Here is a 138,488-nt window from a genome sequence, read left to right on the forward strand (position 1 = left end):
TATTTCTGAGCCTTAATCACTTTTTCTGTCTGTAAATATTAAACGCCCACATTGCAGAGTGGCACTCTTTGAACCTCTCCTGATGCTACCTAATGTCTGAAGTGTTCTTTGCTAAAGGTACTCTAAGTTGTCTAAAGCTTTCTTTTAACACTAGCTATTACTCTCAGCAATATAATGGTGTAAGAAAATAAAAGTAAGTACATTTTTAACCTGTCAGTATGTGATGTGCGTATGTTTGAATATTACAATGTGGGCACCCCACATGAGGAGGTCTTTCCTTGTTGTCCACCTTGTTTAATCAAGGTTCTGAATATACAGCAGTATTATGTATGCTAAGATAAGTGGCCAGGGAGCTTCCAAGGACTCTCTTGTCTCTACCTCCTATCTCATAGTAGGAACACTGGGATTACAGATTAATGCTACTAAACACAGCATCATGTGTACTCTGAAGATCAAAAATCAGGTCAACACAGTTGCACCATTGACCCACTAAACCCCCTCCACAGACGAAAAGGGAATATATTTTTGTTTTTCCCCCCATATCATCTATAATACCAAAACTTTTAATAATAAATGATAACAATAGTATATGGTTCCAGGATATACAAAGCAACATATCAAGACCCCACCCCACTCCCCCAAAAACCCTAAATAAATGAATAATACTAGTAGCAGATGAAGTCCTGTGCCTTCCCTCTTGGGATGTAAGTCATCCTTTTGTTTAGTGTGTCCACACTGTATATATTACCTACCTCCATTTCTGTGACCACCTCCGTTATCAGATCAAGTGCTGTACTGATGAAATACTTATGTTCAAGTAACATTTTTATTATAATAAGGCACAAATTTTAGTGTGGCATGTTATGGTTCTTCTAGCATTCATCACTAATGTGCCTAATTTATAAGTTATAATTTACTGTGTGTAGAAAAAAAACATAATATGTAGAGTTTCATCTACAGTTTCAGGCATCCCCTGGGTGTGCTGTAATGTATAGAATGAAGATTTTTTAAAAGACCACTATGTCAACTGTCAAATTCATTCTAAACATTGTTCTTATCTCTGAGAAAGTGAATACAATAAAAGATGCAATTCGGAACTTCCATATTGCCGGTCTTTAAACGTCATCCAACGCAAATTTGGATCCTTGTGTATTGCCTTCTTGCTTGAGGGACAAAGTTCTAGAGCTGGCTGCACACACTTGAGATCCTTCTCTGGATCTGACCTTCCCCTTTATCTCAGACTCCGCCTTCCTCATCCGCTCTTGGTCTACCCGTGTACACCCCTGGGCCAGCCCTATAGGGCGGGGCCTCTCCCGGAGACTGCGCACTAGGGCCCTTAGCAGACCCGCCTGCAATTCGCGGACTACGATTGGCTGCTTGCTCTTCAGCTACCTAAAGCTCTTCGGCAGCCCAAGGCTTCAAGTTCACTTTCTCTCACCACTGTAGAATGGGGCCGGCGCCGCGCATCCTGGAACTCTTCTACGACGTGCTGTCCCCGTACTCCTGGCTGGGCTTTGAGGTGACACGGGGGAGCCGCCCGGGTTGTGGTCTGCGAGGCGAGTGCACAGTGGGGCACTGATCACCGGGCTGCAGAAATTCCAGTGGATGCCCTCAGGGTTAGCACAGGGTTCAGGTTCAAGTTCACTTTGTGCCTTTAAACGGACCGAGACTCCGCCAAGTAGGGTCCTGATCCTAAGGTCAAATATTCTCTTTCCACAGACCCTAGAAAGAACAGAGGCAACTCCAATGAAGCTAGGTCAAGTTCGGGGAGGGGGATCAGGGGCGCTAGGATGCTCTACGGGATGAAAACCGTACACTGGAGTAAGCATTCTGGTATCTATTTCAAAGAACTGAGAGTTTTGTCCTATTAAACCAACCAGTTCAGTGTGAAGTCCCCATCTCTGTCCAGCACTTAGAGGCAGAAGACAGCCCTCAAATGCCACACAAGCTCCCCTTCTTATCTCTGCACTTGTAGGTCCTATGCAGATACCAACACCTCTGGAATATAAAGCTGCAGTTGCGGCCCACTTTAATCGCTGGGATCATGAAAGACAGCGGTAAGCATGAAGAAGCTCCACCTCTCTGGGCAAGGAGGGTTGCTTTCTGTGGCCTGAGGGGCCTGTCCTGCACTGAGTATGCAGACCTCAGCCTAAACTAGTAGTTTGCTTTCTACTGGAGAGGTTCCAGTAGACCCTCATGTCCTCTCTCACCAGTTGTCTTAACTCTCCACTGCCAGGAAACCAACCACCTGCTATGGTTCCCCGAAAAGGCCAGTACATCTTCAAAGAGATTCCTCTCCTGAAGCAGTTCTTCCAGGTTCCCCTCAACATACCCAAGGATTTCTTTGGTGAGACTGTGAAGAAAGGTGAGGAGGAGGATGAAGAGAAGACTCGGCAGTTAAGAGCACCGGCTGCTCTTCCAGAGGACCTAATTTAATTCCCAGCACCCACAATGGTGGGTCACAACCACCTATAACTCCAGTTTCAGAGGAAACAGAAATAAATAAGTGAAGAGGGTCAGAAACACTGGGGAATGTAGTGGAGAGCAGTCCAGCTGAGGCTTTCATAGGATATCAAGAAATAAAACATGCTTGTGTGGGGAACCCAGCATCAGCTAGCCAAAAGAGAGGGATGGGAGAAGCAAGAACTGCATAGAGTAAATCCATTATGAGAAACTGGAATTAAAGACTGCAGGTGACGGAGCTTGGGGGAGTGTCTGAAAGAAGGATGAGCTTGGGGGCGTGTCTGAAGGAAGGATGAGCTTGGAGGCGTGTCTGAAGGAAGGATGAGCTTGGGGGCGTGTCTGAAGGAAGGATGAGCTTGGGGGCGTGTCTGAAGGAAGGATGACACGGTCCTCCATCAGGACAAAAGGAATAGGAATCTTAGCTCTACATGCCTCTGCCCCCACAGGAAGTATAAATGCCATGCGCTTCCTCACCACTGTAAGCATGGAGCAACCAGAGATGCTGGAGAAGGTGTCCAGAGAGATATGGATGCGTGTATGGTCTCGAGTAAGGGCTAAACTCTGAATCCTGGAGGGAGGGGACGGGGAGCTAGATGAGATTCTGACCTTGCCCGGGGCAATTTCCAGAAATAGGATCCTGCTGTCATACCGGTCTCTTTGCTATTTCCTTCTGGCTAAATGTTCTCTTCTTCTTAGGATGAAGATATCACGGAGTATCAGAGCATTCTGGCTGTGAGTGTCTAGACTGGACTCCCTACTATTGTCACAGGGAATCTGAGAACAAAGAAGGGTTCTTAACGATTGAGAAAGTTAGTGTCTGAGGGGACAGGTTACTATAAAGTTGGGATGAAGAGGATTCTTTGAAGAATGTTCTGTGGGCTATGGTTGTAGCTCGTACTTAAGCGCAGTTCATACTTAGTCTGCTTGAGTCCCTTAGTTTAATCCCCAGCCACAGCAACAAAATGTCTACTGTGGATAGCATATGAATAAAATGGGTTTGATGAAAAAAAAAAATGAAGTAAGTCAGTGTGGGAAAGGGAGGACCATGTGGGAACCCTGGATGGGAAAGGATGGAGCCTTCTGTTCTCAGGCCTCCAGGGATTCCCAGCGCAAGCTTCACTGATGTATGCCCATCACAAAGCAGGAGACTTTACCCAGACAAAAAGATAACTGACAAGTGAGAATTAAACAGATGCTCAGTGAGAAATAAATGAAAAGTGCTCAAAACATGGAGTGCATGCCAGACAGGGAGGGGGCTTTGAAAGTTAGATGTTCTTTGGAATGAAGTCAAGAAACTGAAAATGATCTTTTTCTCCTGTATACAAATGATACTTGACACATATTCTATTACTATGTGAGACACCAAATCACTCCTAAGCTAGATATGCAAAGAATGGCTACATTTCCCTCTAGTGTCTATATCTAGTTTCTAAAGGCATATACGTGGGGTCTGTAGTGTGTGTGGTGTGTGTGTGTGTGTGTGTGTGTGTGTGTGTGTGTGTGTGTGTGAGTGAGTGTGATGTGTGTTTAGTCTGGTTTTACTTAATATTAGCATATCTTTTCACTTCAGTGGCTCATCCATTTCCCCTGTTTCTCAACAACTCATTTAACTATTAGGAACAATAGCTCATAGGAGGTCAGGTTGTAGCTTCTCAACCTGGGCTGTACACTGACATAGCCATGAGTGCCAAGTGTCATCCTGGAAAGGCTGATGTCATCAATTAGGGAATAGCCTTCATACTGGGACTTTGAATAGCTCCTTAAGAGATCTCAGGTTGGAACACCACTAATTCTAAACTTTAACGTGCATCCTAATCAGAAGCCCTTTCATTGTCTGGAAGCTAACAGGTAGTTGTAGCCATGACTCTATTCCAAAAATCTTGAGGAGAATCTACAGGTCTTAGAACCTACCCTGAGACTGTTAGGAATTCTAAGGCAAAGGGACAAAAGCACTCCGGGCTTGAATTCTAGGGATATGGCGTTTAATGATGCTATTGACAAAAGTCTGTGCCTCTAAGCAAGGAATAAATGGCTGTTCTGTGTTGTGTCCTCATTGTGAAATGGAGAAATGAGGCTAGCTGGCCTCTGTGATGCCCCCTGGTGCAGTTTCTGTGACTTTGACTTCTTTGTGCCCTCTGCCTTTTCCGCTTACCTCCAGACTTTGGGAAAAGGAGACAATCTGTCTTGACTAGGCTAGATAACCTGTTACTTGCAGTTGAGCAAAGGTCTTTCCAGGAAAACTTGAGAACAGAGAGGGAAAAGAATAGGATTTCCTTCCACCCCCACAATGCAGTCTCAGCAATGCAGTGTCAGCGACGACAGCTCTTCCTTGTCTCCCCAGGCAGCAGTGAAGGCTGGAATGTCCACAGCGCAAGCCCAACACTTTCTGGAGAAGATCTCCACACAACAGGTGAAGAACAAGCTCATTGAGAACACGGATGCAGCCTGCAAATATGGGGTGAGCAACTACATGTGTTTCCCCAGCCCCTGTCTAAAGAGAGAGAAGTGATGTCACCATGGCTGTTCATGTTCATGGCTGTTAGCTGTCTTCTTCCCATCATGAGTCTTCCCCAGCTTTCCTAAACATCTCCTCCACTCCCTTTCTACCCCCTTAGCCTAGTCAAGGAAGGAAAGGATGGTGGTTTTTAAAAATAAGAATCTATGTGCCACATAGGTAGAGCTGAGAAGATTCCTGAGGCCAATGAGTCTCTTAGCAGACCTTTCATTTGCTTTGTTCTCTGCACCTCAGACCATCATCACTTGCTCTATCACCTTCCTTCCCATACTCTTGTTTTCTCTAGGCCTTTGGGCTACCCACCACTGTTGCCCATGTGGATGGTAAAACCTACATGTTATTTGGGTCTGACCGCTTGGAGTTGCTAGCTTACCTGCTAGGTAAGTTCAGGTTTTCATTCACTTGACCTTTTGACCCCAGCCCAACACCCGTTATATCACATGACCATAACAACAACAATAAAAGCTTCTGGTATTTCTAACAGGGAAGCCTTACATTTAGTTGGTGCTGATCTAGGTTGCGTGATGTTCTTAAGTCTCCCCATAGGGGAGAAGGAAACCTTCTAGACCTTGAAGCGATAAGCAGGTCTTAGAAGGTCCTGGGACTCCTTAGGACCATCTCCCACTGCTACCTGTCTTATAACCACGTATAGACACCTGTGATTTTTCTCCATCTAGGAGAGAAGTGGATGGGCCCTGTACCCCCAACTGCGAATGCCAGACTTTAAGACTGCCTTACAGAGTAATCTTTGATTTCTCCATCTGATGTGGCCCTGGGAGCTGGAGCAAGAGTCCACCTTTAGCTGTGCCTGCCTTTACTTCTGTGCCTCACAAGTGCCTTTTGAAAAGCCTTAAATTCTGCATTCCCATAAAATAAAGTTGATGCCACCAGACAAAGCATTTCTGGGTCTGTATCTGCCTGGCTGGGGTTCAGGTACCATGATCCATGATCGGGTACATGCTGCCCACTCCAGAGTCTGGGCAAGATGAGCTCTTTCTGGATCCACAGCCCTCCTTGCTCCCCCAAGCACACTGGGGAAACAGTGGAGTAAGTGCAGGAAGCAATGTCCCTTTCCTCTCATTTATCAAAGACAGGAAACTAAGCTCAGAAGACTTAGCAACAAATCAGCTTAGCATTCACTGTCTCTGACCAGCCAGGGAAACTGGGAGAGAAGTAGGACTGGGATCCTAAATCTGTGAACAGTGGAAGTAACCAGGAAAACATCCAGCTGTGCTCAGATACTTAATCCGAGTTCAGAACCAGAGCAAGGTGGTCCCTGTCTTTGCTGTGACCTTCAGACGTTGTTTATTCTTTCATAATTCCGGGATCTCAAGAACAGTGTGCCTCTGTGTAGAGCCTGCTATAAAACCCGCTCCCTCCTAAGTCTCTTCAGCTTTTCCACACCCTTCTCAGCCATTTATTTGCCTAAATCTCCACTTCTGTGTATTCCCTACTGTTCAATAATCAGAAACTTCTGCATTTTGGTATCATTACTGACTTATGTGAGAAGTCTATTGTGAAGCGCAGCCCACACTTGGACACCTGATTGGAACTGGGGTCACAGCTTTCAATGAAGCTTTTTGCCAGCTGCCCTTTGCTTGCTCCCTCTGGCTTTCCCATTTTATATCCCATTTTCTCCCTGAATACCCTGTTACTTCCTATCATTTTCCTTCCCCTTGTCTTCTTGTCTGTGCTCTGTGCATCTTCTGGGATCTAAAGTCATCTTCACCCAGGTTCACTGTTGTGTAAAACTGGAAGTACATCTTAGATGGACTGTTTCCTTCTACAAAGGAGTCTTTAGTACATACAGTTCACATAAAATAAAAAACATGAGGATATCCACTGTTTACAAACATAAGGTCACAACAAAACAATGAGTAGCTTTGTATACATTAGAGCTGCCCAGGCAATAGTGAGTGTGAAGATTTAGGAATAACAATGCATGTCTCTGCATTGTCTTCTCATCCAAAAACTTTGGCTATAGGCCCAGTGGGTAAAAGTACTAAGTGCCAAGTCTGATGACCTGAGCCCAACTCCTAGATCCTTCATAGTGAAGAGAAAATGTCCTCTTAAAAGTTGTCTTCTGAAACACGCCACTCCACACACACAGCATGCACCATGGCACACACGGGCCCTCACACAAACATCAAAAGTAAATGTAATTTTCATTTTAAAAACATACTTTATGCATAGCAGTAGTTTACATATTAAATACCACAACAGAAAAACTTAGTATGGTCTCAAACAGATGAAAACAGTGAGGAAGTGTCAGTTTGTAAAATCCCTCACTGTAAGCTCCATGTGCTTGCCTACTGGGCCAAGTTACCTGGTATAACCTGAGAAATTAAACCAAACTCGGTCCATAAAGATCGCAGCAAGACCTAGGCAACCAGATTTTATACCCTTATCAGAAACAAAATATATTGGCAAATACCAGGATCAATATAGTTGTATTTGCCAGGATGCAGTGACGTTTGCAAGCTATGCAGGGTACACAAGATTACTGTCTAAGACCAATTTTCTTGTCACGCTTCCAGGCTTTCTTGATTTCTAAGGGAGCATATATAGACACTCAAGGTGGTCTGCACATTTCACTGCCTGAGAAAGTGCCTTGGTTTCTTGGGAACTGTAAGGCACATAGTGTCCCTGGAGCCATGGACTCTAACCAAAAGAGATAGAGAGAGAGAGAGAGAGAGAGAGAGAGAGAGAGAGAGAGAGAGAGAGAGAGAGAGAGAGAGAGACCTGTTGCTGTAATAAAAATATCCTGACAAAGGTAGATTAAGAAAGGAAGGGTTTATTTTGGCTCACCGTTTGAGAGTCAGGCCAGTGCGACAGAGAAGTCAGGGCAGTTGAAGGCTGAAACAGCAGCTAGTTACTTTTTGCCCATATTCAGAAAGAAGAGCGAAACGAGTGCTCATGCTAAGCTCACCTTTCCCCCTTTGATTCTATCCAGGATCCTAGCTTAGGGAATTGTGCCACCCACAGAGGCCATGTCTTCCCATCTCAACCTAATTGAAATAATCTCCTCACAGACATGCTCAGAGGCCAGTCTCTCCAAGTGATTCTAGATATCAACAAGGTGACAATTAGATTTAACTAGCATAACTCCTGACAATAATGTGTCCACATATGTCCAAGAGAGAAGTGAACAGTCCCAGATTTTAAGATTGCCCTGAAAATGGTTGGAATAAACAGCAGGCCATCTGCTTAAAACCTGTTCCCCCTTAAGAGACTGGAGCTTGGATTTTTCTATCTGATCTATCTTTCTTCCCACCCTTCCCCTAGGTTTGCCAGAGACAGTAGCTACCATTAGTACAGTCATTTGAAAAAATAATATGACTGTTTCTCACCCAAACTTAAAAGTAGAGCTACCATATAGTTTAGCAATAGCACTCCTAAATACATGTACAAAAGTACTGAAATCAGTGTGTCAAAGAGACGTGCTTAGCCACATTCACTGCACCATTGTCCATAGCAGCCAGGATAGGGATAAGGACATCCTTTGCTAAATGTGTATCTGGAGCCATGGATCCCTCCATGTATATCCCTCTTTGGGTGGTGGTTTAGTCTCTGGGAGGTCTGGGTAGTTTAATTAGTTGATGATGTTCTTTCTATGGGATTGCAATCTACTTCAGCTCCTTCAGTCTGTCCCCTAACTCTCCCATTGGGGTTCCTGGGCTCAGTCCGATGGTTGGATGTGAGTATTTTTGTCTGTATTAGTCAGGTGCTGGCAGACCCTCTTAGGGAACAGCCATGCTAGGCTCCTGCCAGCAAGTGTTTCTTGGCATCAGCAATAGTGTGAGGGTTTGGTGTCTGCAGATGGGATGGTGAGGCGGTCTCTGGATAGTCTTTCCTTCAATCTCTGCTCTATTTTTTGTCCCTGTCTTTCCTTTGGACAGGAACAATCCTGGGTTAAAAATTTTAAAATGGGTGAGTGGCCCCATCACTCAACTGGGGGCTGTGCCTATCTACTGGAGATATGAATGTCTTTTCAAAGCCTCTTGCATAACATGATGAGTAGATTTATTTCCAAGTTGCAAAAGAATTTTATATTAAATCTTTTCATAGGTGATGTTAATAAACTCACTGCAATCTTTACACAGTGTATACATATATCAAAACATTGTACCACATGAATATGTAGTACTATATCAGAATGTTAAAATACAAAATCAGGAAAATATATAAGGAGATTACAATTCCAAAGTGCTCCATGTCTCTCCTTGCATGACCATGCAAGGTCAGTGTCAAAGATTGCAAATATGTGTTCACATGGCCTCAGAAGTGGCTTATTGTTTTCTATTGTCACATTGAAATTCTTCATAATTCTTTGAAGGAAGGCTGAGGCAGGTTACCACTGCCCATCCCAGGCTAGCCAGGAGTGTATAGATCCTCTTGACTCAGCCTCAAGACTCCTGGAACCAAAGGCATGCATCCCATCTACTGCATCTCTGTGTTTTGTTTTCAATTCACCGACCTACATTTTCATTTTGCATAGGACCCCACACACACACACACACACACACACACACACACACACACTCATACATACACATTATGTTCCTGATCTTGGAAGCATGTAATACATACTGAGTAAATTACCCCAACAAAATGAAACAAAGTTTTTGAAAGGGGAAAAAAAGGAGAGGGGGATGATGGAGGTAGCAATAACTTGGAGAAAGCAAGGGCAGACGAGAAGGGGAAGTCAATAAGTGTAGAAGTCAAGTGTAGACTCCAGGAGCTGGTGCTTCAGGGGAGGCCAGAAGATTGAGAACATGGGAGTCTCTGCAAAACTAGAGTTAGGGACCCATTAACCATCATTTCCCTTGTGGAGAGATTTGCAGCCCTTCTCTATTCACCTGCTATTAGTAGGCAGAGACAATCGTAAGAGCCCTTGAGAACCCAGAGTAAGAGCTCAGTGTAGGCTTGGGAGGCCAAAGGAACTCCTGCTTCTTCACCCATGCCTCTCATGCAAGGGTACAGAGTCTCTTCAATGAATTTAAGGAAAACTAAAACTATTGGCTTGAATCTGATCAACTCTTTTATTGATTGATAAATCGATCGATTGATTTGCTTATTTATTTAATAGTAGATTTATTTTATTGGTAGATTACATCAATGATTGTAATAGGTTAATGGGCATAGATATTACATGCTGGAATATTTCAGAATCACCTGAATGGGCACCTTTGTGTGATGCCTTTGAATTGTGACTGCTGTGTCCTGTTAATGAGAAATGTTTTTACTTATTTAAATGTTTATTTGTTAAATGTTTTGAAATCAGACACAACCATTTAGGTCCACACGATTCCAGAATGTTAAGAAATAAGTGGGCGGGGGCTGGCAAGATGGCTTAGCAGGTAAGAGCACCGACTGCTCTTCCAAAGGTCCTGAGTTCTGATTCCAGCAACCACATGGTGGCTCACAACCACCCCGTAATGAGGTCTGACACTCTCTTCTGGTGCATCTAAAGACAGCTAAAGTGTACTTATTTATAATAATAAATAAATCTTTGGGCTGGAGTAAGCAGGGAACCCACCAGAGCAAGCGAGGTCCTACAAAATTCAATTCCCAACAACCACATGAAGGTTCACAACTATCTGTACAGCTACAGTGAACTCATATATATATATAATAAATAAATAAATCATTAAAACAGACAAATAAATAAGTGGGAAGGCATGGTGACACATGTCTTTAGCATGAGCACTTGGGAAGCAGAGGCAAGAGAATCTCAGAATTTGAGGCCAGACTGACCTAAACAGCAAGCTCCAGGACAGCTAGGACTACGTAGAGAAACCTTGTCTCAAAAAAATAAGTCTAAGTAGGGAAAGGGGAAATCAAGAGATTAGAAGATCATGAGTTATTAGATCAATAACTATACACTAATTACCACTAAATGACAAAGCAATTCTTTATTTCCTACTCCATGCTAATAACTAAGACACCCATAACAGAAATGTGAGCAAGCCTCTTTGGCGAATTCCCAGTCTCTGCCTTCCCAGCACCCAGTCCCTCCTCTGACCCACAGTAGCACATGGAACCTTCCTTCCAGCACTTACCATTTCCTACCCTGCTTTAGAGCTACCCAGCCTTCCACAACAGACTGTAAGGGCTCCACCAGTGAGTTTCCATGTTACGCTGTTACATACACCTTACAGCGTAAGCATGACAAGTGTGAGATAAAACATTTGTTGAATCTAAGTTTGCTAACACTTTCTTGGTGTGTGAAGGAGCAGGCACTTCTTTGAATAAGAATACAAAGTGCTGAAACTTCTTTGGCTATACCTACCCAAAACTTCATTTTGAAAGCTTGTACCTGGAATGCCATCACTTGGAAGGCTGAAGCAAGGTGCTCAGGGCAGTGCTACTATGTACTACATTAGACACCAAGGGTCCAAATTTCTAATATGAATAAATTACAGAAGGAAGATAGCTTGTCATATTTACAGATATGAATAAAGACAGATATAAAATGATATTGATTGTTAAATCTTAGATGCACTCTAAATGGTCATCATTTGGAAAGTCATTTATCAAATGAATAGTTCCCTTAAAATAATTAAATTATACATTTGTGGCTAGGCTATAATATGTTAACATTTTAAAAGATGGAAAGAAAACAATGCATGCCTATATAATTAACTGGGAAGTGATCTGAAGGTGCTTTCTAAGGGAGAGTAGTGATTTGCATTTGAATTGACACTTGGTTTTACAGGTGTCTGCCTGTCAAAAGTCAGGGAGTAGCCTCCTTAAGAAAATCTGTTTCCTAAGGAGCTGAAGGTGTTTGCAGCCCCATAGGTGGAACAACAATATGAACTAGCCAGTATCCCCCAGAGCTCCCAGGGACTAAACCATCAACCAAAGAGTACACATGGTGGGACCTATGGCTCTTTCTGCATATGTAGCAGAAGATGGCCTAGTCAGACATCAATGGGAGGAGAGGCCCTTGGTGCTGTGAAGGCTCTATGCTCCAGTGTGGGGGAATTCCAGGGCCAGGAAGCAGGAGGGGGTGGGTTGGTGAGTGGGGGGGGGGGAAGGAGGGGGGAGTAGGGGGAGGCTGTTTTTTTTTTGGAGGAGAAACCAGGAACAAGGATAACATTTGAAATGTAAATAAAGAAAATAGCCAATAAAAAATTCCTTAAAAAACTTTAAAAAAATATGTTTCATGGGAGAAAGGAAGAGCATATAACCACTGACCTCTACTTTATTCAGGCTGAGGTATTTAGGCAGACGTATATTGATGTCTGCAGTTCCTTTAAACTGTACCAAAAGCTAAAGTGCATTGAAAAAATTGAATAAAATGACAATTTGGATCAAATGGGTATTGGCGTGATAAGGCAAGTACAGCATAGTGCTGGTTGTAAAAACGTATGGTATGGGTATTAGTTTTACATTTTCTCCATTTCTAAAATTTAATAATAAAATGGTGTATTCACACAGATAAGAAATAATATCCAATGTATCGTTACATGGAAAATGAAAAATGTAAGTCAATATTAATGGCAGGCTTCTGAATGCATTCAGGACAGTTTTTACCTATCCATCAGTTGGGCAAACTGATGGTCTTCAAGGAGAGGTACTGGGGTTGAGTGAGGTCTGAAGGTAGAATGAATTTTTTTTACTATAATTCTCTTAACTATAAATAGTATCCCATAAATATAGACTGTTTTAATGAACTGAAACGCTATATTTTACTGAAAGGGATTTTTGATTCATTAACACCTTCACTGATGCTTTCTCAGGCCATCATTTATCATTTTTTAAATCCTGTGTCTTATCATTCAGCCCACATCCCAGAAGCCTGGGGACAAAAATCAAACGTGTTACTTCTCTAGGTAGGTCCCCGGGGGAGGTTAGCGTGGGGCTCCGAACAGGGTAAACAAGTGCTCCTCTGTGAAATCAGGCTCTGTCGACAAGATGGTGCCCTCTGCTGGTCTCACACACACCCACCCAGTACATTCACGTCTGGCTTTTGGCCACACAGTTCACCAAATCAGCGGGAGGCACCGAGTGGGAAAGCATTGATAAGCAGAGGCTTTTTTTTTTTCTTCAAAAGGTTGCAGATTAGAAATGGATGCACTGTAACCCCACCCAGCATACTGTAAGTGTCCATAAGTGACGTAATTGAGGTTTGAAACCGGTTTGTCAACCTCTAAATTGCATACTTAACCCTGAGGCCTTCGGCTTGCTGGAATTTAGGGATGCATAGACATGCAACTCATTCAGCTATCTGCTATTTATTTATTTGTTTACTTTTATTTTCAATACAATATCTTTCTGAGTCTCCCAGGCTGGCCTGAAACTCAGGAAGTCTCCTACTTTGGCCTGTGGAATGCTAGAAACTGCAGGCCTGTGCCTCCACTCCTGGCTACATTTTGGTCTCTCTCCACCTCTGTTAACATTTGTAATAACACAATACCAACCTTAGACGAAGACTTCTGTTGTTACTGGGCAACAACTGTCATCAAGTTCTCAAATTTCATTAAAGCTCTTGGTGGCTTGGTGAATATGTGCATTAGACTGGCTGCCTAAACCCCACTGCCCAAGCCATTCCTTCCTAGTGAAAGTTGTGCACTATTAAGCTTTGTTTTTGAGAGTGAAATCATGTATTGCCTTCTATATTGGAGGATTTACAGCTCTAAGAAAGCAATAGGGATTAAGGAAGAAGAAAGCCCTACTGAATTAACAGGTCAAGGTCTGTTTGGTTCTAACTCATTCATTTTATCTGAACTGACTGGATTCTCTGGAGAATAAAAATGATAATGAGCCTTACTCAACAGGCTTGTGATCAAGGACCAAACAAGACCATTTATAAAAACAGAGTCTCATTTAGGCCCACTCAATTATTTCTATGCAAAGCTATATATATATAGGATGTGTAAGTCAGCCTTCTTACACTGTAACAAAATATGCAAAGAGAAGTTAACCTAAAGAAGGTTTGTTCTAGATGGGTAGTGGTGGTGCACGCCTTTAATCCCAGCACTTGGGAAGCAGAGGTAGGCGGATTTCTGAGTTTGAGGCCAGCCTGGTCTACAGAGTGAGTTCCATGACAGCCAGGGCTACACAGAAAAACCCTGTCTCGAAAAAAAAAAAAAAAAAAAAGCAAACAAACAAACAAAAAAGAAGGTTTGTTCTTGGCTTATGGTTCAGAAGGTTCAGATCAGCAATAGATCCATCCATTGCTTTGATTGAGCAAAGGCAACCAAGAATCAGGCAGAGGAGGCCATTCACCTTGTGGTGTCCAAAACACAGAAAGATAAGGTCAGGGTCTGGGGACAAAATATATCCTTCAAAGTTCAGCTCACTGTGGGCAGTGCCACACTTGGGCAAGGGGTTCTGGCTGCACAAGAATGTAAGACGAGCAATACACAAGGAGCAATGCGCAAGGAGCAAGCCAGCCAGCTGCCCTCCTCCCGTAGTTCTGTTTTGGTTCCTGCCTTGAGTTCCTGCCCTGAAGTGATGGAGTGTGACCCGATATAATAAATCCTTTCCCCCCCAAGCTGTATTTTTTATCAGGGTGTTCATAGTAGCTATAGGAACCCTAACCAAGTTCTCTAAGGTGACATGGGACTAAGGGGCTCAGGGAATAACTGGAACTCAGGAAGATCAGTCAAGGACTAATGATCCTGTGTCAGCTTGACTGGGTTTTAAACCTCTTAGGACATTAGTGGGGTACACTTTGGGTGTGTCTAAGGGTTTTTCCAGAGAGGACTAACTGAGAGGGAAGACCTGCCCTGACTGTCGGCAGCCCCAATCACATGGGCTGGGGTTCCAGGCAGAATTAAAATTGGAGGAGGGTAAGTGGAAAGCTGGGTGAACACAGGCATTCCTCGCTGCCTGCTTCTGATCCACCCAGATATGAGCACGCGCGGCTGCCACATCTTCCCATTACAAACGACCTTATGCCCTTAAACGCTTAGCAAAATAAAGTTTTCCTCCCTTAGATTGATTTACCTGATACCGCATTATAGCCGTAACTAATATGGATACAAAGCTAATGAAAGGAAAGAACACATTGGCTATTTGTATTTGGGGCAATAAAAACTCTGCTATCTCTTTGTCTCTCAATAAAAACTTACTTAGGTTTTTATCCACTTCTCAGAGTTCATCATTCAATTCATAAAAACGAGGAGAACGTACACATAAGAAGATGTTCATCACACTGCGTAGTCTTAGAATTCACTACCATCTAATTCTGGAATGTGTCTGTCACTACAAAAACCCTACAAATAAAAACACTACAAGTAACAAGCCAGGCGGTGGTGGCACCAGCTTTTAACTCCAGCACATGGGAGGCAGAGGCAGGTGAATCTCTGAATTTGAGGCCAGCCTGGTCTGCAGAGTGAGTTCTAGGACAGCCAGGGCTACACAGAGAAACCCTGTCTCACAAAACAACAACAACAAACAGTAACAATTGCTCCTCTGCTTCTCCCTCCCTTACCCCTTACTCTGGCCCTGGCAATCTCAAGCCTCCATGCTTTCTCCTGTAGCATAACTTTTAATGATAGAAGGGAATAAGGAGGCTGTTTCATTAACCCTTCATAGTAATCTTTCAGTATGTTAACAGAATTGCCGCCTATTCATTCTATAATATGTTTCATAGATGTTATAAACAACTTAATAGGGCTGAGGATTTATAGGTCAGTGTGTTAGGTTAGTATGTGCAAGGACCTGAGTTTGATCCCCAACCAGAAATTACTATAGCAAAGACTTTTATCAAGTGAAAAATATGCGACCTAATTTCTAAAATGTTTTAAAGCTGCAAAGTGATGAATGTGCACTCAACTATTTTGTAAACAGCCTAGAATTACATAACTTTAAAATGGTATCAAGACATTAAAACAAAATCATGTTTTCTTTACCTTTTAAATAGTTTATAACTTCTTGAAACTAATGCAGTTGGTTTCAAAATACTGGGTTAGAGAATTAAGGAACACAGACGACAGACTGCCCAGACTCGAAGACTTACATCTAGTGCTTATCACAGTTAGCAGATCTCAAGGTTACTGCCTCCAGACGTCCCAGCTCCACCACCAACCATTAGGAACAGACAGACCTCATGATGTCGACACTCCCACCCACACCCTCAGGCCCTTTGCCTTTTACCTCATTCCTCTCCCTCTCCAAACTCACACCTTAAGATAACTTGCAAAGTATACCAACGAGTCCTCAACAACTTCCTTCTGTTGAAGTATTAACTGAGGTTTTACATTTGAATTCCAGCCATACCTTCTCCATATGACCGGAATAGTAAGGAAACTGGTGCAAACAAATGAAAACACTTGGGTACAAGCAAAATAGCCACACATTGCCCTTCCTGTGCCCCTTCTTACTTTATAAAGGGATACACCTCATATGGGTTCTATAGTCTGCCATGATGCCCTATCCTTTCCTCCAGAGCAGTCTTGGACAGAGGATCCCTAGGAAGTCTTGCCATTACTGATATGCTCATTCTCATATCCATTTTCATTCTCTCTCTCTCTCTTTCTCTCTCCCCCCTTTTTTCTTCCCTCTCCTCTCTGTTTCTCCTATCAGGGCCCCCATAACTGTTCCTGAGGACCTTAGATTGTATTTGTATTCTTGTCTCTGTAGCTTGATAGGGTTTGTCCAGTGCTAATGCGGTGAGGGAATAGAGTCCACAGGGACACAGCGGACCACCTCTCTCTCTCTCACACTTCCTCACAGCCCAAACTCACAAATAGAGCCTTAGAGCAGCTATGGGAGCCACAGGGTGCAATGAAACCCTTTGTGGGGCTAGCTCTGATCAGAGCATAAACTTAAGGGTGTGCTCTACCCAGTGTCAAGAATCCACTTTTTACAGGGATTCCAAGAACATTGAAAAAAATCACTTTTCTTATAATGCTCAAAGTAAAAGAACAGTAAATAAACATAAAACACTATATAATCAGGTAAAAGCTGGGACAGAGACAGGAACGGTGTGGTTAAGCAGTGCAGACTCCAAAGCAGGTTTCATCTAGACATAGGATTTGTGAAAAGCCTGCTGGGAAGCAAGAGCACACCTCCGACGATTCCTGAGACAGAGCATCCACAGACAGCAGCAGAGGCATGATATGCCGCTCCAGTTTCGACCATGGCTCCCCGTGTACCCAACAGTGTAAATACACCACGGTCTCTGCTCCAGGCTCTCAGTTAAGACAAGTACAAAACAAATCAGAAGGTACTTTGTGCTTAGGATTGTGACTAGCACTCAAGATGATTTGAGTAGGCCGAGGAAAAAAGTAATTCCAACTCTGGTCCTAAGTACAAAGACCATCGGGAGTGGGAGGGGACAGGACTTCACAGTGGAAACTGAGGAGCAGTAACAGGAGGTCAGTCTTGGGAGAAAGGGGTGGAGAAAGACTAGGCTTGAAGGAAGGATTAGGGGCAAAAGAGAGGGTGGGGCAAGTAGGCTCCGCCTTCTGTTCCCGGTGTTCCAAGTCTGCCAAGGTTTTCGGCGTCCCGGGGAGACAGGTGAGCCCGAGCTCCTGGGACCTCTACAAGGGGCGGGGCGCAGGCCGTGGGAGTCGGGCTGGTGTGGGCGGAGAGGGTCTGCGAATTCTTGCAACACTGAGTTCAGGAAACTGGCAGGGTGTTTACCTGGTGTGAGCTGTCTTGAGATTGACTGTTGCTGTTTTCTGAGAGAAAAGGTGTCCCTTTTCTTATCAACTCTCCAGCCTCCGTGCTGGCAGGACACTTGAAATCTGAGATGAGTGATTTACAGGAGGAGGCTTAGGTCAGGACTCTACGTGGGGTGTAGAAAAGTCACATTATGACCACTCGTGGTTGCTCTAGGCCTTTCTAAGATTCTTCCCCACTTACTTGGTATCCCTGTGGCCTTGTTGTGTCTGGGTTCACATTTTCCTCCATCCAGAGCATGGGCTGGCTCAACTGTGGCTGACAGCAAACGCTCAGGCTGACTGGTAAGTGATGAGTAGTACTCTTCCTAGAGTCATATTGGGGGCCCTCTGGCTGGGAAGAGAAAAATAGAGGTCTGACCTAACCAGGAAAAGGGCAAAGCTTGGTCCATCATATGGATTCCAGAGATTCCTGTGTGCACTGAGGCCACAGGTGAAGGAACCCCTGAAGGGAGACCCTCACTCCAGTCTCAGGAATCGAGAGCCCAGAAAGTCACAACAGTCAAGCTTGCTGCAAACACACGAGGTTTTAATGGCACACAAACCAGCATGCTGAGGTCGAGACCCATACACCACGCAGGGGTAGAGGAGTCCGACCACGACCCTATTTTCCAGCAGGCTTTATAAGGGGAATTAGGCCATCTGGCCAGGGGCTGGGGCCCATGTTCTCAGGGCAGTCATTATTATTTTTTTATTCTTCACAGGTAAGGTGGCTGGCCCTGGATCCAGCATGGTGTAGTTGGGAGCTAAAACAGAGACTTCAGGGAAGAGAGAGAGAGAGCAAAGAATGCAGGCAGCGCTATGAAACACTACGTTCATCTGTTCATCTGCGAGTTGAGAATCAGAACTGAACTAATTTCCCAGCTTTCCAAAGCAATAACCTATAATAATAGGAGACAATAATGGAGCTGCCAGAGGCCCTGAAGATCATTTGTTTCAGACTGAATTGAACACTGGGAATCCAAATAGAAGAGCATAATACTTTTACTTTGGGGTCTGGCACTACTGCAGTGCTGATCACTAGCTAACACACAACTGTGTGTCTTTCTGCAGGTGCCCTGGGAGGGGCCATGGTGCCAAGACAGTTGTTGGGGAAACTGAAGCAGCCATTTCTCTTCCTGAGCAGTGCCTCCCTCCTCCTGGGGCTGGCTTTACTGGTCATACAGTCTGATGTCGCCCCTGTTGCTTACTTCTTCCTCTGCTTGGCTGGCTTTTGCTTTGTTGCTTGCCTCCTGGCCTGTGTTATGGAACGATGCTCCCGATCGATGCCAAGCTCCAGGCAGACTGAGAATCCAGAGGCCTCAGGCCAAGCGCAGTGAGTCGATGGGAGATGGGCAGGATGACGGGAAGACACGCAAGGCCCTCGTTCCCTCTGTGCCCATCCTTTCTTAAGCATAGACTCTGCTTTCCTCTGTCACTGGTATCATTAAGAGCAATGGTCAGCAGACAATAGAGAGGTCTTTTGCAAGAATGGTGGAACAGAAAAAGGGGGTCTTCTTTCAGGTACCCACTAACGACCATATTTCTTCTCCCACAGAGACAATGGAGCTTTTGAGGTGCCAACCTATGAACAGGCTGTAGAGGTGATGGATTCACAACCACAGAGCCACCTCCAAGAGCTGGAGCAACCACCCCCTTACAGCAGTATCATAATATCCCCAGGAGTTGAGGGGGCACAGCCTAGCCAACCAGACAGTCCCAGCACAGGCAGTCTGAAAAGGCGAGTGGGCTCAGAGGGGACAATGACTGCCAGAGGAAACCCTGGAAGAATTCTTCGACTTAGGGGTCCACGAGTTGTGGCCACTGCTCCTGATCTGCAAAGCATGAGAGTGGCCCCCAAACTGGAGCCTAGTACTCCACCTCCTGCCTATGAAATCAGTTTTGCTCATGCTGATGATGACAGTGTTTTCTATGAAGATAAATGGATACTTCCCTAAGTGGTGCCCTCAGAACCTGTGCACTCATTTGCCCAGCATTTCCTAGTGTCTATTGGATCAGAAACTGGTTTTACCCGGACATCACAATCGAGGCCTTCAAAGCAGCGGGGAGTCGGGCTGTGGCATGTCGTTCACAGATAAATGGCACACCTAGATTCTTCTGGAAACATTCTGGAACCTATCTGATGACCAGTATTTCCAGAGTAAGGTGGAAGATGAGAAAGAGATAAGTTACCAAGAGAAGCTGGAGGGATACCTCTGAGTGACTGCTGTGTTTCTTCTATTGTAGACACCAAGTCTCCCTGAGATTCCTGATGGGGTATTACCTACCAAGATAATGAGAGCTTCTAAGGTTGAGGGGAGCTGAATAGTTTGCACAAGAACGGGATGCTAGTAAAAACATAAAAATAACTCGAATCAAATTCCAATTCCAGTGCCTCCTGTTTTCAATACCAAGCAGGCAATCCGCATTACTTTATAGCCTTGTCAACTGGTAGATAAGAGAATGAGAGGACACTTGTGTAGGAAAAGCGCGACCACGAGCTGCCCCAGCCTGGGAGAAGAGCGCCTCCTAGTGCTTTCCGTCTTCCCTGCATCCTGGCCCTGGAAGTTCAAGGCGAACAAGGATAACAAGGGAAGCCCAGCCCCTTTGGTCTCTTGTAGTTACTTCAGGAGGGGTCGGAGGAACCAGGGGAGGGGGCTGCGGTTTCCGCGGGAATCGATAGCCAATCAGGTCCCCGAGTAGGAGAACCCTCGCTCTTTTCCCGCCCCTTCCCGTTCCTTCTAGCGCCTCCTCTCTTCCCATTGGGCTGTGCGAGCCTCAGCGAGCAGTGTGCGCTTGCGCATGTCCCGGCGTGGGTGGGGCTTGCTGGCGTCGGGCGGAGCCGTGCGCAAGCGCGGCGCGGTGGGAGGCTGGGGGAGGGATGCGGGGGCTGGCGCGGCCCAGCGTTTGTTTGTTTTGTGGGTGGTGCGTGTGCAGCCCGGGAAAAGCTGGAAATGGCGGCGCCGAGCGGGAGGTCGCAGTCCTCCCTGCACAGGAAGGGGCTGATGGCGGCTGACAGGAGGAGCAGGTGAGGAGGGCAGAGGAGGGGAGGCGGCCAGGCGAGCGGCGCGGCTTCTTGGCCTGGTGCCGCGTGTACAGGGGCTGCAGCAGCCTCCCTTTGTCCAGCGCAGAGGAGTCTATGAGAGCGATCTTGTCCGTCCCGCGCTACTTCTCGCCTGCGGCATCTCACCTTTTCCAGAGATGCTCCGGCTTTTCCTTCCAGTTCTTAGCTGAGGACTTAAACTCATTTCTCTTTAAAAACCAGAGACTTCGCAGCTCGGCCTTGGGCGCATTTGACTTGGATTGACTATCTCGTGCCCTGCACTGCTTTCTCATATAATAGATGTTTGTCAGAGAGTTCCACACAGGTTTGGGGGATTTGAATCCTTTGAGAGGATTAGATGGTTCCCGTTTCTCCGCCTCCTCCGTCAGTTTCGATGAAAACATTGCACAGGACGACACAATTTTATTGTTTCCTGTCCAGACCTCTAACATTAATATAGAAACGGGAACTCTTACAGGACACGGAATCAAAGCGTTAGAAACCTCTCGGTGTTCTTTTTCTCCATTCCACTTTTCATGGGTGCCCTAAAATTCCAGGTGACTGGAAACTTCGGGAAAGTTCATATTTTAAGCCTGGTAGTTTGAGATAAAAGGAAGTGGCAGGTGTGCGGAGTAGGTGGAGCCTCAGATAAAACACGGTGACGACTGCTTCGTTAAAAATTCAAGCCTGGGACATAAGAGGATTTAGAACTGGAGTCAGTAAATTGTACCTGAGGATGCAATTGTCTAGAGAAAAGCCCCCTCCCCTTTATTTTTTTGCAAGGGTGTCCTAGTGCAGGGCCAGCATTTAAAGGCTACAAGGCTGTAATCCTGGCATCCTGATGCCTGAGGCAAGAGAATCAGAAACTGAAAATGAGTTTGGTCTCCTGGTCTAGTCCTGTCAAAGAGAATGAGGTGTTGGGGGAGAGGTCAGGTGCCCTCTACAGGAAACCGGAACATGGCTAGCCAACTGAAACTGGAGAGAGCAGTAGAGTGGAAGTCGAGGAAATGAAGCCGCTTAAGAAATGGATCTTCCTAATGACCTAAGAACTCTGCTCTACCATTCATTATATACCTAATGATAAACCCAGCTAACAGCTGCTGTATTCATTTTAATTTAACCAAGGTCCTGTATTTATCCCCATTACTGTGTTGTCTTGTAAGGTGATTCTTAACTGAGGTTTTAAATTCATGTAGAGCATGAATTTTAAAACCTCAGTTAAAATTCTAGTGAATTTTGAAATAGCAGGTACATTCTGAATATTTACTCTGCGTCAATACCTCTTGCTAATGCAGTTTCTCAGGACCCTATTTTTCCATCTAACTGTGGCCTGAAAGGACTTAAAGGAGCCTTTATACAAGGGGCATTCGACCAGTGCGTGGTATTTCAGTGATTGAAGGTGCTTACTTGTGCTCCTATATTTTACCTGCATTGAAATCGGGATTCATCTAAAAATCTCTGATGTATAAAGTCAACTGTTACACTGTCACTCCATTGTCATCAGACTTAAGCATTTTTTCATACTAAATAAGATCAGGGAGATTCATTGGACACATAAAGGATGTATATTGGAAATGGTATTCACCATTCTTGAGCATAAGCAGGTCTCTTTACAAATTTGAGAGGAAAAACTATGGAATCTTTTAAATACATTTATTGCTGGGAACTAAATTACCAAGATAATTTAACCATTGCTTACACTGTCCTTGTGATTACAATTTATACCGTGTTCACCATTAGTATCTACCTTCTGTGGCTTTCACTCAGTTTCACTTACCCATACCTTGTAGGATTTTTGATCACTTTTTAGTATTAGTTTATCATGGAAATGTAAGATATTTTTGATATTTATGTGAGCCATCTAGAGCAAGTGTGTGTGTCTTAGAGATATGGGTGTTAGCTTTAGGTTTTTATTACTTTATTCCTGTCCTAAGATCATTTTCAACTTAGGTTCGATTTCTAAGATAAAAAGTATGTCATGTTTTCTGAACACTAAAGCTTGTCTGTCAGAGAAGTGTTTCTTCTCTTGGATGTGTTTGTGCTTCTTTATATTAATTTGACCAAGTTGGCTCTTTGCTCTCCTAATCAGATCATTATCTCAGATAGTCTGATGCAAACATTCTCTAGAGAATTATACCTTATGTCCTTAGGGTCAGCATATTACTGCATAGTACATTCTGATGTAAAGAGATTTAACAAAATGTGCCTTGTGTGTGCTTTTTATCCACTTCTCTTCTGTGTTCAGGCTTACGCTTGAAAGTCCCTGTGTCTGCCTTCTTTCTGTAGGATTTTGGCAGTGTGTGGAATGCATCCTGACCACCAGGAAACACTGAAAAAGAATCGAGTGGTGCTGGCCAAGCAGCTGCTGCTGAGCGAGCTGTTAGAACACCTCCTAGAGAAGGACATTATCACTTTGGAAATGAGGGAGCTCATCCAGGTATCTGGGTGGGGAAGGCTCCAGGAAGATAAACTGGTCTGAGGCAGGCTTGGAGAAGGGTGTGCTGAGGAAGAGGAATGCCCTTGTCCGGCTTGAGAGTTTGATAGAAAACCTTGTCTGTGCATTCTCACTCTGTAAAGAGGAATTGCAAAGATGAATGAGCACGCTACTCTAGGAACCTCACGTGGAAAAATAGCATTACAGCTAGATAAATATAATTTAGTATTGTTTTCCTGTTCCTTAGGCCAAAGGGGGCAGTTTCAGCCAGAATGTGGAACTCCTCAACCTGCTGCCAAAGAGAGGACCCCAGGCTTTTGATGCCTTCTGTGAAGCCCTGCGGGAGACCAGGCAGGGTCACTTGGAAGACTTACTGCTCACAACCCTCTCAGATATTCAGCACGTACTCCCACCGGTATGAAGCCCTAGGACTGTAGCCTGGGGTGGGTTAGTTTGTCCAGAAAATATATAGAGCAAGGGGTGTGGGAAAGAGAAACTTGATTTTAGTTAAGACAGAACCATCTCTCTGAGGTCATGGTGAGTCTTTTGATTTCTTTCAGTTGAGCTGTGACTATGACACAAGTCTCCCTTTCTCGGTGTGTGAGTCCTGCCCTCCTCACAAGCAGCTCCGCCTATCCACAGGTGAGAATGAAAAGGACAAAAGGAACCTCCCACGTTGACTTAACCTGCTTTTCCACTAGTATCTGACTTTTCCCTAAAAGTGAGACGAATTTCACGACAGGAACAGGGCCTTATGAATTTTGACAGGCAAGCAAGATTGGTTTGGTTAGAGGGATATAAATTGGATCCATTCCCTTCCATCATATGTAGTATTCTTCAAAATAATTGGCTTTTTTTGTGTACCTTATGGAGATGGAAAATGCAATTTACTGTGTATGATTTGAGTTGCCTTCTCTGTAAAGCCAAACAAGAAAAGCAGGGATGTAGATTCAGGGCTCCCTGTCTGCAGTGAGGTGACTAGAACCAGGCTTGTCTCAGAAGCACTTTCTACCACTCAGCAAGTTGAGTATCTACTGTTTGAAGCCATGGGGGGGGGGGGGGGCGGGGGCTAGTGATGAACAGAAGCCAACAGGGTCTGTGCAAGCGTTGAGCTTACATGTTAGAGGAAATAAACGTTAAAGCCTACATTTAAAGTGTGCCCTACAGTTAAAATGACTAATTAATGAAGTTACAGGAGCAGTGCTGAAATGTGTACTAACTTTTGGCATTCTCCCACAGATGCTACGGAACACTCCTTAGATAATGGTGATGGTCCTCCCTGTCTTCTGGTGAAGCCATGCACTCCTGAGTTTTACCAGGCACACTACCAGCTGGTGAGTTTACATAATTTCAAGAAGAGAGGAGGGGACTGAGAGGCTTTCCTGGTCTTCTGAGTGTTTTGCTGCTTTTGCCCTTGTGAGAATGTCATCGATGACTGATGCCTTCTGTGGCTTCTCCTTGTTACCTAGTGTGATTTAAAAAAAAAAAAATACAGGAGGTTGGATTTGGGGAGTTGTCTGCCTTTGGGATGTGGGTTATTATTTGGGGTGTGTTTTGAAATTTTTGATCTTGTAGGGTAACGACATTGCCTGTCATCAAGAAGCTCCTGGTCTAATTGGCCTCCTCCTTCTAGGCCTATAGGTTGCAATCTCAGCCCCGTGGCTTGGCACTGGTGCTGAGCAATGTGCACTTCACTGGAGAGAAAGACCTGGAATTCCGCTCTGGAGGGGATGTGGACCACACTACTCTAGTCACCCTCTTCAAGCTTTTGGGCTACAATGTCCATGTGCTACATGACCAGACCGCACAGGTACTCGAGGCTGGAAAGGCTGACATGTATATTGGGTGGGCTGCACTTGGGGGCTGAGTGCTTCTGTTCCTCTTGTTCCTGCTGGATGTTTCTCACTGTTGTGCTGCTTCCTGCGATCTAGTAAAAGGAACTAGGGCCAGCCAGTTTCTGAACATTGCTGTCTCAGGGTAACTGAGATTTCATGGAGTTAGAATAGTACAGGGAGGCTTGGGTTCCCACATGTATGTGTTAAGAAACCTGACTCCCGGTCACTCAGGAAGTGAGGAGACACCGAGATCCATCCAGACAAACTCCAGAAGGGTATTTATAAATCAGGCTATGCAGGGATTTACTTTATAGTTGATACGATTACTTGAGACCAGTTATTGTTTAAATCATTACTTCTGCTAGATTCAGTAGATTGCAAGTAGAAAAATACATGTAAATCCTATTCAGAGACAGACTAAGTCAGTGTTGAATTGTTTTAGGCTAGGTTGCTCCTGTACAGTCACACGTAAGCAGTTAGTTATGAGTTGTCCTTACTGACTTGTTTTTGAGTATCACTGGTGGATCAAGACCAGCCTCCTTTACATAGTAATTTGAAGGGCAGCCCAGGCTACATGAGACCTTGTCTTTTATAAACAGATGAGTAAATAAATTCCCTTTGTTCCCTTGCAGTAGAGGATCGTGGTTTTGTGTTGAAAGTTTATTCTGGTCATCTTGGCTGTCCCACTTCTATCTTGGGTGTGGTCAGTTTCATAAAGTGTGTGCCTCAGTGCTGTTCCTGACATGGTGCTCTTCCCAGCTTGCCCATAATTGCCCATTTAAAATCCATCTGTTCTTGCTTCAAAGCCATGGCTGGGGTTGAAGTTGTGGCTTGGTGGTTACACAGTATATGCAAAGCCTTGAATATAATCTCCTCCAAGGAAAGTGGGGGGAGGCATAGCAAGACCAAACTTTTCCATCATCAAGGGGATTGAAGTATTTAGCTTGTCCTCCTCAGTAACTGTTGAGGGAACTGGAGGGTCACCTAACAAGCTTTGTGCTATGTTTGGTTTCCAAGGGTATGGTCTGTCTTTTCCTTATATTTTTCTAGGAAACTATTCTGTTATGGTTTTCTAAATGTATGTTGTTGACAGTGAATCTTAGATGCCTGATAAAGGATTCCATTCTGTTTCACTAATAGAGTGGAATACTGCTGGTTTTTCATTTTATTTTGTTTTGTTTCTGAAATATTCAGGAAACTTGATGAATCCTTTATATAGGCCATTTCCATTTTGGCTGTATTTAAGGCAGAGTCAAGGACTACTGAATTCTCACTCCCAAGTTGTACTGTCACATGGGTTGCAGTGAAACTAAATTTTGAGCACCTTGTAATTTCAGGACTGTTAAAACACACACACAAATTTAATTTAATGTGGTTCAGAATTCAAGGATAGATGTGGGGGGAGCTTTTAACATTAGTTCATCCCCCTATATTACTAATAGAGCTGGAGCTTCTATTCTTACAAGAGCTGAGAGTATAAATAACTTGAGTAGATGAGGTCAGAAGAGTAAGTGCAGTGGGTGGAACTCACAGAGGCAGTCTAAGCAGAGGGAGCAGTGTATAGATAAGATGGACATTCCTAAGCCAGGTGTTTGCTGTGAATACAGGACTTTGCTACAGTGGGAATACAGTGCAGAATTCTCTTTTCCTGTTGGACTTATCTAAAAAGACTACTTTTTAAACATACAGTATGTGGCAAACAGAAACACAACCAAGAAATCTAAGATCCTCCTTTGTATCATTATTATTCGTTTTGACTAGTAATTCCCTTGAAGTAAAAAAAATAGTATAACTAATTATGGAGATTCCTCCCCCCCCCCCATTGGTGCTGAAGAGAACACTAACTAGTGTTCTTACCACTTAGTTATGTATTCAGGGTCTGTCATCAAATATGCATTGTATCTACCTTGAGAGGTAACTTGACTCTTGAATCATAGTTTAGCACATTTGGAAGTAGAGATGTGTTCTAAGGTGGTAAATCTCATCCTCACCACATGCTGTTGTTTTTAATTTGCATTTGGGTTACAGACAACTGGGAGACTGTAAGGACATTCTGTGGGTCATCCCTGGAAAATATAGCTATCTATACAGCTTTGCATTTATCTGTAGATGATATACCATTCATATAGCCTCCAGTCCCCAGCTAAAGAATAACCAAGAGCTATAAACACTGCTATTTATATAAGTACTATACTTTTATAATCAATCAATCAATCAATCTGCAGCTCCTATTTTAAGCTATGTCATGTATGGAAAAAAAAATCCACCCAAATAAGTAATCTACATTTGTTAAATGATTTCTCTTTATTCAGTGACAAAGTATGTATGTTCTCTTAGCTTAATAGTCCTCCTTTTTACTGATATAATAAGCTGCAAGTTTAACATGGCCAGGGGTGTGTGTGTGTGTGTGTATGTGTATGTGTGTGTGTGTTAATTTTTATTCCATTCTTCAAGCGAAATTAACTTTTAACTGTCTCTAGAATACTCACAGCTATTCATTCTCTTCAAATAAATTCATAGTATTTATAACAAATACTATGTTATAGGTTGCTTCTGCTTACCCAAAAAATATGTCTCCTTTCTCACCAAAACCAGTTTCACCATTTCCAGTTATTACAAGGGTATACAAGCAGAAGTATCCGAGCAGGCCAGGTATGATCATGAGTGTTGGTGATCCTATACCAGCTTAGGACACTAAGGCAGAAGAAGCACTTGAGAGGTCAAGGCCAGTATGGGTTTTATAATAAGTTCTGGCTTAGCCTGAGCTATGTAGTTTGTCCCTGTCTCTAAACAAACAAACAAACAAACAAAAAACAAAGAACAAATAAATTTTAAAATGTCAGATTTAGGGGGAGGGTTTATTACAGTAATGTGCTGAAGCTCAGCTTTTCACATATTGACAAGTTAGGCGCCTTTAAAAGCTCCAGAACATTGACAAGTGAGCAGCCTGTTGAGAGTGGAGAGGATGGTAAATGTGAGTCTTGTGTGCTGTGACTATTCTGCCTATAGCAAATTCATGTTCATTTTATTTCTTTAAAATTTGTAATAAGATGAACTAGCATAATGATGGGCTCTTTTCTTTCTGTCCACTGCAAGTGGAAGGAAGGCTTGAACTGGGCCTCTTCAGTTGCAAAGGGAGGACCTAGGTCTAAAAACTGTAATGGATACTATGTAGTTTTCTTTCAAAAAACCAAATTCTGAACTTGCTGGTATCTGTATAGTTAATCAATGAAGATAAAATTCTTAAGTCGCACCCCAGGTTGAGCAATAATAAATTTCTTTAAACCAATACTGTAATTATTACTCTATCAGACATGTTTATTATAATAATGGAGGATCTTTGAAGTATGTGATTAGATTTACGGTGATTCTTTCTTTGCAATATTCCACTTAACTGTCACAAACTAAGAGACAATTTACTTGTAATGATTTTCTCATAAAGAGAAAAGTGGATGTTAGAGGGAAAGTTAAAATCTTTTGTTGTAATATATGAATTGGGTTTCCCAACTAAATGGATCTGATCTCAGATCCATATGTAAAGTCTTCCCTATATGGAGGATCATCACAGCTGCTTCTCATGAGCAATGGATCTTGTGCAGACATCATTGTGGCACACTTAGAATCAGACAGATACTAGATAAGTCCTGCTGTTCTCCAGTCTTGAGACTAGATCCTGTGTCAGAGCAGTCTATGCTCTTATAGCTGAGAAAGTTCTGTCTCCTTATGTACAAATGGGCTGAGGGCTTGGGAATGAGTCATAGTTGGCACACTCAGGGTAACTTCATGTTTGTTTGTTTTCTTAACATGTATTTATGTGTGTTGACATGTGTTTAGGGGTGTGTGTGTGTGTGTGTGTGTGTGTGTGTGTGTGTGTGTGTGCGCGCGCGCGCATGCATGTGTGTATGTAGAGTCCCTAGGGTTGATGTTAGGACTTTGCTTTCTACCTTACTTGTTGAAGCAAGGTCTCCCAGTTGAACCCAGAGCTTGCTGGTGTGATTAGTGTAGCTATCGAGCCAGCTTGCTCTAGGAGTTCCTCTGTCTCTGCCTTCCAGGTGTTAGCATTATAGTCACAGTCCTGTGCTCACCCAGTATTACTCAAGTACACTTTACCCACTGAGCTGTCCCCACACACACACACCATGTGGCTTATTTGGGAACTCACTTTAATACAGGAGTTCTTAATCACTTCAATGAACTCGGGACTCCATATTCAGAGTTTGATGTCTGAAGTCATTTGCATTTTTCTTGTGAATATATAGTTTTCTTTAGCCTTTCAGAGAGTTTATGTGTTACCAATGATCACAGGAAAATGGAGGAAAATACCTTTATCTTCCAGTAGATTGGGTTTCATTGAAGCAAGGCAGAGATTAATTCAAACATCAGAGGTTGATGCTGGCTACAGTGAACAATACTAGCAGGTGTCTCTGTCTTCTAGGAAATGCAAGAGAAACTTCAGAATTTTGCACAGTTACCTGCACACCGGGTCACAGACTCCTGCGTAGTGGCACTCCTCTCACATGGTGTGGAAGGTGGCATCTATGGTGTAGATGGCAAACTGCTTCAGGTGTGTATAATTTTGTGTCCTATCTGTACACCTGTATTAGCTACTTTTTCCTTGCTGTGACCAAATACCTGGCAGGAAGCTTCTGAAAGGAAGAGTAACTTTGGCTTACGGCTTGAAGGCACACAGTCCGTTGTGGCAGTGGGGACTTAAGGTGGTTTGTTCAGCCATGTCATCTGAAGTTTTGATACTGCTGAACATAGAATATCTTCATTGTTTTCAGGGGTAGTTAATTTTTTTTTATAATCATCAATGCTAAGAACACTGATTAATATGAATACATAGCATAAAATGGCAGATGTATGTTTTGAACTGTTTCAGAAATTGTTGGAAAAGCAATCCCAAACCAAAATCCATTCAATAATTTTTTTATGAAACTCAATTTAGCAATTCAAAAAGCAATTTTTAAGACCAAACTTTCTAACAGTACAGTCCAAAAATTCCAATCTTATATGTCTATGCTAACAAATGCTGATAGAAAAGTATTAAAAGTGTGTTTTCTATAATTAGACCATTAGCTTCGCTAAAGACAAAACTCTTTGTCCAATAAAGACACTATAGGAATCTAAGCTAAGTATTTAAGCCTGCTTTACTGGAACATGCAGTGCCAAGTACACATGTTACATGTTCATAACTAAGGCTGAAATGAAGCCACACAATAGAACAAGCACAGGAGCATTTCAGATTCATTATGCATTTGATTTTAAATAAGACACCTGAACAGATCACCTTTAAACATAGCCTGTCCCTGGTTCTCTTTAAGACTTAATGGGCATCTCATAGTGAAAAATATATTTCTAAGAATCTTCTAAGTTTTAGCTGTTTCAACACTGATCAAAAGTATAAATTTAAAGTATTATGAGTCTGGCGTTAAAACCTGTAACAGAGAACCAGTTACACTCAATATACGGTGGCAGAGTACACATTTCTGTTCCAGAAAGTAAGCAATGGGACAAATGAAGTGGACAGAAACTGCCCTGAAGCCCCTGAGTGAATGACAAACCCAGCTCAGCATCTGGGGTTCTTCATTGCAGCGTTTGCTCCAGCTAACATGAAAATCTTGCTCCTTGCAGCTTGGCATGTGGCTTATGTGGCCTCTTTGCTTCACTTGGTGCCAACAGCTTTCCGTATCTGGGGTCCCATGTATCTGGTTTCTCCATATATGATGTCTTTGTTTACATCTTAGCAGTCACTTTCTGTTTTACCCACTCAGGAGTTCTATACAGGGATCCAGCCTTACTGAGGCTACACATTGCCTGGCCTCTTGGCTTTCTGGAGCCTTGGTGTAAGTCTCTGATTCTACCTCCTTCTCTGCTGCCAGCTTGAGATGTAGCCCGGCTACAGCAGCCTCTGGCTTTAGCTGACCCTCGGAAAATACTTCCCTGGGTAGCCTGTATCCAGGCGACACCTAAAGATTATTTTTTCAGGCACTCTGTTATTATTTTTTAGGACACACCTAAAGATTATTTTTCAGGTACTCTGTTTTATGGAAATTTGTACCCTCAACCCTGTAACTCTTGATTGGGATCTTTTCCCCTAGTTTCCCTCTTTCCCATTGTCCAATGTAGAGTTCAATTTTTGCCTTAATGGCTGTGATAGAACTCTCTCCCATGATGTCTGGGACTGGGCTCTAGTTATCCTCAAGGACAAGTTTCCTAGAGCCTTTGACACCTGAGAGTCTGAGGCATTCTGGTAAATAATAAAGAATTTCTACCCTGTCCTTCATTTTAACCAAGCTCAAGGGCCTTTCTTCATGAAAGTGCATTTTTATATCTTTATGCTGTACACTTCACTCACTGTAATGGTGGGTAAGTTTAGTGAGCAATAGGTCACTATGGTGACCCATGTCACACAGCCTGAATGTTATGGTAAAATATACTCTGCTAAATAAATTAGTCCATTATTTAAATTCAACCTCAAGTTTTCAGAATATAGACGACTGCGTCCAATTCCTCACCAAAGTAGGACACAAGCTGAGTTCTCATTAAAGTCCTTGATCTGTTCTAGGATCTATTGAGCCTAGCCTGTGTCTTCATTTTTCTTAATTAACACTTGGGTGTCTTGAAAACCCACTAAAATTGCCCCTGAAGCCCTGCTTAGAGCATTCTGGGCTTTTTAGCCTGCAGCTTCTAATTCTCCCATATTCCTCCAACAAACTAGTTCCAATGGCCTATGAACCATGTGGAAAGATTATGGCTGTATTGACCCCAAACTGGCATAAGTTTTCAGTATTGGTTTTCTTGGACTGAGACCAAAAATTCTTAACGAGAAACAGTTTGTTTTGGCTCCTTGTTTGACAATATAAGCCCCCGTGGCAAGAAGCCAGCTCTCCAGTGGAGACAGGAGCAGTAGGCTTCTTGTATTTGGGTAAATTGTGTAGCATAAAAGAAGAGATGCTGGCATGTCTGGCTTTCTTTGCCCCAACCCTTTCAGTCTGGGTTCCAGGTCTTTCCTCCTCAGTTAATTCTTTCTGGAAATTCAATACCCTCAAAAATAAACTAAGTGTATCTCCCAAGTGACTGTAAATCTAGTCCAGTTGACAAGATCAGCTATCTCCCTACCTTTCAGATGAAGGTTGAATTTGTATGTGTTAGACTTCAAGAGGTCTCACTGGCTACCTAACTTCCCCTCTCCCTTATTTGTTTCTGGTAGCTCCAAGAGGTTTTTCGACTTTTTGACAATGCTAACTGTCCAAGTCTACAGAACAAGCCAAAAATGTTCTTCATCCAAGCATGTCGTGGAGGTGAGTGCCCTGGCAAACCAGCACCTGGGTGGTGGCTCCTGGGCAGCCTCCACCAGCTCTCACTTTCCTGTTTGCTCCTCTCAGGTGCTATTGGATCCCTTGGGCACCTCCTTCTGTTCACTGCTGCCACCGCCTCTCTTGCTCTGTAAGTGTCTCCCAATGCATGGGGTGTGCTAGGACTTGGGCAGCCCATGGCTCTCAGTCTGACCAGCTCTCTACACCTCCATGGCTGTCAGGAATCTCTTATCAGTGTGTGCTCTTTTCCTAAGAACTTGGCTCTTCTCTGCTTATTAACTGCAATGTACTTTTTATTGTTTTTCATTCCAGTTAAGGATTTCTGCTTGACTCTTCCAAATCTTCCTTCTCTTACCCTTGCATTTTCTCTCTGTGCCATGTTCACGCTCCCATGCGCTTGCCTCCTTTCTTTACCATTCTTGGAGCATGCAGGAGAACAGTACAGACCTCATGTCTGCATCATGTCTGCCTCGGACTCTCCTGAGCTGCTTCGATCCTCTTGCATGCAGTGTCTTCTACCCCTTTAAGAGCCAGGCCTGTGTAACATGGCTCAGAAGACACATAGGCCTCCTTCTCATCTAGAGGAAAACAGTAGTAATTAAGAATCTAAATTTGGAATCAGATTGTGACTCTACTGCTTAATAATTATGTAAAGTTAGAGAAGTCGCATCACATCCCTCTACTTTATTTCCTTCTTATAAACTGTGTGTAGTCAACTTCTTTAAGCTGTTGTGATGATTATCAAAATTGGCACCTAAGAGCTTTCAGGGTAAATGTGGAAAGAAAGCCAGTCACAGCTGCTACAACCTGGTCAGCATCCTCCCTGGGTTAAAGTTTGTATTATCCAAACATGCAGGTCCCTAATGTTTCCCTGTGTATCACTGCAGAGTGTATTTTAAAGTCTTGCAATGACTGTAAATTCCATCACAGAAGCAGAAGGAAATGTCTAGCTAGTATATGGATTACTAGGGAAGTTAAAGCAAGTGTGTGTGGAGCATCTTGAGTTTAAATCTCATGCCAGGATGAAATTTGTGTGATAGCAACTGTACAAGTAAGAGTATGCAGCAATGAGGTGATCTTGTCTGAGGCTCATTTGACAAGGCTTTTGTAGCTGCAGAAAGACTTAACTTAAACCGTGCATACATGCTTTATACAGGTGTGAAGAGAGCCTTTCCCAGAAAAGGGATGGAACACATGACAAACACAACATTATAAAATTTATCTTCTAAGTGTATAGTGTGCCACCATTTAGCATTATCCACCCACCCCAACTATATAATATATTTGCCGTGCTCAAATATACAAGGCTAAGCACCTCTATAAGTGATGAAGTGAGATGTGGCTGATCGTAAGCTGTTAATCTAGCTAATTACAAACCTTTAGTCATAGCTGAGATTTTGAGCTTTAACGGATAATACTTTGTGAGCTTAACTATGAAATTAATATGGTGCATTTTTCCAGGAACGTTACCGTGGAAGGGGAGCTGCGCTAAGAAAAGAACATGTGAGGGAGGGCAAGCATTTTTCATTCATAGATGTTTCTCTAGGCCCAGAGCACTGCTGTACACACACAGTAGCACTTAGAAGTTTTGAGTGAAAGAGGAATTGTATGTCTAGAAATGGGCAGTGATGTAGAAAGCAGTTGTGAAGAGAAGGTGGAGAATGTTTATTGATTAATATGCCTGAAACTTGAAGGCAAGAGGTAAGCTCTCCATCGCTTAAAGGACATCCTTAGCCTGGTCTAGATGGCAGTAACAACAATGCAGACCATTTTCTTCCTATCTCAGAAGTGTATGTAGTGCTGGAGTTGGAGGAAGAAATTGCTCTTTTTCTGGAGTAATTTTTGTTGCACTTAATCCAGTGTCTAAAATCAGGCCCATTAAAGTATGACATGAAGCTGAGGCTTCTCTAAAAGTTCGAGTTTGCCAGTCTTTCCAAAATACAATGATTGACTCCCAAGCTAGAAGGATAAGCTCAATAAGAACATAGTGTTTAACTCAGTGTGCCCCTAGATCTTAGTAAGAGACAGTGCCTGATAGGTACATGAACAATACTTTAAGAAAAAAAAAATTTGCCGGGCGTGGTGGCACACGCCTTTAATCCCAGCACTTGAGAGGCAGAGGCAGGCGGATTTCTGAGTTTGAGGCCAGCCTGGTCTAGAGAGTGAGTTCCAGGACAGCCAGGACTACAGAGAGACCCTGTCTGGGGGGGTGATTGAGTCAGTGAATCTTGGTCCTTTTCCCAAAATTCTTCAGGCTTTGGTTTGTCTTGCATGCAGGGCGTCCTGTGAAAAGGTGATCTTGGGTTTGATGTGCTGACCTGTTGATGTTCACGCTGTCAAACATATGTAACAAACATATGCCTGCTATGTCCTTCCTAACTCTAAAATAAACAGCAGCTTGTTCATTTTTTAGGAGAAAGTACTCAAATTTGTTTTTCTAATTTTAAGTTCTTCCATTTTTGAACTTCTCTAAGTTTGTCTACAAACTTAGTAAGCAAGTAAGAAAAGTTTTAGAAGTTTGAAAAACACTGTGAGAACCTCTGATCACACCTACTCTCATTTTTTTAAACTGATAACATAGTTTAAGGTTGTAATTTTAATATAGAATATGAATAGTAAGCAGACTTGTTTTTTTCTTCTAGGACTAAATACCACAATTTATTGTCTAATACGGGGGGAGTGTAATTTCTGTACATTATGCTAACTGAACAAGTTAATGCGACTGTCCTAACTGCATTTGCACTTAATGCTGAATAGGAATATAGGTACATGGGCCTGGCCTTTAGAAGTTACCCCTCCAGCAATGATACATGTTTAGAAAGTAATAACTTTTTAATTTTTTTTTTTAATTTTATAGCTACAGGTTGGAGGCAACAGCTAAAAATGGCTCTTCAGTCGCAATTGTAGGGACTTTGACAGATCTATAAAAGATGGAAGAAAGTAACATTTTTGTCTCTTCTGTTGGTCTTTTTGCAGATGAGACAGATAGAGGTGTCGACCAGCAAGATGGAAAGAACCACACACAATCCCCTGGATGTGAGGAGAGTGATGCTGGCAAAGAGGAGTTGATGAAGATGAGACTGCCTACTCGCTCAGACATGATATGTGGCTATGCTTGCCTTAAAGGTAAGAGTGCAAAAGGTTAGACTGTCCTGGATGTGGGGTTTATTTCCTTTTGTTTTGTCTTCATACTGAAGTCTACTTCATACTAGAGAGGGTAGAAAAAGGACTAGAAGTCTGACTTTGTGAAGCTTGCCCATGACCTTCACACCTCTGGTTGTAGGTAATGCTGCCATGCGGAACACCAAACGGGGTTCCTGGTACATTGAGGCCCTCACTCAGGTGTTCTCTGAAAGAGCTTGTGACATGCACGTGGCCGACATGCTTGTTAAGGTAAGTCCGTTCCAGCTGCCTCCACAAGCCTTTGCGTCTCCATACTGTTGCCTTCTTGCCTTGCACACTTTTTTCATCTACCCTTTTGGTTGGCCTGTACATGGAAGCACAAAGTGATCTCGGACTTTGGACCATTGGTTCTGCCTTCCCAGGTGAATGCCCTTATCAAGGAGCGTGAAGGCTATGCCCCTGGCACAGAATTCCACCGATGCAAGGAGATGTCTGAGTACTGTAGTACTCTGTGCCAGCAACTCTACCTGTTCCCAGGCTACCCACCCACGTGATGCCGCCTGCTATTCCTGCTGTTGGAGGCCACTGGACCACTGGGGGCACAATGGAGACTTCTCTTCAGAATGGTTTTTGTTCTGTCTACCCTCTCAGGGATATGAGATTCTCCCAGGCTTGTTTCCTGTCAGCCATCTCTGTCTTTGGGTATGAAACATAAGGATGGCTCCTCCGGTGTCGTGTTCTCTACCTATAGAGCCAGCTCTGAATGGATGTGTTACCAGAAGCATTTTAGCTACAGCCTAGAAAATGACATTGTGAACACAGTATTATTGTGGGAAGAGGGCATTTGGATTTCTCAATGTTTGTGATATTTTTGTTCCCAAGGCATCTTAGGAGTACTTGGATCATAGCTTTTTTTTTTTTTCCTAAATCAGTTAAGGAGTCTCAGAGATCATCTCCTTTTTTTTCCATATCTACAACCTCATTTTTCCCACAGTGGAGATTTGGAAGATGTCCCAATTTAATGTAGGTGTTTTCATCTGTCATGAAGGGACAGATGAGATCCTACTACTTGCGAAGTTTCTATGCATACCTTTAAGTTCAGGCCCTAGGTGAAGGACAGTCCCTCAGCCTTTCCATTGGTTCCTTTGTGTTCAGTGCACCCAGCCTTTGAACAGAGCCTAGGGTCTGTATGCCATGACACTGGAAGTCATAGAAATTTCCCTGGTCATGCTTTGTTTGAACTGTCACTGAATGAACCTTATCGGGCATAACTACATGAAAATGCAGTGACAGCTGAGTGTGCTGTGTCTCACACTATCACCCGTCATCAGGATGTCTCTCCTTCCTTACTGTGGCTTCTGCATGCACTTACACTGTACTTGACGGCTGGCCTCCAGGGTCTCTCTTGCTTTGTACTGGTTCCCCTCTTTACCTTCACCATTCGCTGCTTCTGCCAAGTCTGTGAAGCCGTCCTTTGTAGGATGTTTCTTGCCACTTACGCTGTACTGTAGTTGCTTATTCTTTCTGCCTTCTGCTTCAGCGTGAGGCTTCTTTGGTTTTCTGTGGCAGCGTCTCCCTTCTCATTGTTTCTCTGTGTTTTAGTGGGGATAGTACCATATGTGATATAACCTAGAAGCACTTGTCTCTGCTCTTATGAAACTTGCTTATTCTTGAAAACCTTCTGCATTTCCATTTTTTCCTCTCTTCCAATTTATTCTCCATGTAACAGAGTAGTTTGGTTTTTAAAATATCTGGTGATGTCATTCTCTTGCTTAGAACACTAGCTTCCTGTTACGCTTCATCTAAAATGCAAATTCTTACACCCAGCTTACGAGATCTGGCTCATACCTTCCCTTTGGATCTCATTAAATGGTGATTTCTCACTATGCTCCAGCCCCTCTTAGGTCCTCATCTCCGTCTTGCAGGTGTTCTGAACTCTCCTTTGGCTAGTCTCTGATTTTTGAGTCTGGCGGAGGCCTCTTGACCATGCTGCCCATGCTGTCTACTGTGCCTCCTTATGAGGGCATCATGTTGGTCTCTGTTGTGCTTACTGCAGGCTGTAATGGCACTTTTGCTTGTTTCACTTGTTCCCTCTGAGGCTGAATGCTCCAAGAGAGTGGGAACTGTGCTTCTTACTTACTGATATCCAGTAACTGGCACTTACTAGGTCTTCATGAATGTTTCCTGAGTAAAGGAAGGAGACCAGCAGCTAACCTTAGTTAGAGCCTACCTTTTGCAGTTTCTAAATTGCTATTATAGTGTACAGTTCAATTAGTATATGGGTTTTTTTTTCCAGGTGTTTTATTTTTATCCACTGTTTTGTTGTTGTTTTTTTATATTTTCTACATATCACGTGTGAGACAACTTCTTTCACATCTCCATAGTGCCCAGCAAATTTGAGGCCTATGGTAGTTGAGGTGCTCAACTAATGTTTGTTGTATGAACCAAGTGGTTTGAAGACTTGCTGCCAAATTCTGCCTTTTGGGTCAGTATAGGATGCATAAGTGGTAGAATCTTCACACTTCCCACTGCCAAGATTTTGTATTGCCATCAGGTGCCAAATAAATGTTGATACTTATTACTGATTTTGTGCCTGGTGTTTTTGTGGACACTCAATCTTCGGAAGCTTTGCCCCTTACACTGCATCACTTCTGCCCCCTCACAAGGCATGGTAAGATCACTCCTATTTTGCTACCACCGTCTTTCAGTATGCCCAGGTTGTGGACCTATCTTCATTGGCATAACCTGGGATTTCTAATAGTCAAATGGGCTACAGGAACAAGTAGTTGTTCTGGCATATTAGGTTATGGGGCAGGGGCTGAAATGGCAAGTAGAGCTAGAAAGAGGATGTAGAAGTGGGGAGGGTACTGGGATTCCGTTTTTCATTCAGCCCAAATTAAAGATTTTTCAAAGTAGACAAATATTTAGCAAATTCCAGGTTGGCCATGAAGAGATGTTAGCAATGAACTCTAAACTGGGGAATACTCGGAAACTCCACCAAAAAGCAGATGTTCAAGTTGTGGGCTAGGGAGGTTTGATGAGAACCAGGAAATTCTGTTGGAACATTGGAAAGTAAAGAGCTGCGGAAAGCTGCTGAGGGATGACAAGTGACTGCCAGCCAGCAGAGTAGAGAAGCATGCCTCCAGATAGAGGGAGTGCAGGTGGGGAGAGTGAGTGTTGGGAGCAAAGAAGCTTAGGGCCTGGGGAGACTGCCCAAAGTACTACAGTAACACAACATGCAGCTTGAGTGAGGGTGGTACAAAATTCTAGAAGGTAAGTGGACATAGGTACCCTTTTTCAAGATAGCAAGGACACTGGAGGTGTGGCAATTTGGAGAATTACAGAGCAGAGCCTGCCCAAGCCTGTCCATGTCCTTCCCACCCGCCCTTGAATAAGGGTGTCAGGTTGAATTTCACAGCTCTCCTCCCTTCCCCCACTTACCTCTGCCAGGGGATTCTCTTCTAAAATTATCCCCCTCCCTGAGGTGGGGGCCGTCCTCTGCTGCCCTTCCCCATCCTGTTTTCTCAAATAGGAACGGAAAACAGGAAGAAATAAAACCACTGTTCACTAGAGCAAAGCTTTAAGAAGGGAAAGGGGAGAGGGGGCTAAAGAGGAGGAAGACACACAGCTACAGCGGATGGAGTATTGCCCAGAGCTGGGAGCCTTCCATTCGGTCTTCCCTGGAGTCTCATAGAGTCACTTGCCCTCTTTGCCACCCCCCCCCCCAGAAGAGACAATGAAGCTCTGACACTTTGAGCTATCAAAAAAGGAAATGCAGTATTGAGATCACATAGATCTGATTTTATGAAAAGAGCTGCCTTTATTGATGTCATTACTGAGACACTGGCTAAAGTAGCTAAGTCTCCATTTACCCATACCTAAAAGGTAAGGAAAGAGTTTGTGTCTTAAAAAGTCATTGTGTGGTTAAAAGTGATGACACCAGGAAAATATTCAGAAAGATAGAAACAGATTAAAGAAAACTAGAAGGCCTTAAGAGTGATGGTCAGGGTGTGACCCTTGTGGGCATTGCCTTATCTGCCCTTGAGTCATTGCGTCATTTGCCTGTAATGAACTACCTGTTTCATGCACACACACAGTGATATCTGAGTGAGAATATAGCTCAGTGATAGGATGCTTGACTAGCATGCGCAAGACCCTGTTGTTAGTCCCCAGTATGCCCTATGCACTGGGGAGGCCAAACTAGCAGAGGTTGGAATCGGAAAGTAAGCATACGCTGAAAGGAGAATCTGTTTCTTTTTCATACTAAAAGATAATCTCATACACAACTACATATATCCCCCATCTTCCCGTATAATACGCCCTTTAATCTTAGTATCGTGAAACACAGGAGATGATTTAAAACTTTCAGAGAATACACATACATGCTTGCTTGTGAATTTGCATCCAAGTTCAGGACCTTTGCAGGACTACCCACAGCCCATCTTGGGGCACTCCAAATCAGGGCCTAAGTACTGAGCGCAACCAGGTGTCATAGAAAGGGGTAGGCACAGTTTACATTTTGTTCTCTTGTAAATGATAGTCCATGGGATTTAAACTACTTACAATTTTGAACATAACATTTAACTCTTAAGCCCTGCAGTCTAGAATTATTTTTTTATATATGTTCATGCTCTTACTTTAAGAATCTGCGTATTATCATTGCACTGGGTACTCATCTTGGCATGATATCTGTGAGCTCTTTGTAGTCACTGCTAGTCTCTGCTTTCAAATCTTAGCCCATGACTACACTACTCTGTTTTAGGGCTCAGGAATACTTTGGAAGCAGCGATCACATCTGATAGTTGTTTCTGAAAGTCACCTAAGAAAGTAGTTATCTTCAGAGAACCACAGTCTACAAATGGGGGAAAAAAAATCTTACTCCGAAGATCTCTAAGAATAGTCTTTGTTCTTTATTAGGAATCCCTTGATCTCTGTTTTCTGTTCTCTTCATCTGACCCTTAGTCCCGCTCCTGTCCCACATTTATAATCTTTGTGGGTGGATTGTAAACCCTGAAGTCTCAGGACGGATTGTAGAAAGGGTGTTTTTACTATTTTCAGCTTTAGTAAAGCTACTGGTATATAATCGATAATTAGAAATGGTATAAAAATTAAAAGTATACAATCTGATGTACTAGCATGTGTATGCATTGTAAAATGATCCCAGGATCCAGATTCTGAACCATCAGCTCACATGTGTATGTGTGGCGTCACGGGAAACCTACCCTTAACTTATTTTAGGTACTCATTGTGGTATTGTTAACTGTAGCTACCATGTACACTGGCTCTCTAAAACTCAGAGCTACGTAACTGATGTGTGCCATGACCAGCATCTTCCCAGGACTCCCAAAGCCCACTCGTCTCAGCACATGGCCTTCAATTCTATATGTGTTTTACTACTTTAGATTCTGCATATAAACAGCATGCACAGTATCTGAATATGTCTGACATCTCATTTAACATTGCCTAAAAACGCTGTCTTTTTTTTTTTTTTGGTCGCTGAGTCATGTGTGTAAACTTCTTTTCTACCTTCACCTATTGACAGCCACAAAGGTGGTTTTGTATCTTGGCTGTTATGAATTTGCTACAGTGAAAAAAAGAACACAGATATCTGAGAGACTGTGGTTTGTTTTCCTCTCTTTATACAAAGGTAAGAAGGACTGCTGTGTCAGATGGTAACTCTGTTTCTAACTTAGTGTTTTCCATAAGGACCATGGCAGTTTGTTGGTATGCATACCTTTCAGTTCCTGAGCTTGGACTTAAAAGAGAGGCTCATCTTGATGGTGGATCTGAAATTCAGTTTGCCTCCATTTCTTCTATAATGAGTAGGTAGGGGAATATTGTCTTAGAAAAAAGAGAACCTAATGGAAAAAACACAATGCCCGACAGAGTACTTTTGTCCTTCATCAAATTTAATTTATTGACTAGAAAAGAGGAAATTATTTGTCCATCTTCTGTTTCTTGGGTTCCTAGCACCTGTTCCTTGACTCTAGCTTATTTCTTCTTCCCACCTGTTATCTAATCTGCCCTGATAAGAGCTGTCATGGGCACCACAGTCCAGCTGAGAGCTCAGTCCCTCTGTATTGATCTGAGCTGCTGGTAGGGCTAACACGTAGTATGTCTAGGAAATGAGAGACATTGCACACCCAGTGGTGATAAGGGTGGGATCGAGGGGAAGGCACTGGAGTGGTTTTAGCCACCTTTGGCAGACTCAAAGGCAGAGAACTGGAGGTGAAAACTGGGAATTCCGTGCATGTGGAAAAACTGGCCACAGAAAATTCCAGATGAGGACTGAATCGTTAAAAAATACTGAGCTGAAACGAGCCCAACATGGAGGCATCAGCTACTCTCCCAGGTGAGTTGCCTGTCTGGTGTTACCAAAACACTGAGTAGCTTCATTTAGCACTGTCTCTCCCCTCACTTTCCACGAGCTCTGCAGGGAAGGCTCAGCTCTACCCCAGCCTAGAAATTTCACTAGGAAATTTTTCATTCTGGTCCTGGTGATATTTATAAAGGGACTAGTAACCTGGAGCTGTGAGCCTTGTAGGAACAGAACAGTGCTGCTGCCTGGCAGAGGGAATTCCCTGTTGGACTGTCCCACAGGTTCTCATCCTAGCCCCCACCCCCACACTCCACTCACACCTGCTTCGACCCCAGAAGGATCAGATGTGGCGGGGGGGGGGGGGGGGGGGTGTCATGTGGTGGAGAGACAGCTATAAATAGCTAGAGGTGGGCATGTTGCCCCAGACGCCTTGGGGACAGTCAAAAGCAGAGGCTTAAGGAGCTACTTGGGGGAGACTAGGAGCAAGCAGGCCAAGGCCTGGCTGGGGCTTGGGGGGAGAACACATGGAGCGGTCCCAGTCCCAGCGGCATGGAGGGGAACAGAGCTGGTGGGGCAGTGCCCCCCAGTACCAGTACATGCCCTTTGAACATTGTACCAGCTACGGACTGCCCTCAGAGAATGGGGGCCTTCAGCACCGGCCCCGAAAGGACATGGGTCCCAGGCACAATGCCCACCCAACACAGGTAATGTCCTGGGGAGGGAAGGGGAGCAGCGGTTGTCTGGGGCCAAGGATTAGTGAAAATGGATTGTTATGTGAGAAGGGGGTACAGAATTTATTTTGAAAATTAAATGGTAAATATATTCAGTATATGAAAGCCTTTTAAAGATCTGAGCTTAGTGTGTTTGCTTAAGAGTTGCATGCACTTTTACATAGCCTTTACTAACAATATTCAAACCATGTGGGGAACCAGCAAAGCCACACTTAAATGAAGAGTGCAAGCTTATGTTCTTACATAACCAGAGTGGTTTTTGTAAGAGCTGAAAATGCTATAAGGACCTCCTCTACCTTCACCCACATGCAGGCAACATGGGCTTTCTCTACACAACCCCCTGTAGAATGCATGTGCGCGTGTGTGCAAACACACACAGATAAACACACTTTCACAAAAGACAGAAGAAAGGCATTGGGGACAAGCAGAGGAAACAAAGTGAATGATTTATCAACAATCAATGACCAGTATCAATAAACACAGAATTGGGATCCAGTTTTTAAGGGCTTGGAGGTAGAATTCTGGTGCAGCATTGGCCTAGCTTGAGATCTGTGTGTTTTGTTTGTTTGCTGGGAGGTGTAATTGTTAAAAAGGGCCAACAAAATGATTCAGTAAGTAAAACTGTTTGCCTCTAAGCCTAACAACTTAAGTTTGATCTCTGGGCCCCATGTGATGGAAGGGAAAAAAATCTACTGCAGACTGTTCTCTGACCTAGACACACACACACACACACACACACACACACCCCTAAGGAAAGTACAGAGCTATGACCAAAGGTAATTACTCTCCAGAGCTTGGGGATCAGTGGTATATGGGCAACTAGAACAGAAATAGGTGTGGGCACAAGATAAGGAGGTTGCCTTGGGAATTTTACAGGCCACTATTAACATAAGTGAATGTACCTCTTAGCTGCAGAGAATGCAGAATGGAAGAGAATAGAAGGAGTCTGAGATAGAGATCAGACTTAGAAGTTTTGCTGACAGGGTGTCAGGCTCAGAACCTGGAGGTGGGCTGTATAGATGGTGTCAGCACAAGGGTCATGAGGATCTCTGAGCAGTTGCTCATGAGTACCGGTAGGTACACAGTGGGGAGGGAAATGTGTTGAGCAGGATATAAATGTCAGAGACAGCTCATCCTCACCCCAGTACTGGTCATTTCTGGAGAAGGCTGGATGACCACGTGAGAAAAGGTGCTATCAGAGCACTTTTTCTTTTCTTTTCTTTTCTGTTGGTTTTTCAAGACAGGGCTTCTCTGTGTTTCCTTGCCTGTCCTGGAACTAGCTCAGTCAGTCAGGTTGACCTAGAGCTCACAGAGATCCACCTGGCTTTGCCTCCAGAGTGCTGGGAATAAAGGTATGCACCACTGCCCAGCTAGTTAGAGCACTTTCTGGTGACAGGACCCTTGGCCAAAGGAAGAATAGCAAGTTTAGTTTGGGAGTAGAGTTCATCGAGATTCTAACCCACCTTGAAAGCAAGCAGGTTAGTAATGTGTTTTCCTTTCGTCTAATGTTTATGAGGGAAATACTACACTTACACAGAAACTAGAGTGGTGTAGAGCTCCCAGGATACAGCAGTCATCAGCATTTTGTCAAGATGGTTCTGTCCCCAATCCCTACCTCATTTGTAGATAGAGACTCTCAAAGCATTTTGTCAAAGTAGTTTTGTCTCCCCTTCCCACCTCAATTCTGACATTCGAACTAGAGGACTCACGACACTTTGCAGACATTTCATCACTTGTACATTTGGCGTACATTTGGGCTTTGATTTCTCCCTCCCTAAACCTGTCATAATGTGCTGGTTACTGCTGGGCTAGCAGAATACATCTGACTCTTAACAGTGTTCTCCCTGCTTGAGTGTTTGTTCGAAGGGACCAAGCACACTGTTTCCTCATTTCTCCCAGTCTACAAGTCAGAGTGCTAAGAGAACCCCAAGAGTTGATCTTCAAGGGAAACATTTTCTGGCTTTGTTTGTTTGTGTTTGAGAATGGATCTTAGTAAGCTGTTTCTCTAGCTGGCTTGGAACTCTCTATGTAGACCATGTTGGCTTCAGATTCACAGAGATCTGCCAGCCCCTACCTCCTGAGTGCTAGGACTAAAGGTGTACACCACCATGCACAGCTAGGAGTATTTTCTATCTCTGGGTTACTGGTAGAGTTTGAAGAGAAATGATTTCCACAGGAGCAAGATAGTTAGTATGTGCCTGCTCCTCATATTGTGAAATAAGATCTCTTCTACCCAGGCTGTCCCAGAATCATGGCCTGGGCTGACCCTGGCCCCGGAGGATGAGTTAGTATAGAGTGTGTTGGGCCATCATGAAGTGACTAGCATTCTTCTACATCCTTCACAGACACAAATGCTAACATAGGGATAGATCTGGCCTCTTCGCTTGTTGGTAGGACCCAGTTACCTCACATTGGGAAGTAAATTAACTTGCATTCTTGAACCCAGTTCCTGTTTGTGTCTATAAGCTCTGGAATGTGAGATGGATGGGCTTTGTACAACTTTAGTAAGGAAGCTGAGTGTCTCAAAGCAGACAAGCATACGAAGGCAAAACACATGCAGACACCATCTAGCACTATAAATATATAACTATGTTTACTATATAGTTATATTACTATATAGTTATAAAATATATAATTAGCTAGGTTACTGTGGCCCTCTTTGTCTTAGTTGGGATCCTGAGATGGTAAGTCAATGCAGGGGTGACAGGGAAATAGAGAGACATGTAGGACACAGGGTAATACAGGAAATGCCTGTCTGGTATGGATGAGTAATTTCCACACAGGTCTCAGTACCTCTACTTCCAAGTAGAAGATAAGTTTCTTGAAAAAAAAGCTACTATGGACCAAGACATGTCTGGATTGGGAGAAATGGTGAAACAGAAGCAGGCATGGAAAATCAATGGAAAACAGAAATGTGTGAATGGACAGGAGAGTGTTGAGAGAGGGGAAGACCATAAAGTACTCTGTATGCAAACTTCAACATCATACAGGATTCAAAACAGCTCTCCTTTTCTCTGTAAATCTGAGTCTATGTAATGCCTTCTGTATTCTTTTTGACTCTTCAACAAGATAGACACTGACCGTTCTTTATTCATTCAGATATATGGCCATCAAAAAGAACAATATTCATATAAGGCACAGGACGGGGGAATGCCCAAGAAGATGGGCTCCAGTTCTACCATGGACAGCTTGGATGAGGACCACTATTCTAAATGTCAAGGTGATGGGGACTGAGGAATAAAGGAATCTGGAATAGGAGATACAGGGATTGAGAGAATAACCTAGATGCCCCATTACACATCTCCCAACACATATGTGTGTGTGTGCATGTTCACACACACATGCACACATAGAGATATATTTTGTTTGGCTTCTTTCCCAGCCATAAGAAACAAGAGTTTTACATGAACATTGTATTTACAAGGGCATTACAGGACATTACAGGAGTAGGGTTGTAGTGCTTTCTGGAATGATAGGGGCAGTAACTGGCAGAGACATAAAGAGATGTCCAGTGACCAGTACAGAGCTGACTCCTACCTCCATTCCTCAGCCTGCTCCCAAAAAAATGGCTAGAGAGCTGCTTTCTTCCTTCTTTCCCTTTACTTCTCCCTAGACTGTGTCCATCGCCTGGGACGTGTGCTGAGAAGGAAGCTGGGGGAAGATTGGATCTTTCTTGTGCTCCTGGGCCTCCTGATGGCTCTAGTCAGCTGGTGCATGGACTATGTTAGTGCCAAGAGCCTTCAGGGTAGGTTCTCCCTGGACTGCAGCAGCCCTCTACCTTTTCCATATGGAAACTATTTCGGAGTTTTTGCCTAGAGTAGACCAGGTGTGTTTGGGCTGAGCATGTTGTATGAATGATCAAGTATGACTCTGACTCCAGATAGAACTAAACTTATTGAGAACCCTAACACCACCCAGGCCTTTCCTGCCAGCTGCCATGCCAGCTGTGAGTACCCCTCTAACAGGGTTACTGGCCTCTGTAGCTTTCCCAGGATTCTTCAGTCTCATCACTGAAATTTCTAAGTCTTAGGGGTCCCTTCTGTTGTCAGTGGTTAGTTACCCTATGGCCTCTAGCCAAGTGCTACAACATCTTCATACTCAACTCTGACTTGCACCACAGCCACTGGCTACCTCTGCCAGAGGGAACTTGGACAGATAGCCACCTCCCTTAGCTCAGAGTTTCTACCTGTACAGTGAAAGGAATGCCCTGGGGCCAGGCAAACGAGATGCCCAGGGCATGAGAGCAAGTTGGCATACTATCCTATCTGGTGGTGTGAATGTGAGGGTAGTGGTGAGATGACCTCACTGTCAACCTTCCTTCAATTTTAACTGACCCAGAGTCTGTGTTCCTGTAGCCTACAAGTGGACCTATGCCCAGATGAAGCCTAGCCTTCCTCTGCAGTACCTGGCCTGGGTCACCTTCCCACTTATCCTGATCCTCTTCAGCGCCCTCTTTTGCCAACTCATCTCTCCCCAGGCTGTGGGTGAGTACTTTGTATAAGATGATGCAGTCTGGTTTTTTACAGACCTCCCACTCTGACCTGCCCCGTCCTCCTCAACTTGGTTATCTCCTTTCCCATCTCTGCTTTCCTCTTCCATTTAATCTCTAGCATGACATTGTAGGTACATCATCTGTTTTTAACCCTTTTAGGCTCTGGAATCCCTGAGATGAAAACAATTCTTCGTGGTGTTGTCTTGAAGGAATACCTCACACTCAAGGCCTTTGTAGCCAAGGTGGTAGCTTTGACAGCTGGACTGGGCAGTGGCATCCCTGTGGGGAAAGAGGTAAGCGTGCGCAGCTGAAGGAAGGGATGGCAGAGCTGCCTGAACTCGGCTATGGACAAAGGGCAGTAACAAGGGGGAAGCCTTGGAAGTTTCTCACCCTTGTGGGTTTGGTGACACAACTACTAGAGCTGTGAAACTTTACGGCAGCCCCACAATTGGGCAAACTAAGGTCTGGGGCTGGAAAACTGCTGGGAAGAGGGGTGTTGCTCTGACCTGTGAGATGCTAGCATTATCCCTGACTTTTAACTGTAGACACCAGTAGCAGGCCCAAGTTATGACAACCGAATGTCTATAGAAAACGTCTGTCCTCTACATAATCTGAACCAGTCTCCTCGTCTTATTTATTATTCATTTATTTATTACTTATTTTTTAATTTGTGTTTGGTTATTTGCTTGTTTGAAATCATCTCATTCTGTAACTCAGGCTAACCTGGAACTTTTATGTTGCCCAGGCTAGCCTCAAAATCAACACAGTCCTTGGGTTTCCCATTATTTTGGCATGAGAAAACTGAGATCTAGAGTGAGACTTCCTCCTTCAAGCTGCCTTCTAGGTTCCTCCAGTTTCACCCCTGTGAACACACTTGCCCTGCCCCCTAATCACCATTGTGCACAGTAGACAAAGCATCTTTCAAAACAGAATTTGATGCTTCTGACCTCTAGTCAAGAAAGCCACAAGAGCTTTCCATATCACTTAATATAAGATCTCCACTCCTCCCAACAGCTGGCCAGCCCCACAGTCTGCCTTCATCCCTGTGCTTGGATTATAAGGCTTTTCTCCATTTTTCTGCCATTCCATGCTGGTCCCACTCAGGACACCTGAAATATCTGTTCCCTAGAACACTCCCACTCTGACACCCATGAGCCTCACTCATGTCATTATCTCTCAAGGGACTAACTTGGGTGGTGACTGGCAAGGGACAACCACCTTCTCCTAGTCCCCACCTTACCTCTTTTGCCTTACTTCTCTTCGTTTGCTTCCTAGGCTGTGGCATTGTCTGCTATGATAGCACACTGATTTTTCATCTCTTCCTTCCTCGAATGAGACTCCTTTAAGGAAGAACTTTTGTCTGGCTTCTCCACTTCTAGCAACTAGCCCAGGGCCTGGAACAGGAATTTGTGGTTCAATGGCATCTCTGTGTTTCTCCTCCATCCCTGAGCCCCGTCTCTCCTCTTCTCTTCCAGGGTCCCTTTGTTCACATCGCCAGCATCTGTGCTGCTGTCCTCAGCAAGTTTATGTCCATGTTCTCTGGTGTCTATGAGGTAAGGGTGAGGCAGTACAGCACAACAAGGACCAGTTGGTAGAAGGAAGCCCTCGCGTGTGCAGAGAGCAGGGGAGGGTTGCCTGCTCTGGGCTGGCCTTGGGGCTGAAGGCGGAATCTTACTAACCTATGCTCCAGTTTTCCATGGCCCTGCCTGCTGATCCTAGCCATATCATCCCCTCTGTCCAGCTTCTGTCTGTCTTCCTCGTGTCTATCCCTTCCTGATCTGTGTCTCCCTTTGGTGACTGAGCCAGGCCTGCCCCATGTTATCTTCCTACCCACATGAACTGTGTCGATTCCTTTCCATGTTTCCTCCTGTGCTGCCCCCGTTCTTCTGTGCTTCCTGACACCCATCCACCTGGTTTACATACCACCTGTCTGTCCCCCTCTGCCACCTGCCTCGCCCGTCGTGCTTCTCTGTTGCAGACCGTGCCTGGGCAGCTTGATCTCCTGGTGCCAGCCTGTGCAGTGGGCGTGGGATGCTACTTTGCAGCCCCTGATGGAGGCAAGTTTCACTTCCTCCCTACCTTGGTTGCCTGAGCCAGACTTGGAGGGGTGGTTTGTGTCTGCTGTGGCTTTGGGGTTGAGGGGCCATGCTCACTGAAGGAACTTATGGGTGGGCAACCAGGGAGTGACTGGATTGCCACACCTGGGCTCCAGGGACCCATATGTTTCTACCCAAGAGCTGAGTACCCTTTTGACATTGGCTGCTCTCACCTCCTGGTTTTCTGTTGGAGTGAAGTCTTGCCACCTCTTGCTACTACTTCTCAGCCCTTGTTTGTTTTATCACTATTTGTTCATTTGCTGGGCATCTATTTACTTAACATTTTTCTTGATGTGTTTTGGATTGTTGGCCTTGAGCTCATAAAGTCACTTCCTGATTGCCAAACTCACTGAGTTTCTCCTGGCCTGGGAATCACAGGGATGATGGGACCGTGTTCATTCCTGTGATATAGGTCTCTCATTCTCTTTTGTTTCCCATCTATACTTATTCTCCTCCCATCTCTCTGCCTCTGCTCTTCTCCTCCTACCTGTCTGTCTGTCTGTCTCTCCCTAGTAGCAGCCATACTATTACACTGACATCCTGACAGTGGGCTGTGCCGTGGGGGTCGGTTGCTGTTTTGGAACACCACTTGGAGGTAAGTCTGCCCTATCCCCAGAGCATGAGCCGACCAGCTTGTTCTTGTCAGCTTCGCCAAGTGCTGCATTTTACCATTTCCACTATAACAAGAGCTGCTGGCCGCTCTTAGGTAGCACCTGCATTTTGCCGCCTTCTAACCATTTTACATGAATTCCTACCTAATACTATGAGTGCAGTTCAGTAGAGCATCATAGAAAGACCAGTGACTGGAGCAGGGGCATATTGACATCACATGCAGAGTCAGGTATTAGAAACACAGCATCTCTCTTGGTTTCCACTTATGCTAAAGCCTTTTGCATTGCCAAGACTTTTACTTTACACATACTGTTCTGTAACAGGAGAATCTGTGTACTTCCTTCTCCAAGGGAAAACTTACCTCTTTTGTTTTATTAAAGACACCGGGATTTCAGTAGACTGTGTATAGATTAATGATGAGCTTTAGAATGGGAAATGCTTATGGGAGCTTTAGAGTGGGTTATTTTGTATATGCTAGCAACCTAAAAATGGGTTAAACTCTTTCTATCCGTATATGAAAAACAGTGATATTATCATAGGTTAGTAGCGATAGGACCTATCACAAAAAGCAGGCCTGTTTATTCCCTTATCAAAGTTGAGTTGTAGCTATGTTAGCAGGGCAGGGGTTGTATGGCTCATTCATTGAAGTCACTGATGGTGAAATTCCATGTTGATAATTGAAGAAATGCAGTTATAGAAGGGCAAATGCTTCTTAAACAACCAGTTGCTAGAAGCTTCTTTGATGATGAAACTGCAGTCTTTTCATAGAGGAGTTTTCTAGGTATCTAAAATAGCTTAACTCAGAAATGATGTACAGTGAGAGTTCAGAATTAATAAAAGCATATTCTATATGCCTCGTTCTCACATGGTGGCAGCATACAGCGTGAGGGCGTCCAGGACCTGTGCTCGCCACTGGCATCCTGTTTATACTTCAGTTGTCAGCTCCAGTCATTAACGCCATTAGCCCCTGTCAGTGGATGGTCGTGTGTTTGAGTTTCTGCACGTTAGACATTCACACCTATAATTACACACATGCTGTGTTTATTTACCCCTTAGTCTTACAAATAAAAGAAGAATTTATGGTTGTTTTGGTTGTCAGAAGTGTTTTAAAGTGGAGGGAATCTGCATTCTCTTCCTGACGCTCCTGTTTATGAGGAGTCAGAGGTTCTTTCTGGTCTTGGGACTTACCTGAGGAAAGTTATGGTAAGGCATTGCTCTTGGCACAGGAAACTGCTAAGCACTTGTGAATGAAGGGGCTGTGCTCAGGCTTTTTGCTTTATGCAGCAAATGACAAACCTATGTGCAGGTGGCAGCACTTGGTTCTTTTTTGTGAATATAGAATAACTGAGAGAGAAAAATGTAGTGTTGAGATTTTACTCACAACATAGGCAGCTCCTAATTCCTTGTAGTGATCAAAGTAATCTACTTCATCATCCTACTGAAACAACCAAAGCCCTTTTGCTCCCATTGTGTGCCAGGTATTGGGGTTGGCCCTGCACTCTCAAGGAGCTCAGGGAGACAGGCACACAGATCATTGCAGGCAGTGTAGTGACCATGTGGCTTCCTAGGCAAAGTGCAGCGAACCTCCAAGGCAGCCTGGAGGAGCTTGTGAAACTTTATGACAGAGACATTGTTTGCATTGGGTGTAATTAGAAAGTAGAAGCCTAAAAGGAGAAAAGGAAACCCTGAACAGAATGGACAGCATCCAAAGTCAATATCTGCTGCTACAGTAAGAAGTAGTACTAGGGAGAATGGCAAAGTATAATAGGAAGTGAGTCAGAACAGATAAATGGGCCTGAATCATGAAGCTCTGCAGAAGTCATGCAGAGTAATACACGTTTTATTCTCTAGGGTAGGATTTGCCCAAATATGTTTCTCAGAGCGCAGTTCTTCCCAGTGTTAATGGGTGTAACAGGTGAAAACTGACTCTGAGTTCCAGTTGGTTAGAAAAATGGGAGAGTAAAAGGAATAAATAAGTAGTTAAAAAAAAAAAGTGAACTGGAAAGGTAATGAGAACATCTGAGCTGTCAGAATGCCTTTTGAGTACCCAGGGTGGCTGCAAACAGTATTTCTAATCAAGCCTTCTTTGTAGAGACCATGTCATGGGACTTGTATTATCTCATGAGACTGACTTTGTGAAGTATTGTCATGGAAGAATCGAAACCATGGAAGGATTTAAAACAAGGAAGTGACATGGTTAGCTCAGCCTGCCTATCCAATCCCTTTGGCACAAATGTGCAGGATAGAGTTGGCTGTGGATTAACGGGATTGATCTAAGATTAACAAGAAGACCATTGTCCTCACCCTGATTCTACACGATGACAGGCATAACTGGGCAGCAAAGGAGATAGAGGAAGGGCTGAGAAACTCCAGTGGGCTCAAGTCCTATTGATGCTGCCTGGTGGCCAATATTTTGTGAAGATAGGAGAGAGAGTTCTATGCCAGCACCCAGGCTCACAGTGCTTGCAATGCCATAGATACGGATATCAGTGACCTTGAGAGAGGACAGAGGAAGTAACCTGGATCTGGGGGAAGTGAACAAATTTTACTTAGAGGATATTGAATTTAACGTTCCTATGGCATGGCCAAATATAAAACTGTCAATGAATCTACAATCCAGGAACTGAGTTGAATCTAATCAGTATCCATTGCTGATGCCACAGGCATTAATTGAGAAAGAAATGGTGTTAGTGACTAGCAGGAGATGGAGACCAGGAGCAGTGGCTTAATTGGACAGAGGCATGGCATGGGGGCCAGAGAGAAAACAGAGCAGAAGAATAGAGCAATGTTCCAGATCTAAGACACCAGAGTTTCTAACTGCTGCTCATGTTTCTAAAGCTCTGTTTTCTTTTAGCAGCACATTTTATGTTTGTCTTGGGCTAACATGAAAGTTAGCTCTCATTCCCAACCACAATGTGACAGACCTGCTACAGAAAAGTCTCCTCGGTCTCCATCATGGAGGGAAAATAGTTGTAAAATGTAAGTTGAATAATTGCACCCAGGCAGAGCAAAGCTGGTTTTACTTTTATTATGGCAACATGATTCACAGCATGGACTTCTGCCCTTGGGATTTAAGAGCAGGACAGAAAGAGTGGCAGGCATAGCTCTTCATTACTCAGCTCCATCCTTTGAAATTCCCTCACTGTGGTCTTTCCTCCTCCATCTCTTCTCTTCTCCTCTCTACTCCAGTATAGGCATTGAACTCCAAATGGGTTCTCACCACTATGCCAGGGCTTAGTTTCCAAGGAACATCCAATCACAGAAAACTTAGTAGTGTGAACAAATAGCCACATCTGAAAGTGGAAAAATACAATAATCCAAAATGCCACGAGAGGAGGATGAGAACGGATGCTTTCTACTTGACAAGGAAAATGGGTGTGGTTTTCTAGAGAAGGAGATAACAGAGAAATCCTCTACCCAAACACAGCTTTGGCTCCAGGTGAAAATAGCCCTAAGCCACTATCTCCTTAGATTCAGTGTGGCTAGTCACTGTCAACTGCAAAAGAAATGGTGATGGTCATGAGGAATTTGGGAGATGTGACTTTTGAATACAGCATGGGGAGAAGAGAATTCCTTTCAAGTGAGCTGCTGTCTGAATACAGAGGGAATGGCCAGCCCTGAGCAGACCAACAAAGTACACCATGAGAAAAGGACAAAGTCTGCCCTGTTTATGTTTTGTTTTTCCTATTGGGCTGGTCCTCAGCTCCATCTCAGTTCTCTGACCTCCTGCTTGATACAGAAGAGGCTTAGCTAAGGTTTAGGTCAGGTCATTGATGACCTAATCAAAGATCAACTCCCTTATCCTAAAGCTTACAGATTTCCTAAAGCTTCCCTTTGTTGTTGCAAATGGTGCTTTTCTGGCCTCGCTGGTGTTGCTGCCTTTGGCGCAGCATCTTGTATATGTTACATTTGCCCTCCTCGTTTTAAGCTTGAGCCTCTCCCCTCAGAACAAGAACTAGTGACTACTAGCTGCCATTCCTATTTACCTCACTCACCTTGCTAAGCATAATGGTTTACTTTCTCACCCTGGCTATCCTGGCTTTAGACCTTGTGAGCTACCTTTTGTATTGTCATCCCTGTTAGAAACATTCCTCTGCTTTCTTTTTCTCAAATATTGAATCCTGTTGATGTGCAGAATGCCCTATCCTGTCTTTCTTATTTCTCATAAATTTGCCCTTGGGTAGAAGGAGCAATAGGGAGATGAAAAGGGTTGTCAAGGAATATGCAAACCCTGAAGCCTCTTTGGCAACAATGCTGACCACCTCCTCTGGAAGCTTCTTCACGTTTAATTTGCAGAACTGTTTCACCTTTCCATAAATCTCCATGGATACTTGACAGTTGTGAACCTCACTCAGTCCTATAATTTAAGTACAAAGATACTTGAGCTTGAAGTTCAGGGATTAAAAGTCTATCCATTTCCCACCTTCTCTGTACCTCATTGGTCCACATTCCTGGGCTGGGGGTGGAAAAGCCTCCATAGACAAGTATGTGACTGTAGTAAGGAACAGCAAGAATACGTCACTTCCATTGGTGCTTCGCAGACTCACAACTCAGGTGAAGCTCCTGAGGTCCCAGCAGTGGGGGGCATGGGGTGTCTGCACCTGACTTGCTTTCCTGCCCCATAGGAGTGCTATTTAGCATCGAGGTCACCTCTACCTACTTTGCTGTTCGGAATTACTGGCGAGGATTCTTTGCAGCCACATTCAGTGCCTTTGTGTTCCGTGTCCTGGCCGTTTGGAACAAGGATGCTGGTAACAGGGGAGGTCTTGGTGGAGGTGGTATGAAATAGGGGTGATGGGAAGGTGGCAGAAAGTGTAGCTCTGGAGCACTTTAGATAAGAATGCATGGTGTTGTCTGGGAAGGAAGACCAAGGCTCAGGGTCTAGGGAGAAAACTAGATCATGGTTTGAGAGTATAAGCATGGCGAGATGCTAGTAGGAAAAAGGAAAATTCAATGGAAGAGAAGAGGTTGGGGTTGAGGTAGGGAAGATACCTTGACACTTGTCTTCCTCTCCCTGCGGCTCTCTGGGAGCTCCCACCCTAATGCTGCCTTTTCATCCTACAGTCACCATCACTGCTCTGTTCAGAACGAATTTCCGAATGGATTTCCCCTTTGACCTGAAGGAACTCCCAGCTTTTGCTGTCATTGGGTTAGTGGGGCCACTCTTTCTGGCTGTGGGGATCAGAGGTTGGGGTGTGGCTAGGGACCAGGAAGAAGCTGGGGAGAGCATAAGTGAAAGTATGGATTTACCATGAGGCAGCTGAGTAGTGAGAGAAGGGGAAGCTGCTGGCCTGCTTCCCTCCAGCCCTGTGACTTGCACCCTTAGGATTTGCTGCGGGTTCTTGGGAGCTGTTTTCGTTTATCTGCATCGCCAAGTCATGCTCGGTGTCCGAAAGCACAAGTGTCTCAGCCAATTTCTTGCTAAGCAGTGAGTCATTGCCCTTCCCTTACCCTGCACACTTAGCTTCTGATTCCCCCCAGCAGTTAGTTCCTCCTTTAGGTGAATGAATGCCTTTAGGTAGGATTGCTGCTTACAGCTATGGGAAGCCCTGATACTGTGGGTAGGGGCTAGCTGTGCAGGCTCTTACCACGTGATCATTTTCTTGACCAAGAGAGTATGCTTTGCTGAAATGAATAGAAGACTATGGGAAACAACAGCTTGGAAGCTGAGTGTGGCTGCACTGTGGGCTGGCTAAGCGGGGGATAGAGCTAACCCTTTTTCCTTTTTCAGCCGCCTGCTATATCCTGGAATTGTTACCTTTGTCATCGCCTCGCTCACATTTCCACCAGGAATGGGTCAATTCATGGCTGGAGAGGTCAGTTCTAGGGGTATCTAAGAGCAGGGGGTTAACTCATACCTGTGGCTCTGGATCTAAGCCAGGAGCAGGGCAACTGCTCGAACTTGGAGCTTGCATAGTTTTGCCCAAGGGTATACTTTCTCTCAGAGAAAAGAACAAAAAGAGCTCTGGGCTAACCAGGCTGGGGATACATTCTCTAACACAGGACATATGGTACATTCGTGGAAAACCTGCCTGTTCTGCTTCTTCCTCACAGCTGATGCCCCGTGAAGCTATCAGTACCCTCTTTGACAACAACACATGGGTAAAGCACATAGGTGACCCCCAAAGCTTGGGCCAGTCAGCTGTGTGGCTTCACCCCCAGGTCAACGTGATCATCATCATCCTTCTCTTCTTCGTTATGAAGGTATTCTGCCCGACTACAGCCCCTCTCAGCTTCTGTCTGTGTACAGAAGGGCCCAGGCCTTATACAGGAGGGATAGAGCTTCAGCTTCTCTGTGTCCAACCTAGATGGAAATCAGGAAGAAACCACAGCACAAGTTGCCTGTCTATCAAAATGAACTAGGATGTAGTTTAATTGCTCCATTCATGGCAATCTAGTGATGTTTGCCATAATTATAATAACCCTTTTAGTAGTTCCCCTTGTTATCTTTTTAAGGCATCAGAGCAGTCAAGTAAATTTGAGCAAGACAGAGTTTAGCAATATAGATAACTGTGTAAAAACCCCAGGCCAATTAACCAAATTCCTCCCACGGGTTAAGATAATTAGATATTTAATCTCCACAGATTTGTTATTCAATTCCAGGTGATTTGCACACAAATCTCTATCATCTCTTTTCTAGAATTTTGAAGGTGATGAAATACCAAATCAACCTTACTAAGACTATAAGTAATTTTTAGAAATGTAATTACTCTCTGTTCAGGCAGTGAGAGTATAAGACCAGTTTTTCTAACTTTAATTAGGAAATAAAAGCTGATACCTTTACATCCTTACCTTTTTAGATCTGTCTATCACAAGTTACACATGTAAAGGCTTCACATTATTACCTTGTACAAAGATTTGTTTTTATTACCAAGCCCGATTGTAACACCTACATAGTTGATGATTGTCTGATGTTTCCTTTTGGTGTTCTTTTTTACTAATAACATGCCTTAAATAAGCAAGCCAGTATCTCCTGTGGGTACTGGGATTCTTTTTTTTTTTTTTAAAGATTTATTTATTTATTATATGTAAGTACACTGTAGCTGTAGTCAGACACACCAGAAGAGGGCATCAGATCTCTGTTACAGGTGGTTGTGAGCCACCATGTGGTTGCTGGGATTTGAACTTCGGACCTTTGGAAGAGCAGTCGGGTGCTCTTACCCCCTGAGCCATCTCACCAGCCCGGTACTGGGATTCTTATAGGTATCTCTGTCCAACCTAAACTCTCAAGCTTTTCAATACCTTGCTCTTTTATGATACTTTATGAAATATGAATCACTAAGTTATATTGGTATTGTTTTTATAAGACAGTGACCTCACTTATTCAATAAATGCTATGAAATACCACGTGCCAAATACATAACTCTTGGCCATTGGCTTTTGGCTAGTTTTATATTTCCTAGTTTTGTGCTGTTGCTTGTTAATATATTTTTCAATGATATTATTATTAAAGATGCCAGCTGCTTCCTGCAGCAAGTCTCAGATCACGAGCTTAGGCTCCCCGGGTTTGCTGTGGATTTCTCCCTTTCCAGCTCATTCACTGACGGTGAACTAACTTAATCCATATTTTGGACACTTTATTTTACCCTATATGTTTCTTTCTTCAAAATGAATGCTAATTTTCCTGAAAATATTCCAAGAATCATATTAACGATTCGATGTCTAGACTTTCATTTATAATTCCCATCTTCTATAATTTATAAGTTCTGGCTTTTTATCCTGGTTGAACTTACTTTACTGGGAGTAAAGTTAGGTCTTACTGTGTAATGCACGCTAGCCTTAAACTTGTCCTCTCCTGCTGAGATGTTAGCATGAACCCCAACCCAATAACTCTGCACTGACAGTTGAATCTACAGTCCCTTCTGCAGGAGCCCAGTCCATGTTTTAATAGTATTTCAGAATCTATTATGCAGTAAATATGGCTTGGTCTAAGCAGTATGCCACCTTTGGGGTCCTGTAGACTGCTAAAATGCCAAGATTTTGAAAAGTTTTCTAAAAATAAAATATCTTTTAACACTCACTCCTTACCTTATCCGCATCCCCAGATTTCAAGTTATATATCTCCCCAACATCAAGCTTATTTTCAGATCCCCACTTGGATGATATGGAAGGATTCATCTGTATGTCACTATAATTAACTTCTCACTGAATTATATCCTAGAGAACATTTATATTGTAAGTGTGTAAGAAAAAGAAACACATTCTGGGCTATATTTCAAGCTCAACAGTTTATAGAAGATCTACAATATTTTTTAGTACTTCTAATTACTAAAGTATTCTTTGCTACAAACTCCGTTTCCCCAGTCACTGCTTCCCAGTATTTTCATTGCCTAATCACTGCACTTGCAACAGTACCCTTATTTTTGTCAAATGTGAAAAATAGAACATATAGTCAAATTAAAATAAGGAAGTCCTTATATCTGTCTGTTTTTTCCTTATTCTAATTAAATATCTGAGGTAGGCTGCCTTATAAGGAAAAGAGTAATTTTTGGCTCACGGTTCTGGACATCTAAGGTTACAGAGTCATACCAGCATTGGTGCTCTTGTTCACAGAATCCTAAGCTGTGAGGAATAGCACACAGCAAACAATAAGAAGCACCTGTGTTTGGGTTCATCCGTCTGTTCTCAGAAAGGCACCATGAAGCCATCACTAATGACTCATCACAGTGTCGTGTCTAATCCTAACAAACTTCCAAAGACTCCACTTCCAAGCTCCACAGCTAGATTAGGTCCTCATCCTCTTGATAGCACAACAGAGATGAGTTTCCAAACAGAAGCCTAGGAGACACTCAAATTGTTATCAGTCCAAAACAGGGACTAGTAGTACTCTTCCCAATTAGGTTTGAAGTCTAGTCCATGTCCACGCGGCCTTTTGGCAGTGTCAGGAGGGGAGCTTACATTCTCGGCTCAGCTGCTTCTTAATGTTGGCAAAAGGGATGTCCTACTTCCCTACCTGTCCCGGTCTCACGGTGTGCGAAGTGTCATCATGCTGTACACGAAGAGATTTTCCATGAGCATGAATATAATTCTAACCTCTCTGCTCCCTTTTACTAATACCATCCATTGCCTGCTATTGTTGAGTTCTAGCATCGCCTGAGGCCCTCTGGGAGCCTTTTTGCCTGGTTTTTATATTAGTTCTCCTTGTGATGGGTCTAAATATAATGTAGTCAGTGATAACAGGTTTTTACTTTCTCATTTCTTTAGAACTGGATCTTTAAAATCAACTTATGTGCCACATGACTCTTGGTTTTTTTCTTCATGTACCAATAGCTAAAAAAAGTTTGCTAATCTCAGTCACCCTCTTTGTGCCATGGGAGTTGATAGCTTCAGCACCCCCAGGTCTGGATTTACACTTCTCTGGGAAGATAACCTGCTTTATGCTGCAAAATCCTGCCTACCCATTGCCCACCATCTGCATCATTGGAGCTTTCAGATAATCCGAGCCTACAGAATCCTTTATGACTACCATGTTGTGATTCCCAAGAATACATGAGAGTGCAAGGATTCTTGATGTGCTAAATGTCACCACTTAGGAAGCTTAAGCAACACGTGCATGGGAGTCCTGCCTCCAGAGGCGTCGACTCATCTGCATTTTAAACAAGTTCTCTGGATGAACAGGACTTTGACATGTTTGAGTAAATATTAAGCTTTGAGAGACCTCTACTGTTTTGCATGAATATTACTCCATCAATATATTGCCTTTCTTTACTTCCTGTCTACATTTATGGAGCACGGGGCCACTGCAGAGGAGGCAGAAATAAGGCTCAACCTCTTCCCGCAAGAAGTCATCGGTCTGCATCCTCTTCATTTTGCACATTTAATTGCAGTTCTCAGCCAGTTTGATGATCATATTCTCACGAAGTAGATATTTTGCTTCATCTCACACTTCTGGAGTAAAATTCTCTCTTGAGTCTTCATCATTGCCTCTTGGGTTCAGCCTTGGCTTGAAGCAATGCTTTCTAAAGTTCATAAAATTTATTTTTTTATTCATGTACCATACTTCCAAATACTTTAATCTTTACAGCTTGCTAGATTTTTAGCTGTTTTCATTTTGTACCTAATTACTTTGGAATCCTTTCTGAGATTTATTAACTTACATAGGAAGTACTTTCAATACTACACCTCGGCTTTTGGTTTTTTTATTAGATATTTTAATATTTAGCCATTATTCTTGTTCTGCTCTATTTCTGAATTCTTCTGCATTCTTTGCCTCAGAATGTACATACTGCTTTTGCTCTAATTGCCCCAATTTCTGTTGGAATGATGCCTTGCAAAGTTGACCTTGGCTATCTTTTCTGGTATATTGAAAGACTAATCAGGTTCTCAGTTTGCCCCTGTGGTACAGCCAGGACATATCAGGAATTTTTTTCTCAGTACTGGGCATTGAACACAAGGCTGTGCAGATTCTAAGAATACACTTTATCACTGTATGTCCCCAGGACCCAGATATAATTTTGATCCTTGTTTAAAGTGGTTTGGTTTCACAGACAAAGGCTCAAGCCGAACAGTCTTCTCTTCGGGATCCCTGTGATCCTTGCTTTTCTCTGTGGCTTTGTAAATGGTCAAATCAAAGCGAAATTAACCCTACAGAAGTTCAGTAGACTTTAAGGTACCTGATGCATTGATTTGGGGCCCATTTATAAAAATATAAGCTGAGAAGGTAAGAACATCTTCCAGCTTAGCATCTTAGACTACTCCACAGAGATAAACTCTCTGGGCTGACAGGGTCCACTGGGTGAGGGTCATTTTGGAACAGTGAAAGATGAATCTTCAGGGGTTCCCTTGTTCTAGATTGCCAAAAAGAAAATACAGTCACTCAAAGTTGGAAGGATTTGTGTCAGCCATCTGGAGGAACTTTCTTATCCTGATGTCTTTGTTGATCTCTCAGCCTGAAAGCGCCAAGTTTTTCAGGCTCTGGAGAATGGTGACAGACAAGAAGGCTTCCAAAAGGGTTAGCTATCCCAGGACATTTCTGTTATGACTCTTGAAGCAAGAGGGAGGAGGGTAAAGAGCAGAGAAAGGCATGGGGGAAACTTTGGAAAGAGTACTGTAATCTTTCTTTTCCTCCCTAGTTTTGGATGTCCATTGTAGCCACCACTATGCCCATACCCTGTGGAGGCTTCATGCCTGTTTTTGTGCTAGGTAAGAGTTGATGGCGTCATACTGATAGCTACAATCTGGGGGGCCGGTGGGAAAACCTAGGATGGTTGTCTCTTAATGCCTGAGCAAATAATATGCTGAAAGCATAGAGACAAAGAAATTTATCTTAGTATTTTTCTTCTTTATCTTCCTTCTAGGAGCTGCATTTGGAAGGCTGGTAGGAGAGATCATGGCCATGCTATTCCCTGAGGGTATCTTATTTGATGATATCATCTATAAGATCTTACCTGGGGGCTATGCAGTAATTGGTGAGACGTATTCCTAACCTCTATAACCAGATATTGAATACCCTGAATCCTTATAATCAAAGTCTGCAAACACATCTTCTTTCAATGTACAGCAAAATAATTTAAATACAACACTAATTAATTCAAGTTTTGTTCAAACAACTGGCTTTTGGCTCTGCCTCTCATGGTTTCTCTTTTATAAGCCTTAGTCCTCCCTCCTGTGGAAAATGGACATAGGAATTAAATAAGAAAATAGGAAGGGGGTAACCTGCATTGTCTTTGCATTTTTAGTAGGCTTTTTCTTTTCTGATAATTATGGAACCAATAATGCAGGTAATGGTCCCAAGTCCATCCAAATTGAGCTGTGCTAATGTTACTGGAGACTAAGAAGGCAGGAGTGAGAGCTGGGAGACAGGAACCGGGGACTTCTAAGATGACTTGTGAGGTAGACCTATGCTTACGAGGCATTCTACTGCCTGATCCTAGTCCATTTATAAAGCTTCCGATATCGGTAGGCATCTTCTGTTCTCTTCATGCCTCTCAAGTGTCTCTCTTCTTCCATAATGTATACTTCCCAGTACACACACTATGTAGTTGATGTTCTGAACTATGCGTCACCTACGAGGATCATACATCCCAATATTATGCTCCGTGACCTTTTATTCTTATATTGTCACATAAGCCTTCTCCTACTTTCCCACAGGATAGTTTCATCATTTTATTAGCTTTAGGGGTTTTTTAGGTTTTATTAGCTTTAGGGTTTACTAGCTTTTAGGGGTTGTTGTTGTCATTGCCATTGTTTTTGAGACAGTATCTCTTTAACCAACTCTGACTGTCCTGAAACTCACTAAGTAGACCAGGCTGACCATGTTCTCATGTTTGAATAAGAAACAAAGTTAAAGTATGAGTGACTAGTGAGTTGATAAGAAAACAATTTAAAATACATAAGATTGATTCTACTGTTTAGAATCATAATGATTTAGATGTATAAGAATTTTAGAAGATATTTAGTGGCCTTTATAGTCAGTGGATGAGAGCACGGTATCCCAGGGAAATATGCTTTGTTAATACAGTAGACACAGGATTGGAATCTGTGGATTCTGATCAATAAAGACAATGCCATCGCTTTATGTCTACAGCATGATTCTTGAATTTTCTACCATTCATTCATAAACTGTTGGCATTGACACCAGATGCTCAAAGTAAGATGCTATCACTGGGTCTTTTAATATGTTCAGTGGAAAAGCAGAGAATGGGTAAGCTATCACTCTGTTCACATTATGAATGAAATGATATGCACAGATTTTGTGACTTACTGAATGTTATGCATAAATTTGATCAAAGGGGTAATTTTTGAACAGGCGAGCTTTCTAGCCCTTACTCTTGAAAAGTAGTAATCCTAGAATTGCTGACACTGACCAAGGTCTGTCTCCTATTCTGTGTCATTCCCATTGTACCCTCATTTGTTCTCCATGTCAAGAAAGACAGCTCCAACCCATTAATACATTCCTGTCATTCCAGGAGCAGCAGCTTTGACAGGGGCTGTCTCCCACACAGTCTCCACAGCCGTCATTTGCTTCGAATTAACCGGTCAGATTGCTCACATCCTGCCCATGATGGTGGCTGTTATCTTGGCCAACATGGTGGCTCAGAGTCTGCAGCCCTCCCTCTATGACAGCATCATCCAGGTCAAGAAGCTTCCCTATCTGCCAGACCTTGGTTGGAACCAGCTCAGGTCAGGGCCATTGGCTGGAATTAGTTTAGGTATGGTGGGATGTGGGAGGGCCTGGAATGAAGAATGAGTCTAGTATTAGTATTGGGAAGCACCGCTTCCTAATTATTTTCTTGTTTCCACACACTTAGTCAATACTGTAAGAGAAAGGAAACATGGCAGACTTTGTGGGAAGAAGGAAGGGCCAGCATAGGCCAAGAGTGGGCTAACCCAGGATGCTTTCTCCTCCTTAGCAAATTTACAATTTTTGTTGAGGACATCATGGTACGTGATGTGAAGTTCGTTTCAGCTTCTTGTACATATGGGGAACTGAGAAACCTACTCCAGGCCACCACAGTCAAGACTTTACCATTGGTTGACTCCAAAGGTAAGTGGAAAGTAAGGATGCCAACTAAGACTACCCAGCTGGTGACTAGCAGGTTGAACAGTGGCAGAGAGCACCACTGTCACCTTAGTAACTTTCTAACGCTGATATTAAAATACCTAATGTAAACAGATGAAGAGAAGAAATGTTTATTTCAGCTTATGGTTTCAAGTTCAGTCCATTTTGGTAGAGATGAGATGGTGGGACAGAGCAGCACACATCATGGCAGGCCAAGATGCACCCCACCCCCTTTTGTGCTTGTGGTCTTTTCTGTGATGCAAAGCTATGGGATCATGCCACCTATATTCAGTGGATCTTCCTCGCTTAGTTAATCTCTAGCAATGCCCTCATAGACACACCCAGAAGTGTGCCTCACCATTCTCCTAGGTGATTCAGAATCCAGCTGAGCTGACAGTAAGCTTCACCATTGCAGGTATGGACTTGAACTCAGAGCTATCCAGCTGCTAAGGGAGGCTCAGTTTGTACTTACTGAGGGACATGTTCTTCCTCTAGAAAAATACATAAACACACACACAGCCATAGCACAGGCACACAAAGGCAGTTAAAATCCAACTAAGGAAGTATGGGCAATCCTATTATTGCCTGTATTCATGGCAGCCATGAATTTTAAAGTCTTCTTGAGCTTAGAATTCGTGAACAGTTTGCAGAAGAATGTTCCAAGGGAAAATTCAAAGCTAAGTCTTTTGACTCTGGTCACAGCATTTTTGCCAAGCAATCAATAATAGCTGTGTTTTCTGTCTCTCTTTTAAGATACCTTATTTAATAGTATTTTGTCATTTATTAACCTTGAACTTGTGACCAACAGCACTGTAATCTTACCCAGATAAAACTCGTCTAACACATTTTCTCAGTAAGACAAAGCACAGCCTTCCCTTCCTGTGCTCAGAAACAGTAGACAGCGCTCAGCAGTGCATGTGGGGACACTTTAGACAGCAGAGTCACCGCACAGAGCAGAGACTGGAGAAACACTGTGGCTTAGGTAGGCTGCTCACAGAACCCGTTTCCTCGAGCTGAAATGGGAAGGCTGAGTGCTGTTTGTTTGGCCTCAGCTGGGAACATGAGATTCATGCCGTTCACTCTGTTGTTGCTCTGTGCATGGCTGTGAATTCTAGCCAAGACATCTCTAGCAGTGTAATCATGGACATAGATTCTGGTGAGTGAGTTCACAAATAGAGACTTCATAAACAGTGTGGGTCAACTGTAAGTCTGCTCCCCACATACTTAATTAAATTCTATCATTTTTTTAATGGCCAACCTAAGGAACAGTGAAGGAGTAAATGGCTTTAGTAACTGTTGATTTCACATTTCCTTCTATTCACCATTCTTCCTGCCCACCAACTTCACTCTGGTGTGTATCACTTCTCACTGTAGTTTGTCTTTCTCATTAGATTGGGTGGTCTTTGAATGTAGATAGCATAATCTCTATATTTTTATAGTTCTAATTATAAGCTGGACCTTCAGCCCTCATTTCCCTAGTCTGTAAATTAGAAAATAGAGATGAAGAACTGTTTGGAGCCAGAAACAATGTTAGTTTTTTATTTCAGATATTCAGAGTATCCAAATTTCTCAAGCTGCACTAGTGCAGGCACTTCCCTAAGCTCAGAGACCTTCTAAGGAGCTTCTGAAGCCATGGCTCTTCCTTAGAGCAAGGGTGGAGCCAGTGGGGTACAAGATCTTCATAATGATAGCAAAAATGTAACAGTATACGGTGTATCTGAGATCTAAGTAGGTGCTCTTGGTGCAATGCTATGGGCGTTAACTTGCTGAAAATGTTCAGCACTGTAGCAGAATTTATATAAACACATGAAAGGTTCATGGAAAGTGAACATTTTGCTTATATTCTATCAGGCTGTAGGTGCTTTAAGTAATGAATCTTCTAAGATAGAAGACCCAATGCTAGCATTGCTTGTAGACTTCTTTCAGAGTGTGATTGAGTCTCAGATTGCTACAACTGCCTCTTGAGTCTCATTACATTTAGATAGAGTAGATCAGCCTATTTTAATAGCTTACATATTTGCAAACACTATATTAGGGCAGTGTACAGATAAGTACAGATTAGCACCAATTAATGTGCTGCCAATTGGGTCTGTAAGTGCTAAATGTGTAGAGTTACAGTGAGGCCACACTGGAGGAGTTTAAGATGAGTTTTTAGTAAGAAAAGGTAAAAATTGCAGTAAGAAAAGGCTCTGAGCTTCTACTTCACCTGACTTGCTAGCCGTGTAGGTGTGGAGCAGGCCCTCAGGGAAGCATGGTTGTCCCCCAGATTCAATGATCCTGCTGGGCTCTGTGGAACGCTCAGAACTGCAGTCCCTCCTGCAGCGCCACCTGTGTGCAGAGCGAAGGTTGAAGGCTGCCCAGGACATGGCTCGAAAGTTATCAGAGCTGCCTTATAATGGCAAGGCTCAGCTGGCTGGGGACTGGCATCCTGGTGGTCGACCTGAGTCCTTTGCCTTCGTAGATGAAGATGAAGATGAGGACCTCTCCAGGAAGATGGAGGTGACCAAGACAAAAGGGGAAGGGAGGCTGACAGAGGGGGAAATGCCAGTAGGTGTCGCCAGGGACATTGTCATGGCTGGGCTGGGCTGGGCTGGGCTTTGCTAAGACAAGTGCTGGAGAAAAGGAAGGGAGAAGGAAAACATTGACAAGTGAGAAAGTGACAATATAAGGTCCATTGCAAAAGAGACCAGTGTTTTGAAAAGGGAAAAAAGGGGATTTGGGAGGTGGGGGAAAGGGGTACAGTTATATCTCTAGGGCATCCACTAGTAAAGGTAGCAAGGTATCATGTAATGTGGAACTTCTCTGAAGCTAAGAAGTTTTGCTTATTTTATTTTATTTCTTTTTTTCTTTAGCTTCCACTGACTCCAGCTCCTCCCCCTCCTTCCCCTCCTCCTCCACCTTCCCAGTTTCCTATTGCTCCATCAAACCCTGAAGAACCTAATGGGCCACTGCCCAGCCATAAACAGCCACCTGAAGCCTCAGACTCTGCAGGTAAAGACCTCTCAACATGTCTTGGGAATTACATCCGGGACTCACCTTTCCCTAAGAGCTGCTCTTGTAAGGAGATGTGAGGCTAGGCAGTTTCAAGAGCTGATTCCATAATGCTGTCCTAGGGAGCTGGGACAGAGGTAGAAAAGAGGAAACTCTTGAGGTACAGCATTGAGGAAGTGCAGTTCTTTAATGGCACAGTATCAGGGGCCACTGGAAACCCCTAGCCACTTCCTCCATCTTCTTACTACTCCTTTCAGATCAAAGATCATCCACCTTCCAACGCCTGCTGCACTGCTTGCTAGGAAAAGCTCACTCCAAAAAGAAGAAAATAACACAGGTAAAGATGTGTTTAGAGAAACAAGGATGGTCAGAAATTGGTCTTTTAGGAATGAGAAACTCAAGTCCTTAGTTAGAAGGGCAGAGGTCCAATCACGATGATGGTTTGAAAAGGTGGCTAATACCGACCCAGGAGGACATAGTTTCTGAGAACCATTACTAACCTGAGAAGAGAAGGGAAGAACTTGGCCTTGTATCTTTCTTCCCTAGGATTCAACAGATTTAGTGGATAACATGTCACCTGAAGAGGTAAGAAAATCCACAGCCTGAAATGGATTGTTTCATCCAATGAAGGTATTGCTTTTATTTTTGTTTTATTTTTGAGACAGGGTCTTACTGTGTAGCCCTTGCTGGCCTGGAATTCACAGGTATCTATCTGTCTTCCTCTGCCTCCCAAATGCCAGGATTTAAGGTGTGCACTAACATTTCTTACTGTACCAAGAAGATTGAACACCAGGTAGTCATGAATTTGGCTACTCAATACCTGTTAGAAATAAAATGCATCCTGGTACAAAATACTGATTATATATTTCTAGTGTATATCTTTCTCAAACACACATAGAGGAGACATTATTGAGGAATAATTCAATAAAAGTAAATATTTAGTATATTTTGAGAGATGATAACCTTGACAACACCAGGATGTTGATTTTGACAAAAAATATATTGAGCCAATACAGAAATTACACAAAGAATTTCATGTGAAAAAATTCACCTGCTCTCCCAGCTATGATTTAAATGTAACATAGAGAGAGCCTTGGCTTATAACTGGTGCTGAACTTTTTATAAGACCCGGCAGCAACATCCTCTCCCCCTGGAACAGAAGCTGGAGTTGTCTCTGGGATGTGGTCAGCACACAAACACTAGAGTCCACTAATGACTGCCTATGGAGCCCTTGGCAGACTTAGCACAGTGCATCTGTACTTCATCTGCAAAATGTAGATAGAGAGAAAATTGTTACGAGGATTCTATGAGCTAAAACTGAACAGCAATTCGAATTATGCCCAGCACAGATGAAGTTATTGGCAAATATTCTCTGAAAATGGTGTCACTATTACTGGGGAAAGGCAAAAACAATCAAACAAAGCTGAGAAGTCCTGGGATGATCTTGGAGCAAGAAAACAGGTCCTATGTAAGTCCTGCAGCCCCATCCTCTTTGTACCCTTTTGGATAAGTGTCTACTCATGCTAAAAGTCCTTTAGGCTACACATGACCATAGGAGTTTAAAGTATACATGGCTGTGTCCAGAAATTTCCACAGGGCATGACACATGGAGGGAGGCTCACTGATGACTCCATACTAAATGCAAGGACATCCTTTACTGATACTCTCCTAAGGCTAGAGTGCAGATTTGACAAACAGAGTTGAAGTGACATCACCCAGAAAGTAGGACTAAAGAACATCTTAGATTCATTTATAATGCTGGAGAGAATGGCTTAGCTGTATTTGTGTCTTAGTGATTTGGTTAATAGACCAACAAAACAAAACCAAGCAAAACATAGACAGTTCAAGTCAACTACATACCAAGTGGTACAGAGAGTCTGCTCAGATTCAACAAATATTCGCTCTGCTTTACACCTAAGGGACGACTGCTAGCTTCTTTGGACTTCACCTGTTGATATCACTTAGCACTCAATGAGTGTTCATCCAGTAGGCAGAGGAAAGGCAAGTGCCAATATCAGGCTGAGTATAAACAGTGCCATTTCTGAAAAGCAAAGACTTACAAAGTGTCAAAGGTATGATATGGATTATTAGACAGGAAAATACGTCTGATTGGGAGTGTCAATAAGACACAGAATGAAGGTTGGAAAGATGAAAATGAAGATAATGAAGGTTGGAAGGTTTAGAGATCCAGGAGAACTCAGCAGACTACAGGAGGAGCCACTTTCTGCGTACCTGAAGGTGAAGGGTAGAGTCTGAGGCCAGATAACAGAGGAGAAGGGATCTGTGGTCCTCTGAGAAGAAAAAGTATACTATTGATCAATGGTGTATACGATGGCCACCGAGGGACAATGCCGAGTTGAAGGGGTCTCTGTGAAACTCTGTCAACAGATTGAGGCCTGGGAGCGGGAGCAGCTGAGCCAGCCTGTGTGCTTTGATTGCTGCTGCATCGACCAGTCTCCCTTCCAGCTGGTGGAGCAGACAACCCTGCACAAGGCAAGCCCTTGCTGACTGCTCTGGGCTTTGGGAGGGCAGAAGTGGGGCCATGCTGACCTGGGCTTTCTTTCCCCATCAGACTCATACACTCTTCTCACTTCTTGGCCTCCATCTTGCCTATGTGACCAGCATGGGGAAGCTCAGAGGTGTCTTGGCACTAGAAGAGGTAAGGATGAATAGGCCCCCCTTGAGCAGAGAGAGGAAGGAATGGATCCAGGACAAGAGGACATGGATGGGGAACATAGAAAGCAAATGTCCCTCCAGAAGACTGCAAAGCATGTTGTGGTCACATAGTTCTCCAGCCCAGAAGGGCACCCATGCGTTCTTCTCAAAGGGGCCTGACTTGAGGAATGGGCTTTAGGTGTGAGCTATGGGGAGGGGTGTGGGACCATGAGGAAGATATTCATCGAGCACTAGGAGGAGAAGCTTCCGGGGGGGGGGTGCTTTTTTAGGGAACTGCTTTGTCAGGGATAGCCTTGTCTTTCTGTCTTCCCCTATAACTGTTCCCTGTCCGTCTGTCTCCCTTTCTTACTATTTCCATTTCTGTTTCCTCCTGGTTTGTCTATTTCTTGTGCTGTCTCTCATTGTCCTCCATCTTTTTTTCTTTTTCCTACTGTCTATCTTTTTACCTCTCCTCTTCCTCCTCAGCTACAGAAAGCTATTGAGGGCCACACCAAATCTGGGGTGCAGCTTCGCCCTCCACTTGCCAGCTTCCGGAATACAACTTCAATCCGGAAGACTCCTGGGGGGCCACCCCCTCCTGCAGAGGGCTGGAATGTACCTGAGGATGGAGATGGGGCTCCTGGAAGAGAAGTCATGGTTCCTACCATGCCAGAGACTCCTGTCCCACCACCATCTCCAGAGGCCCCTTCCTGCCTGGCCCCAGCCAGAGCGGAGGGTGAGCTGGAGGAACTGGAGATGGTGGGGAGCCTAGAGCCTGAGGAGGAGCTGGCTGACATCTTGCATGGCCCCAGTCTGCGGTCCACTGATGAGGAAGATGAGGACGAGCTGATCCTGTGAACAACCCCCTCTATGCCTTCTTCTTAAAAACCACAGGGCCCATGTCAGAGAGTGGACGTGTATGTGATATGGAGAGGCCTCCACTTCATCTTCTTCCTACCACCACTGTGAAAGGTGATGGTGATAATCTTAAGGAGAACTTGATCTTGGGCAGGGAAGAATTTGGGTCCATCAGACCTCCCCCCGCCACCCCCCATTTCCATGCTTAAAGGACTCTTGTGTTTTCCTGCTGTGCAGGTTCAGTCCCTATCACTCTAAAGCCCCACAGTTCCCAGTGTTCAGTCACCATCCTGGCCCTGCCTGTTTATATTCAGTTTCCATACGGAGTAGGTGAGTGGAGGTCCATATTGGATGAATCTGCAAGTGTCACATTGGAAGGGAATGTGGGACCACAATATTGCCATGTGGATTGACTACCCTAAAATGTGTCCCCAAGTCTGCCAGTCCTGTGTGCTCTCCAAAATCTGTCTTAGACCCCATCAGTGCTGCCATTGTCTGTTTCCAGGCCAAGCCCATATCGGGGCTGAAAAGGCCAACCCTTATTTCCGAGGAACCAAGTGCAGTTCCCCCGGGAAGAGGTTGAGGTAAGCTTTGTCTGGTGAGGCAGGTGTCAGACCCCTGCAGCAGAAAGCTCTAGTCCTTATCCCTGGCGCTCTGCCTAGTTCTATGTTACACCTAGAACATGCTTCTTTCCTTCCGCCCACTGGAGTGGCTAACTTAGCCTGCCAAGAGTCACCTCTGCCTTGGGGCCACTCTTGCTAGAGCTCCTCCCAAATCACACCAAGGCTCTCGTGCCACAGTGGGGAATGCAGATTCCAGTCCTTTCCAGTCCTTCCAGCTCCTTGCACCCTTGACTTGGCAAGCTTTAGTTTACTCCACTCTTAGAGGAGTTTTCCTTCCAAACCAGCAAGGCGCTCAATAGCCATGCTGTATGGCATTAGCCTGCTTAACCTAGAACCATATGCCAGGTGCTGTGGGCATTCAGACTCTCTGCTCCATTTGGGGGCTCTTTCTGCCCCTCACTATATACTTTTAGCTCTGTAGTTGAGCCCTCATATATTCTCCCAGTTCTGCCCCCCCCCCCATTCCCAGGTTTCTTCTGTCCCCCAAATAAGACACTCATAGTCAAAGGATGCCACCACATTCTGTTTAGTGTTGTTCCACACAGCCTCTGGCCTTCTCCAACATGGGCTCCTTCCACCAACCAAGGCTAAGACATTGAGGCCTAGGTAGGAGGATTAGCAGGGGGCTTCCAAGCCCATGCCCATGTGTATATAATCTATAATACTTATATATATTTATATAGAATTCTCTCTGTAATATATGTCATAGACTCCTTCCTGGGCCTGGGGTGAGAGTTTCACATTAAGAAAACATGCTAAGACTGACCATAAAAATGGGTATTTCTCAGACCTGGAAGACAGAGTGTGGGATATATATGGACAAGGGTAAGAACTTGTCCTTCACGATTCCTTTCTTAACACAAGGAAAAGAAGGGAGGTATGTGGGCTGGGGGAGGCAATGGAAGGGAAGGAATGGAAGGTTTGGATTTTCATTTAATAAAGTCAATTGAAAATGAAAGTGTACCCCACCCCTTAAAAAAATCATTCAGCAAGAGCAGTCTCATTCACAAGAATATAAAAAACAGCCCTGCTCCCCAGCTGCTGTAAAACGTGCTGCACAGCCTTTAACCCCAAAGGAAAAGCAACCCTTCCCACCCACCCCTAACAGCCTCTTCCTGCACATGCCCCACCCCTCCCCTTAAAGTAGGCTAGAAGCAAACCCCCCATGCACCCTGCCCCAGCACCAGAGAGGTGGTCCCTCCCTCTAAAAAAAAAGAGTTCAAAATGGTCCTGGGCCAGCTCCTTGCATCTTCTCTCTTCAGAGTGGGGTGGGCCTCACCTGCCTCTGTGGCAGTATGCCAGCAGCCTGGGGAAACCAAGTCCCTGCTCGGGTACAAACCCTACTAGGTTTCTTCAGGTCTTTTGTAGTCTTTCAATGGGGACCATTTGGCTTCCTTGAGGAATGGAAGGAGGAAAGAAAGCTGCTTTAGTTTACTCTTCCTAACTTTCCAGGGCCCTGAGCAAAGGGAACCGAGATGAATAAACCTCTCACTGGACTCGCTGTCCGCGGTCACCTGGGGGAAGAATATGGGGGCAGTGAGATGAGACAAATGTGTTGATAGAGCAGGGTAGACAAGGCAAAGAGACCCTGGGAATAGATTAGCTTCAACATGCAAACTCCCAGGAGGCTAGGACAGGAGGCCAGGGGTTAGGGGCAGTTGCCAGGGTTGGCAGGCTAGCCCTTCCTAGTCCTAGAAATGAGGTCCTGATAAGCTAAACCACAACACATTAGCAAACACGAGGTATCTCTTCTCCCATTCAGGCAGCATTAGATGAGCTAAGTGACTGTTCACCTACTTTGGCTCTCCTGGTTTATTCCCATGTTCCTACATTAAGAGACCTTAAGATCCCATGCTTCCCCCTCCCCTGAAGGATGAGGGTCACCTACTCTGGTTACAGTTCAGTGTATGAATGTGGTACAGGACAGCATCACAGATGAACAGAATCACTCTAGCGGTGAGCCTCATCATTTTGATGGGTAAGGGAGTAGTTTCGGACCCCTGACATTATAGTAGGACACAAGGCCTTGGGACTGGAGCCATGAATAGACAGGAGGAAGGAGAAAAACACGGTGACAAGCTTGGGCATCTCCTATCAAAACTCTGCTTATGCCAAAGGCCAGATTGGAGATGTGGCTGCTGCAGCACCCTCATAACAATACTGCACTGACTTGCTGTTGCTCCCTGTCCCCATGGTCCACACCAAATCAAAGGAAAGGAGGTATGGACAGGCAAGCTTAGGTATCACCACAGCCACTCCTATAAGGAACACTGGATTGAGGACCCCTGGGAACAGCTGACAAAAAACAGAAGCAGCCAGTGTCCACCCTGGCCCTCAGCCAGCCACCCACCCAGTCCAGCCAAGGCAGTGACAGCACCAGACTCCCCACTCCACTCTGCTCAACCCTGAGTCCCCAAGAAGTTATAAAAATGTAGAAAAGGCAAAGAGAAAAGTGTAAACAGCTCCAGAGAATTTGGGAAGGTAGAGGGGGGCCCAGCCCTCATGCTTCCCCACGGATGGGGACACTGCATCCTAGGTCAACAATTTGAGACGCTTCCCCTCCTGGGGGCTGGGTGCCAGATGAAAGAAGGCAGAAAGAGAAGCCAGATCTGGAGTAGCCAACCCCAGTGGGCTTAAGGTCCCCCTTCCAGCCACAGGACATTCAAGTGGCTGTGTTTATTCTTTGTCTCATTGGTGACCCTCTTGTCTCTGAGTAGGCCTTGGGACAAAGAATCATACCATGACCCCTGTCAACCCCAGCTCCATGTCTACCTCACTTTTGGCTCCTGATCTCAAAAGCCAAGATTGCCTGAGCTGGGCCCACTGTCTATGCTGAACACAGAAGGACCCTTCAGGCCACTCCTTCAGGCAGGTATTCTGCTGTTCCTGCCAAGCCATGTCCAACAGCCCCTGAGGCCTGCTTCCCACAGTAGGGATGCACTGGTGCCATGGGCAGAGAGAACAGAACCAGGAAAGCAGAGTGAAATGGAGAAAAGAGGCATTCGGACAGCACAGCCAAGGCTCCTGGAAGACGAAATCGGGGGTGTAAAAACTGAGATTCAGTGTTCAGCGCGACGAACCTGGGCATGGACCCAAGAGCCATAGCCATGGCTCATCTCCCACCACCCTGCCACCTAATTGTCTGGGTCTCAGTTCCTGGAATGACGGGTTTCTGGAGTGCGAGCCCAGATAAAACCCCCTGCTGGTCCTTCACTTGCCAGGGCGGTAACGGCCTGGTGAGGACTGGAAGCTCCCAGTTCCCTGCTGTCTTCTGCCCGGGTTTCATCTGTGCTGCTGGAGCTTGGGAGGGTATGGGTTGCAGCCGTGCCCCTCAGGTCAGAGTGGGGTGGGAAGAAGCTAGTTGTTGGCATCCCCTTCCTCCTCATCAAAGGACTGCACACCTGAGGATGTGACATCAGACACCTTCCGGCTGAGAGCAGTGGACATCTCTGGGTCCTCTCGTGGGGAAAGTGACTCCAGATCCCGGCATCCTGCATCTTCTTCCTCCTCAGGGGCCAGTGGTCTCTTCTCTTCCTCTACAGGTCCCCTGGCCAGTTCCACCCCACCAACCTCTGATGCCCAGTCAGTGTCTACCCCCAACAAAGGTGGAGGCTCCTGAGCAGAGTATCCTGAAGCAGGTTGGGAAGGCCCCATGTCATGCAGGCTCGGCTGTGAGTCATCAAATGCAGGGCCAAGATAGGATCCGGTAGCTGGAGATGCAATGAGGGACTGATCACTTGCTTCCCAGGCGTCAGATGACCCCAGACAGTACATCCCCTGTGACACGTAGGAGTGAGGCCATCCATCCATTGGGGCTTGAGCTAGTGCATCTGTAAACAGAAGGAGCAGGCTTGGAGGAGCCACAGAACACTCATCATGGGCAGTAAGGGGAGCTCACAGAACTGTCCTGTTGTTATGACACTAATGCAGAGGCACTGGAGAAGCTGAGACAAATGGAAAACTCCTAAAAACCAGGGACGGGTAGAGGGGGTCTACATAGCTGAGAAGCCTCTTAGGCCCCAAGGCTTGACTCTAGAACCATTTCTCACCCTGACTTTCCATCAGCTCCTGGTAGTTGTCACTGTAGTTGCAGTCCAGTGGCTCCTGGGTAGAATTGACACTCATGTCCTCACCATCCATGGAAGACCAAGCCATAAGTGTAGCCTCAGAAATAGCAAACTGTTCCATGACACCTATGAGAAAAAAAATGTAATTTTATTTAGAGTCCTCAGCCCAACATGCTGGCTCATTGCCTTTAACCCCAGCACTCAGGAGGCAGAGGCAAGTGGATCTTTGAGTTTGAAGCTAGTCTGGACTATAAAGCAAGTTCCAGAATAACCAGGCTACACAGTGAGACCCTGTCTCAAAAAGCCAAATCAAACAAAGAAAAGAGCCCTCTAATAGCCCTTAGACCCATGCAAGGGATATGGAGAAACCTATTGCTGCATGGTTCAGTGGAGGTAAAATATAAACCATGTATGAAATCATTTAAGAAAAGTTAGCAGAAACAAGTGAAGTAAGTTTTAATAAATCTAATTTAAATATAATATATATGATTCTCTTTTAACATATAATGAATATAAACTTTTTTTGGTTTTTCAATATAAACATTATTAAAGAGCTATCTTACATTCTTAATATGAAGTAGACAGTGACTACTCTATTACTCTGAAATAAGTCTAGACCATGGGTCTTACTTAGGATTCCTAGCTGGGGAAAGGAGGGCTTTTCTGGTGAAATAACCTGGGGGGGATTAAATGTAAATGTTCCAGAAGTTTGTCTTTGGAAGTTTTAGAATTTGAACAGAAGAGATGGCTTATGGGTAAAGAGTTAACTGCTCTGGCAGAGGGCCTGAGTTTGGTTCTGAGGACCCACACCAGGCAACTCAGCCTGTAACTCCAGCTTCGGGGGAATCCAACAGCCTCTAAGTCCTCTTGCACACATGTGAAGCACATAAACTTATGCAGGCAAACATAAGAACTTAAATAAAATTAAAAAAAAAAAGAAGTTGAACCTAGTTTTAGGTGGTCTAGGACATTCAAGATCATAGAAAGACTCCCCAAGGGAGCATCAGGTAAATGCGGGTCCCCAGTCGTAGAAGGGGCTATATCAGACTAGAAGAAGGGAGGGCCTAACCATGAGCACGTGAGGATGTGAGTATTGCAGATGCCTGTTCTAGTCAGAGCCATGAATAAGCTGAAGCTCTCGTTGCTATCACCTTGTCCTCCCTCTGTCCTCCACGACTATAACCCAGCCCCACTCGGACTTCCTCCGCCATCCATCACCCACACCAACAACACTAAATCCTTCCCCTCTCTTCAGACCTACCCCTCTTCTTGGGTATCTTCTTGATACCTGCTGACAGGATCAATTCACTTTTGTATGCACACCACATACTTGTCATCAGACCTATTCCACTTCCCTGGAACCAAACCACTGTCCCCAGGGCCATTCCCTTAATCATGCACTAGCTGTCACAGTAATGAGTACAGTAAGTCAATTCATGAAACCAAATGTTGACGAGCATGGCCTCAAGAAACTCCCCAGGCCTCTTTCCTTTTTAGAAACAAATACAAGCAGAGTTATTTGAAGCCCAAGGCCCCCGTGTTTTTCTTCTATACTAAGAGAGGCCTGGGGGAAGACAGTACCATACCAGAGAAAAGAAAACATCTGGGACACACAGCCTTACAAATTTCACCAGAGTCCCATTTTCTAAGGCTATAATAAAAAATATATTGGAGGGCATTTATCCGTATTAGCCAGCCCCAAAAGAAAAACCAAAATAAATAAATAAATAAATAAATAAATAAATAAATAAAAAAAATGCTTGAGATCAAGGCTGGTAGAAAAATGTGTGCCTATGGTCCACATGCAGAAAGAGAAAGACAATTTTGCCATCAGGGAGCAGATTAGAGGGGTCAGTCTCTGACCATCCAAACAACAGTGAACTATCATTCGAAGGCTTGAGATGTTGGGGTAGAAGTACCTGCTAGGAAACGTGCCTCCTTCTCGCCATCACTGAGGTCAGAGTAGGCGTCTGTATCCCTGCGCACAGCCTCATGGCTATGTTGTGGCTGAATTGTTGGAGCCTTCCCCCAGCCCTGCCACTCAATCATGTGGGCCACCCGGCCTTGGCCCATGGCGGTAGGCTTTGTCACATGGTCCTTCATGCTCCTCGAGATCCCTATGAAGTCAGACAATACCCATAGCCTTCAGAATATCACACAGTACTTAACAGATTCTGCAGTCATCCCTACCCCAGGACCCATGGGATTCCATGCACTAGGGAAAATATCCCCTAGTAGCCTGTGGGTGACACTCAGGATTGGAGAGGCTTGACATAAAACCAGGTGATTCGGAGTTGTGGGCATGAACCCCATCAGGCTTAAGGAAAAGAGGAACAAAGAGGAACCTGACAGCAGTCCCAGTTCCAGGTTTGGAGTCTCACCTGAGAATGATGACTTGGCCAGGGCCCCAATGCCATAGGCATTAGAGTTTCGCTTAAGCTTCGGAAGGATGGAAGTGGTGTCCTCCATGGAAAGCTAGGACAGGGAAGGTAAGAGAATAGGCAGAGGAATAAGAAGGCTCGGGGTGCCTTACATACAGAATAGAGTTTCTGGCTCCCAGGAAGATAGATACCCAAGGCAGCAATCGACAAAGAAAACCAAGGGAGTATATACCTGGTACATACTGGGGGATCAGCAGAATAGCCTGTCTATAGAAAGTCCCAGAACAAAAGAAAAGAAGGGTCAAGGGAGATTGAGAAGGGCTAGGGGTAGCTGCACTCACATTGATGCCGTCCCAGGAGAAATCTGTTCGTGTTTGCTGTAGGAGAGAGGAGAGGGGATGGTATCTGGGCACCTCTAGTAACGCAAATAATCCTGCCTTCCTCTGAGGAACTTCCAGATGTGCATAGAGAGGCAGACCTTCCAGAGACTGAGAAAGACCTCAGTGTGGAGCATTTGGTGTGTGTTTTAGGGAAGCAGGGGGATCTATGAGGAGGACTCCCCGCTTGGGGCTTTATGGGATGATGAAATGGGTGAAGCAGCTAGGAGCTTGGGGGAGGTGATTGTAGAGGATGGGCTTCGGAAGCATCCAGCCTTACCTCTGTCGAAGGCCGATGGAGACTGCTGCCATGCAGCGAGCTGGTGCTGTCCATGTTGATCTGATCAACATCCTTGAGGCCTTTCCAGTCCACGGCAATCACTTCGTTCCCTAAAGCAGCCAGAAGATTAGTTTCTTACCTTCATTTCACTGGCTTGCTGCTTCCCTTTCCATAAAAGGTAGAGGCCACACCCTAGGGTCCAGCCCCTCCTCCTCCACCCTCAACACCTCCGTGTCTCCCAATGTCTGCTTCCTACTATCCATTTCCTTCTATGTCTACCATTCCCTAATTTCTGGAGAGAGAAATAATATGTGAAATGAAACACTCATTTTCAGCTCAGTGGGGAATAGCATACTTAGGGAAAAAAAAGCTTTCTGGCCTTTTCTGGTGTTGTTTACACAGAGAGGGAGGGAGTCAAAGACCAAGCTGTATCAGGAAAACCATTCTCCATTCTGTGCTGAGCAATTGTTGAGATTGTCTTTATTGGATCCAGACTGCTCATCAATTACTGCCCTAAAAACAAGGACACAGCTTTCTAGGGGAACCTACTCGACTTGATATTTGAGGGATGAGAGGAATGAGGCTTCCCCCTCCCTCAAGGCCTTCCTAAGCGGCAGGAACTTGGTTGACAGGATGATACTGGGGATAGAGGCAGCTGGGAGGTGAAAACTTAGGACTGTTTCCCAGAGAGCCAGAGGGCTCCAAGATGAGATGGATGCTTTGAGCCCAATTCTCTTGGGGGACAGGGAATAGATTCAGGAAATAGAGATAGTAACAAGAAACAAGAGGACTTCATAATTTCAGAGCTAAAAGAACAGAAATTTAAGGTGAGAAGACAGAAAACAATGGCAGAGGTGGACAGGACACTTTGAGAACTGGTGAAAAAGTCGGGAACCAGGAGGGAGATTCCTGACCTAAGTGCAAGGTTTCCTCTGTAACTCTTGGGGAAGAATTCCTTGAGTATTTACAGAGAGATTCAAGAATAATCGGGTGGCAGCCATCCGCCCTTGCTTACATGAACTTTTGCTTTTTGGGTTTAGGATCATAGGTCCCCCCCCCCCCCCTTTTTTTAAAGAAGTGCACTGACTAGGTCTTGGGCAGGAAGAAGCATCCAGCATGCAGCAATAGAACTGGCGACAAACAAAGGGGATGGCGGTCCCAGGGACTGACAGGTAGGGCTGGGCTGCCACACATCCAAAGTTGTTATGCCTTCTCTTGGGATCTTGTGAAACGATGAGAGACAGGACTAGGACCTGTGGCTAGGTCAGAAAGACATCTGGACCTATCAGTAATGGGGCAGGCAGAGCAAGCTCTCTCGGAGAAGAGTGGGAGCGAGGGGAGGGAGGGGGTGGCCTTTGAGGAAGAGGGGGAGCTGAGTCAGAGCCTTAGGGGGCAGGGAGATGGAGGGGAGGAGAACAGGGAAAGAGGTAAAAGCAGAGGAGGGTCTCCATGGAAATAAACCGGGTCTCAGAAATCAGGCTTCCGGAGAGTGTAGTTTGTTTGTAATAATAATACGAATTATTCTCTCAGCCTGAGGTCACTAGGGCGTGTAGGCGGGAGAAATTGGGAGTTAGGAAGGGGAAAATTGGGGGGTTTGGGAGAGGACTGTACTAATGTGTTCAGCCCTAAAGTGGAATGGATGCGTAGGGTGGGGGTAGGGGGCGGTAGTAAGGCAGGGGCTGGAAGGAGAGGACCATTAAGGAAGCGCCTTTCTTCCCTCCCCCTGCCAAAGGTAAATAAAAAGCCGGCCCTGCTCCGCCTGCCCCCGCTGACAGGTGCAGGCGGGTCCCAGGGTTCCTAGGCGGACCCCACCCTCTGGGAAGCGGACTCCCGACCTCTCTCGGGGAGGTAAACCTCCACCTCCTCCCTGAGTCCACGGCTCTTCCAGAGCACCCCGGCCCAAGACCATTCCCTCCAAGCGTGGAACCCATTCCCTCCCGGTGGCACACGCTCTTCCCGCCCCCGCCCCAGAGGGAAAATGCACGTGAACAAAGCAAATCGGGGGGAGGCAGGAGCGACGGGAAAAGGCTACCAAGAGGGAAATGGTTGGGGGCAAAACACACATGCCATATGGAGAAGAGGGTGAAGATGGGAGGGGGCGTGCGGAAGAAAGTCAGGGATGAGGCTGGAGAGGAGGTTCTGAGAAGAGGGGCTGCTCCCGAAAGAAGGGCTCGGGGAGGCTCTGGCTACAGCAGAGTAGACGCGAATGGCCTGAAGGTGGAGGGATGGGGCCATCGGGAGTAGGGAACAGCGACTGAGCCGCGAAGGATGCTGTGGAGAGGCTACCAGGGAAGGACCGCGCCTGCGGGAGGGCGATGGAGAGAAGGCTATGAGCTGAGAGGGATGGAAGCCCTGGAGGCGCGAGGGCACAAGGATAGAGGGACCTTAGCGGATGGAGGGAAAGTAAAGGCGCGAGGCAGGGCCGGGCGGGCGCGGAGGGAGGTCCCCAGGGGCAAGGATGGGGATGGGGGAGGGGGCCGGAGGAGCGCCCCGGGGCGAGCTTGCCCCTGACCCGCGCCGGGCTGCGGTACCCACCCACAGTCCGCGAGCCGATGCAGCCCATGGCTCCGGGGGCCGCCGGGTCCCGGCCCTCACCGACTCGGGGCCCTCGCCGGGGGGAGCACCGGGAACCGCGCCGCCGCCCCAGCCGCTCTGCAGCGCCGCGGCTGTCTCCGCTCGGCTCCGCTCCCCCCTCCCCTCTCCATCCCTCCCCACGGCAGCCTCCGTCGCCGCCGCTGCCGCCGCCGCCACCGCCTGGCTCCCCCGCCCCGCTCAGCTCTCCGCGGCCGGGGAGGGGGCTGCTCGGGGATTGGCTGCGCGCAGAGCCTCCCCGCCCTGCCCCCGACCGGGCACCGCGCTCCCCGCGCCCCTCGCCGCGCTGCAACCACGTCCCTCCGCCTGTCCTTCGCAACCCCCGCCCCTGAGCTCCTCGCCATCCCCGCTGAGTTCTCCCGGGAGATGCTGATGGAGAATGTGGATAATAACCCGCTTGTCTCAGGAGCCCGGTCAGGAAGCCAGGGCCCACCCTTAGGATATGCTTGATGGACTTTGAGGGCTGCGGGGTGAGAAGGCCGAGAGAGAAAGTGGGGCGGAGATGAGAGAACACCCTGCTTGGCCTTGGGTACCAAATTCCGCAAACATTTGTTTTCTTCCTGATGCTGCATCTGGGACGCACGAATCGGGATTGGATGCTGTTCTGGTTGCCCGGCGTTTCACGTGCGTTGCTTTGCCCACCCAAACATATTGTGAAGTCTTTGCCAGTGGATGCTGCGAGATGCTTCCCTGTCCTCTAGCTGTTTTGGGATGGGTGTGGGGATGGTGCAAGTATTCTAGCTCTAGGCTTGGGTCCGGATGGGAGGAGAATGGGAATAATTCTATTGCAGCTGTAGGGAAATGAAAATATCAGGATCGGAAACCGGCCGCAAGACATGGCTTTAAATCAGAATTTAACTTTTCTGAGCTTTATGTGGATGTCCGGAAGCAGCAAAAGGGAGAATACTGCCCCCTGCCGAGAAGGGTCAGCACTACACCAAGGGCCCCATGGGAAAGGAAAGGGAGATCTGAGTTGGGAGAGTCAGCAGGCACTATTTCAACTGGCAAGAAGAGTCTAGAAGACACACTAGGAAGGACAAGGAGACCATTTCCTCTTAGTCGAACCAGTAACTGCAAACCTTGGGCAAGCGGGTCTGGGTGGTACCATTGACAACAATGGTAACAACAAAAAGCAAACACTAATTCTGGGCCAGCTTGTTTTCCATAGGTTTTTGTCTCTTTCCTGGGATTAGAGAGGAAGAGGGGCAGGAGGCCTTGTGGGTTTGAGGCAGAGAAAAAGGGCATGCCTTACACGTGTAAGTTTGTGACATTTAGATTATGATTGAGGAATTACGTCTGATGACATCCCAGATGAAGATATGGGAGAGGATAGATATTTTTGCTCATTTTGGTACTATAACAAAATTCCTGAGACCAGGAAGTTTATAAAGATTGGAAGTTTGGAGGCTGGAAAGGCCAAGAACTTAGTGTTTGCAACTGCTGCAAGTGTCCTAAGGGCTTTGATGCATTGTAACACTTCGAGGAGATGATATGATGAGACAGGATGAATATGTTAGCTTCAGCCTCTTTCATAAAGCCTCTAGTGCCAACCTCTGTGACCTTCACTAATCCTTACTATTGCTCTAAGACCTTGTATCCAAATAGCATTACCATATGAATTCAAGGATTAAATCCAAGTCGCAGATTTGAAGGGCCACTTGCAAACTCTATCAGAAACTGGCACTAACTGCAGATCTGGGAGGTGAATTTAGAAGGTCTGGGAATTTGATCTGCCCAGCTGCCTTCTGGTCCCTGCAATGACAGTTACTTCTCAGCACATGGGGCATTCTGTCCCATTCTCTGGATCTTTTGAGGCAAGGCTAATGAGTTCCAGTTTTCATAACCAAAGCAAACTTCCTGGAAGACAATTTGACAGTATAGATCATATATATATATATATATATATATATATATATATATATATATATATGTAAAATATTTAAAATTTCATCTGCTTTTACACTTGTTATCTGCTTAACATAAATTGTTCGGGAGGCAGAGCAGAAAGATTGAGTTCAGTCATGGCTGGGTTACGTAGAGAGTTCAAGAACAACACTGCTAACTTTGTGAGACTCTTAATCGCAAAAGGAAATTTTACAAAAGGCCTGGGTGAGCACTTGCCTAGAATATCCAAGGCCCTAGGTTCAGTTCCCAGCAACAACCGCAGTTCTAGTTTGCTATCTACTGCTATGATAAACACCATGACTGAAAGCAACTTGGGCAGGAAAGAGCTTATCTTACAGCCTGCAGTCCATGGGAAGTCAGAGCAGGGCTATAAAGTAAAATGATTAGTTTTTAGTTTGTGCTTAAAACAATACATATCCTTCCTGCCTTCCATCAGTTGTTTTTTTTTCTATCCAAGTAACTGATGGAATTTCTTGAGAAATACTTATGTTTTACACAACTCTACCTCAAACAGACTTACAGTTTGACCCTCAGCAAAATCCTAATATTGATTGGCTCATATTTGAAGTTTTAGAATACAAGGCTCTGGCAGAGTGCCCCCATGTGGCACTTCCTAACTGGTTCCCTTTGGGACAGAATCCCAAGGTGAAACCATCTCATCACTTCTCTTGTTCCTACTGCATGCCTGTGGCCCCTTGGGGGTACCTCTTGGATAGAAGAACACAACCACAGGTCAGTGGCAGTACTGTGTACTATGCAGACTCTTGTCCTAGGATCTATGGGTAGAATAAAAAAAATCCATTAACTTTGTATGGGGAAAAAAAAAAACCTACATCAATATTCACTAGCAGGTAACTGAAACATTTCCTTTACTTGAGCGACCCCTATAAGCAGAAAACCACAATAGTGTTACATCACCAATGTATCTTCATCAGCGGTCAGAATCACAGATGCTTGCATTACAGAACAGTCTTTGGAGATCTTTTTCTATGATATTCTTTACATTACTACTCTTTTGAAATCATTAAAAAGTATACTTAAAATTATATTTGCTTCTTACATTTGTTATTTAATGATTTTATTGAGAAGCAACAAGGCATGCACGAAGCCCTGGGTTTTGTTTTGGTTAAGGCAATGATAGTAATTATTTTATTTTGAGAGGTTTTTGAACATATACTGTGATTACATTTAACTACCATTTTACTCTATTACTACTTTCCCTGTGAACTCCTTTATCTCCCTAGATCCCCAGTGGTTATACCACTGAAGAAAATGTTCCCTTCCCCCCAGTCTAGTAGCAATTTTCAGCCAACAGCTCTTCAGGAAGGGCCTTGTAGTACCTTTGCTATCATTGATGGGATGCTGAAAGTCTTTTCTAGTTGTTCATAACTGCTGTGTGTCCATGATTCCACACACAATTCTTGAATCCTCTAGTTCTTGAGTTCTTTATGGCCACTCTTTCGCAATATTTGATGCTGTATATGGCAGCAAAGGCCTGTAATCCCATTTCACTGGAAGGTGAAGACAAGAGGACTAGGAATTCAAGGTTAGCCTTGGCTATATGGCAAGTTCAAGGTTATCTGAGCTATAAGAAATCCTATCTAGGGCTGGGAAAATGGCTCAATGCTTAAGAGCACTGGCTGCTCTTCCAAAGGTCTTGAGTTCAATTCCCAGCATCCACATCACAATTTACTGTCTGTAATTTCAGTTCCAGGAGATCTGACACTTTCACACAGACTACCATGGAGGTAGAACACCAGTGAGCATAAAACAAATTTTAAAAATTTAAAAACGAAACCCTATTTAAAAATAAGTAAATAAATAAGGCAATTATATTATTATATTGGGGATCCAGGCATTTAAAAATACTTGAAGCCTCCTTTCACTGAGAGTACGCTGAAAGAGCACTGAAACTCAGAGGATTACTAGTTCCCCCTGTACACATACCCTTCCTGCCTCACTGCCCAACCTTGGGTGTTTCTCAACAAACAGAGAGTCCAGAGCCCTGAAGCTTAACGATCTGTGTCTTTTGTTTCAATTGGGCATCAGGTTAAATTAAAGAGCTAAGAAAATCCGAGAGAAAGAGACATTCAAAGTCCAAGAACAGGCAAGATTAGTTCCCTGAGCAGGTAAGGAGGTGGGCAGAGATTCACACAGGGAGAGTCAGTACTGCTCCTTCACCCTAGCCAGGGGTGGGAAGGTGGTGCTGGGATCGGGGTGGTGTAGCGATGAATGGGTCGATGCTAGCAGATCATGGCATCCTTTTCTAGAAAGCGGAAGACAAGCTTATACAGGGCACAGGAAAATGTAATACACAAATATCAATGTTTATTTTGTTTTACATGTAGGAGTTTTTTGCTTGTGTGCACTCTGCTTTCCCAGTGCCTGTAGGGACCAGACGAGGGTGTCAGACCCCCTGGAACCGGAGTTAGACACTCATGAGTCACTATGTGGGTACTGGGCATTAAACCAAAGGCTTCTGAAAGAGCAGTAGTGCTCTTAACCACTGAGCCAACTCTCCTACTCCCCAATCTTATCTTTTGAGGCCAGCTCTCTCAATGAAATAGGTGCTCATTGATTGGGTAGAGTGGCCAGAGACTTCAGGAGAACTAATCGCCTCCATCCCTTCACAATCCACCCCCCACCCCCATGCTAGGGTTACAAATGCACACCACCACACCCAGATTTTATGTGGGAGCTGGGGATTTGAACTGAGGTCCTCTTGTTTCACAGCAGGTAATTTACTCTTTGAACTATCTTCCCAAACCCTTCAACTGGCTTCCTTGTCTTCAAGAGTATACACCCAGAAGACAAGAAACCACAGGTTAAATCCATCCTAGTATTGTAGGAAAGAAAGAACCTTGGATATGTGAGTCTTCATTTCTTTTAAATAATTAGTGTCTATGAATAAATAGAAAGTATTACACATAACAGTATGGAGGCTGAGCAGGTTATATATAGGAACATGCATGTATATGCTTATATATATTGCCTATAACACCAATTAATGAAAACAGAGGTCATGAGTTTGAAAGAGAACAAGGATGGGTATATGGGAGAACTTAAAGGAAGGAAAGGGGAGGTAATTATAATCTGTACAATAAAAGACAAAGAATTTAAATTAAAAAAATAAAATTGAGTGGGTAGGGAGGTAGGGGAAAATCTGAGTGGAAATTAGGGAAAGGAAAAAAACATGGTAAAATATATTGTATGAGGGGGGTTCAGTTAAAATAAATAAAAGCAGTATTACTCAGTTAAGGGAATTTTAGTGGATAACCATTCTTTCCCTCCTGACTGTCTTCAATTAAGGTGAGCTCATAAGCTAAGAAGGGATGCATCTGCTTACAGTCCTAATTTCTGAAATAGAAAAACAATCAGCTCTCCTTAGGAAGGCTTGCAGCAAGAGGTCTCAGGTGCTGCCATCTGATACTCATAACTCACATCCCATTTAACATCTATGAAAAGAGTCTGTACCTTGGGCCATCAAGGAAGAGGTTCAGAAAATCCCCTTGCTGAGTCAGCTTTAGGACAACTCATAGGCAGCTGCTCATAGGAGGCCTGCTTGCTTCAGGTACTAGGGGTGGGGATAATACATAGGTAAACCTTGTCTGAGTAGAAATTACAGTCTGAAAACTAGCAAAAATGATATACTTATTTGTTTGTTTGTTTGTTTACTTACTTACTTAATATACTTGAGGTTTTTCTTTTGGGGGAAGGAATGGTATACAGCTTCTCGCTAGAGCCCAGGATGCCCTGAAATTTATTATCTCATTCAGGCTGGCCTTGGGGGTCTGGTAATCCTCCACCTTCATGGTCGTGCATGGAGCTTTCTTCACCGTGCTCCGGCTCTCAGAGGTTCTCAGAACAATCAGTAGATGAAGTTCCCAGACCCTGTGCTGGTGGAGGGTCCTACACTGTGCAGGTTGCTGAGGCCAGAAGGGTAGCTCCAAGCTAGTCTATCAAATGCCAAGAGCCACAGCAGATGCTTTCTGCCTTCTGTTGGCAGGAGAGGCAGAAAGGCCTATGCTGACCAATCTCAGACCTGCTAGACAGTGAAGAAGGCATAACTCTTTAGGCCAACACAGCTTGCTCATCTTCTGCAATCTGACACCTTGGCAACTCTAAGCTGGGATCATTGCCATATATAATCAGATAAAGAAGCTTATAGGCATGGTTCAGGATGGTAAGTGTTGTCTTTGATGCTGTTCCCAGCCACATATCTCCTACGTGCAAAAGTCTCCTTCATGGGTGTGATGGTTAATCTCTATTGTCAGCTTGACTATATTTAGAATTAAATAAAAGACATACTTCTGGGACCGTCTCTGAGGATCTTTCCAGAAATAGTTGACGGAAAAGAGAAGATGTGCACTGAGAGAGTGGTACCATCCCATGACCTGTGATACTGGATTGGATGAACAAGAAAGAAAGCTGAGCACCAGCATCCATCATTCTCCACTTCCTGAGAAGTTTAACCAGCTCCCCCATATTTCTGTAGTCATGCCTTCTCTGTCATGGTGGACTGTGCACACAAACCTTCCTTCAGCTCTTTCTTCAGGTATTTTGTCTCAGCTAAGAGAAAACTAACAGATACCATGGGCAAGCCAGCATCACCAATCCACGTAGCATAGGATCCTGTAACCTTGTCTTCTACGTGCTGGTGCACAGACAGCTGCTTCCAGGAGACACTCACAGGAGCTATGCTTCAGGTCACCAAGGGGGTGGATGCACAGACAGCTGCTTCCAGAAGACACTCACAGGAGCTGTGCTTCAGGTCACCAAGGGGGTGGATGCACCTGGCTGTTTATTAAGCAGATCTGTGTGAAAGTTCAGCAGAGAATTACTTCTGATTTGAATGTTCCATCCACTCTAGCTTGGATATAGTTTGTCCCCTAAAGAATCATGTGCCGGAAGTTCTTTTCCTACTATAACAGTATTGAAAGATGGTGGATCCTTTAAAGGGTGGAAATAGTGGGAGAAAATTAAATCATTGAGGGACCTCTTCTCAAAAGATTGGAGCCCTTCTACTGGGAGAATTAGGGCTCTCAGGACTGGACTCGGTGTTGGAAGAATGGGTAGTTAGAAAGCCATCTCAGTCTTTCCCTTTCCTTCCTTCTTTGTAGCCCATGAACTTTTGCTATGTGATTCCATGTACCAGCTGTAATGAGGATGAGGGGGCATCCTCATGTGCTAATACTCATGGGATAGAACAGAAAGAAGACTAAGACACTATAAAAAACCCCCAAGGAGTAAGGCCAGTCCAAGGGGTCTCGGATGAGCGGAGCTCACTTTCTCTCTCCAACGATCTAGTGCTCTTTTGCTGCGTCCTATCAGATCCCAAAGCTCATAGGACATTGAGATGCTGTCATTATGCCCAAGTCAGAAGCTGGAGCAGACCAGGCAGAAAGGTAGGAAGCAGGCCTCAGCAGCTAAGAAACCAGAAGTCAGAGGTGAGGAATTTGTAGAGCTCAGAGGATAGGACCAGATGAGATTTTCTGAAGTCTAGGAACCAGTCAACTGTAATAAAACCAAGAGAAAGAGAAGGAGTTGGTCTGTTGTGCAGACATTTATGTAGCTACTTACTTTAGCCTCATTGACCCTGCTGACAGTTTCATACCCCATCTTTCATGGAGGTCAAATAGTCCTAAAATTGGAAACCAGGTTTCTCGACATGGCAGATTCAGCAGTTTGAGAAGGGAGCAACAAATATTCTGTTATGCTCTGGAGTCTTGCTACCTCCTCTGGGGCACCCTGAGCCCTCATCTTTCTATGGGCTCCTCTGGGGGAGATACCCCTGCCTGGTGCTGATAAGCCTGCTGAATAGAATTCTATACTACCTGTCTCTCTTCACTATTGCCAGGTAACCAATGCCAGCTTCCCACCACCACCACCCCTTTTTTAGGCATAATCGCAGGTCAGATCCTTCTTCACATTCTTGTTTGGGTGAAGATCTGCTGCAAAATCCACTTGCCGGAAACTATTACTTACATGATGGATCCATGCGGTTCCCCAAGCTCCCTTCCTATGTTAAGCAAACCCGCTGAATCCAGGGAGGGGTTGCACAGGCCTTTACTTTTGACAATTAAAAAACAAAAAAACAAAACAGTGAAAGCCAAGCATGGTGGTGAATGCCTGTAATTCTAGTATTTAGGAGACTGACTCGGGAGGCTTACTGTGAATTTGAGGCCAGCTTGGACTATATGGCAAGTTCCAGGCCAGCCGAAACTCCTCAGAAAGGTTTTGAGAAAACAAGGGCTGGAGAGATGGCTCAGCGGTTAACAGCTTTTTTTGTTCTTCCAGACGACCTAGGTTTGATTCCTAGCACCCACATGATGGTTCACAACTATCTGTATCTCTAGTTACAAGGTGTCTTTGGGACACCCTCTGGCCTCCACAGGCACTGCACGAAAATAGCACACAGACATATATGTAGGCAAAATATCCATACACAAAAAAACACAAACAAAAGAAAGAGTGAAGGCTGGGTGTAGTGGTACACACCTCTAATTCTGGCCACCAAAAACTGAGACTGGAGAATCATGAATTTAAGGTCAGCCTGGGCTACCCAGTGCATTTGAGACTATCCTGGGCTAATAGCAAGGCTACCCTGCTTCAGACAAACAAAAGTTCGTGCAATGAGAAAACTAGCCAACCAAAGTACAGCATGCAGGTCTGCTAATTCTTAGGCTGCTATTCTTTTTCCTACTGCATGTCTCCCAGGTAATTCTGTTGGATTGTTTATACATGATTTTTGTTTTTGTTTTTTGAGGTAGTGTTTTTCTGTGTATTCATGCCTGTCCTGGAACCCGATATGTAGACCAGGCTGGCCTTGAACTCAGAGATCCACCTGCCTCTGCCTCTCAAATGTTGGGATTAAAGTCGTGCACCACCATTCCTGGCTTATGATTTTTTTTAATTGTGACATTAAATACTATTGAAATAAATCTAGGCTTTATCTTCTTTTAAAATAATTATTTAAAATAATGTTATTAAGCCGGGTGGTGGTGCCACACGCCTTTAATCCCAGCACTTCAGAGGCAGAGGCAGAGGCAGGCGGATTTCTGAGTTCAAGGCTAGCCTGGTCTACAGAGTGAGTTCCAGTTCAGCCAGGGCTATACAAAGAAATCCTGTCTCAAAAAAATCTAATAGTAATAATAATAATAATGTTATTATTAGAGAGCAGATCCCATTGTGTATGCTTTAGTACAATAAAGTTTAAATTATATATATATACATACATACATATGCATGTGTGTGTGTGTATATATACATATATATGTATATATATGATACTTAAGATTTCTAGAGAACTCACTGTTCTTCTGTTCTGTATGTTTATGAATGGGTGTGTAGTGTTGGGGGAGGTGTTCTGGTCATTGTTTAGTTAAGGTTTTGTCATATTAAGCTGATAGGATAGTCTTTGCCATCTGGGGTGTGGGACCACTTGCAGGCTGTTCACTAGGTGAGTCAGTTACAATTATTCTGTCTGTGAGTGTCTCCACCCAGATGAGAAAATTCAAAGGAAGCTGAAAACTTAATTTCAGGTAATGTGTGCTTCTCTCTAACTTAATGAACGTTCCACAAACAAATGCATTCATTGTAGAAAAAAATTAAATACAGATTAGTAAAGCAAAAATATATCATTACTTTCTGTGTCTTGTATTATTAACATTTCTATATACTTCATTTAAACATGGGTGGGTGGGAGGAGTAGGTATGTTTATGTGCATGCATACACATGAGCTAGCAGTAGCAAAGGTTGACTTTTAAAGATTATTCTGATTTTTAATTATGTGTATGCCTATGTGTCTGTATGTCTATGCACCTGACTGTAAGTTTCTTCTGTAGGCCGGAAGAGGGAGTCAGATTCCCTGGACCTGGAGTTAAGGATGATTGTTAGCTGCCCCGTATGGCTGCTGGCACAAAGCTCAGGTCCTGTTCAAGAGAAGTATTTACTCTCAATCACTGAGTCATTTGTCCAATACTACCTTAGAATTTTCCTTCACACTTGTTTATTTATTTGGACACACTGTGCATGTGGATGTCAGAGCATAACTCTTGGGGTAGATTCTTCCCTTCTACCATGTAGGTTCTGGGGGCAGACTCAGGCATGTCAGCCTGACCCATTTTGTCTGCCAAGGTTGACTCCTCTTATGGCAACTGGAAACAGCTGGGAGCAAAGACTGGAGGCATCTTCCTGTTCCAAGGTGGGAGCTGCAGTCAGTCTCCTTCCCTGTATCTCTCTAGCGTCCTTCACTGTCACTGCAAAAGCCACTGGCACCTACCCTGCCTTCTCCTTTTTCTTGCCTTCCTTCATTCTTCAGCCCATCCTGTCTGTTTCTTCACTGTACTTAGGCAGCCCACATGCGGGCAGATTTTGTTCCTCTCAACCCTGCTTTGGCCATGCATGAGAAACATTCCATAACACTGCACACCTCCTAACGTTTCACCCTATCTTAATTTTCCCTGGATTGCCGTTTTCCTTTTTTTCTACTTCTTAATTCCAAGTTGCAAGTGTTTGTGGAGCACCGACTATGTGACAGGACTGCTCTAGCTGCTAGAGGCTTAAACGAGTGCTTTCTTGGGATTTAAAGTCAAGTCAAAAGCTGTCGGGGAGTGCTGGTGAGATAGCTCAGTGGGTAAGAGCACTGACTGCTCTTCCGAAGGTCCTGAGTTCAAATCCCAGCAACCACATGGTGGCTCATAACCACCCGTAATTAGATGCCCTCTTCTGGTATGTCTGTACAGTGTACTTATGTATAATAATAAATAAATCTTTAGGCCAGAGCAAGCAGGGCTGAGTGAGTGGGAGTTGGCCAGAGCAAGCACAGGTCCTAAAAATTCAATCCCCAACAACCACATGAAGTCTCACAACCATCTGTACAGCTACAGTGTACTCACATATATAAAACTTTCAAAAAAAAAAATCAGAGAGGAACACAATAAGACAACAACAAAACCAAAACAACTACACTAGATTTGTTGGAGCACACAGTGGGCAGAGGCAGATTTCTCAGAACCCAGAGCTATCATAGTCTACATTGTGAGGGTCAGGCCAGACAAGACTACACAGTGAGACTATGTGTCAAAAACAAAATAAACCCCACTAAATTCTATGCTTGTGTATATTAGTGTTAAAGAAAAAGGCTGAGTGATATATTCAAAATGATGAGTGCATTAAAGGTAAAGGTGAGGAAAATGAAGAGTCGGTAAGTATAGTTCTGAACAGGGTGGCCATGAAGTGGTCCACGTGGAAGACAGCATGAGAAAGGAAATAAAGGAAATGGTGCCATAAGCCATGTAGATACCTGTGGTTCAAATATCAAATGATTGCCTTCTGCAGTGGATCCACCTGTGGGTTACCATCCCTTCGGTGGTCGAATGCTCCTTTCCCAATAGTTGTCTAAGACCATCAGAAAACACAGATATTTACATTGTGACTTCCAACAGTAACAAAATTACAGTTATGAAGTAGCCACAAGAATAATTTTTTTACAGTTATGAAGTAGCAATGAAAATGAACTGTATTAAGAGGTCCAGGTATTAAGAAGGTTGAGTATCTGAACATATACTCCTTAGATGGTGGTATTTTGGGGAAGTTGTGGAACCTTTAGGAGGTGGGACCATCCTAGAGAATATGGGTCTCTATGGGAAGGGCTTCACAGGCTATATCCAAGCCTTCATCTACTGCACATTCCCTCTGCTCCCTGGCACCACAAACAGCTGTTGAACACTCAGTTACTATAGACAGATCACTCACTCTGCCATGACTTCCTAATCATGTTGAACTTTAAGCCCCTGATCATGGCTCCAAAATAAATTCTTCCTCTATTAAGGTGCTCCTGTTAAGTATTTGTTCATAGTAAAGCAAAAGTAACTAAGGCGGGAAGTTGGCAGCAAGAATGGGTTTATTGCTGTGATGAGCCTAGCCATATGGTTCATACTAATTTGGAACTGGTTTGAAGGGGGGAAGCCCCAAGAGAAAAGGAGTCCTCCATTTTGCTCCAAGCTTGGCGAGCCATCCAGACATGGGGGACTTCAATCTTAATAGGAGGGTTCTCTAACAGTTCACCAGTTATGGATTTTAAGAGCATTGTGTGTATTAGATGGTAGAGCTGGAGAGTATTGCCTTCTCCAGTCTGCACAGTGACAGTCACCAAAAATGTGGTGGAGTTTGCGTCCCTGTCTAGGCTCTTGCAGCCTGCAGATGGCAGCCCACATATCTCCTAGTGCTTATGGACTGATATGGTGATCCACTGGGTGACGAGAATTCTTGATAGCTTTACAGAATGAGTTAATGGAGATAATCTTGAAGAATTTATACATTGCATCCTTAGGAACTGGGCATGTGCAGCCACTACAGAGGACATGAATCCTATATATGACATATACTTGCAGACCTTGGATCCCAGCCTGCCTGCCTTATCTGACTGTGAGGTATGGGAATCCCTGTGCAACACAGAGAGCTTCCAGCTGTGGACCCTCGGGAAAAGGTGCAGCCCATCTGACTGCTTCTTCCACTACAGCTCTTGGATGTATTTGTATCCACCCATCGTGGCTTACTTGATAGCTGTGATCAGACCTGCACTTTTTAACTTTTGAATGATGCTGACACTATTAATACCATGGGGAATTTTGAAGTCAGATTGGATACATTATGCATTTTAAGATGGCCGTGGGCCAGGCGTGGTGGTACACGCCTTTAATCCCAGCATTTGGGAGGCAGAGGCAGGCGGATTTCTGAGTTCGAGGCCAGCCTGGTCTACAGAGTGAGTTCCAGGACAGCCAGAGCTATACAGAGAAACCCTGTCTCGAAACAAACAAACAAACAAACAAACAAAATGGGCGTGAACCTTTGGATGTGGGAGTAGATGTTATGGCTTGAAAATAAAATGCTCCTGAAGGTATTTTGAATGTTTGAATATTTGGTCCCTAGTTGGAGGGACAAATTGGGGTACCTGGAACTTGGAAAGGAACTGTGAGCCATCTAGAGGACATGGATCAACAGGGTGGCTCTGAGTATTGTAGCCCAAGCCCCATTTCTGAACCCAGCCGTCTCAACTTCCTGGTTGGTACCATGAGACAAGTAGCTGTTGAATATTCTCGTTGCTTCAAACTAAGCCCATTGCATGTATTCCTCACTGAGATGCTCTAACCCACTGAGTCAAAATAAATTGCTCCTCTCCTTTCTTCTGTTAGGTAATATGTCACAGCCATGTAAAAGTAATACAACTGAAGAACACTGTGTTTTTATTTTGTTTTGTTTTGTTTTTCTAAAAAATATGGAACGCTTCATGTATTTGCATGCCGTCCTTGCATAGGGGCCATGCCAATCTTCTCTGTATCGTTCCAATTTTGGAATATGTGCTGCCAAAGTCAGCAGTTGTTTTGTTTTTCGTTTGTTCTAGTTTGGATTATTTTTGAGGGGTGTCTTTGCTAGGATGCTATAATAGAGCTGTTTCCTGTGGGTGTGACATGACCATCAGCTATCATGAAGAATGTTATATTAACCTACAGAATACCTTAGCATGTAAGTATGGCTACAAGATAATAGAACAACACAGTGATAATTAGGCCTATGGTAATGGTATCATTCCCTCACAAAAGGAATGTGGTAAGGATAGTCATAAAGGCCCCTTCTAGGATTCTGATCACCACTCTCTCCTGTTCTGTGGAAGTAGTCTTGGAGGAGAAATGCTAGAGTATATATAGTTGGGAGATTGGGACTCTTGGGAACAACTTTTTGTGAGCTATCACCTATGCCGGGGTTGGGCTTTTCGGTGATACAAGCTACCTTTGAGTTATTCATGTTCATGTAAGCAAAGCCCCATAAACTTACTGGTTCACCAAGGGAGCTGCCAGTGATGGATCGTCTAGATGGATTTTTTTCCTTGTCAGTGCCTATCTAGGGTGACCTTTATGTATACTTAGGACAAACCATATGATATGAGATTATTGGCATGTCCTACCATGCCTAGCTTTGTGGAAGAACAAACTTGGCACAAGAAATGTCAAGTGCAAGGCTCCAAGGTAGGAGTGTTTCTTGTCTACGTTGTTGGAACAGAATGAATAGATGAGGTCAAGGAATACTTTTGGCAGATATGTGGGAGAGGGTGTAGCTGGGGAAGATCCTTCAATTAGTTTGATTTCCTCAGTGAAACCAGAAGGAAGGCTATCAGTTGTATGAGTGCGGTAGTTTGAATATGCTTGGCTCAGGGAGTGGCACTGTTTGAAGGTGTGACCTTGTTGGAGGAAATGTGTCGCTATGATCATGGGCTTTAAGACCTTCTTCTGGGGCTGGAGAGATGGCTCAGTGGTTAAGAGCACTGACTGCGCTTCCAGAGGTCCTGAGTTCAATTCCCAGCAACCACATGGTGACTCACAACCATGTGTAATGGGATCTGATGCCCTCTTCAGATGTGTCTGAAGACAGCTACTAATTAGTGTACTAATAACATTAAATAAATAAATCTTAAAAAAAAAAAAGGACCTTTTTCCTAACCATGTGGGAGCCAGTCTTCTCCTAGCTGCCTTCAGAACAAGAGGTAGAACTTTCAGCATTTCCAGCCCCATGCTGCATGCCTGCCTGGATGCTGCTGTGCTCCCACCTTGGTGGTAATGGACTGAACCTCTGAACCTGTAAGCCAGCCCCAATTAAATGTTGTCCTTACAAGAGTTGCTTCGGTCATGGTGTCTGTTCACAGCAGTAAAACTCTAAGACAATGAGGCTGAAGAACAATGAGTAAAGGTGAAGTCTAGAAGTCTTCCTATAGACTGGAGTGCTTATGAGGAAACAGAATTAATTGCCAAGGGGCACTTGAAGTTTATTGTCATGAATTTTTAAATTCATGACAGAAGGCCTAGTCAGAAGGCCTGTGTATTTTCTCTAACTCGGCTGAAATGCATGGGTGTAGGCATGGTAATAGAGTGAAGGCTAGCCTATGATTAGGTTTTGCAAATACCAAAGAGGAAGAGAGACGCATAAAGGAACTGGGAGCCAATTTAAGAGAGTAACTTTATCAGTTGTCTAAGGAATTGAAACTGATACAGAAGCATGACAATGGAAAGTGGGATTGTTTCTCTTGGGTTCCAAGAATTATCTGAGTTAAAGTAAAAGAAGAGGAGTGACTAGAATATAAAAGGAAGTGGTAGGATGAAGAGAAGCTTAGAATTCCAGAGTGAAGTAATGGCCACTTATTTGGAGCTGTACTGTGACAAGGCTACTCGAAATGTGTCAATAATGAATAGACAAAAAATGAGACTTGTCTCTGTAAAGCTTAGGTTTTTTTCTTTTTTTTTCAGATTTATTTATTTTATGTATATATACTGTTGCTCTCTTCAGACGCATCAGAAGAGAACATCAGATCCCATTACATATGGTTGTGAGCCACCATGTATTTGCTGGGCATTGAACTCGGGACCTTTGGAAGAACACTCAGTGTTCTTAACTGCTGAGCCATCGCTCTAGCCCCTGGCTTAGGTTTTCCTAAAACTCCTTTATTCAGGGTTCTTCAACGCTTCAACCTCTCTTCTAGCCCATTGATCAGAGGTAGGGTCAAAAGAAAGTTTATAGGTTTTTGTGGACCTGTTTAGAAGTAGTTTTTTGGAAGGATTCCATTCTTTATTGTCAGGACCAGCAGTCCAGTCCAATGGCAAACACCAATACAAATCAGAAGCAGCAGTCCAGTCCAATAGCAAACACGAAACACATATCAGTAGCAGCAGCTCAATCCAGCAGACACTGCAAGGCTTCACGGAATGAGCATGAGTCAGCAGAATTGGCAAGGATCAGCGGGAACACCAGTTTCTCTCTATGAAGTCAGGCAAGGCAAGAACATCCTTTCACTGGATGTGGAGTTCTACTTATACTCTTTCCAAACATCACATGCCCAGTCAAGTGTCTGGTTCAGCAAAACGTCCTCTCACACAAGACAGCTTCTAGAAAAACATCACGTGACACAAGTGAGTTTACAAAGAAACCAGAAATTTCCATTTCACGTCTCAATTGATGTACTATTGGGGAGAGGATCACAAGACCCTTTTCCTAACTAGGAGCTTTGGGCAAGTAATGGCTGCTGACTCAGGGCAGGCAATGGCTGCTGAGGGGACTGACTCAGTTCTCCGTAGCAGTGTGGCCCATGAGCTAGGGGACGTTACTACACTCTGACATATGGGCAGTATTGACTGTACTCAGTGAGTTGTAAACTGAAGGAGGGAAAAAAGAAGAAAAAGGAGGAAGGGGCAAAAGAGACACATGGTTTGAAGGTGTCCAGAAAGAGGTAGAAAGAGGTGTAAAAAGTGTATATGACCGAAATACATTGAATTCATATATGTAATTAACAAAGGACATATAATATTTTTTTAATGGGCTATAGTGCCAATTACACTGAATTCTCATGAGTTAGCACCAAGAAGACATATTTCACTAATAAATTTTAAAATGTAGGCTGTTCATTGAAATGGTAGGATTTTTAAACATACTATTTGAAGAAAGTATATTGTGGGGTGAAGAGATGACTCAGATGTTAAGAGCACTGTCTGCTCTTTTAGAGGATATGAATTTGATTCCTAGTACACAGAGGCAGTTCATAAAGTCTGTAACTCCAGTTCCACGGAATTTGACACCCTCTTCTGGCCTCCTTGGGCACCAGGTATATAAGCAGTACACAAATGTACATGAAGGTGAGACACCCCCACAGAAGTAACAAACAAAAGGTCCTGAAAGTATAGTAATAAAAATAGTGTCTCAGTATGAATGTGGATCTACATTTTTATTATATTTTGTGGGGAAAGTGGTGGTGATGGGTAAAGCTATGAAAGGAACAAAGCCAGGAAAGAATTGTCTACAAGAGCATTAAAATGTCTGAACACCCATAGTAGAGACATTTTGGAACGACTGAAAGTGAACTAGAACATAGTAATCCTCTAGTGATGGTCCAGGATGAAAAAGGATTGTGCAAGTACGTGCAGTAAGTAGTTCACAGTTTGATGACATGATGTTCAAAGCTGGGGGATATTAGGGAGGAACAAAAGGAAATTGTCTAGACATGGCAGTGAGAGTCCAAAGAGACGTTTGTTCCATGGTCAGTGCTAGTGGCACAAAGGCTGTGATAGAAAAACATTGCAGCTATTTGACAGGGCTTCAGAGGAGGTGTGTCCAGGCAGATGCAGCTTAGAGCAGAAAGGGAGAGAATCCTTTTTGCTAAGAATCGCCTGTGAGTTCCAGATCCAACTGGAAGGTTCAGGGGTTGAGCAAGAAAGTAAGATGTAAGGTGAACTGAAGAGCTAGGGCTTCTTAAGGGACTGCCACAAATGGTATTAGGGAACTTAATGAGATGCACTCTGATGTTTTCCAGCCAGAGAACAAAGGGAAGGCTGTGAGCACAGGAAGGTAGAGAGGAGAGAGTCTTCTTTATTCTCCTCTGCTAGAGGACATGGGAAACTGGGGAAATGGAGGTCATACTTGAGTCTGAGGAAGGGACACACTGTTCTTCTACCTAGCCACCAAATAGTGGTATCCCTCAAGGCCCAGCATCCTAAGTGCTCTCAACTTCTCATGCATTTGCAGTATTGTTTGAATGGTATAAACAAATGTCAAAGGCCATATAATAAAGGTAAGGCTGGGCTGGAGATATGGCTCAGTGGTTAAGAGCACCGACTGCTCTTCTGAAGGTCCTGAGTTCAAATCCCAGCAACCACATGGTGGCTCACAACCATCTGGATTGAGATCTGACGCCCTCTTCTGGTGTGTCTGAAGACAGCTACAGTGTCCTTAATTATAATAATAAATAAACTCTTTAAAAAAAATAAAATAAAGGTAAGGCTGACAGCTGGGTGCACTATTCTGTGGTAGTGAGACCTTTAGGTGGTATGGGCTGGTGAAAGAAAATTAGTTATAGGGACTGGAGGCTTTCAGTTTCAGAGGTTTAGTCCATTACCATCATGGTGGGAAGCATGGCAGTGTGCAGGCAGACATGATGCTGGAGAAGGAGCTGAGAGTTCTGCATCTTGATCTGTAGGCAGCAGCAAGAGAACTCTTGAGCATGGGAGACCTCAAATCTCTCCCCCACAGTGGCACACTTCCTCCAGCAAGGCCATATCTCCTAATAGTGCCACTCCCTATAGGCCAAGCATTCAAACACACGAGTCTATGGGGGCCATACCTACTCAAACCATCACACACATGATCCTGCTATTACCACACTGTCCTGCTGAGGCATTTATAAAGTTCAGAACTCTTGTCATGCCATTCTATGTAATGTCAAATCTGCAGAAGCTCCGCATTGCCCTTAAGATGAAGCCATAGCTCTCCTTCAAGCTCTGGCGGTCCCCTCATCCAGCCTGACTTCAGCCTGCACTGCTATTCATCTTCAGATGTCCTTTGGGCTTGCTTCTCTGGGGTCCGAGCATGGGCTACATCCTCAGCTGTCTCAGTCTTGCAGGAGTTGCTCCTCCCAGTTAACACGCCCATCTTGTTGATTTCATATCGGAAAAACCATTCTTGAGCTCTCGGGCTCAGGTAATACATGCCCTAGTTCTATGGTCTTTCAAGTCTCTGGAACAGCTGCATGTTGGTTTTATTTGATGAACATTTCCCCTAATAGATCCCCTAAGGGTGCCGACTATCTATGAGGGCCAGGAACACATCTGCCTTCCCTCATTATTGTACTAGGCTTGATGTTAAACCAAAGGCTGAGAAGCAACTTTGTTCCTATATACCACCACAGAATGTCCTGCATGTAGTATATGCTAAATACTGTTGAATAAATACTTGAACAAGTCGGGATGTTATGAAGATCCTGAAGCTGTTTTCAAATATAGGATCGGCCATCTACTCTGGATTCTAGTGGTTCTGAAACTCTGTGTCAGTCAGTAAATGGATGATGTATGGCTCTAGATTTGTGACAGGCTCTGTGTTGAGCTGCTACTAAGCCAACTGCAGCAACCGAGTCAGAACTGGGAAATTTTGGGGTGGCACAAGGATTATAGCTCATGCTCCTATACCAGATCGTCAGCGGTTTGCCTGAGCAAGTTGACGATCTTGGCATCTGCTGTTCTGGGTAAATTCCTTTCCCTCTTTCTGACACAGCAGCCATTTGCCACATAGCTCCCACCCTTGGTTGTTGAGGTAAATAGCAACCAAGCAGGTGGCATAAGCAAGCTCTGCTGGTTAACACATGAGCAGCCCACTTCCTGTGTTAAATCTACCCCTTGGGTGGGTTTCTGACATTCAACCCACCTTATTGAAAGGGAATGGAAGTGGGAAGCAGTTCCACATAAGTACTTCTCATCTCCGACAAGATAGGTTAGCTATCTATCTATCCGTACTCATTCCCGACTCCTGAAATGTTTACTGCCTGTAATGACATAGCTATTTTCAGTGACAAATGCTGCAGCTTCTAGGCCAGGCTCTCTGGTTCTGGCTTCCTCTGGGTACAGAAGACGGAAGCAGCAGATGCCCCACTACCGGTAGCCTCTGTGCCAGCAATCTGCCTGTGTTGCTGTGGGTGCCCTGGGCCTCTTTTCCTGTCTGCCCTTCACAGCTCCTATGATTGCTGACTCTTTGCCATTTGACCATCTGCCTTGCCTGGCCCCCACATTTGTGAGCTGATGCTTGCAATGCTTTTGGGCTCCCATCTGGCCCAGCACCAAGGGTGAATGAAGGTCTCCTACCTGTTACTGTTCCTCTGACCTCGGCAGACTTGGCCCCATAGTCCTTTCATTGCTACTTCAGACTTGATGGGATCATAACAGAGGTGAAAGCTGAGAAGGCCACCCAACTACTGTTGCTATGTCTCCTTACTAGGAAAGCAGTGTGGAGTGGGTGATTTAAAAAACAAAACCAAAACAACCCCCAATATAATGTTATTTTTCCTTCTGAGAGCAAGGACTTAGGGTGTCTAGAATATGGAAGTTATGTGAAAATATGGCTTGACCTGAGGTTGGGGAAGGGGAAGAGAAAGTGGATAAAAGAGGAGGTTATGACATCCATCAGTCATTTGGGCTGACCTGGAAGAACAGAGGCCCAGTGGCATTGTAATTGTCTGTTTTACCCTCCCATGAGGTGTGGTTGTGTGCAGCTGGGCATAGCAGGAAGCTGTTGGCTGAAGCATTGGTCACAGAGCTTCATCTTCATCTCCTCCCCATTCCCGCCAACATTTTCAAGTCCAAGAGTCTTTTGTACTGACAAGCAAGTGCCAGTGGGACCAGGGACCAACACATTTGATTGTGTCACATGTATGTAGCACTCAGTGCAAGGGGAACACTCTGCAAAAGCAGAGGCACAACGGGGTTTCACTTCTCTCATCTCTTATTTCTTAGATTATAAAAGCAGACCATGTTCATGGGAAAATACAACTGATAAAAGCCTTTTCCTATCCCTGGTTGTTTTTTTGTTTTGTGTTTGTTTGTGTCTGTCTGTCTGTCTGTCTGTCTGTCTCTCTCTGTCTGTTTGAGACAGGGTTTCTCTGTATATACTTTGTTGTCCTGAAATTTACTCTTTAGACCGGGTTTGCCTCAAACTCAAGGAGATCCAGCCTGCTTCTTCTAGGGATGGCCTTGTTGGACATCAATCGGAGGAGAGGCCCTTGGTCCTGAGAAGGCTGCCCCAGTGTCAGGGAATGCCAGGAGAGGGAAGAGGGAGTGTATGTGTGTATGTGTGTGTGTGGGTGGGGGGGGGGACGGGACGGTGAGCAGTGGGAGGAGAGATGGGATAGGGGGTTTTCAGAGGGGAAACCAAGAAAGAGGATAACATTTTAAATGTAAATAAAGAAAATATCTAATTAAAAAAAAATAAAGAAAAGATAGAAAGGAAGGTATGGGCCACCATAGCCTGGCTACTATCCCTGATTCTAGTCCCCAAAGCTAACAACTGATGTTAACAATCTTAGGAAACTTTCTGGCAACATGATGCCATGTAATGGTAACGTAAACAACGTATAGGTGCAGAATGCACGTTCATGTGCACAAGTACATACATGGATAGACAGAATCTAATTCTGACAGGAAGGAGAGGTTTATTTGGATTATACATCCCAGGTTACAGTCCATCACCGAGGGAAGCCAGGCAAGCATTCAAGATATGGAGGAAAGAACTGAAGCAGAGACCATAAAAGAATATTGCTCATTGGCTTGCTCCTCATGGCTAGCTCAGCTTGTTTTTATGGACACCCCACGACTACCTGTCCAATGATGACATGGCCCCCAGTGAGCAAGGCTCTCCCACATTCATCATAAATCAAGAAGATGGCAGGGCAGTGCTGGTGCACACCTTTAATCCCAACACATGGGATGCAGAGGCAGGCAGAACTCTGAGTTCAAGGCCAGCCTCGTCTACAGGCTGAGTTCCAGGAAAGCCAAGACTACACAGAGAAACCCTGTCTCGAAAAAAGCAATAATCTAATCAATCAATCAATCAATCAATCAAGAAGATGTCTTACAAATTTGCCTAGAAAGCAATCCGATGGAGGCATTTGAGGCATCCTTTTTCCAAGATGACTTTAGCTGTGTCAAATTGTCAAAAAACTAACCAACATACTGTCTTACAAAAAATTATGTCGTTTAGGAGTTAAGAATCCAACATCTAGTTAGCTATGTGTGCACATAGGTGTGCTGCTGGAGATCAAGCCCGAGGTGTCATGCATGCTAGGCAGGCACTGTACCATTGAGCTGTACCTAGCATGAGTGTGAGCAATTATTGCAGTCATTGTTGATGTTTCAGCAGTACACTGATGCTTACCGTAGTGCGTCATATCGTTACTCTTTTGTCTGCTTATAGCCAGCATATTGATAAAACTTCTCATAGTATCGTTGCTTTGCAATTCTCTCTTTGGTCACTATGCTGTTTCTTCCATGAATGCTTGGAATGTCACACTTTGTAGTGTATACCTTTGGGGTGGGGGCTTCTCATATCTAATGGATATAAAGCCTGGGAAGTGTGTAAGGATATTTTAGTAGCCAAGGTCAGTGGCCATTTTCTGGCTTCCTCTCCCAGGTTTACTACATGCTTGAAGTGGAGACATTGATTGGCTTCCTACACATCACTCATACTACCCAAGAACATCAAATAGAAATGCTTGCTTAGGAAAACCCGCCAGGAATCATCAGGGTAAATTCTTCTTGCTGTCTGTATTTTATTTTATTTTTTTTTTATTTTATTTTTTTTTTTATTAGGTATTTAGCTCATTTACATTTCCAATGCTATACCAAAAGTCCCCCTTACCCACCCACCCCCACTCTCCTACCCTCCCACTCCCCCCCTTTGGCCCTGGCGTTCCCCTGTACTGGGGCACACAAAGTCTGCGTGTCCAATGGGCCTCTCTTTCCAGTGATGGCCGACTAGGCCATCTTTTGATACATATGCAGCTAGAGTCAAGAGCTCAGGGGTACTGGTTAGTTCATAATGTTGTTCCACCTATAGGGTTGAAGATCCCTTTAGCTCCTTGGGTACTTTCTCTAGCTCCTCCATTGGGAGCCCTGTGATCCATCCATTAGCTGACTGTGAGCATCCACTTCTGTGTTTGCTAGGCCCCGGCATAGTCTCACAAGAGACAGCTACATCTGGGTCCTTTCAGTAAAATCTTGCTAGTGTATGCAATGGTGTCAGCATTTGGAAGCTGATTATGGGGTGGATCCCTGGATATGGCAGTCTCTACATGGTCCATCCTTTCATCTCAGCTCCATACTTTGTTTCTGTAACTCCTTCCATGGGTGTTTTGTTCCCACTTCTAAGGAGGGGCATAGTGTCCACACTTCAGTCTTCATTTTTCTTGAGTTTCATGTGTTTAGGAAATTGTATCTTATATCGTGGGTATCCTAGGTTTTGGGCTAGTATCCACTTATCAGTGAGTACATATTGTGTGAGTTCCTTTGTGATTGTGTTACCTCACTCAGGATGATGCTCTCCAGGTCCATCCATTTGGCTAGGAATTTCATAAATTCATTCTTTTTAATAGCTGAGTAGTACTCCATTGTGTAGATGTACCACATTTTCTGTATCCATTCCTCTGTTGAGGGGCATCTGGGTTCTTTCCAGTTTCTGGCTATTATAAATAAGGCTGCTATGAACATAGTGGAGCATGTGTCCTTCTTACCAGTTGGGGCTTCTTCTGGATATATGCCCAGGAGAGGTATTGCTGGATCCTCCGGTAGTACTATGTCCAATTTTCTGAGGAACCGCCAGACTGATTTCCAGAGTGGTTGTACAAGCCTGCAATCCCACCAACAATGGAGGAGTGTTCCTCTTTCTCCACATCCTCGCCAGCATCTGCTGTCACCTGAATTTTTGATCTTAGCCATTCTCACTGGTGTGAGGTGGAATCTCAGGGTTGTTTTGATTTGCATTTCCCTGATGATTAAGGATGTTGAACATTTGACTCTAACCTCCACCTGAGAAATCCTGGGCCAGTCACTCTGACCCTTTCAGAAATTCTGTTTTGTTTCTAATTTGTACTTAAAACGGCTGGCTTAAAACTCTAAGCTCTAATATTCTGCATCTTGAATGCTCTTAGTTGTCTGTGAAATTGAGTCTGCCTACACACTCTCCTATTCTTGATTTATAAATAGGTTCAGCTGCCAACAATTAAACAGACTCTATTTTCCGATGTTCCTTAAAGAGGCTTTTAGAGGGTAGGTGGCTTTTACTCTTATAAAGTTATCTGGAAACTCCATTTCCCCATACAGGCATATTTAGAAGGATGGTGATGACTCTTGGTCTGAAAAGCCCAAGAAACAATCTCCGACACACAGAGTAAATCCAGTATCAAATTTCTAACAGATCTTCATAGGAACAGGCCTAGGACCAGCTCGTGCATGTTAGGGTGTGTCTACCTGAGCACTTTGTGTCATGTATGGTCACACATGAAACGCAAAACACTGGTGATGGAAACATTAAGATGACAGAGAAAAGAGAGACTAGCGGGGCCTGGAAAGATGATGAATGTATAGTCATAGATATGACTCAAGGCTTAAGGTTGACAGTAGGAGAGGGCTTTGAATCTCCTAAGACACAGTAAACCTGCCTGGCAAGCTAGAAGGGAGCATGTGAGAGAAAGCTGCCTAGGTTAACTGGCTGGAAATTTCCGTTGTTTTCCAGGCTGGAACTTGGAAGTAATACTGAGAACTATATAGAATTTTCAGGCATGGCATGTTATTTATCTCTTCACATAAAGCAGCAGGCAAACGAACTAAATGCCATCCCTTTTACAATGGAGGCAATGAAACCGAATGAATGAAAAATCTTGTCCACTGAGTTGGAAACCAGGCTCCCTGACCTCACGGAGTTTCTCCATCTTTGCCAACAGGGTTAATTAACTCTGACCTGAGTGCAACCCTTGGGGCCGTCTTTTCAGGTAACATCCCCCAGTTTCTTATCCTAGGTTCATGGGGTTAGTTTGCATGCCCCTAAAGCATAGCTCAAGGACATATACTGACCAACCATACTGGACAGTAGGGTGCAGCAGATGGGGAGCGCCAAGGTTTGGAGCCTCAGCCAGGGATGACAGGGCGAAACCAAAGGAAGCACCGAGGGTTGGATATTGGACTAGAGGCTCTAGCTCGTAACTCTATAATTTGGACGAAGTTTCCGTGTGTTGTTTAAAAAAAAAAAAAGAAGAAGAAGAAGAAGATCGGAAGGGAAAGATGCAAGATTAAGAAAGTAAGAAAAGCAGACACCAGCTTAGTCATATCTCTTTCATGTAGCCTGGGGCAGTCTCAGGCTGAGGAATCTGGTAGGACCAGTGGGGGGCTCCACCGAGCTTTGTCCCGGGGCGCGCTGACAACCCAAAGACTCTTGAGGGACTGGGAAAGGCTTGCTGAAGGGATCCTCAAGGACTAGTCCCCGGGGGCTATTTGGGTCTTCCTAGGTTGTCTGACCACTCGCCCTGACTTCGCCCTTGTACCTCCATTCCTGGACTCAAAGCACTGGACTCTTGTCCCCGGGGCAATACTATTGCAGGCGGGTCTAGGGCAAAGCGAATTCCTAGAAGCCTTAAGAGGCTGCCTAGCTCAGGAAGTTAGCATTCCCCCAGCTTAGGCTCCTGCTCACACACTAGTGGGTTACAGAAGGCCGGCCTGGGAGCCAAGTGCCCGCAGGGCCAACGTCCCTTCACCATCCCCCGCCCACCCAGGAGTACAGTTCCATCCCAGTCCTGCGTTCCGGGACTGACCACAGGACACGTGGGACGCGGAGCTGAAGCTGCAGGGAGGGGCGGGGTCGGTCAATGGCAGGCAGGCCCGGGGTGCGCGACTGAGCTGCTTCAGGACCGCTGGGATTACTAGCCAGCCTGCTCAGCCTGGAGTGCGGACAGTGAGTCAGTTCTCCAGCACTCGCGGGTCGGGAGGAGGGAGGTGGGGTAGGTGGCAGGTCAGGAAATGACATCAGAGGCCTGTGCTGGGGAAGGGTGGTCTGTGCCCGGCGGGGGCGGTGGTGAGTAGGGAGGCCGCAGGCGGACCTTTGCAGAGCCTGGAGCCCGGGGCAGGACCTGGGCCCCTTCCTGGGGGAGTTTCCTGTCGGGTCCTCCCTCCCCGGTCTCTCCCCGCCCCCTCTCCGGGCCGCTCCTTGTATGGTCTGGGCGCCGCTCTCTCCCCGCCCCCTCCCTCCCTTCCCGTGCACGACGTCCCTCCCCGCTTGGCTAGAAGCGGCTCCGGACCGGGACGCAGAGTCCGCGGACTCGGCGCCGAGGCGGTCATCCGAGACGCGCCTCTCACGCTCCTGCGCGCGGTGAGGAGCGGGGAGAAGCTCCGCCGCCCCGGGAAGGGGACGCGGGGAGGCGCGGGTGGGGTCACCGAGGGGCGCTTAGACCGAGGAGTGTCAGTCCGACACCGCTCTGCGTAACCTGACGACCCCACCCCCTGCAGCCCGGCCTGGCCATGGCGGCCCCCCGCCCGCCTCCCGCGATCTCCGTCTCCGTCTCGGCCCCCGCGTTTTACGCCCCGCAGAAGAAGTTCGCCCCGGTTGTGGCCCCAAAGCCCAAAGTGAATCCTTTCCGGCCTGGGGACAGCGAGCCTCCTGTAGCAGCCGGGGCCCAAAGAGCGCAGATGGGTCGGGTGGGCGAGATCCCACCACCACCCCCGGAAGGTATGCGGCTGGGATTGGGGGCCCTGATCTTTCTCGGGCGCCAGGGGTGGGGGTCGGTGGTTTGGGGAATTTGGGGTTGTCTGAAAAGGCTGTTGCGGAGGGGGCTGGGCGCTGGGTGGCTACCCTGTCCTGAGCAGATGTTCTTACCTCATCTTGGAGCTCCTGGCTGGGAGCCAGGACCCTTGGGACTGTTCCAAGTCTCCCGCCTGGGGGTAGGAGGCGGGAATGTGGGCCAGGAATCTTCCCCTCTGGATCCGTTCTCTGAAGTGTAACGGGAGCTGCACGGTTCTTCAACCTGGCTCGTTCTCACTCGACCTGCTTCGCCCAGGGCATCCTGAGCCCCTCGTTATGGTCTGCACACACTCTTGGGATGCAGGAAAGAGTTCTTGGATTAGGGGTTAAAGCAGTCGTCTGAGGAGAGGAGGAAAGAGGGTCGGTACTGATAGCCTTTTCTCTCCTTCCTACCCAGACTTTCCTTTGCCCCCTCCTCCCCTTATTGGGGAGGGCGACGACTCAGAGGGTGCCCTGGGAGGTGCCTTCCCACCTCCACCTCCCCCGATGATCGAGGAACCATTCCCCCCTGCTCCTCTGGAGGAGGACATCTTCCCCTCCCCTCCACCTCCACTGGAGGAGGAGGGAGGGCCTGAGGCCCCTACCCAGCTCCCACCGCAGGTAGGGAGGGCTTGGAAGGGCAGCTTTGCTGGAGATGGGGTGGGGGACACCTCCATGGGCTGGAGAGGAGTGGGGTGACAAGGGAAGACTGGGATGGGTGCTCTGACCCTTGACCCTCCAGCCCAGGGAGAAAGTGTGCAGTATTGACCTGGAGATTGACTCTCTGTCCTCACTGCTGGACGACATGACCAAGAACGATCCCTTCAAAGCCCGGGTAAGGGGCAGGACAGTAGGAAAGTCTGGGCCTAGAAGGAGAGGAGGGAATGCAAGGAAGAGATGACAACCTCGTCTAAGTGCATTTCTCTCCCCTCTGCTTCTCCTTGCAGGTATCATCCGGATATGTACCCCCACCAGTTGCCACTCCATTTGTTCCCAAGCCTAGTACCAAACCTGCCCCTGGGGGCACAGCACCCTTGCCTCCTTGGAAGACCCCTTCTAGCTCCCAGCCACCACCTCAGCCGCAGGCCAAGCCTCAGGTCCAGCTCCATGTCCAGCCTCAGGCCAAGCCCCATGTCCAACCCCAGCCTGTGTCTTCTGCTAATACACAGCCCCGGGGTCCCCTTTCTCAGGCACCAACTCCAGCACCTAAGTTTGCTCCAGTGGCTCCTAAATTTACTCCCGTGGTTTCCAAGTTCAGCCCTGGTGCTCCAAGTGGACCTGGGCCACAGCCCAATCAAAAAATGGTGCCTCCGGATGCTCCTTCTTCTGTGAGCACAGGCTCCCCTCAGCCCCCTAGCTTCACCTATGCTCAGCAGAAGGAGAAGCCCCTAGTTCAAGAGAAGCAGCACCCACAGCCTCCACCAGCTCAAAACCAAAACCAGGTGAGGAGGCCACAGGCTGAGGCCAATGGACTGCAGAGTAAAAGGGCAAGAGGGTGGGGTAGAGAACCGGAGGAGCCAGAGTGGGTGTGGCGGTGGGGGAAGTGTAGGGTTATCTGGCAGGCCATAGAGAAAGTTCTGGAGGAAGTCTGGGGCTACCTGGGGCCTGGGTCAATCGGTAGAGCAGCTAGGGCTTAGCAGTAAGAGGATACAACTTTCCCTTCTGCCTCTGCCTTGGAGTGTTGAAGGGGAGAATGAGGTCACTAGCCCAACCTTAGTTTTTCCCATTCCTGGGCCTTGACTTAATCCCTAGGCTCCTGGGTTTTCTGAGCACTTTCATCGCCTGAGGGCCCATCTAGAGATTAAAGTATTGTCAGCACCAGTAAACATTTACTGGGCCAGCCTCAGCTGACTGCCAGGCACTGCTCTGTGCTATGGAGGCTGGGCCCGTGGGCACGAGAGACCTCTCCAACAGGTTCAGTCTTCTGAAGTCACAGGTCTAGGGTAGAATGTCTAGCCTGTTTCTCACAAGTCTTTAGACCCTAGTAACATTGGGTGAACTTTGAGCCTTCCCCCCCTCCCCACCTGACTTTGAAATAGCTACCCATCCCAAACAATGGTGAAGAGCAAGTCAGCTTATCTTCTTAGTCTAGCACATAAAAGCTCAAAATAGAAACAGACAGTACAGTTGTTGCCAGTTGTTAGTTCAGGGAAAGAGATCTTCTGAGTTGAAGGGACCTTCTGGTAATCTTACTGGTAACTGTAAATGTCTGTGTTCCGATACACTGGAGGAATAAGGAAGGAATAAGTATAGCTCAGAATCAATGAGTTACAGGGGTTTGAAACTATGACCCAACATGGGGACTGGCAACTTAGGAACAGCTTCTTGAGGTTAGTCTGCCTTCAATGACTTGAGGACTTGAGAATCCACAAAGGATTGAGAATAGCATTAGGTGGGAAGAGCTTGTGTGAAATTTTAGGGTATGAACACTTGAGGGCTATTAGGAGAACAGAAAGCACAGGAAACAGACTTTGTGCTGTACTTGAGATTGGTGGAGATTGGTAGGCATACTAGGGAGCCAAATCTCCAATAAGGTATGTATGCATATTGGAGAATCACTGATGGTTTCTCAGTTGTGTGTGGTTTGGCCAGGAGGACTGGTGAAAGTCATACTTCAAAGCTTTTCCAGCTGAGATGCACATTAGAGGCAGAGAGATCTGTGATGCAGATGAGTTCTCTCCTGGGCCACAGCAGTATTAGTTGCAGTGAGAAATGCGATCTGTGGATGATAGCTGTTCCAAAGGAAGAGCCTAAAGGAAGCAGCGACTGATAAGCAGCTGGGGAGGACACAAATGCTGGGGAGGCTCAGCGTCTGCTGAGGAGTAACAGTATTGCAGACAGAATAGAGAAGTGCAGAAGGGGAACTGGTTTGAACGGGAAGAGGAGGGGTCCCGATGTCAGCGTGTTGAGCAACAGGCTTTACAAGCACTTGCTTTCAGCTGGAACTGTCATTCAGCTAACGTAGGACCGTAATACAAGGGCAGGCCTCAAGCTAGAGGTGTGTGCACAGCCATCCATACCATGAGGCAGCTGACAAGTGTTCCAAGAATTCCATAGCAGGAAGTGAAGAGCCTCGGGGACCTTGGGCCATCTTGTGCCTTGCAAAGAGGATGGAGGAAGATCCCAGGCTGGGATTCTTAGAAGTGGATGACGTGACCTTGGAGATCTTCATTGTAGGTTTAGGGAACAGGACTCAGATAAGCAGAATTTGACTCTTAGGACTTTGTAGATGGCCTTGGGACTATTTGTGCCATATGGCGGTGACAGAGTTGAGTGAATAGTCAGTGGAAACATGAAAGTTGGTAGTGTAGCCTGTTCTCAACATTTGGCAGTGAAGTTGAGTATGTTGACCTATAAGATACAAAACATGGAAAGTTGAGACAGGAGGATTGCTATGAGTTCAAGTCAGACTATAGTGTGAGTCTCTGTGTGTGTGTGTGTGTGTGTGTGTGTGTGTGTGTGTGTGTGTGTATGTGTGTGTGTGTGTATGTATGTTACAAGCTTCAGCTTAGGGGAAGAGAATCCAAGTATACATTTCAATCAGGAGGCAGAAGCCAGTGGGGAAGAGGGCAGAGATCTCTGAGAGCAGCAATTGATCCCGGAGGCACTGGAGGGAGGAAGCACCGGGTGACACACGGTGTTTGATTGGAGAGAAAGAAGGATGAGGGAAGTTAAACTGGCTAGCTGCCAGGAATTTAGGCGGTGAGGTCATTGGTGAGTGTGAGGGAGGGGGCGAGAAGCTGTTGGGGGCTCAGGGAGATGGAAAAGGTTTGGAACAGCTGCTGTGGGGAAGGCAACTGGGAATCTGGCAGATTCAAATACCAGAGAAGCTGGGGCTAGAGGGTGGGAGGGTGTGGCAGGTGCTGCAGTGTTTTGGGAGCTCTGCAGTGTTCAGCGGTCTCCCTACCCACTTTGTGCAATGTGGAGGCAAAACAGGAAACAGGCAGTGCTGTGGCCCAGGGTTAGAGATTGGGCCAGATAGCCTAGGGTGGTAGAAGAGGCCTTTGTTGAAAAAGCTAGTGACTAAGCCAGTCTAGGGACTTGGTTGACAAGGCACAAGGGCAGGCCCTGGGACACTCAAGACTCAAGTGTGGGTGGTGAAAGGAGAGGTGGGGATAGTTGGGGAAGATCTTGGGGCCAAACTGCTGATAAGCAGAGGTCCAAGATGTCCTGAGGTGGAAGATATGGAAGAAGAGCATTTTGAAGCCAAGGGAGTTGAACAGTGACATTGCTGCTGACTGGCAGAGAAGGCAGCAGCTGATAGTGTCCTGCAGGAAGGACGCGGGTACCCACAGGGAGACATGCGGTTGAGTAGTTTATCCTTCCAAAGATGGGAACGGCCATTTATAGTAGCATTTACTAGAGAGCAAGGATGAGCTGAGCCTGCATTCAAGGACGCCTGTTAGTGAGGAATAGGAGACTGCAGGAGTCAGGCTTAGGGAAGGTGACCAAGGTCTGGGGCAATGTGACTTTTGTGTTTTCCTTGGGAAGTAGAGCTCTGAGTACAGTTCTGGGGATAGAGGGGAGGAGGAGATTGGTGGAGAAGAGATAGTGAAGGGCTCCAGGAGGAGGAGGGGTGAAGACATCAGAAGATGATTCAGGCCACAGTGTCTAGAGTGCATGTAATCCTGCAGTAGTTTAGACTCACCCAGACACGCTGGTGCAGGTCATATAATCCCTCAAGTACTTGCCCTTAATGGATGGATATTGTCTCCTCTCTACAGTCTTCAGCCCTCAAGGTCTTCTACATAGGAGGAGTGGGCTGGCTTAGGAACTGGCCTTCTGCCCTCCCCTGGAGACTTACTAGGGAAGGACTGGGATCTGGTAGACTAGAAACTCCTCACTTAGATCAAGGTGTCTGTTTGAAAAGCTGAGGTCTGGGCTCCTACACACAGCTTTTGAGGGGTCAATCTATGCTTCCCGTCTGTGTTACATCCTCACGCTGATAGATTACTCAGTCAGGACAGGTGTGTGTGTGTGTGTGTGTGTGTGTGTGTGTGTGTGTGTGTGTGCGCGTGTGCGTGCCATCACATGCTCTGTGAAGTTGGTGTTGTGACCTGGTATCTTGGGTGCTTTTCTGATCTGAGCTGCTGTATGTGTGTTTTCCATTGCTTAGTTGTTTAGTTGTTCTGGCCTGACTGAATGTTTGGGGTGCAAGGGTTTGTACTATATGAACGAAGATGCTCTACTGTGGGGAGAGGTAGGCTAAGGGTAGTCCTGCCCCTCTGTGTGGTGCTAGGGGTCAGGAAAGGGAGTCGGGGAGAGAGGAATTTAAGACCAGGCATCAAGGGAAGGAGGTAGAAGCTGAGTTTCAAGTGTAAGAAGGGGTCAGTAGGTCCGTCTAGAAGGATTTAGAGAACGTGAAAAGTGCATTGGTGGTTTTCTTTAGGTACGCTCTCCTGGAGGCCCAGGCCCCTTGACCCTGAAGGAGGTAGAGGAGTTGGAGCAGCTGACCCAGCAGCTGATGCAGGACATGGAACACCCTCAGAGGCAGAGCGTGGCAGTGAATGGTAAGTCCAGCACCCACCCTTTGGGGACACCTCACCTGTTGGTGTCTTAGCTGGCCATGAGCTTACAGAAGCTCTTGTGAGCTTCTGGCCTTCTGGTTGAGTTGCAATTTTTTGGTCTTCCCAGAGTCCTGTGGCAAATGCAATCAGCCACTGGCCCGTGCACAGCCTGCGGTTCGTGCACTGGGACAACTGTTCCACATCACCTGCTTCACTTGCCATCAGTGTCAGCAGCAGCTGCAGGGACAGCAGTTCTATAGCCTGGAGGGAGCACCATATTGTGAGGGCTGCTACACCGTAAGTCTGTTTTGGGGCTTCCGGTTGGGGTGGGGCCGGATGAATCTTGGAAGATACTTGGATACTCTGATGCCCTCTCAACCCGCTGATTGTCTCCCAGGACACTTTGGAGAAGTGCAACACCTGTGGGCAGCCCATCACTGACCGCATGCTGAGGGCCACTGGCAAAGCCTACCACCCACAGTGCTTCACCTGTGTGGTCTGCGCCTGTCCCCTGGAGGGCACCTCCTTCATTGTGGACCAGGCCAATCAGCCCCACTGTGTCCCTGACTATCACAAGTGAGGACCTGTCGTGTCTGTTTTCTGTTCCATCCATGTTTGGTCTTGTAAACAGGCTCCCACCTGGCTGTAGGTCAGCCACAGACCTTAGATCTTGGTTGCTGGCCACAGTTGTGGTCTTAGACTGCTTCCACATTACCCTTGGGTCCCTTGGGCTTCTTAGGATGTGCCTTGTGTTCAGCAGTTGGTCCTGGAGTGGCTAGGTTCACATGTAGGCTGAGTCCTCAAAGTACCTTTGGAGCGCAGCTACTTGGAGTGCTAGCTTTTTCCTAGAACGAAATAGTCTGTTGCCATGGTGGACTGTGTGTCTGGGGGGTTTTGTGGCGGTGGCGAGGATTCCTCTTCATTCTCCGGGGTTAGGCTGGAGATATGCACATGCAGGTATCTTGTGTCCCACTTGAGGGTTACTGGTAAACTGTAGATGGGTGGGGTAAGGGTGTGGGAGCGAACACCTGTGACAGAGGTGTGGAGTATTGTGTGAGTAGAAAGGCAGGAAATTCCCCTTGATAAGGGCCTGCTTTGTGTGTGTGTGTATGCCACTTGCTCCTTTGGCCTTTCTCATGAACTTGCTCCACCCATATATGTAGAATAAGCAGGTGTTCCCTGTGGCCACACAACCTGTGCCTCCTTATCCTGCGCCCTCCTAAGGGCTAAAAGCCTGAGGTACCCAAGCCTTCTGGATCTGCTTTCTGATCCTTTTAGGCAATACGCTCCAAGGTGCTCCGTCTGCTCGGAGCCAATCATGCCTGAGCCTGGCCGAGACGAGACTGTGCGAGTAGTGGCGCTGGATAAGAACTTTCATATGAAGTGTTACAAGTGTGAGGTCAGTGGTTCCCTTCTGTCTAGCAGAGGTCTCTCTGAACCTTGGATAAGCTAAGGGATTTGCCAGCGGGTAGGAAGAGCTGTGGGCTTGCCTGGGTTTTTGAGTGTATGTATATATTATGTGCGCACATGCACTGGAATGGGGGTGTTGTAGCAGTGAGGAGTCAGAATGGAGTTGGGATAGGACGGAATAGGCTTCAAGCCTCTAGTGGGATGGCAGCGGGAGGTTCCCTGCAGACTCCTGCAGACGAGGTCTGGAAAGGAGCAGGGAAGGTAGTATGATCGGGAAGGACATCAGCCTTTCAGCTCTAAGCCTATGACACACTTGGTCTTCCTGCCTTAGGTACAGCTGCAGCACAGTAGCGGGTGAAGCAGGAACTTTCCTGGCCAGTGTTCCTTACGCCTTTCCTCCTTTCCAGGACTGTGGGAAACCTCTGTCCATTGAGGCAGATGACAACGGCTGTTTCCCTCTGGATGGCCACGTCCTTTGTCGGAAGTGCCACTCCGCTAGAGCCCAGACCTGAGTTGAGATGGACCTCCTTCCAGACCACAGGTCCGTCCCCCACCGTGGACCACCCACACTGAGGCCAGTCCTTGCCTCTACCCTCCCTGCATTCCAATCCCCTCCCGAGTCTCAAGTGCCCTGACCCAGGGCCTCAGCATGGCCTACAAGTATTGAGGCTCCCTCCTGGTGCTGAGGCCCAGCCCTGGGCTCCAACCCTTGCCTCTTCTGCAGGGATCACCCATCATTCTGAGGTCCCCAACCCAAGGGTCACATATAGTGCTGCTGCTTTCACTGCTGCACCAATGCCCTTGGCTGGCCTGAGCAGCCTATGCAATGTGCTTGCTGAGGGTAGAAGCCCTAACCCTCCAGGAGCGTGGCTTCAGCAGCCTGGACACCCACCTTGCTCTGTGCTGCTAGGTTGTGGCCACAGCTAAGATTATAAAACCTCATTTTCCAGAGTTGCTAGTACTTGATTTTTTTGATAATAAATGAACGATTGGAGTTGAAATAGAGGGAATCAACGGGGAAAAACATCAAGGGAAGAGATGAAAACTCAACTCTTGTTTATTTACAAAAATAGATAATGCATATGTAAGTGTATATATTAAACCCTCCCCCAGAACCCACCCACAGTCCCCTTCACTTGTACCCATCCACCCCCTTTATAAACAAAGGCTCCTTGGTTCAAAGGCAGAGTTCTGATTGACTGGGCAGGAGCAGCACCAATAGCCTACATTTCGTAGGCTGAGGAAAGGCCCAGGGAGTTGACTGTAGCCCCGTCCTTGCTAATGGAGGCAGGCAGAGGGCTGGAGCATCTTTTCAGTGGATGCTCAGTCCTTAAATCCTTGAATACTGCAGAGAATTCGTTTCTGGTGCCCTGGCAACGTTATTCCCATCTGCGTCAGGTCCCTGTGGAAAAGGAAAGGAAGCCGTGAGTCTAGAGGCTCAGACCTCAGCCACCCTCCCGTGCCCGTGCTGCCTGGCCCCGGAGTTCTCACTCAGCCGTCAGCTCCAGCACACACTCCATGGTGTCCAGCCCAGCCGAACGGAAGTGCAGGATGTAGCGCTTCATGCGTATGGATTCAAGCCACTCAGAGACACTTCGATAAGGGATCCCATCAGAGCCACTCAGGCTGGGCAGGCGTAAGGTCACCCTGTGGGAAACAGGGTACCCTGTTTGTACCCCTTAAGTAGAGGAGCTGGTTGGCCCGGGCCACCACATTGCAGCCAGCACGGAGTCAGATGCTTACATACAGCTCATCTAGGCTGCACATAAACTGGCTGTTACCTGAGCTGACTTCCTGGCCTGTTTTCCTGGTATGCTCAAAGTGGCAGGCAGGCAGCAGACTGACCTGTTCCATGGGTAGATCTAGAGAGTGTGGTTGCCCTGGCCATCCCTAGTGAAGCAAACCCTTTAGTCATGAATGCTTCTTGACTGAGATAAATCAGAAGGGGCCAACAGCAAGGTGCTCCCTTCTCCTAAGATGGCCACCTAGGAGCAGCCCTCACTTGCCATATTCGACCCTGACTGTTATTCTTACACTCTGATAACCACAATACAATGAGTGTTCCTGTAGGAAAGCCAGCCAGAGCCAAAAACCATTAGCAAAGTAAATCTGCTGGGGGAAAAAATATCCAGCATTCCAGAAAGATTAGCACACACAGTCTCCAGCGTCCGAGGGAGTTGTGCTCCAAAAGATAGTCTCAAAAGTTGGAACATGGAAAACAGTTTCTTCCAGAAACAAGGTTATATATGGTGGGTTTGATAAACGGGCCAGTACACTGTGCTGCCTTACCCGATAAAGCACCTCAAGTCCAGCCTCGCCTGGCTCCCAGGCTTGACTCCCTCCTTCCACTTCATTCTCTAAATTCTGGCCATGGTTTTGAACAAATAACAGTTTTGGGAAACTGGTCACCATCTCTTGTTCTCACAAAGTGCTCCCTTCTCAGCAGGGCTGGTCCTTTGTCTTGACCTTGGCTGCCTCCCTCCCGTTCTCAGGAGTGCAGCCTCTGACCTGGATGCTGCCATTGTTCTGTACTGTCTGATCTGTCGTCTCTCAGCCCTGGCCGACTGGCCATGTAGTCAGAGGCCTCCTCAGACTCCTTCCTGTTCCTACCCTAATCTAGCTGCCTATGCTCTCAGGAGTAGGTTCCAGGCTGTAGCCAAAAGCTTGTACTAGTAGGTCCTCCAAGATATGTGACATCTGTGAATCTTTCCTTCATGTTTGAAAATATATATGTGGGGGAAGGAAAATATACCAAATTCTAGATGGTCAGAGGAACACCAGAGGTGGTGTCCCAGTCATTAATTAACATAGTGGGGGTGACAAGAAGAATGACTCTGAAGGTTCCAGGAGGAACACAGTGAGAGGTGGTTAATCTAGGTCTGACTCCTTGAATCATGTGCTCTCTGCTTCTTACCTTTCATCAGGTTCCCACCTCCATTAGCCTGAGCTTCCCCACAAGGCATGGACTGGGTGCTGTCTCATGCTGGATTCGGTCCAGAGCTCCCTGGGGCCCAACACTCACTCAGTGGATAGGATGGAATGTCCATCTTATTTTTCCAGATTTGACCTCCAAACTCCCTTCCTTCTTGAACATATTTACCTAGGGTCAAAGTTGGCAATTGTCCTTAGGGAATGGGGGTCAGTAAGCAACTGTTCCAGATGTGCCTGCAGCTGGAGGAAGTGGGGTCGACGGGCACGATCGTAAGCCCAGCAGTTCTTCATGAGTTCATAGAGAGGGGCAGGACAGTCCACAGGAGGGGGCAACCGGTACCCATCTTCAATGCTTTTCATTACCTGTAGCAAGAGACAGAGAGATGTCCAGGTAGGAAGTTAGATGGATCTACTAGAAAGCCACTTACACAGGATGATTGAGATGTCACCTGTAAGCAGCCCTGACCAGGAGAGCAAAGAAGTAGCAGAGAAGGGAGCACAGGAAATAGTGCCAAAGGTTGGAGTTGAAATACTCATAGGAAAAGACTGTGGGTGTGAGGGGGTGGGGGTGGGGTTAGAAGAGACAGGAGTTGTATTGGGGATGGCATAGGGAAATAGTCCAGGTTTACCTCTTGGTTGCTCATCTCCCCATAGGGTTTGTCGCCAAAACTCAACACCTCCCACATTACAATCCCAAAGCTCCACACATCACTGGCTGTGGTGAAGATCCGATGGGCAATAGCTTCTGGGGCTGTCCATCGGATGGGGATCTTTCCTCCCTAAGAAGGCATTGCACAGGAGAGTGGTGTTTCAGGGCGTGGACTAGTACAAAACTGGAAAGGAAATCTCATGCTTGTGCGCGGGTCAGCAAATGATGAAGCGTTCATATGAGTGTGGATGGGGCTCTAACCTGGGTTTCATAGGTGCCGTCAAAGTCATCCAGGAGGCGGGTCAAGCCAAAGTCAGACACCTTGCAGCACAGGTTCTGATTCACCAAGATGTTCCTGGCAGCCAGGTCTCTATGGACATAATTGTGGCCACTGAGGCAGTTCATGCCTGATGCTATGCCCAGTAGCATAGCCACTAGCTGACCAGGAGCTAGTTGGTCCTCCCGTTCCTGTAAGTAGGGGGAATGCATACATCAGAAGATGAAGTCTCCTGCAAGACATGAGGCTCCATCATGTGACCCCTCTAGAACTGATCCTCTGCCGGTCTCACCTTCAGAAAGGCATCCAGGGCTCCATTTTCCATAAATTCTGTGATGATCATGATGGGCTTTCCTGGGACACAGCACATGCATCACACTCAGACCCAGGTTTCCTCGGCAGCCTACTCCCCTCCCCCACTGCTCCTACCCCTCCCCCACATTTCACTCCAGTTCTTGGGGACCAATGCACATACTTTTTGTGATGACACCTTCTAGGCGTAGAATGTGTGGGTGGTTGAACTGGCCCATGATAGTTGCCTCTCGAAGGAAATTCCACCAGTAGCCATCTGGGGATGTATCTTTCAAGGTCTTAATGGCCACAGTCTTGCAATCTTGGCTGGGGAGTCTCAGGGCTCCCCGATACACTTCACCAAACTCCCCTAGATGAGAGGAAAATAAGGTTGGAAATCTGAGGAAGGACAGAGCTCAGGTTGCCCTTCTAGAGAAGGGACATTATGGAATCAGCATGAAGCTCTGCAATCTAACCAGTACTGTCTTCCATGGCTAGCATGCTCCTTGGCTTATGTTAAGTATTTAGTAACTACATACTGTGTTTATGAAGGATAAGTTGGTCCAAGGCTAGTGCCCAAGGAACAGGAGGCCTGCCTGTTCCCTGTGAGTGAGCTCCCTGGTCACAGCTCTTGCTGGCTCAGTCGCACCACTGACAAGACACTGCCAAGCTTTGTTCTCTGTTGAGATCTATTTTCCTTGGTGACCCAGGGGATTGAGGCAGCCCAAGGACACTGGGCCCCTGATGGGGTAGAATGCTCTAAACTTAGGGAGGCTCTGAGTCTCTCCTGCTTTGGGAATCCTCTGAGAACAACCTGCACCTTGGCATGGTGACACTTCTATGGGTAGGGATGGTGTGTTTAACATTCTTTATCAGAAACCCCATAACCACAGAGCAAAGTGTGTAGGAGGCAGAGGCTGCTCCAGGGCATAGAAATTCAAGAATACAGGATAGAGCAGGCATTAGCCCATGTGGGAACTCAAGGCTCCAAGAAAGGAACCTAGTAGCAGCCATGTGCTACCTACCACACAGAGAGGACTAGTTGGGGTCACAGCAGGGCTCACCTTCTCCTATGACAGTGTCCACAATCAGCCAGGCTGGGTCCAGTTCCTGGGCAAAGTCTAAGGCTCCCTGTGCAGGGTCCTCATAGGCCTGGAGGTCCACATAGGGTTTTAGCCACAGCTTGTCCTCTGGGGGGGACAAGGGGGCTCAGCCACTGTAGCACAAGGATCAGAGCATGGGGGGCTAGGAAGAAGGGCAGACAGCTGATCCCGTTCCCTGTACTTCTTTGCTCTCTGAGGTGAGCCTGGCTTTAGCTCAAGCAGAGAAAATCTCTATTCTTAGCAATAAAGCCTCCACGTGGACCCCAGCCTTTTTCTTGTCTATTTTCTATGTCTTTCTGTCCTACTGTTCAGGGTCCAGCAGTGGCCAGAATTCAGATCCTGCAGTAAATTCCCCGCTCTGAGTTATCCTATCTTCCTATGACTTGTGACCCAGCTTCTGGCCCCATGCTGTCCAAGTCACTTACAGCTCATTCACTCCCAGATGAAACCTCCCTTCAGTGCCAGCTATTCAGATAGACAGCAAATGCTCCCTCTGGCAAAGACAACTAATGAGGTGACAAGCAGGAAGCCTGCACGTCTTAGAGGACTTCAACCTCTTCCTGCCTGGTCTTAGCCCGTAGACCTGGCCACCAGGATGGAGAACATGGTCCAGAGCCCAGGGTAACTGCACTGGTACCAAGAGCTAGTAGATAATTGCATCAGAGCTGCTGACAGCTATCAGGGCAGAGTTAATTAACCAAAATTAATTAGGTGGCAAAACACAAGATCCTTAGGGACAGTATACTGCACCCACATTCCTAGAGCTGATCTGGGTGTCACACACACACACACACACACACACACACACACACACACACACACACACACAAAATCTCCCCCCCCCCCCCTTCACACTCCTGGCTCACCTCGATCGACATTGGTGGTGCGTTCACGCTGCCTCTGCTGTCTCTGTCTCTGGCCTCTCCTGTGGAAGTAGGGCAACTTTTTCAGGGACTCAGGGAAACTCCAATGAGCTCTGGCTGAATTTGCCACAGACACGAGAGCTGGGTGTGGGGCATGTCTAAACTTTAGGGTACAGGAGAATCATTAGGGGGTACAGCCTAACAAGGCAAAGGAATCCCAGATGAATGGATGGGGAAGACAGAGCCAGCACCTTGAACGGAAGACATAAATCCCGATCAGCAGAGCTATTCCAAGCAGCAATCCAAAGATGACGGCCACAATCTCTCCTCCGGTCAGGCTTCTGGAAACTGGGTGTCAGAGTTCAGAAGGCTGAGGGCTCACAGCCGTTAGAGGTTATAATGGCTAAAAGGTAGGGTCCCAAGTATACCCACGGCCAGTTTTTAAGTGGACATTGGGTCCATGTTTCCCTTAACAGAGATTACTGAATGGGCCCATTACGTGCATGAGAGAAGAGCAAGGGTCACTTAAAAATAGGACCTGAACTATCTCCAGGAGATAACAATTGTGTATGTTCGGGTGGGACAAGAGATTGGTAACCTACCTGGTGGGCTTGTCCGAAACTCATGGTCAGGGGAGAAAGGGCCAGGCCCCAGTGGGGTCAGTGTTCGCACTCTGACAATGTATGTGGTATCTGGCTGAAGTTTTGTCAGCAAGACCCTGGGTTCCAACACCATCTGGTGCCATTCTTCGTCCTGTGGGTAGGACTTGCATTAATGAGGCTGTGCTGAGGCTTGGTAGAGAAGATAGACATGGAAGGGCCTGGACAGGGTGGGCTGTCAGTCAGGTCAGAATCCTTTGCAGGGTTATGTTTAGCCTCAGAAAGTTTGTTTTGGATATTTCCCTCCATCCTATACCCCAAGTTAGGGAAGCTAGGCTATACCCCAAACACTGAATGGTATCTGCAAGTGTTTTCTGACCTGATTCAGCACGTGCAGCTCATAGCTCAGATTCCCTCCAGGATTTCGGGGTCGGGACCCTGCCCAAGTCAGCTCCAGCTGCCTCGGTTCTTTCTTCACCAGCTTCAGTGACAGGCCAGAGAGTGACTCTGGACACCCGGAACGACAAGGTTGAGTTCGGAAGGTAAGAAGGAATAACGTCAGCTGTAGCTCCGCTGCTTCCTGCCCATCACTCAGCCCTATGGTCTTAGGTGCCTCACCTGCGTGCCCCATGTTGATACTGAGGGAGGCGCTGCTAGGGCTGGAACTGTCCAGTCCTGACACTCTGTTTTGGGATTTGACGGTAAATGTGTAGTTGGCGTAAGGCTCGAGGCCTTGCACTTGCACGGTAGATGTGGTGAGCCCGGAAGCAGCCGGGGAAAAGTGCACACCTTTTCCACAGGGTTGGCAGGGACCCCCATCCTGTGCAATGCCCCGACACTGCAAGCACTCCACGCTGTATCTGATATCATGGCGTCCCCCTGTATCTCTGGGGGGCTCCCAGCGCAGGGAGAGTTGAGTCCCTGATGTGGAGAAGCTCAGATTTTGGGGAGCCGATGGGGGACCTGTGGGAGAAGAGGAGTTATCAAATAGGTGTCCATTTCCTCTCACCCAAGCCACTGACCGCTGCTTCTATCATCCCAATTATGTCTCCCAAAGCCCTCATGAGAGATTAAACTTCCACCAAAGAGGAAGTAGAATGTAACATGCCTCTGCATTCTAGAGAGGACAGAGGGCAGGGAGTGGCTATAATCAGTGTCTGACTACCTGGGTCTCCATTACTTGGTAAGCTCTGGAAATTCTGGTCCCAAGGAGGGTCTAGCACCTGTTACCAGATCGCCAGGCCCCGACTGCAAGACTTACGTGTGCATGCTACCTGGGGACCCTCCCCAGGGGCTCGATAATGTCCATTCTCACAGGTACAGATGGTAGACCCCTCAGACTCTGCTATGCTATGTTGGGGGCACTTGAGACAACGGAGTGTATTCATGTCCACTCGATAGAAACCAGTAGGACAGGCTGGAGAGAGAAGGCAGCCCATGTTTTTGGTTGTTTTGTTTTTACATGATGAACAAAACCCTTAGCCCCCCCCCCCCCCGTACCCCTGCCCCCCACTCCCACAGACATCCCACTCAGGTTAAAAATCCTGGAAGCCTTGTTTGGGGACCTGGAAGAGCCAGTCAGGTGGTCCCTGGGGTTTCCCGCTTCCCCGTTTCTTACCAGTGCATCCCACATTTCCACTGCTTTCTTCATAGCCAGGCTCGCACTGGCACTGACCCACAGGCACCAGCCACTCGCCATCAGGGCTGCAGTGCATTCGTGGTGTACCTGAGGACCCCAAGCTGATCTGTGCATGGGAGAGGCACGTTCCAGCTACTTCAACCAACCCTCCAGGTCCAGGGAGAGTGTCAGGGAAGTGGGCCAAGCCATGCACGGTCTCGGCACAGCGCTGGTAGAACACCCTTACAGACACTAGCGCCACACAGGAACCCGGGTTGTGGAAAGCTAAGTAGAGGCCACGGCGGGTGAGGTGGCCCAACGAGCAGCGTTCTACATTCAGCTTTACAGAGCCAGATGCCAGGTCTCTGATGGTGAAGCTCTGGTCTGCTGCCACAGTTGTTACCTAGGGGAGAAGAAGGGATGATGTTAAGCCATGCTTCGTCCTGTATAATAAATAACTCTTGATTTAATATAGGATGGCTACCTCTAATCCAAAAATCTAAAACATAAAGAGTTTCCAAACCTGACAATTCCTATAGCCTGCCACACTGGGAACCTCTATATATGATCTCATGAGATTAATCACAGTAAAAAAAAAAAAAAAAAAAATGGAATCAAACTAAAAAAATTGTATAAAATTCCTTCAAGCTACATATATAAAACATAAATGAATTTCATAATTAGAACTAGGTCCAGGGGCTGGAAAGATGGCTCAGTGGTTAAAAGCACTGGCTGCTCTTCCAGAGGTCCTGAGTTCAATTCACAGCAACCACTTGGTGGCTCACAACCATCTGTAATGGGATCTGATGCCCTTTCCTGGTGTGTCTCAAGATAACGACAATGTACTCATATATATAAAATAATAAATCTTTTTAAAAATGGAATTAGGTCCCATTCCTAAGATATGTCTATATAAATATTCCAAGTCCTGAAATCTGAAACACATTGTGGGTAAGGAACACCCAATTCTATAGCCATGATGGGAAAGCTCATGATGTGCAGGGTCCCCAGGTGAGCATTTTATAGACATGTTTTTCAGCTCATGCAATAACCCTATGAGACAGGATGTCTTACCATTTTACCTTACAGAAAAGGAAACTAAGGCTACAGCATACCAGCTCTTCTAACAGATAGTATAGCTATGACATGATGGAGCTAGGAGTGAAACTCAGACAGCGGAATGAGTTCAGCTACGGGCCATAAAATTTCCATCACTGGGAGGTGTTTCCAAGCCTGGTGCCAATGAGGTGATCAGTTACAGAGTATGTCATAACTAATTTATTACCAATAACAAACTTTACAACCCTCGCTCTTTGGAAAGAAATTAGAGCGCATCCTATAATAATAAGCTCCAGACTGGTTTGTGTTCTAGTATGTTTCCACGCTAGGAAAGAACGGACTGGTGATTGGCAGCCAGGAACTGTCCTGTGTAGTTCTGGCAATACTCTTGGGGGCATGTCACATATGAAAATCATGAGCACTGAAGTGAAATGTCCGAAAATCTCCACACTATCCTTCCCCTTTCAAAAACAGCATCGAGCAATTTCAATAGATGCAAGTAATAAGGTTATTATATGACGAGGTAACTAATGTTCAGAGAGGTTAGGTTAAATGATGCCCTTAGAGCCAGGGCCCAGCCAGTGGTACTCAGTACAGCCTTTCCGGACTGGTGTCTGGTCCTGCCTTCTTATTCTACATTCGCACTTGCTTCCAGCTTCTTCTCTGTTTCTCCTTGGCTGAGCTGGATCATAGCGAGGACCAAAGTAAGGATCTATATCAGAGAAGGGATGGCATGGAGGGAAGGCAGCACCTTTTGGAACAAAGGTCGTCGGAGCTGAATGCCCACATCCTGGTCACTCTCCATGTAGAAAAGGTTGAAGGTCTCTTTGCATCCCAGAGGCCCAGCTCCCCCTGGGAAACTCTTACAGTCCCGCACGGTGAACTGCAGCTCCACGTAGATGCGTGAAGCTTCCTCTCCGCGGTAGATCCAATTGGAGCGAAGCCAGTGGTCAGTGTCCCCACCTTCCTGTATTGGGCAGTCTTGGTACATGTACAGGGGTGTCCCGTTTAGCATTTGTTGCACCTCACTCCACTGCAAGAAGAGAATCAGGCTCAGTGACCAGAGCTGATGAAGATGGAGCTGGAGTCAAAGCTCCCAGGTTAATGGACCACACTGGACCTTCCAGCCCCAGGGCTGGGGCATTATTTGGACTTGGGGCAGATAAGATAGCAACCCCTTAAGATCCTAGGCAGCCCTGGTTGGTCCCTTAATTTCATCTGTTCAAATACAAGAGTATGGGTAGGAATTTTGACCTATGTAGTCAGCAGAACTGTCAGGTACCCACTAAGGCAAAGCTCACTCAAAAGCCATCTCCTGGTTTGTTTAGAGCCTTATTTTTTCAAATAGTAACCAGAAAAGAACTGTATACAGGAGGTCTTACCCTCTCCAATATTCCTTCTACATATAGCCACCACCAAAGTCCCAACAGTTAGTGGGGCTCCCAGGTACCATCTTGACTTTTTTTCCACATTGAAAGAATTTTTAAATGTAGTAATCATAATGGCTGGCATTACCATAACTTGCCACAGACCACTGATATAGAGCCAGTGTGGACTGGCTTGCCCAACATCTGAGACAGAGTTGGAGTACAAAGCCAGGAACTCCATGTACAGAATTTATGCTCTTAAACTTCACATCTAGCAGGTTTAGGAATCGACTGACAAAGGGTAGGTCTCCCCATCCTTCCACCTTTATTCTGAGAGGTAGCCATTCTTAATGGTTTGAAATAAGCTGTCTAGACCACTTTCAAAGCCTTCTGAGAAATATTCTAATATTTTATTTTAATGTCCTGCCTTGTTAGAATAAATATCATACAAGGCTTATTCTGTAACCTCCTTTGTTTTAACAATTAATGTTCTGGAACTAGGCCTATAGAATACATTCAGGGGGCTGGAGAGATGGCTCAGCGGTTAAGAGCACTGACTGTTCTTCCAAAGGTCCTGAGTTCAATTCCCAGCCACCACATGGTGGCTCACAACCATCTGTAATAGGATCTGATACCTTCTTCTGGTGTGTCTGAAGACAGCAACAATGTACTCATATAAATAAAACTAAATAAATCTTAAAAAAAAAAAAAAAAACAAACAAACCAAAAACAAAAAAAGAACACATTCAGACCTGTCTCTTGTTGCAGTGTATCAACAGCATCTAAGCATATGGATGCACCATAATCATTAACCATTCACCTGTTGTTGGCTAATTAGTTTCTAGCCCTTTTTCCTTTCATTTTATTTTAGGAAAGCACACTGATAAATGTAAGATTTCCATAGAATTGCTGAATCAATAGACAGATCTCCAAAGGTTTTATCAGCTTACACTTCTGAAACAAGTACAAGAGAGTTCATTTTCTAAAAAGCTCATTAGGAGAGATATTAATGTTCATTTTGCATTTTGCCAGTTCCATGGCCAAGGCAGCCTCGTTGCCCTCCCAAGTCACAGTTCTTTGAAGGGGGATGTTGTATGTTTCTTTTTTCTTCATCAGCTATATGCTTATTGACTAACATTATTCACTTGGGTGAGTTTTTAAAATATATAAATACTAATTATTTGCCTGATAAGTATGCTTCAAATGTTTTCAGCCATGCCACATTTTTGCTAGTGGCATCTTTTATGTGAAAACACATTTTTTATTTTGTGCATAATAACACCATGAGTTTTGGGCTGTGTGTTTTGGTTGAGATCATAAAATTTTTTTTATCTTTTGGCTTGAAATTTTTGTAGGATTTTTTTTTATTTTGGTTGAAACTTTATTCTTACTAGAATTAATTTTTTGTATGTGCTCATAGAATAAGAAGAGGAGTTCTCCCTTTCATTCTGTCACAAAACTTACAAACATCCAGTTGGCAGTATGGTTCTTTTGGGGGGGGGTGCCAGTGAACACCCCCAATATATTTATGTGGCATTGTTTGAGATGATCACTAGGAAAAAACTATAGATTAGCTCATACAAGCTGCCCTTTGGTAAAAGAAACTTAAATCTTTGGAAGGGATTTAAATTAGTGAGCTAACACTGCCAGGAAGAAGGCTGCTCACTGAAAACTTCTTTAACCCCAGAGACTTTTAAACTGGGCACAGCAGGACAGCCTTTGTTCATTTCACACTTGGGCCTGTCACCACCTCCCCACCCCCACTCCTTTCTAAAGCTCAGGGTAATACACAAGCTTCAACCCTCTGAACTTCCCTGGACTTCATCCTGTGTGAATGAAGGTAATTAAAATAGTGTTTCTCCTGTTCAGTCATCATCTGTTGTCACTTTCACAGCCTTGCTTAGGGGGAGGGTAGGAAGTACTGCTGTCCCCAGCAATACTTCTCACATTGACTAGAAATTCCGTGGCCATCCACGTGACAGTATCGGACATGTGGATTCTGTGTTTGGACTTTCTACTCTGTTCCCTTGGCCTGGGTTTCTTGTCATCATTCCAGGTTTTAATTACTGTCGATGTTCTGATTATCTGTTGGTGGAACAGATACCGTACTACATCTTTCGCTGAAGTATTTTCTTGGCCAGATATAGTTATGAAAGCCCACAGATTTCACAAAATAGTTTACTATATTTGGGATGCCATCCCATCACTAGATGGAGAAGAGACTGAGGTCCTAATAAAGTTCATTCTGAGATTTTATTCCAGTCCAGTGAGTGGGCCCTCATGACTTAAAAAAACAAAACAAAAAACACTATCACTAATTAAGAATTGGTAGGGCGGGGGCCCTTTTGATGCACATAATTCTGTATTATGTCATAGAGTTCAAAGATCAAGAGGGGTGTCCAAAGGCCACAATGCTGGAATGAAGGGACACCTTGGAGCCTACTGAGGGGAAACTTTGCTGGAAGCCTAAGAGGCAAGGCATAGGGCCCAGGCAGGTAGACAGGGTGGTTGTGGTACTGTGCGGCAGAGCACTAAGCAGACTGCCAAGGCTGCAGCTGGAGCAGAGGGAAACAGATGCTCCCAGCTGTGACTGCCTCTTCCAGCTCCAGCAGTGACAGATGGGGACATCTCTGGGGCCAGAAACAGCACTGAGGGTCCTTTCACTTGACACTCAGGAGCTGCTGGTTGCTACTCCAGCATAGGGTGTATTCTGGGAGCTTGGCTCCAAGGACTTAAATCTGTTTTAGAAGAGGGAAGGGACATGAAAGAGACTGGGAGTACAGTTGCAGGGGGTGCACTGCGCTTCTAGCACCAGACAGGAAAAGGGCCTTGCTTCCATTGGGGCTCAGTTAGGGACGAGTTATTTGGGTGGGGCTGGTGGAGCTTAAGGAAGAGCCAGTGGAGGCCAGCAGATGGTCCTGCTGCCTTGGTTGTGGGTGATTAGCTGGTTTATGAGATGAGGCACCTATTAAAGCTGGCCTAATCTGGGATTTTCCAAATGGCCCCTCCTGGAGGATACATTATGGTTTAGTCTATTAACTCTAATTATAGGCCACTCTGTGGAAGAGCTCAAAGGGGAGCCTCGACCCTCCAGTCCAAGAGAGAAAGAAGGCAATAACCCTACTCCCAAGAAACAGCAGCAGCACATGTCTTGGGTATTGGAGGAAGGAAGCCAGAGAATAGGTCCAGGACCAGTAGTAAGTCTCCAATCCTAGAGGTACCGTTCTGGGGTTCTCAGGACAGCTCTAGTGCGTTGCAGCAAGGTTGTCTCTGGACTTTGGGTCTGAACAGTCTGTAGGACACACTAACTGTCCACCTCTGCTCACTGGGTCTCAGTGACACCACACCTAAGGAAGTTAGCAACTTGGAGCTGTTTTTTTTTTTTTTTTTCCCTTTCTCTTTCTCAAACAGCTGGAATCCATGGTGTTTGTGGAGCCTGCCTGGGAGGGATGGAGAGTGTGCAGGGCCCATGGAGGGGCGCAGCTTTTAAGTTTGAGGGAGTCAAAATACCTTTGAAGACTTAGATGAAAGTTTTGGCTCTCTTCTTCAGAAAGAAAAAAAAAATCCATCCATCATTTACCCTTTTATGGAGTTCTCTAATGTTCAGAAAACCATCCACATAACTCCACTGTAAGGAACGGAGCTGAGACTGGGGCATGCTTTCCAGGTGTCTCAGCTCTCATCCAGCCTTCCTTAGCATAGGCATACTCTCCCTGGGAGTCGAGAGCTCATACCCCCACCCCCAACCCTATGGTAGGAGGGTGAGGGAGTAGCGATAGTCCCACTGAGTGGAGTTTGACACCCCCCAGCTCCCTAGGAGTACCATTCAGGAGCCTCTGACTCAGCTCCCCTCCCCCTCTTTGAGGAGACACTTCCAGTTTTTCCTGCTCTTTTCTGTTCCTCCACCCACCTCTCCACCCCATTTCCCACTGGCCTTCAAACTTGAACTTTCCCAGGTCCTTCAAATACTTACCCCAGTCTCTGGGGGATCCAGAAGCCAGCCCAGCTCTCCTTGTGCTGTGCTTGTGTCCATTAGAGTGACTGAATGGGGGAGAAAAGAACGATGTCATCCCTGGGGTGGTGGTACCCAACTCCCTACACTGGGTATTCTGGGACTCCCCAGTCCGAGGCTGCCCAGAACGTCTTCCTAACAGTGTGACATCCTGAGGCAGAGGAGAAAGGCAGAGTGGGGCAAGGGCTGGGGGACTGGTGCCTGAACCAGAGTCAGGACGGCAAGCGTTGGAAGAGCAACCCCAGACGTGGCACCCACGGAGCCCTGGAGAACATCTGCAAGGATGCCGTGGGCGGACGTCAGGGAAGCTAAGCCTTTGTAGTCCTGAGTGGGACCCTGGCAGGGGGATCCTGCTGGATTTTGACTCCAGTTGTCAGTGGCCTGCTCTGGTAGGTGAGGGTAGAGGAGGTGGGGCCTTAGGTGAAGCTATGATTTTGGGAAGTGGGAGGGGCATGGACAGAGTGTGCAAAACTTTAGGTGGAAGATTGGACCCCTACACCTAGCAATCCCAAAAGTTCTAATCCTTCCACCACTGGAGGATTATTTGTGCTCCGGTTAGGCTGGCAGAAGGAGGCTTTCCGCCTCAGACTTCTGAGTGCTGCTGCAAAGTCAGGGGTGGGCATTTGGAGGGTCCCATGATGCTGCAGTAGGAATGCAGCTTCCTGGCTGTGGTCAGGAACTCCCTCTCCAACCGCAGCAAATAGTGCTGGCCAACAGAGTAGGGGTGACTGATCCCGTGGGCAGGAGTCTGGGGTTAAAGACCAAAGATTGGCCTGGCCAATCGATCTTCCCGCTACTGGGGAGAAGCCAGGGAGAAGTAGTGGGGCTCGGGGAAGAGGGCCTCCTCAGGAATGCCGGCTCTTGCAGGCTGCTGCCCGTCAGCCGGGAAAGGGAGAGGGCGGGGGTCGGTACCTTCCTCGGCGCGCGCCCCCGGGGGCAGCGGGGCGCAGAGCAGCAGCAGCAGCAATGCAAGCCCCAGGGGCCAGCGCCGCTCCATGGCGCCGGCCGGGACCTGGGACCACGGCCCCTACGGCTGGGCCAGGTCGCGAGGGACTGGGCGATCCAGGCCGGCTAGGCGGGGGCGGAGGGCGGGGCCAGATGAGGGGCGGGGCCTCAGCCTCACCTGGTTCACCTTCTTAAAGGGACAGGAGGACAGGAAGGAAACTTGTTAGACAGGTAATAAACTTTAAAACCTGGAGGCGTCTTGGTTGGAATGAGACTGAAGGCGCCGCCTAGTGGGTGTTGCTAGGAATTGACTAGACAGACATTCTTAAATGTATCCTAAACCCAACCCAGTTTTGATCCAGCTTTCAATCGAATTCAGCTTGACTTAAAAAAGATCTCCGTTTTACTCCCTTTCTTTTCTGTGGACTCGAGACTTGTCATGCTCACTTGGAAATTTAGGAGTGGGAGACATTCCTTCATCCTGTTCGGCTTCGATGACAACCATGCAAATTGGTACAATCCTTAACAAAGTCAGGAGTAATCCTCAGGGGGGGGGGGGGGGGAAGCTGGCGTGACCAGGGTGTTTAGTGGCAGAGAAAGATTGAGATTGAGAAAGGCCTGCAGGCAGGGAGCCTCAAGGTGTGCTCAGGGAGTGGTACATGGACCAGTTTGACTGCTGGGGCACAGCATTTGTCTTGGGAGCCAGGGCAGAAAGACAGGTGTGGACCAGAACCGGGAAGGTTTTGGTAAACAGGAGGAGGAGTTTGAACTTTGCCTTATACCCACGGTGCAGACACGGGGACCTGGGGAGCATTTCCAGTACAGTTTTAGTGAAGAGGTGGCAGCTCTGGGCTCTCTCTTTGGGACTGCCTCCCATCCTACTTAATAGATGTCTGTTCAGCTTTCACTATGTATGTGTTTTAAGCTCAGAGACAGTAAAGTACTTATCCTAAACAAATTACTTGTCTGAAGAGGGCTAGGGGGTAGGGGGAGCTGAAGTCAGCACACAGATGACTATAAGGTAAGCAGGGCGGAACCCCAAAGAGATGAAAACAGGCTAGCAGTGTGAGCTATGCAGCCACTCATGGCTCCAGTCCCTGGGGCCCCTCTTTTTCATCCTTTTCTGGCTTCACCCCATTAATATGACTCACGCATATCTTTTTACCATTTAAATTGTTGCATATTTTGGTCATTGTACTGGAGGGGAAGTGGTAGATCGTAGATACTATTAGAATTAATGCTTCTTCTTATTTTCCATTTTAAAAAAATATATAAGTATTGGTAGATAAATATGATCCCTAATTTCTTGACCTACCCTACTCTTGTTGACATAAATAAGTAAATGTAATATATAATAGTCATTGGAAAAACCATGTTCAATGGGAAGAACTAAATGTTGAATAGAACTCTTCTTTCCCCACTCTGTAAAATGCTCTAAGTTAAAAATCATCTACTATTTTTTTGTAGTTCCTCTCAAAATTCTCTCTATGTCTCCATACAACTTTATACTTTCCCTGTCTGTCAGTCTCTCTCTCTCTCTCTCTCCCTCTCTCCACTTCTCTACACAGATAAGCATTTAAACTGCGGGTAGGGGTTAGGGCACAGAGGACACATACTACTTTGCACTAGGGATATCTTTTCTTGATGTTCGGCATCTGGCAAGGAGAAGGCCCATGCCTGCTCTCCAGGCAGAGCGTTGTGATTTCAGCAGGGAGGAATGGATAAAGGGTACAAAGCCAACAGAAGGGGGGATGGAGCAGTATTGGACAATCACTGCTAGGAAATAAGCCAGACTCTGATGAGGTAATGCATGTGCTCATTCGTGGGGTTTGTTAAAGTTAGAAGACCCTTGGGACCCAAGGAGATGAGGGAATTATGTCATGCAATGGAAGCTGGAGTGTTGAGCTCTGGAAAGGAGCCTTGCTTTTGTTTTAGGGTAAACTTTCTATATTGGTGTGCATTGTTTGTTTTTTTTGTTTTGTTTTGTCAACTAGGCACAAGCTATAGTTATTTGGGAACAGGAAAAAGTTGAAGTATTGCCTCTGTCAGATTGGCCTGTGGGCAAGTCTGTGAAGGTATTGCCAAGTTTAAAGACTAGTGTAGGAGGACCCAGTGCACTGTGGGCAGTGCCGTTCCTGGGCAGGTGGTCCTAGGGAGTATCAGAAAGCACACTGAGTAAACCTTGGGATGCAAGCCAGGAAGCAGTGTACTTTTAGGAACTCTGCTTCAGTTCTTACCCCAGGTTCCTGCCTAATGGCGTCCCTTCATCCCATCCTTTCCTCCCCAAGCTGCATCCATATGGCTCCTGAGTCCTTTACCTTCATTCAAGGTGACCTCAGTGTGACATTTCTTTCTGATGTGTGTTACACACAGGAGGCACTTTCAATTTTGGACTCTGTCTTTAGCTAGCAGTGTGACCCATGTCGAGATATTTACACTCTCTGGGCTTCGGTTTCACTGAAGCAACATTATCTCTGTGGCTATTTCCAGGGCCTTTCCTGGCCAACGGAAAGGCATCAGGATTCTGAGTCAGAAAACTTAGGCCAGTTCCCTTGATTGTTCGGTGCTTTAGTTTCCTTGACTATAAAATGAGATTAATCAAGCTCATCTCATAAATCAGGAAAGACAATCAGATGGGAGAAAGCCCTTCCTTACCTCCCTGAGTGAATGTTAATTTTCTAGAGGAGCATTGGGGTCTGGGGCTTGTGATGCTCTCCCGAGGGCGGGGCCTCTTACCTTACTCCTGAGCTCAACAACCTTTGTGACTAACATATCATTCTTTTTTTTTCCTTTAAAAATTAATTTTATTGAGGACAGACAAGGGATAAACTGCACCCATTCTGAGTAAACAGTTCAGTGGGCTCTGACAAACGCATATGTCCTCATTCCAGCCACTTCAACCCAGATACAAACTGCTCCTATTATTTAGAAATCTTTCCCTGTGCCTCTTTGAACAATTGCACTTCTGGCCCCAGGGATCTGTCAGCATAGATAAGCGAGTCCTTTTCCAGAATTTCATTAGTCTCTGGGGTCTGGCTTTTCCTCTTTAGCAGGATGTTACCACGATGCCTCTCCACTGCACATGTGTCAAATGTTGGCACTTGTTGCTAAGCACCATCCTCTGTGTGGATGTCCTAAGACATTACTTAACAATTCTAAGTGACAACTGAAAACTTCTTCTCCACTCTGCTTCCCTAGCCTCCAAGGCCTCTGATCTGAGGGCCTCCCACTCGTTCTCTGCTCCTCCCTAGTTGAAGTGGTCTGGTTTCTTCTTAACTCAGCAGTCAGGAAGGAGAGCTGCAGTCTCTGCAGCTGGGGCTTCCCCTGAACTCTTGCTTATTCCTGTAACCCTGGACTTCACACTGCTTTGGTTATAGTGTCCCCTCTTTTCCCTGACTGGTTCCTTTCTGACCCAGGATAAGGTTAAATTGCACCCAGCTTAGGTCAAGGCCTTGTATATCCAAAAAGCTCTGGTTAAAACCCAACTTAGATCCCTAGAAGGGTGGCCCATAAGGCGGCTAGTAAACCACACTGAGAGCATTAGTACAAATTAACTTATCAGATCAGTGTCAGGTCTCCTAACAAGGGCTCATGTAGATGGGACCAGAACAGCTTTGCTAGTTACAAGGGGCGGGCCCACACTCGCAGAAGCAAGATTTAGGAGATTGTGTGGGCTGTGGGAAGGAAACCTAGCTCATAGCTGTGCAGCGTTGGAGTGGATTCTGTACATCTTTGATCATAGCCTGGTCTGGTCTTCCCCTTCCCTTCTCAGCTGTGTGCTTACCTATCTCCCCTCTGATCCTGGTTTACTATCAGGCACAGGGGCGGGGATAATAATAGTTACCGTTTATTACAGCACCTACGCATGCTCCTGGGCACTTTACATATATTATGTCTCTTCTCACACCAACCCTTTGAGCAGTGTGTTATTAGTCCATTTTATAGATGGAAAAATCCAGGCACTGACAGGGGAAGTCACTTGTAAAACCAGGATTGAATTCAGTTCTGTAGGACCGGCTAGCATCCCTAACTCAGGGTTTTCAGAAGCAAAGATGTCAGGGTCACCCCTTTGGCTCATTCCTCCATCCCTATGCAGTCAAAGAAACCTGTATCATAATGTAAAGTCTAATCAAATATGTTTTCCTAATTTTGTGTTTTATAAAATGGAGTCACCTGGAATGAACTTCTTGGCATTTGAGGTCTTTGGTTCATATTGCAGGTGTGAGATTTAGTCACGTGGTTCCATGTTGATTTCTTCTACAAGTGTATGATTCACTCTTATTCATTGTATGAAGAACGTCTTATTTTTAAAGGACTCTTGCTCTACGGTGGTTAAGTGTTCTACACTTGAATTGCTACATTGGGTGACTCCCATTGTTTATCCTGCTTGCCCGTGTGCCTTCTAAGCAGGTTTAATCCCACTGAGAGGAACTTCCATTAAGGTTTGGCTAACTTTACAAGTCACTGATTGATTAGCATATACCGAGGCAGCCTGTGGCCATTCTCTTCACCCCAGATGTTTTCCTCTCGATCCACACCATTTTGCTAGGAGGGAGACACTCAAATTGTTCAGGTACTTGAGTCTTCATATCAGAACCTGGTCTGTTCTGAGATAGTAGCAGTTTGAAGTTTCTCTGAGGTGTCTTGGGAGGTTTACCTAATCACTTGTTTGATATTATGCAAACTACATTAGCCTCAGCTTAGCACCTGTACAAAATGAGGGGGTGGTGATGCTATGATATGAATGCGTTCGTGCCCCCCAAGCTTTATGTATTGAGAATTTAATCACCGGTTCATATACTTGGGAATTAGGCCTTTGGGAAGCAACTTGGATTAGATGCCATCACCAGGGTAGGTCTTTTTTTGTTTGTTTGTTTGTTTTGTTTTTTGTTTTTCAAGACAGGGTTTCTCTGTATAGCCCTGGCTGTCCTGGAACTCACTCTGTAGACCAGGCTGGCCTCAAATTCAGAAATCCGCCTGCCTCTGCCTCCCGAGTGCTGGGATTAAAGGCGCACACCACCACGCCCGGCTGCACCAGGGTAGGTCTTATGAAGGCTTTATACAATGAAGAAGACACTCAAGTTTTTACCCCAGCTCTGTCTTGTCCTGGTGTGATGCAATCAAAAGGCTCCTAGCAGATGCCTTTTGCTAAGATACTCACTCTATACTTTTGACTTCTCCAGCTCCAGAACCTAAATCAACTCCTCTTCTTCACAAATCACTCAGTCTTGGGTATTTTGTTACAGTAACAGAAAAAAGGAGGGGGGAGAGGAGGAGGAGAAGGAGGAAAAGAAAAAGAAGCTCAGAAAGGTGGCAATAATATTGGTCATAGATAAGGCAAAGAAAATATGATGAACTATGGGAACGGAAGCTCCTGTAATCAGTATGTGACTTAAAGATACAGGCACTTCATATGTATGACCAGGTATATTAGTAAAGAAGGTTTGAGATGATCAATGGTAAATTTTGCCGAAACAAAGAAGGACACTGATTATAATTAGTCTCTAGGTTAAACAGGATATTGGGTTGAAGCTCAGCTCAAGATGAGAACAGACAATGCTAAAAATAAAAGAGAAATGAAGAGAAACCATTCAATCCACCTACATTAAGAAGCATTCGGGAAATAGCACCTACCATGTTGATGCTTCGAGGATATACTGTATTTCTTTCTGAGTTTAGTTACACTGTCGGCTCCCTGTATATCTCTAAAGTACTAAAAGTTCTCTAAAGTATTCTGTTTACCCTAGGAGCAAAAGGGAATGGAGAAGCTGTGAGGCGGTGTTGCTTGCTTAGCCTGCGCGTTATATGAAAGAGGTTGGAAAATGAGTGTAAGAAGCTACAAAAGGGAGGTGAGCAGATTCTGGGGCTGCTGGAAGGGGAGGGGGCAGGCGCTCTGTGGGAATTAGCTTGGAGTTCTGCCTCACATCCAAGTGTGTATTTAGAGAGGAGCCTTTAGCTAAATACCTTCTTATCCCCATTCTTATCAGATCTCACAACAAAGTTAAAAAACATCGCTGCGCAGCTACTTTAATATTTCGATTCATTTCTGCCTCATCGGAGTGTGAGAGTGGCAAGTCAGTACTGTGAAGAAGCTATGATTCAGACTCCTTGTAGTAATACGCGTGTACATTTTGTGAGAAACCCTGCTTTCCTACCCTGTCTTGTTTGCATGGCAGCCTGAGAAGACAGCAATGCCAACCTGAAGAATTAACGTGTGGTTTTTAGTAACACCCAAGCAGGTAGTGGGTGGGAGGAAAAGGAAGAGAGCAGATGTCTTAGTGAACCCAGGCATGTTAAAAATTTAATAAGGGCAGGCTGAGGCAAGTGCTGAACACAACCCCCTAGGAACACAGTGAGATCTTGGTCATTGTCAAAAGTTTACTAGTTAGATCTTGGGAGAGGAAAGGAGAATGGCAAACTGATTCTTGTTTAAAGTTGATTTTTAGTTTAGCAAGCATGGGAGGGGAGAGGGCTAAAATAAACTGCCAACTATGTCTTCCAGGCTAGCAGAGTTTACTTCTAGAATGTGTTGCCCGTCTAGGCTGGAATCTCTAGGGAATTCACTTCTACGGAGAGCCAGGAAGAAAATTGGCATAAGCCACCCTGAGTTCTGGGCCAGCCTTGCCTACACAGTGATTTCCAGGACAGCAAAGGCTAAATAGGGAGACTCTGTCTGAAAAACAAAAACCAGCCCCCTAGCTCCCAAATTGAAAAGGACTTAGAAGTATAAGACCTTTCATTTGAGCATAGATTCAATGCCTTTCAATTTTTGATCTGACGAAGTTTTTAATCAAATAATTCTAACAGATAACTTAAAATTTTATCTTAGTTACCTTTCTTTTGCTGTGGTGTGAGTAAGGCAGCTTACAGAAGAAGTGATTTTATTTTGGAGACTCCGGAAGCTTGGAGTCTGCATGGCAGATCACGGCTAGCTGGGGTAGCAGCTGAGAGCTCCCATCTTGGACAGCAAACGGGAAGCGGGAAGCAGAGAGTGAACTTGAACTGGTGCGAATCCTTTGAAGTCTCAAGTCTGCTCTGGTGACATCCTTCCTCAGGCTGCACTGATAATCCGTCCCACATAGCCACCCACTGAGGAGCATCTATCTATTCAAATATCTGAGACTTATGAGGGACATCTCATTCAAATGGTCACAAATTTCTTCTAATTCCCTTAGAAAGGTATTGTTATAAATTACTGTTATATATACTATATATTATAAACACATTTTATATACTATTACAGATGCATTTTACATTATATATTCCAAATGCTATTATAAAGTTACTACTATACATACTATAAATTACATATATTCTATATACAGTTTCAAAGTTACTATTCTATAGACACACCTATGCATACATATTTGCAAATAAAGACAATAACAACTGTTGGTAAGAAACCAATGTACAACTTTCTAAATCTATCCCTTCCTCGCCAAACCAGGCCATACAGTCTGAGAGCCACCTAGTGATCAAGGTTGGTAACTGCAGCTGCTCCAGGTATTTCAGCCATTGAAATTTGTTTACAAAAATCAGAGAATACCAGGTAAACACTTCTTTTCAATGGACTGGATTAGTGGTAGGACTTTCACATATTAGCATGATTATAAAGATGGGTAGGCTGTGAGGTAGAAAGATTTCTTGATTTCCTCATCTCAGTAAGAACGGCCTTCCAACCAGGCCAGGAAGAAAAGGAGTTTTCTGCGAAGTGGCTTAACTGTTGAACCGATGGCTTCAAATACAACAAAGAGCAGAGAGCTGGTGGTTGAGGAAGTGCCTGCTGAGATAAAAGGGCCGACACAGTTGGCTGTTTGTGCTCCATTTTCCGCAGGAGAGAGTGGTTTACAAGGTTGGAGTATTCTCATGCTAACTAACCTCTGAGCCAGGCATCGACTTACAAAAATGTAGCGTTCCTTTTCTTCCTCCACATGCCCCCACTTCCTTTCCTTTCTTACTGATTTCCATTCCTCCTTCCTTTTTCTTTTGTCATTCCCTCTCTTCCATCCTTGTTTGGAATTCCAGTATAATAAAGTAAAAGGAAGGTTTGAACCCTGAAGTCCTGGGTGCTTGAAGTACTTAGTTTTTGTTGTTTACTTTTAAAGCTACTAGGTTTGGTGGAAAGGGTGGGAGACCCTGAACTAACCTCCCTGTGTCTGAGAGCCTTTTTCAGATGGATTCCATAGATTTCTATGATCCTGCTACATCTGTGGCCAATCGCTGCACTCATATGAAAGGCCACTTGTTAGAGACAGAAAAGGGGGGCAGAGGGAGTGTGGGAAGTGTGTTGGCAGGATATGTATGGAAAAGGTGATTTTTACGTTCACCCTGGCATTGTAACTATTCATTCAACAGAAATGCACTGAACTCCTCTGGTAGACTGGACCCTGCTCTAAGTGTTGGAGACACAGCAGCAAACAGGAAAACAGAAAGCCCTGCACATCTGGCTTCACTGCTACTTGTTAGGAGGAAGAGAAGAAGATAGGTAGTACCTTAGTAAGTAGCAGGACACGGTTTTCATCTGGTAAGAAATACTAGGAGATAGAACAGGTAAAAGGAAAAATGTATTATTTGAGGAGTTGACTATGATGTAGACTAGAGTGGGGCTTGACCAGAGTGTCCAAGAGTGGGAACAAGCTCTATCTGCTATCAGGAGGGACAGTTGCCTTGCCAAGGGCTAGGCAGGAGGCTGTGGCACACGAGGAGATCTGTGGCCTGAGCAGAACTGGAAAGGAGAATCCTTGAAGCAGGGTTGTCAGTGGGGCATGCTGGGACTGGAGACAAGTCAGTTGGATGCAGACGCTACTTCAGGCCTGGGCAGGCAAAGCTTGATAAGCACACGCCAGGAGAGAGACATCTGTCCAAGAAGTGTTGTGCTGTGCTGTGTGGTGGGCTAGGCTGAGGTCAGTAAGGAGAAGGGGAGAGAAATTCAACAGTGTGGGCTAGAGCTGGCCTCGGGACTGACTTGTGGAGTCAGAACATCCTACTCTGTAAATCAGCATCAGCAATAATTCTGTACGCGGAAGCCCTTTGTTTAGATGTACGTTCTTAGCCTTAGTGTCTGAGTCAAGGAAGAGGAGGTAGCGAGCAGAGGCTGGCCAGAGTAAATAGTTCAGGAAAGAAATAACAATGGCTCATATTTCGGTTGTTGGGGAAGTGTGTCATAGGACATGTTGGCTGGCTAGCAGTGGAGGTGACGGATGTTAACAATTTCCTAGCATCATGCTGACAGTTGTGGTGTTTTATTTTTAAAATGCATCTGAATGTGAAAGTAAGAAAGCTGAAATGACTTTCTTTCACCCTAGGAAAATGCTTTAAAAACAAGAGTGGATGGGGATGGAGAGATGGTTCCGCAGTTATGAGGACTGCTTACTGCTCTTGCAGGGACCTGAGTTTGGTTCCCAGAACTCATGAGGCAGCTCACAAACCATCTCTAACTCCAATTCTATGGGATTTTATATCTCTTCTGATCGCTGTGGGTTCCTGCACACATAATACGCGCGCGCGCGCACACACACACACACACACACACACACACACACGCACGCTTACACACCTAAAATAAAAAAATAAACACAATGATGATGTGCTTGGCTTCTCTAAGCAGGGTACAACACTGAGGTACAGTTTTGAGAAATGGGTTTGCATGGGGAGAATCAGAAGAGGTGGGCTTTCTAGAAAGGTCTGAAAGGGGGTAGTTGAAAAAAGACAACTATGATCTAGTCTTAAATGTCCTTAGGAGCAGAGTGTTGGGAGATTCTTAGAAGATATTTGTGAAGGTTTGCAGGGTGGTATAGATTGGGAAGCAGCCTTCTATCTCCCCACAGAGTTTTTAACTCAATGGCATAGTAAAGTTTTCCTGGAAGGACTGGTTCAAAAGAGCAGTATCAGGGCTGGAGAGATG

General features: G+C 45.5%; 7 protein-coding genes, 2 long non-coding RNA genes and 1 other non-coding gene across 31 annotated transcripts; 6 read left to right on the forward strand and 4 right to left on the reverse strand.

Annotated features, from left to right (window-relative positions):
- Nucleotides 1-1,360: 1,360 nt before the first annotated feature.
- Nucleotides 1,361-5,867, forward strand: Gstk1 (glutathione S-transferase kappa 1). Its single transcript, NM_029555.2, has 8 exons — nucleotides 1,361-1,519; nucleotides 1,976-2,057; nucleotides 2,237-2,365; nucleotides 2,910-3,010; nucleotides 3,160-3,195; nucleotides 4,805-4,921; nucleotides 5,265-5,358; nucleotides 5,656-5,867. Exons 1-8 carry the CDS (start codon nucleotides 1,448-1,450, stop codon nucleotides 5,703-5,705), a joined length of 681 nt encoding a protein of 226 aa, NP_083831.1. The 5' UTR covers nucleotides 1,361-1,447; the 3' UTR covers nucleotides 5,706-5,867.
- An 11,490-nt stretch (nucleotides 5,868-17,357) lies between these two features.
- On the forward strand, nucleotides 17,358-19,981 carry Tmem139 (transmembrane protein 139). Of its 4 annotated transcripts, none has more exons than XM_006505328.4 (4): nucleotides 17,378-17,452; nucleotides 17,853-17,901; nucleotides 18,670-18,931; nucleotides 19,154-19,981. In XM_006505328.4, the coding sequence occupies exons 3-4, from the start codon at nucleotides 18,687-18,689 to the stop codon at nucleotides 19,551-19,553; spliced, it is 645 nt and encodes a 214-aa protein (XP_006505391.1). In that variant the 5' UTR covers nucleotides 17,378-17,452; nucleotides 17,853-17,901; nucleotides 18,670-18,686; the 3' UTR covers nucleotides 19,554-19,981. The 4 variants fall into 4 exon arrangements, with proteins under 4 accessions (XP_006505390.1, XP_006505391.1, XP_006505389.1 ...); XM_006505326.4 differs by having other exon boundaries at nucleotides 17,379-17,452; nucleotides 18,321-18,931; XM_006505327.4 differs by lacking the exon at nucleotides 17,853-17,901 and having other exon boundaries at nucleotides 17,358-17,452; nucleotides 18,321-18,931.
- A 346-nt stretch (nucleotides 19,982-20,327) lies between these two features.
- Nucleotides 20,328-37,934, forward strand: Casp2 (caspase 2). Of its 4 annotated transcripts, XR_377417.3 has the most exons (12): nucleotides 20,334-20,623; nucleotides 22,925-23,075; nucleotides 23,320-23,487; nucleotides 23,633-23,714; nucleotides 24,312-24,406; nucleotides 24,706-24,882; nucleotides 29,343-29,471; nucleotides 32,121-32,211; nucleotides 32,296-32,356; nucleotides 35,203-35,352; nucleotides 35,510-35,619; nucleotides 35,772-37,934. XR_377417.3 is itself a non-coding variant. In NM_007610.2 (11 exons), exons 1-11 carry the CDS (start codon nucleotides 20,550-20,552, stop codon nucleotides 35,901-35,903), a joined length of 1,359 nt encoding a protein of 452 aa, NP_031636.1. In that variant the 5' UTR covers nucleotides 20,411-20,549; the 3' UTR covers nucleotides 35,904-37,934. The 4 variants fall into 4 exon arrangements, 1 of the variants encoding a protein (NP_031636.1); NM_007610.2 differs by lacking the exon at nucleotides 32,296-32,356 and having other exon boundaries at nucleotides 20,411-20,623; XR_377418.4 differs by lacking the exons at nucleotides 32,121-32,211; nucleotides 32,296-32,356 and having other exon boundaries at nucleotides 20,338-20,623.
- Nucleotides 37,935-40,276: 2,342 nt separating this feature from the next.
- Nucleotides 40,277-71,190, forward strand: Clcn1 (chloride channel, voltage-sensitive 1). 4 transcript variants are annotated; one of them, NM_001363712.1, is made up of 24 exons: nucleotides 42,111-42,372; nucleotides 45,499-45,619; nucleotides 46,013-46,144; nucleotides 46,755-46,883; nucleotides 47,051-47,184; nucleotides 48,367-48,444; nucleotides 48,870-48,948; nucleotides 49,504-49,582; nucleotides 54,225-54,350; nucleotides 54,664-54,748; nucleotides 54,926-55,027; nucleotides 55,331-55,415; nucleotides 55,654-55,803; nucleotides 60,672-60,741; nucleotides 60,897-61,007; nucleotides 62,508-62,721; nucleotides 62,952-63,085; nucleotides 65,367-65,599; nucleotides 65,953-66,091; nucleotides 66,349-66,428; nucleotides 66,638-66,676; nucleotides 68,480-68,584; nucleotides 68,664-68,750; nucleotides 69,233-71,190. In NM_001363712.1, exons 6-24 carry the CDS (start codon nucleotides 48,440-48,442, stop codon nucleotides 69,602-69,604), a joined length of 2,295 nt encoding a protein of 764 aa, NP_001350641.1. In that variant the 5' UTR covers nucleotides 42,111-42,372; nucleotides 45,499-45,619; nucleotides 46,013-46,144; nucleotides 46,755-46,883; nucleotides 47,051-47,184; nucleotides 48,367-48,439; the 3' UTR covers nucleotides 69,605-71,190. The 4 variants fall into 4 exon arrangements, 3 of the variants coding, with proteins under 3 accessions (NP_001350641.1, NP_038519.1, XP_006505539.1); XR_003956160.1 differs by lacking the exon at nucleotides 48,870-48,948 and having other exon boundaries at nucleotides 40,277-42,372; nucleotides 65,319-65,599; nucleotides 69,233-71,185; NM_013491.3 differs by lacking the exon at nucleotides 48,870-48,948.
- Nucleotides 63,218-66,358, reverse strand: Gm38797. Its single transcript, XR_003956424.1, has 2 exons — nucleotides 66,137-66,358; nucleotides 63,218-65,712 (listed from the first exon to the last, which is right to left on the reverse strand). It is a non-coding gene; the product is annotated as a predicted gene, 38797 (long non-coding RNA).
- Nucleotides 70,731-80,066, reverse strand: Fam131b (family with sequence similarity 131, member B). 4 transcript variants are annotated; one of them, NM_001286584.1, is made up of 7 exons: nucleotides 79,928-80,066; nucleotides 77,333-77,442; nucleotides 77,017-77,052; nucleotides 76,676-76,769; nucleotides 76,214-76,411; nucleotides 74,277-74,420; nucleotides 70,731-74,057 (listed from the first exon to the last, which is right to left on the reverse strand). In NM_001286584.1, the coding sequence occupies exons 2-7, from the start codon at nucleotides 77,384-77,386 to the stop codon at nucleotides 73,585-73,587; spliced, it is 999 nt and encodes a 332-aa protein (NP_001273513.1). In that variant the 5' UTR covers nucleotides 77,387-77,442; nucleotides 79,928-80,066; the 3' UTR covers nucleotides 70,731-73,584. The 4 variants fall into 4 exon arrangements, with proteins under 4 accessions (NP_001273513.1, NP_083804.3, NP_001106798.1 ...); NM_029528.5 differs by having other exon boundaries at nucleotides 79,868-80,066; XM_006506730.4 differs by lacking the exon at nucleotides 79,928-80,066 and adding an exon at nucleotides 78,420-78,810 and having other exon boundaries at nucleotides 70,738-74,057.
- A 13,036-nt stretch (nucleotides 80,067-93,102) lies between these two features.
- Gm24611 lies at nucleotides 93,103-93,208 on the reverse strand. The gene has a single exon (XR_003956666.1). It is a non-coding gene; the product is annotated as a U6 spliceosomal RNA (small nuclear RNA).
- Nucleotides 93,209-104,936: 11,728 nt separating this feature from the next.
- Nucleotides 104,937-115,639, forward strand: Zyx (zyxin). 9 transcript variants are annotated; one of them, NM_001289617.1, is made up of 11 exons: nucleotides 105,254-105,545; nucleotides 105,683-105,902; nucleotides 106,372-106,574; nucleotides 106,696-106,788; nucleotides 106,901-107,395; nucleotides 111,343-111,463; nucleotides 111,588-111,757; nucleotides 111,858-112,036; nucleotides 112,739-112,859; nucleotides 113,278-113,411; nucleotides 114,269-115,639. In NM_001289617.1, exons 2-10 carry the CDS (start codon nucleotides 105,695-105,697, stop codon nucleotides 113,380-113,382), a joined length of 1,695 nt encoding a protein of 564 aa, NP_001276546.1. In that variant the 5' UTR covers nucleotides 105,254-105,545; nucleotides 105,683-105,694; the 3' UTR covers nucleotides 113,383-113,411; nucleotides 114,269-115,639. The 9 variants fall into 9 exon arrangements, with proteins under 9 accessions (XP_030111189.1, XP_006505999.1, XP_030111187.1 ...); XM_006505936.4 differs by lacking the exons at nucleotides 105,254-105,545; nucleotides 114,269-115,639 and adding an exon at nucleotides 104,988-105,131 and having other exon boundaries at nucleotides 113,278-113,871; NM_011777.3 differs by lacking the exon at nucleotides 114,269-115,639 and having other exon boundaries at nucleotides 113,278-113,988.
- Epha1 (Eph receptor A1) lies at nucleotides 113,913-128,740 on the reverse strand. Of its 2 annotated transcripts, NM_023580.4 has the most exons (18): nucleotides 128,552-128,694; nucleotides 127,601-127,668; nucleotides 123,012-123,293; nucleotides 121,202-121,604; nucleotides 120,845-121,000; nucleotides 120,202-120,546; nucleotides 119,963-120,090; nucleotides 119,587-119,737; nucleotides 119,236-119,332; nucleotides 118,988-119,046; nucleotides 118,083-118,208; nucleotides 117,203-117,388; nucleotides 117,020-117,081; nucleotides 116,712-116,918; nucleotides 116,431-116,580; nucleotides 115,971-116,164; nucleotides 114,362-114,517; nucleotides 113,913-114,272 (listed from the first exon to the last, which is right to left on the reverse strand). In NM_023580.4, the coding sequence occupies exons 1-18, from the start codon at nucleotides 128,634-128,636 to the stop codon at nucleotides 114,194-114,196; spliced, it is 2,934 nt and encodes a 977-aa protein (NP_076069.2). In that variant the 5' UTR covers nucleotides 128,637-128,694; the 3' UTR covers nucleotides 113,913-114,193. The 2 variants fall into 2 exon arrangements, with proteins under 2 accessions (NP_076069.2, XP_011239505.1); XM_011241203.3 differs by lacking the exons at nucleotides 113,913-114,272; nucleotides 114,362-114,517; nucleotides 115,971-116,164; ... (2 more) ...; nucleotides 117,020-117,081; nucleotides 117,203-117,388 and having other exon boundaries at nucleotides 118,095-118,234; nucleotides 128,552-128,740.
- On the forward strand, nucleotides 126,097-135,984 carry 2010310C07Rik (RIKEN cDNA 2010310C07 gene). Its single transcript, NR_045169.1, has 4 exons — nucleotides 126,097-126,122; nucleotides 126,679-126,824; nucleotides 134,332-134,433; nucleotides 135,414-135,984. It is a non-coding gene; the product is annotated as an RIKEN cDNA 2010310C07 gene (long non-coding RNA).
- The last annotated feature ends 2,504 nt before the right edge of the window (nucleotides 135,985-138,488 follow it).

Source organism: Mus musculus, chromosome 6 (assembly GCF_000001635.26).
Source record: "Mus musculus strain C57BL/6J chromosome 6, GRCm38.p6 C57BL/6J".
Lineage (NCBI taxonomy): Eukaryota > Metazoa > Chordata > Mammalia > Rodentia > Muridae > Mus > Mus musculus.

Bases quoted from the DNA above. Each gene is read 5' to 3' on its own strand.
- Casp2 (NM_007610.2), top strand. From the start codon at position 20,550: ATGGCGGCGCCGAGCGGGAGGTCGCAGTCCTCCCTGCACAGGAAGGGG. The intron at 23,076-23,319 runs GTATCTGGGTGG...CCTGTTCCTTAG, and splicing joins AAATGAGGGAGCTCATCCAG to GCCAAAGGGGGCAGTTTCAG. The intron at 23,715-24,311 runs GTGAGAATGAAA...ATTCTCCCACAG, and splicing joins GCAGCTCCGCCTATCCACAG to ATGCTACGGAACACTCCTTA.
- Zyx (XM_006505936.4), top strand. From the start codon at position 105,695: ATGGCGGCCCCCCGCCCGCCTCCCGCGATCTCCGTCTCCGTCTCGGCC. The intron at 106,575-106,695 runs GTAGGGAGGGCT...TTGACCCTCCAG, and splicing joins CTACCCAGCTCCCACCGCAG to CCCAGGGAGAAAGTGTGCAG. The intron at 111,758-111,857 runs GTAAGTCTGTTT...ATTGTCTCCCAG, and splicing joins ATTGTGAGGGCTGCTACACC to GACACTTTGGAGAAGTGCAA.
- Tmem139 (XM_006505327.4), top strand. From the start codon at position 18,687: ATGGTGCCAAGACAGTTGTTGGGGAAACTGAAGCAGCCATTTCTCTTC. The intron at 18,932-19,153 runs GTGAGTCGATGG...CTTCTCCCACAG, and splicing joins GAGGCCTCAGGCCAAGCGCA to AGACAATGGAGCTTTTGAGG.
- Gstk1 (NM_029555.2), top strand. From the start codon at position 1,448: ATGGGGCCGGCGCCGCGCATCCTGGAACTCTTCTACGACGTGCTGTCC. The intron at 3,011-3,159 runs GTAAGGGCTAAA...TCTTCTTCTTAG, and splicing joins GGATGCGTGTATGGTCTCGA to GATGAAGATATCACGGAGTA. The intron at 4,922-5,264 runs GTGAGCAACTAC...TGTTTTCTCTAG, and splicing joins ATGCAGCCTGCAAATATGGG to GCCTTTGGGCTACCCACCAC.
- Clcn1 (NM_013491.3), top strand. From the start codon at position 42,193: ATGGAGCGGTCCCAGTCCCAGCGGCATGGAGGGGAACAGAGCTGGTGG. The intron at 42,373-45,498 runs GTAATGTCCTGG...TTATTCATTCAG, and splicing joins ACAATGCCCACCCAACACAG to ATATATGGCCATCAAAAAGA. The intron at 55,028-55,330 runs GTGAGTCATTGC...TTCCTTTTTCAG, and splicing joins AGCCAATTTCTTGCTAAGCA to CCGCCTGCTATATCCTGGAA.
- Epha1 (NM_023580.4), bottom strand. From the start codon at position 128,636: ATGGAGCGGCGCTGGCCCCTGGGGCTTGCATTGCTGCTGCTGCTGCTC. The intron at 119,738-119,962 runs GTCAGAAAACAC...TCCTACCCACAG, and splicing joins AGCTGCACGTGCTGAATCAG to GACGAAGAATGGCACCAGAT. The intron at 119,047-119,235 runs GTGCTGGCTCTG...CTACTTCCACAG, and splicing joins ATTTATGTCTTCCGTTCAAG to GAGAGGCCAGAGACAGAGAC.
- Fam131b (XM_006506730.4), bottom strand. From the start codon at position 78,450: ATGCTGGATGCTTCTTCCTGCCCAAGACCTA. The intron at 77,443-78,419 runs GTCAGTGCACTT...TGGCTGCTTTAG, and splicing joins TTCTTCCTGCCCAAGACCTA to GGAACGAAGTGATTGCCGTG. The intron at 74,058-74,276 runs GTGAGAAATGGT...TTCTGTTTACAG, and splicing joins GGAGCTGATGGAAAGTCAGG to ATGCACTAGCTCAAGCCCCA.